This window comes from Ranitomeya imitator, chromosome 10 (genome assembly GCF_032444005.1).
Source record: "Ranitomeya imitator isolate aRanImi1 chromosome 10, aRanImi1.pri, whole genome shotgun sequence".
Taxonomy (NCBI): Eukaryota; Metazoa; Chordata; class Amphibia; order Anura; family Dendrobatidae; genus Ranitomeya; species Ranitomeya imitator.
Genome location: NC_091291.1, coordinates 138,193,687 through 138,337,865, shown reverse-complemented (window position 1 = coordinate 138,337,865; position 144,179 = coordinate 138,193,687). Strand labels below are relative to the sequence as shown.

At 42.9% G+C, this 144,179-nt stretch overlaps 3 protein-coding genes across 3 annotated transcripts; 1 reads left to right on the top strand and 2 right to left on the bottom strand.

Annotated features, from left to right (window-relative positions):
* Positions 1–51,580: 51,580 nt before the first annotated feature.
* C10H1orf127 (chromosome 10 C1orf127 homolog) lies at positions 51,581–63,590 on the bottom strand. Its single transcript, XM_069743028.1, has 11 exons — positions 63,463–63,590; positions 63,179–63,267; positions 61,464–61,562; positions 60,323–60,447; positions 59,430–59,573; positions 59,305–59,343; positions 58,653–58,787; positions 56,565–56,649; positions 55,043–55,239; positions 53,922–54,045; positions 51,581–52,969 (listed from the first exon to the last, which is right to left on the bottom strand). Exons 1-11 carry the CDS (start codon positions 63,513–63,515, stop codon positions 51,900–51,902), a joined length of 2,160 nt encoding a protein of 719 aa, XP_069599129.1. The 5' UTR covers positions 63,516–63,590; the 3' UTR covers positions 51,581–51,899.
* A 2,462-nt stretch (positions 63,591–66,052) lies between these two features.
* PLOD1 (procollagen-lysine,2-oxoglutarate 5-dioxygenase 1) lies at positions 66,053–102,906 on the bottom strand. Its single transcript, XM_069742198.1, has 19 exons — positions 102,765–102,906; positions 98,310–98,401; positions 97,207–97,319; positions 96,921–97,084; positions 96,582–96,694; positions 91,631–91,694; positions 90,871–90,968; positions 88,271–88,372; positions 87,194–87,328; positions 82,649–82,770; positions 81,144–81,248; positions 80,934–81,059; positions 80,160–80,301; positions 76,377–76,490; positions 76,223–76,288; positions 75,865–75,969; positions 75,555–75,701; positions 68,422–68,547; positions 66,053–67,943 (listed from the first exon to the last, which is right to left on the bottom strand). The coding sequence occupies exons 1-19, from the start codon at positions 102,826–102,828 to the stop codon at positions 67,788–67,790; spliced, it is 2,154 nt and encodes a 717-aa protein (XP_069598299.1). The 5' UTR covers positions 102,829–102,906; the 3' UTR covers positions 66,053–67,787.
* An 18,367-nt stretch (positions 102,907–121,273) lies between these two features.
* Positions 121,274–132,677, top strand: KIAA2013 (KIAA2013 ortholog). The gene is made up of 4 exons (XM_069742022.1): positions 121,274–121,462; positions 125,248–126,399; positions 127,761–128,614; positions 132,110–132,677. Exons 2-4 carry the CDS (start codon positions 125,445–125,447, stop codon positions 132,125–132,127), a joined length of 1,827 nt encoding a protein of 608 aa, XP_069598123.1. The 5' UTR covers positions 121,274–121,462; positions 125,248–125,444; the 3' UTR covers positions 132,128–132,677.
* Positions 132,678–144,179: the final 11,502 nt, after the last annotated feature.

Below are 144,179 nucleotides of genomic sequence, written 5' to 3'. Positions count from 1 at the left end.
GGGCCGCGCTTAGTAACCCGATGTTTACCCTGGTTACCATCCTAAAAAGTAAAAAAACAAACGCTACATACTTACCTTCCGCTGTCTGTCCTCGGCGCTCTGCTTCTCTGGTCTGGCTGTGAGCACCGGGCAGCCAGAAAGCAGAGCGATGACGTCACCGCTCTGCTTTCCGGCTGACCGACGCTCACAGCCAGAGCAGGAGGAGAGCAGAGCACAGCGCTGGAGGACAGAGAGCGGTAGGTAAGTATGTACTGTTTGTTTTTTTACTTTTGGGATGGTAACCAGGGTAAACATCGGGTTACTAAGCGCGGCCCTGCGCTTAGTTACCCGATGTTTACCCTGGTTACCAGCGAAGACATCGCTGAATCGGTGTCACACACGCCGATTCAGCCATGTCTACGGGGAGTCCAGCGACGAAATAAAGTTCTGGACTTTGTTCCCCGACCAGCGATCTCCCAGCAGGGGCCTGATCGCTGCTGCCTGTCACACTGGACGATATCGCTAGCGAGGACGCTGCAACGTCACGGATCGCTAGCGATATCGTCTAGTGTGACAGTACCTTTATACAGGCTCTTGTGAGCAGTATTTATTTTTCTTTATCCTCCACCCACACTTTATCAGCTTCTAGCCAGCTTTATGTGTCTATCAATATATCATGCGTTTATAGTCCGGTTTTGGTCATAATGCATGCTTTATATATTTGTATAGCAGTATGATATTGCATTTCTAGAGTAGCTTTACCTACTATATTTTGGTTGTTACTCCTGCTTGCCATCAGTTTTTATTGAATTTCCTTGTCTTGTTATTCTATTTTTATTCTAATAAAATATATATTTTTAAATGTATGCCTATGCCTCATTTTCACCTGCGTATTGGTATGGTGGTTTGTGCTGTTTAATAGTGTTTTTGGAGGTGGCAAGTCCACTAGTGGATTCTTTGGTTATGAACACCACATAAGTCTGCCTGATAGTGTAAAATAAATAATTAACCCCTTCACCACCTTGGGATTGTTTTTGTTTTATGCTCTCCTTCTTCCCAGAGTCATAACATTTTCTTATTTTTCCGTCAATAAGGCCGTGTGTGGGCTTGTTTTTTGAAGGACAAGTTGTATTTTTGAACACCATCATTGATTTTACCATACAGTGTATTGGAAAACAGGGGAAAAAAAAATCCAAGTTCGATTAAATTGCAAAAAAAGAACAATTCCACAAATGCTAAAACTGACCTGCCATTATGATTCCATAGGTCATTATGAGTTTGTAAATACCAACATGTATAGGTGGTTATTTTTTATTTAAGTGGTGTAAAAAAATCCAAATTTTGAAAAAAAAGGTGCAATTTTCCGAGACATGTAGTAGCTCCATTTCTTGGGATCAGGGGCTGGGTTAAGGCTTATTTTTTGCGCGCCGAGCTGACTTTTTATTGATACCATATTGGGGTAGATATGACATTTTGATCATCCATTATTGTATTTAATTGCAATGTTGCGGTGACCAAAAGAATGTAATTCTGGAGTTTTGATTTTTTTTTTCTCGTTACACCGTTTACCAATCAGATTCATTCTTGTTATATTTTGATCGGGCTTTTCTGAACATGGCGATACCAAATAGGTGTATTGCTTTTGTTTTCTTTTGAATGGGGCAAAAGTGGGGTGATTTGAGCTTTTATATTTTTAAAAACTTTTTTTTTTACTTTTCACTTGCTTCAATAGTCACCTTAGGAGACTTGAAGCTGCAATCATCTGATCGCTTGTGCTACACATAGCAGAGTTTCAACCCTCCTATTTGTAGCAGAAATGCTCATCTGTTATGAATAGCAGCAGATAATGACAAGCACGGGGGTCTCATGAAGACTCCTAGTTGTCATGCCAACCCATCGGCGCCCCACGATGTGACCAGGGCGCTGATAGGCAGAGTTAGTAACGCGATTCCAGCGCAAGCATGCTAAATTCCGCTATCAGATAGACAGCGGCATTTAACATGTTAACAGCTGTGGATCGATCACGATTCCACCTGTGGTTGTTAGGGGCACATGACAGCTGATCAGATCAGCTTTCATGTGCCTGAAAAGATGCGGGCTCAGCGCCAGAGCCTGCATCAAACGGAGAGGCGACCTATGATGTACCTATACGTCACAGGTTGTAAAGGGTTAAAAAAAAACCATCAAACCGTTGTGTGGCCCCCCCCTTATTTTTATAACCAGCCAAGGGAAAGCAGAAAGCTGTGAGCTGGTCTTATTATGCTGGGAAGGCGCTAATATCCATGGACCTTCCCAGCCTATTTATATCAGCCCAGCAGCTTCAACAATGTCACCTCAGCTGTTTTTCGCAGAGATCAGCATAAAAGCGTTAAGGCCGGGATCACACATGTGAGAAACACGTCCGTGTCTCGCATGTGAAATCCAAGCTCTGGCGCCGGCACTTGGGAGCGGAGCATGCGGCCGCATAGCAACACATGGAGCCGCACGTTCCGCTCTGGAGTGCCGGTGCCAGAGCTTGGATTTCACATGCGAGACTCGGACGTGTTTCTCACATGTGTGATCCCGGCCTAAGGCTGTGTGCACACGTTGCGGTTTTTTTGCGTTTTTTCCCGATAAAAACGCTATAAAACCACAAAAAAAACGCATACAATAAGCATCCTATCATTTAGAATGAATTCCGCATGTTTTGTGCACATGATGCGTTTTTTTTCCGTGAAAAAACGCATCGCGGTAAAAAACGCAACATGTTCATTAATTTTGCGTTTTTTTGCGGATTTCCTACTACAAAATGCATTGGGAAGTGTCTGGGAAAAAACCGCGGCAAAAACGCATGTGGTCTTCTTGCGGATTTCTTGCAGAAAATGTCCGGTTTTTCTCAGGAATTTTCTGCGAGAAATCCTGAACGTGTGCACATAGCCTCAAGCTCATCATTTCGGCTCTCATGATGCCCTCGTGAGAATCGGCGCCTGGGAACTGAGGTGACCTTACTGATGTTATCTTAGGCTACTTTCACACTAGCGTCGTTTTGCATACGTCGCAATGCGTCGTTTTGGCGAAAAAACGCATCCTGCAAAGTTGGCTGCAGGATGCGGTTTTTCCCCATAGACTAACATTAGCGACGCATTGCCACACGTCGCAACCGTCGTGCGACGGTTGCGTCGTGTTGTGGCGGACCGTCGGCACCAAAAAAACGTTGCTTCTAACGTTTTTGGTGCGTTGTGTCCGCCATTTCCAACCGCGCATGCACGGCCGGAACTCCGCCCCTTCCTCCCCGCAACTCACAATGGGGCAGCGGATGCGTTGTAATAATGCATCCGCTGCCCCCGTTGTGCGGCGCTTCCACAGTATGCGTCGGTACATCGGCCCGACGCACTGCGACGGGCCGAGTACGATGCTAGTGTGAAAGTAGCCGTAGTTCACAGCGGCCGGGTCTCGTGCAGTACAGCGTGAAAACTGGTAGTGGCTGCTCGTTGTGGGACCTCCATTTGGATTACAGTGGACCCTGTGGATTTTTTTTTTTATAGTAATAAATGAGGGAAAGTGGGAACTTGTAGGGAGTGATTTTTACAAATATAATACTTTTGTGTGTTCCATTCTTTTAACTACAGAGTAATCAATGAGGTGTCTGATAGTAGTCTCTCCATTATTAACCCCTGGGCTTGTTCATAAAAGTTAAAAAAAAAAAAAAAACTGATGCCGGAATTTAATAATTCCAGTCACTTCACCCCCAAAAATGCCAATGATCACCCCAAAATAGTATAAATAAAACACTCATCCTGATGCGCAGACACAAAAAAAAAAAAAAAAACTTGTCGCACAGAAAAATACAAACATTGTGGGTTTCGGGAAAATGGCGACAAGTTGCCATGTAAAACTACAAGTCGCCATGCAAACAACCTCAGGCGGCTGTGGGGACAGAATAATAAAGAAGTCATGACTCTTGAAAACGGAGCAAAAAAAAAAAGCAACAGTGAAAAATGGCCGCACAGCTGAGAGGATGCACTGCACATGTTAAAGTCACATACATTTCTGTGGGTTTGGGGTCACTTTCCTCAGTATTAAGTTTCCACACAGAACACAGCAGGAGCCGCCATCTCCTCACCTGAGACGCGGGCGCCGCATCCTAGTCCACGACGTTTTCCCGCGGTTCTGCTGCCGACGAAATGGCACTGCGCCCACTAGTGGCCGATCAACAAAATGGCGGCGCAGCCCGTGCGCAACTTTTACCTCAGGAAATTGGCGGGACGCCTGAAGTTTTAGTTTCGGTTTACCTCATATCCTTGTTGTGTGGCCAAGGGGGGGGGTTAAAATAAAATAATCTTTGGTAGTTTTGCAACTATGGTGTCTTGTGTATCGTCAAGGACTTGTGTGAGGAAAGCTAAGTGCAGGAGAGCCTCCATCATATATGTCTGCCTCCAAGTCATTCATCCTGACTGAGCAACAGCAACTTACAGGTAGCAAATCTGATGTGGAAAAATCTGGTGCGTTTTCCATACTGAAAACATTGCTTTTATTTATTATGTATTTAAGCAACATCCAATATATCTTTTTTTTTCCTTCCAGGTGTTTTACTATTCAGATATTGAGCAGGAAAAAAAAAACTCATGGAATTTCCATAGCAATTAATAGCGAGAGTTTTTGAGGAGGATTTTAGTGCAGATTTGGTCCAAAACCTGTGAGTGCAAAAATTGTGTAATGAACCCTATCCGCATCAATGCTGCATATAAATTTGAATTTTTATTTATTTTTTATTCCAGGATCAGACATTTATGATGTGATGAGAGACGTTTTTGTTACATTATTATTTAACATACAGGAAGTGGCGCATGCTTTAATTTCGTACACCGGTGACAAGAGCTTGCCGCCATTGCTGGACGACAGGCGCCTCTGTGTTGCCGCACATTTCTGTGATCGCGGCAGCCGTTATTATAGTCCAATCGTACTCACCTGATTTGTTCAACCGCTTGGATGACACGGCCGCAATTGATTGCAGCCTCTGAGGGGTTAAGCTGCAGTGATCGGAGCTGGCTGTATAACGCAGCCAGCGCCCTCTGCTCAATGACCCCCGGTGCCCTTACAATATGTATGGTTTAAATGTGAGTGTTCATCTTGCAGCTACGATACTCCATCCATGCGCGTGACCGCTGCAGACAATCGCTGTTCGCAGCATAGGTTTCTATTAAAATTTGCATAAATATTTAGGTAAAATCCTTTTTATTTTTTTTGCTTGCATACATGATTTTTTTTGTGCTTTCTGGGAATGTCCAAGCAAGGGGAGTCCGCGGGGTCCGTGTACTATTGATGAAGAGTGATCCGAGATAACATATAGCGACACAATGCCCGGGCCGTGATCGAAGCAGCAGCCATTACAAACCATTAAGGCTTGTTCACACGTAGCAGATTTCATTGCAGAGGTCGAAAACGTTGAGCAAATCAATTTTGGTGCAGAAGTTTTCTGAACTCCATCTTCTTGCCCGGTACAGTATCACATTGCGGATATCGTGTTCACTAATCTGCAGCAGACACGCAGTGTTACCCTAAGGGCTCGTTCACACAAACATATTAATCAGAACACAATTCGGATGCAAAAACTACAGGGGTTTTTTTCTGGACCAAAAGTGGACTATTTTGCCTAATCCTGGCCTAGGCTTAATTCAGACATTGCTTTTTCACATACGTGTTTTATCCGTGGTTTTCATGGATAAAACATGTTCCCATCATAGTCTATGGGGTTGTTCTTTGTTTCTTTTTTCTTTTTGCAGACTGTGTATCCTAAAAAAAATTAAATGGAGACATGTCCGTTTTTGACGTGCATCACGTATCAAAATTATCAATAGAAGTCTGTGAAAATCATAAAAATTAATTAGTAGAGTATTTGAAGCCGGTTTTAAAGAAGTTCCACACCCAAAAAAATGCAGTGTGAACGCCTGCAGAAAAAAAAAAAAACACTGTAAAAGTCGCCTGCGCGGATGGAGAAAAGTCTTTTGCTGCAAGAAGGTGCAATGAAAGTTCATTCATCCAAATGACGCGTTTCAGCGCCGTATCGGCGTCTTTCTCAGGTCACAAAAAAAGACGATAGATGTGATTACAAGCACATTTGCTTAAAATGAGCAGTGTTTTACAGTACCAGCATAATCAATGAGATTTCTAAAAGCTCATGCACACTCTGTATTTTTTTCCTGCCCATACTGGTATTTTGAGTCCTGCTGCATTTTTGCCATGATGCAGCATGTTAAGGGTATGTGCACACGTTGCGGAATGTTGTGTGGATTTTTCCGCACTGATTTTGCTAAATCTGCAGGAAATCCGCACTGCGGTTTTTGTGCGGATTCCACCTGCGGTTTTACACCTGCGGATTCCTATTGATAAGGTGTAAACTGCTGCAGAATCCGCACAAAGAATTGACATGCTGCGGAATAAACAACGCAGCGTTTCCGCGCGTTTTTTTCCGCACCATGGGCACTGCGAACTTTGTTTTCCATAGGTTTACATGGTACTGTACACCGCATGGAAAACAGCTGTGAATCCGCAGTGGCCAATCTGCTGCGGATCCACAGCACGTGCACATAGCCTCATTCTTTCACAATGCTGAAGTTGGTTTCTTATTCGTTCAGTTTCTTGTTCGGAGCTGAAGTTGGTTTCTCATTCGTCAGTTTCTTATTTGGCAATTTTTTTCTTTTCTGCTTTTTATAGGTTTAACAACAAAAAATAAGCATCACAATAATAACATACAATGCAGTGAGGTGCCCTGATGTGAATACACTTAAAGACAGCTACAAAAACAATAAAACTGGCACAATCATGGGCATCAAAGCGGGCACCAAAAAACGTTGAAGAAAGGGTTAAATGACTTTGGGCCACTAATCTCACACTGCAGACATATAGAACAGGGCGCCCCACATCAAAACCAGATATCTCTAGCCTGGCCCAAATGGGTTCTGGGCATCAGAACTGGCATCAAAGTGGGCAGTCAATTTTGGCCATTTGAATAAGTAACTGGTGTTTTTAAGGGGTTAAATGACTTGTCCATTTCCATTGTGTATTTATTTATTTTATGTAACATGAGGATGAGATTTCTTAAAATCACACCCACAAGACCGCTACTTGCAAATCCTTGGCCGAAAAAACAACTATGGACGAACCACTACACGACTTACATTTCAGCTGTCAGTACCATAATACGCCGCCTGTAGACGTCCATGTACTTTTGGCGCGTATTATGCAGCTATTCTTTCCTAGAACCATGGGGAGAGACTTTCTGCCATTCGATATCATATAGCACACCATATGGCGGCATGTCATGGAGGCAGGAATATTAAGACTCAGCCACCCAGAGGTGGTAAGGCAATATTGTCATAGCTCCCAAGACCTTACCACAACCTTGTTCCATTACGATTAATGTTCTACATGACGACAAGTCCATAATTAATCAATCAGGAGACGTAGCAAGGGGTGCGTATAAGCGGCGCGCTCCTCCATTGTATTTCTAGATGACAGTTTTATTTTGTTGCTGCTGCTCAAACAAATCTTGGCAAACTCTCGCTCAAAATGCACGATTTAGAATAATAACTAATGAATAATGCCCTATACAATCCTATCGGGGAAAGTGGCTGTAAATAAATGACAAATAATCCGAGGCCCCATGCACCGCGGCTGCGATTAATTAAATATATATATATATATTAATATTAAACGCAATCACTCTGTTCTAGCTAATAAGGATGCAGTTAGGTTTTTTTTTACTGAAATGTGTTTTTATCTGTCCTGCTTTAGCATTTAGAATCTTTAGATTACTTATATTTTAGGTCTGGCACAGATGGATGTAGTACCCGCACCTCTCACTGTGGGATACTTCAGATGAAACGCGAAAGATCCGGGTTTTGCATCAATAAAGCAACGTGCACAATGCATTTGTGGCTGCTGTAAATGCCCAAAAGTGTCTGCAGTCTTAGGCCGGTGTCGCTCTCAGCGTAGGGAAAATACGGTCCGTTTTTTACGGCGTAATATGCAGAAATTATCCCAAAACAGTGATACATATCTAATCCGTAGTCAAGGTGTGGCTGTGTATTTTGCGCATGTAAACCTCCTTATGTAATCCGTATGGCATCCGTAATGCGCTTTTTTTTTTCACACAAACTTACAAAATGGACATTTAATGGTTTTGAGGCCTGAAATTAATTTAAATCATCAGCATAATCCTATTTAAGGCCTCTCCAACAGGTGGAACACTCCCATATGGCCATTTTGTTGCTGTGCTTGGGTAGGTGTTTTGGTGGTACTTGGGCAACATGTGTAACCTCCTGCATTTCACACCAACTCAGCGGCTGTTATTGAATTGGGTCTTGTCACGCCGCTTTGGACAGCCATACCCCCGTGATAGTTGATCCGCAAAGGAGGAGAAGAAGAATGTGGGTGCATCCACTTTTGCGGCAACGCCTCACCAAAGGGCATTTTCACAGGCTCTATTCAGCTCTGCGGACACATCCGGACAAATTCTTCCAGTACTGTTGCATGACAATACCCATTTGATACCTTGTTGGAGACAGTACGTCCAGGAATAACGTATCAGGATAACAGGATGCGGAAATGCATATACACAGAGGAGCGTCTTCTCCTTACCTTACTGTATGAATTCACCATCTCCACATACTGTATGTTGATGATGTTTTTTGGCCTATTTTGATTTTCTAAGTATCAGATTTAAATTATATTATTCAATTTTAACAAAATCAGATACAAATATGTAGTTAATGTAAAATGTAAGTAGCCTGTGTACATTTTGTAAGGTACACTGGTATCCTGCCTTTTTATATCCTCATATTACTTTACTATGGATTTTAACAAGCATTGTAACATTGCTAACATTTTATTTTTGTTGTATGCTTTCAGATTTCTGTCAACTGGATTATCTTATGCTGGAATACATCTGAAATTTCTGATAGGGAGGTCCACTATTTCCGGCATTGTGCGTGATACATGTGTTCAAATATGGGACAAACTACATGAACTTGTGATGTCGGAGCCCAAAAGGGAGGATTGGCTGAAAATAGCTGGTGGATTTTCTGATTCTTGTGATTTTCTTCACTGTATTGGAGCCCTGGATGGGAAACATATCGGGGTGCGTAAGCCGCTGAACTCTGGCTCCCAATTCTTCAATTATTAGCAGTTTTTCTCTGTAGTTCTGTTAGCTGTAGTTGACAGTAACTACAGGTATATAATTGTAGATATTGGGGCCTATGGGCGAACTGTAGTCTCTAGAGTCTTCAATTTGTCCATTATGTGTCGGCGGCTACGTGAAAATCAGTTTGACCTCCCACCACCACAACAACTCCCAGGCTCCAATGCTGAAGCAGTCTCTTATGTACTTGTGGCAGATGAGGCCTTCCAATTGACCAGGCATGTCATGAGGCCTGATCACCGGCGCAACCTGGACCACCGGCGGCGGGTGTTTAATGTGAGACTTTCACAGGCGCGGCGACTGGTGGAGTGCGCCTTTGGCATTATGTGTGCCAAATGGCATGTCCTCCAGTCTGCCATTTAGCTGAGTGAGGCAAATGTTAATGAAGTCATAAAAGCTTGTGTTGTTTTGCACAACTTCACAAGAATTCATGAGTGTTCCTCAGCTGACAGTGGTGAAGGCATGTTGGCCAATGTGGGTAGTCCTACACCACAAGTCTTTCCTCAGCGGCATCACCTTTCTGGCCTAAAAGTTAGGCCGGTTTCACATGTCAGTGGCTCTGGTACATGAGGTGACAGTTTCCTCACGTACCGGAGACACTGACTCACGTAGACACATTAAAATCAATGTGTCTCTGCACATGTCAGCGTGTTTTCACGGACCGTGTCTCCGTTTGGAAAACACGGAGACATGTCAGTGTACGTGGGAGCGCACGGATCACACGGACCCATTAAAGTCAATGGGTCCGTGTAAAACACGTACCGCACACGGATGTTGTCTGTGTGCCGTGCAGGAGACAGCGCTACTGTAAGCGCTGTCCCCTGCGTGCGGTGCTGAAGCCGGTATTCATCCCTTCTTCCCAGCAGCATTCGCTGGAAAGAAGGAATGAATAATCTTTTTTTTTTTTATTTATTTTTGTTTTTAAAATAAAGTTGCCGGTAATCTGCCCCCGCCTACCCACCCCCAATTTCCTGAAGCTTTTGGGAATGTGTTTTTTTTTTTTTTGCTGCCTTTTAGTTGCCTGTTGTCTAATTTAGAGCCCGTTAAAAACATAATTATATGTAATTTCTTTTTTTTTTTTTTTTTCTCTCCAGATGATTTACAAAAACTTTGGTGAGAAAAAAATAACACTCAAAATACTGAACACATGAAAAACAAAATAGTTTTGTAATACTAATTAATAGGAAGAGTCTTTAAAGGGAACCTGTCACCCCCAAAATGGAAGTTGAGCTAAGGCCACCGGCATCAGGGGCTAATCTACAGCATTCTGGAATGCTGTAGATAATCCCCCGATGTATCCTAAAAGATGAAAAAAAGAGGTTATATTATACTCAGCCAGGGGCGTTCCCGCTGCGGTCTGGTCCGGGGCCTCCCATCTTCATAGGATGACGTCCTCTTCTTGTATTCATGCCGGGGCTCTGGCGCAGGCGTACTTTGCCTTGTTGAGGGCAGAGCAAAGTACTGCAGTGCGCATGCGCTGGGCCTCTCTGACCTTTCCCTGTGCACTGCAGTACTTTGCTCTGCCCTCAACAAGAAGACGTGATCGTAAGAAGATGGGAGGCCCCGGACCGCGATGCCCATCGGATCGGACCGCACCTGGGTGAGTGTAATCTGACCTCTTTTTCTCATCTTTCAGGTTACATCCGGGGCTTATCTACAGCATTACAGAATGCTGTAGATAAGCCCCTGATGCCAGTGGGCTTAGCTCAATTTTCATTTTGGGGGTGACCAGTTCCCTTTAAAGCAATTTTTCAGGCCTTTTTTTACTGCTTGGATCTGCTCCAAAATACTACATCTACATATGGCTTATTGCAAAAAAAAAAAAAAAAAGTATACTGCATGGTAGAAGTTTTTCTTGCAGTGATCTGCTGTATAAGAAAAGTACAATTTGCTGCTCTTTCTTGTACATTTTAATAAACTGTATGCAAACACATACTGTTCGGATGGACGTAAAATGGACACCCCACTGGCCTCCAGTTTGGTGAATGTTGGAAAAAGCTCCTGGCGTATTCTTTCGGCTAAGTGAATGAACGCAGTGTGCACTCGGCCTTGCGTGGGTGCCAACCTGTGCCTGTACAATGGCGGCTTCAGGCAAAGTTTGCAAAATGCGTCCTTTAATGCAGATTTGATGTCTTACACATGCCAGGAGCATGCATGGCTTCCAGGGAAACACGCAATTGGTTTATGTGCCTGGCTCCCTACTCACCGGAGGCTTTTTAGAGCACATTAGGCAAGTTCCAGATACAAATATAGTACATATTAAACCCTGATACAAATACTGTTGTGAATTCTGTGGCTGAATTCACTCCTGTGGTCACAAGTGGTACTGCAGCTTCTGAGCTTCCTCCCTCAGATGTTCTGGTGAGCTCGTTAACTGCTTCATTACTTAACTCCGCCTGATGCTGCTATCCTTGCTCCTTGTCAATGTTTCAGTGTTGGATCTGAGCTTCTCCTGATTGTTCCTGTGACCTGCTGCTCTGTATAGCTAAGTGCTTTTTGCTTTTCTGTTGTTTTTTTCTGTCCAGCTTGTCTTTTGTTTTGCTGGAAGCTCTGAGACGCAAAGGGTGTACCGCCGTGCCGTTAGTTCGGCACGGTGGTTTTTTTTTGCCCCTTTGTGTGGTTTTGCTTTAGGGTTTTTTGTAGACTGCAAAGTTCGCTTTACTGTCCTCGCTCTGTCCTAGAATATCGGGCCCCACTTTGCTGAATCTATTTCATCCCTACGTTTTGTCTTTTCATCTTACTCACAGTCATTATATGTGGGGGGCTGCCTTTTCCTTTGGGGAATTTCTCTGGGGCAAGTCAGGCCTATTTTTCTATCTTCAGGCTAGCTAGTTTCTTAGGCTGTGCCGAGTTGCCTAGGTAGTTGTTAGGCGCAATCCACAGCCGCTTTTAGTTGTGTTTAGGATAGGATCAGGTGTGCAGTCTACAGAGTTTCCACGTCTCAGAGCTCGTTCTTGTATTTTTGGGTATTTGTCAGATCACTGTGTGCGCTCTGATCGCTAAGCACACTGTGTTTCTGGATTGCCTTCATAACACCTGTCATTAGCAAACATAACAAAATACGTTTTAATGAGGTCATGCACACGTACCGCGCTCACAGTTCTGATTGTGTTGCATTTATTTGAATGCTACGTGCTCTAGTAGGATGTATTCACAGTAACGCTTCTTCCTGCAGTCTGTAAGGTATATGTATCTCAGGACGTGGAGCCATTGCATTAAGAAAACCCCTCTATTAAATAAAAAAAAAAACATAAGGGCATATTCTCACCTTATTAAATGCTTCCAGGTACTCGTATGGATGCATTTACAACTAATGTGACTATCTAAATGCAATCGGGGCAACTCTGATTAAAGGGATTGTCCCAAAATGAACATTTATCTCCTCTTAAATGTCTGATACCTGCAGGCCCTTATTGACCTACAGAAGGTGGGGACCAGAGAAGTATAATTTTGGAGTTGGAAAGGGTTCCTTCCCTTCAGTTGTATTTTAGGCTAAGGGCTCGCTCGCACGAGCGTATAAATATTGCATTGAACTTGCACCAACGTTATTAAATGAATCCCTTCTTATCTGCGAGTTTTTCCTCTAATTGGACTAAGAAAAGAGAAAATTGCAGCATGCTGCAAGTTGATGTGAGAATCGGCTGTCACTCGCCAATGCAAGTCAATGGGTACGAGAAAGAAAAACGGACAGCACACAGACCATACATATACCACCCACTTTTTATGCATAAATCTCAAAGGAAACCTGAAATTTCACCAGCCAAGTACAGTAAGTTCACAGCCAGAACCATCAGAGTAAAGAGACAGAATAGATACTGTATATACTCGAGTATAAGCCGAGATTTTCAGCTCAAATTTTTGGGCTGAAAGTGCTCCTCTCGGCTTATACTCGAGTCATGATCGGCATTGTGTTCGGCGGGTGAGGGGGAGATAGGACTGTCGCATACTCACCTGCTTGCGGGGCTACTGGCGCTCCCCCTGCCTATCCCATGGTCTTCGGGTGCCGCAGCTCTTCCTCTGTTCAGCGGTCACATGGTACCGCTCATTAAAGTTATGAATATGGACTCCACTCCCATAGGGGTGGAGCCGCATATTCATTCCTCTAATGAGCGGTAATGGTGACCGCTGACAGAGGAAGAGGCTGCGGCACCCGGAGACCATCTGTCCGGGATAAGGAGCCAGGGACGCCGGAGCAGGTAACTATCTCATATTTACCTGTCCACGTTCCATCCGCCGGGCGCCGCTCCGACTTCCCGTCCTCTTGCTCTGACTGTTCAGGTCAGAGGGCGCGATGACGTACTAGTGTGCGCGCCACCCTCTGCCTGAACAGTCAGTGCGGAGAGACGCCGAGACGGGACGCTGAGGAGCTGCAAGCAGCAAGAGAGGTATGTCTTTTTTTTATTTTTTATTGCAGCAGCAGCATTATATATTGCATAGCCTTATATGGAGCATTTATGGGGCCATAATCAACGGTGCAGAGCATTCTATATGGCACAGCTTTATATGGAGCATCTATGGGGCCATAATGAACGGTGCAGAGCATTCTATATGGCACAGCTTTATATGGAGCATCTATGGGGCCATAATGAACGGTGCAGAGCATTCTATATGGCATAGTTTTATATGGAGCATCTATGGGGCCATAATGAACGGTGCAGAGCATTCTATATGGCACAGCTTTATATGGAGCATCTATGGGGCCATAATGAACGGTGCAGAGCATTCTATATGGCATAGTTTTATATGGAGCATCTATGGGGCCATAATGAACGGTGCAGAGCATTCTATATGGCACAGCTTTATATGGAGCATCTATGGGGCCATAATGAACGGTGCAGAGCATTCTATATGGCACAGCTTCATATGGAGCATCTATGGGGCCATAATGAACGGTGCAGAGCATTATATATGACACAGCTTTATATGAAGCATCTATGGGACCATAATGAACGGTGCAGAGCATTCTATATGGCACAGCTTTATATGGAGCATCTATGGAGCCATAATGAACGGTGCAGAGCATTCTATATGGCACAGCTTTATATGGAGCATCTATGGGGCCATAATGAACGGTGCAGAGCATTCTATATGGCACAGCTTTATATCGATCATCTATGGGGCCATAATGAACGGTGCAGAGCATTCTATATGGCACAGCTTTATATGGAGCATCTATGGGGCCATAATGAACGGTGCAGAGCATTCTATATGGCATAGTTTTATATGGAGCATCTATGGGGCCATAATGAACGGTGCAGAGCATTCTATATGGCATAGTTTTATATGAAGCATCTATGGGGCCATAATGAACATTGCAGAGCATTCTATATGGCATAGTTTTATATGGAGCATCTATGGGGCCATAATGAACGGTGCAGAGCATTCTATATGGCACAGCTTTCTATGGAGCATCTATGGGACCATAATGAACGTTGCAGAGCATTATATATGGCACAGCTTTATGTGGAGCATCTATGGGGCCATAATGAACGGTGCAGAGCATTATATATGGCACAGCTTTATATGGAGCATCTATGGGGCTATAATGAACGGTGCAGAGCATTATATATGACACAGCTTTATATGAAGCATCTATGGGGCCATAATGAACGGTGCAGAGCATTCTATATGGCACAGCTTTATATCGATCATCTATGGGGCCATAATGAACGGTGCAGAGCATTCTATATGGCACAGCTTTATATGGAGCATCTATGGGGCCATAATGAACGGTGAAGAGCATTATATATGGCACAGCTTTATATGGAGCATCTATGGGGCCATAATGAACGGTGCAGAGCATTATATATGGCACAGCTTTATGTGGAGCATCTATGGGGCAATAATGAAATGTATGGAGCATTATATGTGGCACAGCTTTATGTGGAGCATCTATGGGACAATAATGAAATGTATGGAGCATTATATGTGGCACAGCTTTTATATGGAGCCATAATGAACGGTATGGAGCATCTATTTTTATTTTTGAAATTCACCGGTAGCTGCTGCATTTTCCACCCTAGGCTTATAGTTGAGCCAATAAGTTTTCCCAGTTTTTTTTGTGGCAAAATTAGGGGTCGGCTTATACTCGGGTCGGCTTATACTCGAGTATATACGGTATGTAGAAAAGATGATAAATAGATGTCCTGTAGATATATAATTTCACAAGTACCCTACTTATAATGTGGCACTATTTAGCGGTATTTAACCTATTAAATGAATAATTAAAAAAAAAAATTACGTGTGCCCCCCCCTTATGTTTTTGATAACCAGCACAGGTAAAGCAGACAGCTGTAAACTGATATTAATAGGCTGGGAAGATCCTTGGTTATCTGACCCTTCCCAGCCTAAAAATACCAGCCGCATCAGCTGCCCCCAGGGTTGGTGCATCACACTAGATGCACCAATTCTGGTGCTTTGCCCGGCTCTTCCTGATTGCAGTCGGGGTAATGGTAGTTGGGGTTGATGACAGCAGTGATTTCTCATAAATCACATCTGCCATCAACTCCAGTGGTTAGTAAAAGGAGTTTACTAGACACCCCCATTATTAACCCAGTAATCAGAAACATGAACCCAAACATTTTATTTGAATAAAGACTTTCCCAAACTATCCCTTGTTCACCAATTTATTAAAAAAAAATATAATAATCCCATGCACGTCCAGTTATCCACCGGATCCAAAGTAGTCCAGAAATGGATACCCAAAAGACATAAAAAAGCAGAAACAAGACAGTTACTTGTTCACCAAATTATTACCCAAAAATGTTCCCATGAAATTCCCCAAATCTGTCTCAGCCACCTGTGAGTAAAAGTAAAGTGACCGCTATTCACAGGGTAAATAAGGCTAAACGCCCTTTAGCGCTCCATGAAAGGCACTAAATGGTGCGGGTTTATCATATGTAGTGGCCTTGTGATGATAACTAGCTACAGGACATCTATTATCAATCTCTAATATATCTAGTATCTTTCTATCATTTATCTATATTGGTATATAACATTGCTTTATTACTATGTAAACCAGCTTTTGATTACCTAGAGCATTACAGTATGTAAAATATTATGTTAAAACACGTCATACTGATGTCGTACAGATGCTAGGTGAGAAAGATCGCGTTGTACTCACATGATACTCTTTCCGACTTTTCTGGATCAACGTCGGAGCGATGATGAAATAATACGAAAATACGCAGTGTCAAACTCGCCTAAAACTTCTTGTGGGCACACAGCCTTAGGGCTCGTCCAGACGGCTGTAAAAATCGGACAATGGCAGATATCCTTATGTTTTTCTGTTGGACATGTGCAATTTTGCACTGTCCAAGGGAAAAAATTTACAGCATGTGAGTTGAATATGATCAGATCGCACTCAGCCATTCATGTCTATGGGTCCGTGGAAAAAATTGGACCTCGCTCTCAAGACATCTAATTTCTGGGACTGACAACATGGAGGTTTTTTTTTTTGGTTTGTTTGTTTTTAATTTTCCACATCCAAGAAAATCAGGTGAAACTCTGATCAGCATAATCGGACCAATTTTCTCTTGCTTAGATTTTGTTCCTGAAAAGTCAGACGAGTGTCATGCATTTTCCATTCAAGTACAATCAATTTTTAACACCTAGCATCTGAATGACATCCAAATGCGATCCGATTGCAATGTGAGTTTAACATGAGCTTTTATATAGATACAAATATGTGTGTGAGGACATCGAAGTTCAGAGTCATGGAACTCCTTTCACCTCAATTACGTCGGCACAAGTGCCGTGGGAAAAGTTGTAACGGCACTCAAGCTGACATCGGTGAGTTGAACTGAGTTTATTGGCTCGGAACTCCGATGACCTTTGACGGCACCGTGAGTGTGAGAACTTTCTCACTCTCAGGCCGGCGTCACACTTGTGAGTTTTACGGACGTAAGAGCGCAGAATCTACGTCCGTAAAACTCGCAAAAAATACGGCACAATTATTCTCTATGCCCCTGCTCCTATTTGCCGTATTTTACTGATCAGTATTATACGGCTTTCTACGGCCGTACAAAATCGCAGCATGCTGCGTTTGTCACCGTACTGCGCAAGAAATACGCCAATGAAAGTCTATGGAAGCGTGAAAAATACGGATTACACACGGACAAGCAGTGTGACTTGCGAGAAATACGCAGCGCTGTTAGAGAGAAAAGCCGGCAATTCAGTGCTGTGTACAGTAAAATCACACTGACAGCTTACAGTCCAATAGGTAGAATAAATGTGTACACATAGAATAGGTATATATATATATATATATATATATATATATATGTCAGTGAGACACATATATGTATATATATTAATATTTATTCCAGCGCTATACAGCTTGAAAGCCGGTAATTCAATTACCGGCTTTTTCTTTCTCCTTCCTAAAACCCGACATGATTTGAGACACGGTTTACATACAGTAAACCATGTCTTCTCTCCATTTTTTTTGCAGATTCCACACTACTAATGTCAGTAGTGTGTATCTGCAAAATTTGGCCGTTCTAGCTCTTAAAATAAAGGGTTAAATGGCGGAAAAAATTGGCGTGGGCTCCCGCGCAATTTTCTCCGCCAGAGTAGTAAAGCCAGTGACTGAGGGCAGATATTAATAGCCTGGAGAGGGTCCACGGTTATTGGCCCCCCCCTGGCTAAAAATATCTGCCCCCAGCCACCCCAGAAAAGGCACATCTGGAAGATGCGCCTATCCTGGCACTTGGCCACTCTCTTCCCATTCCCGTGTAGCGGTGGGATATGGGGTAATGAAGGGTTAATGCCACCTTGCTATTGTAAGGTGACATTAAGCCTAATTAATAATGGAGAGGCGTCAATTATGACACCTATCCATTATTAATCCAATTGTAGTGAAGGGTTAAATAAAACACAAACACATTATTTAAAATTATTTTAATGAAATAAAAACAATGGTTGTTGCAGTATTTTATTCAACGCCCAATCCAGTCACTGAAGACCCTCGTTCTGTGAGTAAAAAAACATAATAAACCAACAACATACTTACCCTCCGCAGATCTGTAACGTCCAACGATGTAAATCCTTCTGAAGGGGTTAAAACATTTTGCAGCAAGGAGCTGTGCTAATGCAGGCTGCTCCTCGCTGCAAAACCCCAGGGAATGAGGCTAAAAATAGATCAATGATCTATATTTAGCTTCATTTGCGGTGAGGCGCCCTCTGCTGGCTGTTCATAGATCGTGGGAAATTACCTAGAAAGCTCCCTCAGTGGCTCCCCCGCCCCCCCCCTTCCTACGCCACTGATTCTATGTGTACACATTTATTCTACCTATTCTACTGTAAGCTGTCAGTGTGATTTTACTGTACACCGCACTGAATTACCGGCTTTTCTCTCTAATATATGTGTCTACTGACATATATATATACAGTATATATATATTTTCTTTTCTTTTTGGGACACATGGATCACTTCTATAGCGGTATGTTGGTTTTGCTAGCCTGCGAGAAAACCACGCAGTACGGATGCCATACGGATTACATACGGAGGATGCCATGCGCAAAAAACGCTGACACACCCTGCCTACGGAGGAGCTACGGACCACTTTTTTCGGGACTTTTCAGCGTATTACGGCCGTAATATACGGACCGTATTGTTTTACGCTGTGTGTGACGCCGGCCTCACGGTGACGTTATTGAGGTGAAAGGAGTTCACCAAGAGGCACTGAGCAAGCACGTGCAGCTCAGTGTTTCTGCTGAATGGAAAGCTGTGTAGTCATCATCATGCTACACGCATCACAGGACAATTGGATTATCTCTTTGGCCAGCAGGTGAGGAATTTGTGTTTATTTTAATTATTTTACAGGACACATTGGCTTCAGTGGATTGGGCATTGAGGTGAAAATGTGTGTTTTTTATAAATTTATGCTCATTAAAGGAGTAAGTAAGATTATTTCAAATAAAGGACTTTTTTCTGGGTGTTACTTTTTTAACAAATCTTTTTTTTTAACAATTTAACTGTGGGGTTAGTAATGGAAGCATCTTATAGACACCTCTCCATTACTAACCTCTGGGCTTGATGTCACCTGACAATACAAAGGTGACACCAACACTATCCCCCCACTTGCCATCGCACCAAGGCAAGTGGGAAGAGCAAGGCTAATGGATACGCCATTTCTGGGGCAGCTGAGAGATCGTGTTTTTAGTTGGGGCAATAATCCATGGCCCCTTCCTAGGCTATTTATATCAGCACGCATCTGTCTGCCTAGCCTTTGCTAGCCCTATTTAAAGCCTCTACAACAAGTGGCACACTCCCATCTGGCCATTTTGTTGATGTGCATCTGTTGGTGTATTGGTGTTACGTTGCCACCATGTCTGAGCTGCTGCAGTTCACCCCAACTCAGCGGGTGTTATGTAACTGGGTGTTGTCTCGTCGCTTTGGCCAGCCATACCCCGTGATAGTGGATCCGCGAAGGAGGAGAAGAATGTGGGTGCATCCACTTTAGAGACAACGCGTCACTAAGGCTACGTTCACATTAGCGTTGTGCGTCGGCGACGCAACGCACAACGCACGCAAAAACGCGCTAAAACGCACGCAAAAACGCTGCGTTTTGCGACGCATGCGTCGTTTTTTGCCGAAATTTGGACGCAAAAAAATGCAACTTGTTGCGTTTTCTTGGTCCGACGCTTGTGGCAAAAAAGACGCATGTGTCGCACAACGCAACAAACAAAAACGCATGCGTCCCCCATGTTAAATATAGGGGCACATGACGCATGCGTCGCCGCTGCGTCGCCCGACGCAAACTAGCATAACGCTAATGTGAACGTTACCTAAAGGACATTTTCAGAGGCTGTATTGAGCTCTGCGGGCACATCCTGAAAAATTTTATCTATACTGTCGAATTACAATACCAACCTTTGACATCTTGTTGGAGACAGTACGTCCAGGAATAACATTTCAGGACACCAGGATGCGAAAATGCATATCCGCAGAGGAGCATCTTCTACTTACCTTACGGTATGTATTCATCATCCTCACATACTGTATGTTGATGATGTTTTCGTTTTTATGTTGTTTCTTAGCAGCTCCATAAAATTATATGTGTAAATTATAGCCAAAGCTGGTCCAAAATATGTATTTAAAATGTTCAATTACGTACCCAGTGTAGATTTTGCAAGTTACACTGTTAATCCTGCCTTTTTACAATTCCAAATTACTTGTGTTAGCTCTGGTTTTGGTTAAGTATTTTTACTTAGCTAATATTATTTGTTCTGTGCTTTCAGCTTCCTGTCAACTGGATTGTCCTATGGCCGACTACATCTGGAGTTTCTCATCGGACGATCCACTATTTCTGGCATTGTGCGTGCAACATGTATGGAAATATGGGCAAAACTCCACAAACTTGCCATGCCTGAGCCCAAAATGAATGGTTGGATCAAAATAGCCCGTGGCTTTAATGACACTTGCCAATTCCCTCACTGGATAGGAGCCGACGAGGAGTGGGGGCGCCTATCGCAGTAAGTTAGGGTGCCTACCCCCACTGTTAGGCAGTTTGGAGTCTAACGTTCCCCTAGGGCTCAATAGGCACACAATTTGTGTTTTTTTGTATCGTTGCATTGTTGTTGAAAAGAGATCTTTTTATTTAGCTTTAATAAAGGTTTCATCTTAGGGATCCTTGTTTTTGTAGGTTTTTCTTGTGTTCTAGGATTCTACTATATATTTTTTTGTGGTTTCTTCCTCACTGCAGAGGAGCCCTGGATGGGAAACATATCAGGATGCGTAAGCCGCCGAACTCGGGCTCCCAATTCTTCAATTATAAGCAGTTTTTCTCTGTAGTTCTGTTAGCTGTAGTTGACAGTAACTACAGGTTTATAATTGTAGATATTGGGGCCTCTGGGCGAACTGGAGACTCTAGGGTATTCAATTCATCCATTATGGGTCGGCGGCTACGTGAAAACCAGTTTGACCTCCCACCACCACGACAACTCCCAGGCTCCAATGCTGAAGCAGTGCCATATGTTCTTGTGGGAGAGTAGGCCTTCCAATTGACGAGGCATGTGATGAGGTCTTATCCCCGGCGCAACCTGGACTACCGGTGGCAGGTGTTTAGTTTGAGGCTTTCCAGGGCGCGGCAACTGGTGGAGTGCGCCTTCGGGATTCTGTGTGCCAAATGGAGTGTCCTCCAGTCTACCATTCAGCTGAGTGAGGCTAATGTTAACGAAGTGATAAAAGCATGTGTTGTTTTACACAATTTTTCGAGACATCATGATTGCTCCTCAGCTGCCAGTGGTGAAGACATGTTGACTAATGTGGGTAGTCCTACATCACATGGCCCTCCTCCATGGTGTCCCCTTTCTGGCCTAAAAGTAATGGATATTTACACAAATTATTTTGTTTCTCCTCAGGGTGCTACTCCTTGGCAGGATTATGCTGTATCTCAGTTGTAATTGTTTTCTTTATCACTATACTATCTGAAAAAAAAGATAAATTTACTTTACTTACTGAACTATGTGTGTTGTTTTGACTTAATTAATAGATTTTGATGAACATAATATGATTGTATATGATGTCATAATGATTGGACAAACACAAAGAAATTGGCTTTCAAACTCGTTTTTATAAATGATATTTTTAGCCAATTTTTATCTTTCAAAAACCATATTGCCAGCATATGGCTTTTGTGGCCAGAGCCAAATAATAAACAAAAACACATTGCTATCACAGCGGATTATCACTTTGTGTGTATATCGCACACAATTTGCAATAAGAATCAACCAGTTTTAATACATTCTGATATGTTGGTGGAGGTGATGGCGGCAGTTCAGGTTGCTGCTCTTGTTGCCTTTTTTGACCCAATTGCCCTTCACCCTGTTGATGTGATCTCTGTTGGCCCTGCCCCAAAATCTGGCCCTGCTCAGATTGCCCACTTGAGTTCTGGCCATAAGGGTTCATACTATGGGCATCATGATGATAACAGAAGTCGTGTGAGTCATAACCCCCACCAATATGACCATGTCGTCCAAACCGAGGTTGGGACCAGCCTCCAACACTGGGTCTAGACAAGTGGCCATATTGGTAAGGTTGCTGGAAGGATGCCATTTGGTAATTTGTAGACATTGGTGGGTTCTGTTGGGGATAGGGTTGTGAGGTTGACATTGGTGGGTTTTGTTGGGGATAGGGTTGAGGTGTAGGCCCACGTGGAGGAGGTGCTTCAGATCCCTCTTGAGCATGCACTGGTTGATTTCTTGGCATAAGTAAGACGTTATATGGTGACATCTGCCAACTCTCAATGTACTCAAACAAATTCTTAGGGTTATTTGGGGGGGGGGGGGGGGTGCATGCATCAAGAAGGATGTGCATGCACCCTCTCACACGCGTTCTCACCTCACGGGGAATGGGACGGACATACCGGGCCAGGCTATGTGCAAATGACTCCTCACCCTCATTCTGAGTAGCCCTGGCCAAATAATTTGACACCAGTGTCCACATTCCTTCGGTTTGCACTAATCTCTCTCCTTTTGCGGCCACGGCGTGAGGTCACAGCAGGCTGTGGTGAGGCCTCAAGCGGAACAGTGGGGCCGCTGCTGTGGCCAGTATCCTCGGGCATCAGTGAAGCTGGTGCATCTGTGGGTGGTTGGGAAACATGAGGGGCAGCCGAAGGTGGATCCGGAAGGAGATTCATAGAAGGAGCCGTAGATGGTCCAGCCACCTCTTCTCCTTCACTAACAGGATCTATGAATGCCTCTGAATGTGACCTGTTGTCTCCCTCTCAGTGAGGTTGGATTGAGTTCTGTTATTCGAAAAATTAAAAAAAATAAATTACAATCATCTATGACCATTCCTAACATATGTATATTGTGATGTGAGGTTTGTACTTACGGTCTGAGATCCATACTGGGATCCAGAAAGGACAGCCGGTCAAAATAAATGTATTTTCGTTTGGCTGGAGCAGATGAGCCACTCCTGGCCCGCTGCTGCCTTTCTCTTCGGTACTGGTCCCGAGTGCTTCTCCAACGTCTCATAACATCATCCACCGTAATGACAGAGAAGAAAATAATGTATAAGGACTTGTGCACATTTGGTAACACAAGGTGTCAGTGATTTCACAGATTTAAATATGCCCTATTATAAGGTGCATTTCTTACTTAATATCTGCAATTAGCAAAATAAACACAAATACCACTATCCCATAAAAGAGGGACACAATAGAATGTAAGTACACAAGAACAGGGTCCTGTCCCCTCTATACCAGTCTCTTTGTCAATTTGCTAACTGTAAGGGAAATATATAAATGCTGTACGTAACCCCTTTATCATGTCCTGCACCATTACAGAAATGCTGCAATATACAGACAAAATCAGGCTAACATAATTAATAATTACGAACAAATATTGTTCTTACCTCAGTTTGCAATATGAAATACTTGATAATCAGAAGTGTACTTTCTTAGCTGCCTCTGTCTCTCACGTGGCCGCTGGTCAAAATTTGGGAAAAGGATCCCACAAATGCTCCTCCAAGCAGCCTCTTTCCTTGCCCGGTTTGCATAATTGGCATCCCGTTGGTCCCAAATCTCGGGCCTTTCCTGGAGCAGGACTAGGAGCATATCCACATTGAGTATGTTGGCCATGCTGCTTGCAACTCCGTGGAGGCGAGCGCCAGACTTCCGGGCATGTCTTGCGTTTTGAGCTAATTAGCATGTCTCAGCTTCCTGAGTGAGGGCTTGGCACATTTCCTGGCACCTGGAGAGGTCTGGCGTATTTCTCGCAAGTCACACTGCTGGTCCGTGTGTAATCTGTATTTTTTGCGCACCCATACTTTCATTGGCGGATTTTTTGCGCAATACGCTGACAAACGCAGCATGCTGCGATTTTCTATACCTGTAAAATACGGCTGCGAAATATATGGAGGAGAATCTGCCCCATAGAGAATCATTGGTCCGTGTGCAATGCGTAGTTTTTGCATCTCTCATACGTCCGTTAAACTCTCTCTAGTGTGATGCCGGCCTTAGGGGAGAGTCAGACGGCTGTATTACTCGGACGAGCATCGCAGCGCAATGCACGGACTGGCCGGTGGCTCTCCTGAAGCAAGCGTGACTGCATGTATTTCTATGCAACCATCACCCTCGGTTCAGGACAGCCAGTACGAGCATTGTGTTGCGATCATTGCCTGGGTTATACAGCCATCTGACTCTTCCCTTGGAAGGTTTCTTTGACAATAAGCTGACCACAGTCGCCTCAGTACAGTGGTCTGGTTCTGCTGCTGTGGTCTTCAATTTAGATTGTTGTGAATTTGCTGGGGAAAGTGACCTCTACAAATTGCATTGCATACATTCAATTTCCATGCAGCTCCTCCTCAGGGAATTTGAAGCATTACACAGCGTTAGTTCAATCCACTGAGTCTTCAGTGTAATGCAGGACAAGACCAGTCCTCCAGGGAAAGAGAGACCCTCTGATTAATTGCTCTCTGCTCTGGCCAACAGATGATGATCCTGAAATAGCCCCCCTGTGTTGGAATTTACCATAAGGATATATATATATATAATATATATGTATGTATGTATAATTAAAAAAAAAATAAAAATAAAAAAATATATATGTATATATATGTGACCCGATTCTAACGCATCGGGTATTCTAGAATATGTATAGTAGTATATAGCACAGGCCACATAGTATATAGCACAACCCACATAGTATATAACACAGCTACGTAGTATATAGCACAGCCACGTAGTATATAAAACAGCCCACGTAGTATATAAAACAGCCCACGTAGTATATAGCACAGCCACGTAGTATATAGCACAGCCACGTAGTACTGTAACACAGCCACTGCATAGGCAGCATCAATAGTAAAATGTTGGTCACACAGGGTTAATAGCAGCGTTAATGGATTGCTAAAACCCTATGTGGCCGCTGACTGGAGGGGAGTATGGAGGGGCCAATTCGCGGCCGGACTGTGCCTGTCGCTGATTGGTCGCGACCAATCAGCGACCCGGAATTTCCACGACAGACAGACGGAAGTACTCCTTAGGGGTATATATATATATATATATATATATATATATATATATATATATATATATATATATATATATATATCTCAAAAAATAAAGGGAACACTTTAACAGAATATAGCTCCCAAGTAAATCAAACTTCTGTGAAATCAAACTGTCCACTTAGGAAGCAAACACTGTTTGACAATCAATTTCGCATGCTGTTGTGCAAATGGAATAGACAACAGATGGATATTATTGGCAATTATATAGACACACTCAATAAAGGAGTGGTTCTGCAGGTGAGGACCACAGACCACATCTCAGTACCAATGCTTTCTTGCTGATGTTTTGGTCACTTTTGAATGTTGGTTATGCTTTCACACTCGTGGTAGCATGAGACGGACTCTACAACCCAAACAAGTGGCTCAGGTAGTGCAGCTCATCCAGGATGGTACATCAATGTGAGCTGTGGCAAGAAGGCCACAAATGTGCATGTGTCTGCACAAATGGTTAGAAACCAACTCCATGAGGATGGTCTGAGCGCCCGACATCCACAGATGGGGGTTGTGCTCACAGCCCAACACCGTGCAGGATGCTTGGCATTTTCCACAGATCACCAGGATTGGCAAATTCGCCACTGGCGCCCTGTGCTCTTCACAGATGAAAGCAAGTTCACACTAATCACATGTGACAGAGTCTGGAGATGCCATGGAGAGCGATCTGCTGCCTGCAACATCCTTCAGCAGGACCGGTTTGGCAGTAAGTCAGTAATGGTGTGGGGTGGCAATTCTTTGGAGGGCCGCACAGCCCTCCATGTGCTCTCCAGAGGTAGCCTGACTGCCATTAGGTACCGAGATGAGATCCTCAGACCCCTTGTGAGACCATATGCTGGTGCGGTTGGCCCTGGGTTCCTCCTAATGCAGGACAATGCCAGACCTCATGTGGCTGGAGTGTGGCAGCAGTTCCTGCAAGATGAAGGCATTGAAGCTATGGACTGGCCGCCCGTTCCCCAGACCTGAATCCGATTGAACACATCTGGGACATCATGTCTTGCACCATCCACCAACATCAGGTTGCACCACAAACTGTCCAGGAGTTGGCGGATGGTTTAGTCCAGGTCTGGGAGGAGATCCCTCAGAAGATCATCCGCCGCCTCATCAGGAGCATGCCCAGGCATTGTAGGGAGGTTATACAGGCACGTGGAGGCCACACACTACTGAGCATTAGTGATGTGCGAGTATACTCGTTACTTGAGATTTCTCGAGCATGCATGGGGGTCCTCAGAGTATTTTTTTTTTAGTGCTCGGAGATTTAGTTTTTCTTGCCGCATCTGAATGATTTACATCTGTTAGCTAGTGTATATGTGTGTGTCTATATATATATATATATATATATATATATATATATATATATATATATATATATATATATATAGTGGGGCAAAAAAGTATTTAGTCAGTCAGCAATAGTGCAAGTTCCACCACTTAAAAAGATGAGAGGTGTCTGTAATTTACATCATAGGTAGACCTCAACTATGGGAGACAAACTGAGAAAAAAAAATCCAGAAAATCACATTGTCTGTTTTTTTAACATTTTATTTGCATATTATGGTGGAAAATAAGTATTTGGTCAGAAACAAAATTTCATCTCAATACTTTGTAATCTATCTTTTGTTGGCAATGACAGAGGTCAAACGTTTTCTGTAAGTCTTCACAAGGTTGCCACACACTATTGTTGGTATGTTGGCCCATTCCTCCATGCAGATCTCCTCTAGAGCAGTGATGTTTTTGGCTTTTCGCTTGACAACACGGACTTTCAACTCCCTCCAAAGGTTTTCTATAGGGTTGAGATCTGGAGACTGGCTAGGCCACTCCAGGTCCTTGAAATGCTTCTTACGAAGCCACTCCTTCGTTGCCCTGGCGGTGTGCTTTGGATCATTGTCATGTTGAAAGACCCAGCCATGTTTCATCTTCAATGCCCTTGCTGATTGAAGGAGGTTTGCACTCAAAATCTCACGATACATGGCCCCATTCATTCTTTCATGTACCTGGATCAGTCGTCCTGGCCCCTTTGCAGAGAAACAGCCCCAAAGCATGATGTTTCCACCACCATGCTTTACAGTAGGTATGGTGTTTGATGGATGCAACTCAGTATTCTTTTTCCTCCAAACACGACAAGTTGTGTTTCTACCAAACAGTTCCAGTTTGGTTTTATCAGACCATAGGACATTCTCCCAAAACTCCTCTGGATCATCCAAATGCTCTCTAGCAAACTTCAGACGGGCCCGGACATGTACTGGCTTAAGCAGTGGGACACGTCTGGCACTGCAGGATCTGAGTCCATGGTGGCGTAGTGTGTTACTTATGGTAGGCCTTGTTACATTGGTCCCAGCTCTCTGCAGTTCATTCACTAGGTCCCCCCGCGTGGTTCTGGGATTTTTGCTCACCGTTCTTGTGATCATTCTGACCCCACGGGGTGGGATTTTGCGTGGAGCCCCAGATCGAGGGAGATTATCAGTGGTCTTGTATGTCTTCCATTTTCTAATTATTGCTCCCACTGTTGATTTCTTCACTCCAAGCTGGTTGGCTATTGCAGATTCAGTCTTCCCAGCCTGGTGCAGGGCTACAATTTTGTTTCTGGTGTCCTTTGACAGCTCTTTGGTCTTCACCATAGTGGAGTTTGGAGTCAGACTGTTTGAGGGTGTGCACAGGTGTCTTTTTATACTGATAACAAGTTTAAACAGGTGCCATTACTACAGGTAATGAGTGGAGGAAAGAGGAGACTCTTAAAGAAGAAGTTACAGGTCTGTGAGAGCCAGAAATCTTGATTGTTTGTTTCTGACCAAATACTTATTTTCCACCATAATATGCAAATAAAATGTTAAAAAAACAGACAATGTGATTTTCTGGATTTTTTTTTCTCAGTTTGTCTCCCATAGTTGAGGTCTACCTATGATGTAAATCACAGACGCCTCTCATCTTTTTAAGTGGTGGAACTTGCACTATTGCTGACTGACTAAATACTTTTTTGCCCCACTGTATATGTATATATATATAATTTTTTTTTTCTGAAGTAGACTTCTCTCTTCAGTATATCTTAACGGTTGAGCGATGAGGACCATATGTGATATAATGTGCCCAGCAATATCTATGGTGTATGAACTGTGATCCTTTCTGTTTACACAGTCCGTTTCCCTTTAACCGGCCACATTTAACTAATTTTGCTTTGAATACAACATTTAAAACCTAAACAAAAGATCGTCTTGTATATATCCATCAATCTCCCAAAATAACTCTTCTTGGAGAACAAAGGTTCATACTTCTTTTTTTCTTTTCCTCTGTATTAAAAGTGTAGATTTAGGAGGAGGAGGGAAAAAAAAGTTCCTATCTCACATAGACTTAGCCATTCTCATCCCCTCAGCCATTTCCTGCAGAAGTCGGAGTTTATTAAAGACGGAAGACATGCCTATTAAACAGCGGCCGCCTTGGTAAATAAGATGTCGTTTTCCATGGCAACCGCGAAAACAAACGGAATGAAACAAAGATGAAAATCATCATAAATCTGAACTTTGTCAATTTTTGTTTAGTTTCTGAACTTGTTTTTTTTTGTAACGGGAAACGACTTTCAATAACAAGCAGCCATTTGATATCCATAAAATAATAAAAATAAGCTTTTAAAAAAATGTTGTGGATGGTTTGGGCAAAGAAGGACAGATGTGTTTGCAGATATGACGTTAGAACTGTTTTCTGTGGAATGTGGAAAATGTTCGGTTATTTATTCCTGTATCGTCTTTTGATTGTAAAACGCGTGCGAAGTTGGACTCTGTTATAAATGGAAAACACGACGCAGTGCCCGAGCCGTGATCCTTACAGTGGCTTCTGCAGAAGTGTCCGGCATTTTGACAGACGCAGTTCTTTTTAAATAGTTTTTTTTTTTTTTTTCACCCTGCAACGTAAATGTATCATGTGAGTGTGTGTTGGGTTTAGTGCTACCGGCCGTATATTTCGGGGCATCGGAGCTGGGCCTCCTACATCAATCAATTTTATTCTGTAAGTCAATACAATTAACACATCATTTACACTTCAGGGTGATCTCGTCTTGCAAAAAAAAAAAAAAGCACTGATTCGATTGTCTTCAGAAAAAGAGAATTAAAAAAATATATATTTTTTATGGATTTGGCATTTTCTTTTCCACTTACAGTGGGGAAAATAAGTATTTGATCCCTTGCGGATTTTTGTAAGTTTGCCCACTGACAAAGACATGCACAGTCTATAATTTTAAGGGTAGGCTAATTTTAACATTGAGAGATAGAATATTAAAAATAAAATACAGAAAATCACATTGTATAAAATATATGTTATGGATCGAGTTCCCGCCTCTGCACATGGAGAATCTCGAGCCTTCTCCACTGCGGTCTCCCATTCTTCTCCTGCCACAATGGAGCCTGCTCAGCAGAGACGTCGGTCCCAGCGTCTCGCTCAGTCTGACACTGTGCAAAGGGTTACTGCTGCTTTTCCTGCTTCTGCCATTCAAGCCAGTACTGGTCAGCGGCGAGCAGACGTCTTTTGGACTAAGTCCTACTTTTCCCCTTCTGAGCATGCCCAGGGTATTGGAGATCAAGGGTCACATGCTCAGGTACTGCAGCAACTCCCATTGGTCCTCTAGGAAGGTCCTGAAGTTGCTCAAGTTCTGTGGCAGCCTCCTAGGAAGGTCCTGTAGTTGCTTTAGCTATAAAAGGTTTGCATGACCGCACAGCCATGCGCTAGTATTAATCCGTGTTATGTGCTTTGCGCCAGTGTGGTCATGTATGCCTGCGGTCAGGGTCGGCTGTAAAAGCCATTAGAATACCGGCACCTCCGGTCAGGAGTTTGGTTGCATGTATTCAGGGCCCGACTGAAATAAGCCACTAGAATACCGGCTCCTCCGGTGAGGAATTGGTTGTGTGCTTTCCTGACTGCATGACCACTGACTGCTATCTGCTCGGCCGTTATCTGTGTGCTCCTGTGAGCTTAACAGGACACAGTCCTTTTCTATATCAGCGACTCTGTGAGGTAACAGAGTTCGCGTATAGTGCCATTTCCTATCAGCAGGTTCCTCCTGCATGGTGGACCCCAGGCTGCGAACACACCAATAACTTCATCTATTTACACGGTGCGTTCCGCTAGCCCTAACATTATATACAATTATTTTGTAGCGAGAAATAAGTAATTGATCCCCTACCAACCATTAAGAGTTCTGGCTCCTACATACCAGTTAGACGCTCCTAATCAACTCGTTACCTGCATTAAAGAAAGCTGTCTTACATAGTCACCTTAATAAAAGACTCCTGCCCACAGACTCAAGTAATCAGTCAGATTCTAACCTCTACAACATGGGCAAGACCAAAGAGTTTTATAAGGATGTCAGGGACAAGATCATAGACCTGCACAAAGCTGGAATGGGCTACAAAATCATAAGTAAGACGCCGGGTAAGACAACTGTTGGTGCAATAGTAAGATAATGGAAGAAATATAAAATGACTGACATCGATCTGGGGCACTATGCAAAACCTCACCTCGTGGGGTATCCTTGATCATGAGGAAGGTGAGAGATCTGCCTAAAACTACACGGGGGAAACTTGTTAATGATCTCAAGGCAGCTGGGGCCATAGTCACCAAGAAAATCATTGGTAACACATGACAGCATAAAGGTTTAAAATTCTACAGTGCCCGCAAGGTCCCCCTGCTCAAGAAGGCACATGTGCAGTCCGTCTGAAGCTTGCCAATGAACACCTGGATAATTCTGTGAGTGATTGGAAGAAGGTGCTGTGGTCAGGTGCTCAAAATTGAGGTCTTTGACATTAACTCAAGTCACCATGTTTGGAGGAAGAGAAATGCTGCCTATGACCCAAAGAACACCATCCCCACTGTCAAGCATGGAGGTGTGTTGTGAGTTCCGTTCTGGAGCCTCCCTCCTGTGGTTGCTAATGGTATTTTTGCGAGTTCTGCCCTTGGGCTCCCTCTGGTGGTTTAAAGTGGAACTGCTGCTCCGTTAGGTAGTTGTAGCAGCTGCCTTCACTAATCGCCTTGCCTGGGTTTGTTATTTAAACCTGCTCTGGGCGTTAGTCCATGCCTGCTGGCAATGTTCTTGGTTGGATTTGATTCTTCCCTTGGATTTCTCATATGGCCAGTCCTTGTCTGCAAAAGATAAGTTTTGCTAGTTTTGTTTGTCCATTTGTTTGGACTCTATTGCTTTGCATTTTGTCTCTTTTGTCCAGCTTGTCACTATGTCTTATTCAGGCTAGCTAGAAGCTCTGGGAAAGCAGATTTTCCCCTCCACACCGTGAGTCGGTGTGGAGTTCATTTTTGTAAACTCTGCGTGGATTTTGTAGTTTTTAATACTGACCGCACAGTATATTTTGCTCTCTGTCTATCTAGTTTAGTTTTGGCCTCCCCTTTGCTGAATTCTAATTTAATTTCTGTGTTTGTCATTTCCCTCTCCTTTCACAGTCAATATTTGTGGGGGGCTGTCTTTCCTTTTGGGGGTTTCTCTGAGGCAAGATAGCTTTCTATTTCCTTCTTTAGGGGTAGTTATATCTGAGGCTGTGACGAGGTGTCTAGGGAGTGTCAGGAACATCCCACGGCTATTTCTAGTTGTGTTGTTAGGATTAGGGACTGCGGTCAGTAGAGATACCACCTTCTCAGAGCTCGTTCCATGTTGCGTTTTAGCCACCAGGTCATTTCAGTGTGGCCTCTTAACCACCAGGTCATAACAGAGGTGGAAACATTATGTTTTGGAGGTGTTTCTCTGCAAATGGCACAGGACTACTTCACCGCATCAATGGGAGAATGGATGGAGCCATGTACTGTAACATCCTGAGTGACAATCTCCTTCCCTCAGCCAGGACATTAAAAATGGGTCGTGGCTGGGTCTTCTAGCAAGACAGTGACCCATAATATACAGCCAATGCAACAAGTCTTAATAATTTAGAGATGATCTGCAAAGAGGAGTGGACCAAAATTCCTCCTGACATGTGCGCAAATTTATATAATTTATACAATGTGATTTTCTGGATTTTATTTTTGATATTCTATCTCTCAATGTTAAAATTAACCTACCCTTAAAATTTAAAGACTGTTCATGTCTTTGTCGGTGGACAAACTTATAAAATCAGCAATGACTCAAATACTTATTTCCCCCACTGTACAGGCATAAAAATAGGATATCATAAATGGCGGTATTTGTCTTTTTTTTAAAGCCTCCGTGCTGCGCGATCTAGTGAGGAGTGAACTGAGAATCTTATCAATGAACTGTTTATAAGGCAGAGATCAGATGGGTATATTTCACGGTCCGTATACGGATCGCACTTCCTAGACTGATCGCGTACTTACAGCCTCGTATGTGTCTCTACGAAGCTGTAAGTTTGTGTCAGGAGACCCGCAGTCAATGCACTCTGTAAACGGACTGTCAGATACACCAGTCTGAACCCGACCTAAGGCTCGTTCGGACCCGTAGAGCTTGTTGCAGAATTAAAAGGTCTGCAATTTTTTACTATATTTTGTCCTTCTATTTGTGACAGATTTCAAGATCACCGCTTACTGTAAGTAAATGGAAACATATTTTTCCTGTAGAAGCTGAGAACCCCGATGCTGATCAGATCAGGTTACTTTTTCTGACAGCAAGCAGAGCTCTTAATAATGGCGACGTATGGACTAAATGGTTGGTCAGCGGTATAAATTTTAAGAAGAATTTCTCCCACTGTTTGCGCATTAGGGCGAACCTTTCAAGAATAATTTTAATTGATTTTTTTTTTTATGGGGGGAGCTGTCCAGTAATACAGAATATCTGATAGTCCACCACCGGACTGTATTATATTGGGGACAGCCGGTAAATTCCCCTTTTTATTTGAACCCATATTGATTTGATTTCTTTACGCTTGCTCGACAGAAACTGCAAACATTAAAAAGGAGAAGTGAAAAAAAAAAATGTACGCATGAAATATGAGGAAATTTTAAAAATGTCAGCACTTGTGAATCTCCTCAAAGTTTCTTTATAATTTCACTCTATCATAAAAATCACTGCGGCGCTCTTTTCTTTTTACAGTTTAATGAAGATAAACTCAGGCAACGTTTATATCACCTAATATGTGTTACCGTATTAATGCTGGCATGGCTCTCAGCCGCTGAGTGATCAGCTATTTCTCATATCCTAAATTGAGAAGCAAACATTGAATATGTAGACAACAAAGAGCGCGTCGGGGCGTGGGTTTACTAAACCCTGGTTTTGCCTCCTGTGTCTCGGGTAAGAGCTCGTTCACACGCAACATGTTCTTCCAAGTGCAATTTTTTCTGTGCAGGAGGAAATGCAACGTTAAAAGCAAAATCTCATTCCCTCAGTGCATTAAAAAGAGTGAAAAGCATTTTTTTTTTCTACTGCAGCTTTTCCCCATTGAGATCAAAATTGCTTACTTAAAAAAAATGCATTAAAACACAACAGAAATGTAGGCAAGTTATGCTGTTTTTTTTTTTTTTCTTTTTTTCCTGCCAATAACAGTCATCAAAAGAACCTTGTGTGAAGATACTCTTAACAGGCTGAGTATCAATATATTTCCTCTCTTGGGAAAAAAAATTGGAAAAGTTTAATTTGGAAAATACTGACTTAAACTTCTGTCAAGGGACGTTCACACAGGACAGAAATTCCACACCAAATTCTACATTAAATTGTGCAAATTTTGCTGCAGAAATGTTACAAATTTCGCCTTTTTTCGTTGCAAAGAATTAAATCTGCAACCTAATTTGACATGCGCAGTTTAATTTATGCTGCAGATTCTCTCCACCACACATTGATTTACATTTCGTGAAATTTCATCCACTTGTGTCAGAAAATCTTACAGAATCGGCAGCATATTCGACCTGTGCTAACCAGTCCATAAACTGCTGCAGACTGTTGGATTGTCTCGGGTGCAGCTCCTCGCGGGTTTATACTGTACATTATCTAAACCAGTTACGTAGCCGAGATATTAACGAATCTCATAAATACGTTGCTGAAAACTTTTATGTTCAAATCTGCATTATTTCATTTTTTTTTTTTTTGAGAATTAATTATTGGATTTTTCGTCGGCAATGTAAAAGATTTAAATCTGCATGAAAACCTTCTATGTGTGAATATAACCTAAAGCAGCGTTTCCCTGATCCTGAGCTGAGGCGGGGGGGGGGGGGGGGGGGGGTTCGTCTGCTGGCACAAAACATTTATCGGGATAAATAGTGTAATGCACTGCAACTACTTACATTTTTTTTCTAGAGCAGGGGACAGATTTGCTAAGGATTTTTCATGCTGATTTTGTATTGCAGAGGGTAAAATCCACAATGAGTTCTTCACAAAAAATAATTTGCTCACCACTTCAGCTAAGGCCTCATCCGTTTTTCACAGACAGGACGTGTACCCATTATAGATTATGGGTCGGTCCCATGCCCATTTTTTTTTTTCTTTATAATAATAATAATCTTTATTTTTATATAGCGCTAACATATTCCGCAGCGCTTTACAGTTTTGCACACATTGTCATCACTGTCCCTGATGGGGCTCACAATCTAGAATCCCTATCAGTATGTCTTTGGAATGTGGGAGGAAACCGGAGTGCCCGGAGGAAACCCACGCAAACACGGAGAGAACATGCAAACTCTCTGCAGATGTTGTCCTTGGTGGGATTAGAACCCAGGACCCCAGCGCTGCAAGGCTGCTGTGCTAACCACTGCACCACTGTGCTGCCTCTTTATCTGCATCGCGGATAACAATCACCCATAGAAGTCTATGCGTCCGTGAATATCGTTGGAAGGTTTTTCACTTACGTTAGTCAGAAAACATATTTCACATGCACCGTCTTTTTTTTTTTTTTCTTGGCTATAGGGATAGTGGAAGAGGAGGTACAGACAAAAACCAATGTAACTTTTCAGAGGAGTGAAGGATCTGATGCCTCAGTGCAACCTGATGAGAGAGATGCATCAGGTGCACGTTGTTTGCGTAGTGAAACGGGGCCATCTTGTGGGAAAGGCAGGGAATGACGGCAGGACGGAGTATTACTGGCACCTGCCACTCTATTCTGATAACTAGCAGGGTGGGAAGTGGACATTTTTTTACACACATGTTCTCCCCTGATGACCTATGAGGAGAAATGCGTGGGGAGGCACGCAGACATGTAAGGGGGTCAGTTCTGCTGAGGGTTAGCTGTGGACTGCCGTTGTAAGGGTGGGAGTTTGGGGCATACAGGGTTATGATATCTACCCTTAGGGCCTATTAGGGCACTCCCGGCTCTACCCCCTTTGACCTGAGGAGGATCATGTCTGGCGTTTGTTGGGATGAGAAATTTCCTATCGACCCTGTGCATCTGAACTTTGGGTGAGATTTCCAATTGTATTTCCTCGGTAGCAAACGGTTTCCTAATTATCTTATATCATTATATGTGACCACTTTTTTTTAGGCATACGTATCAAACTTTTCTTGCAGATCTATATTGTGTTTACAGATACACTATCCACCACTGTGCAGATATATTCATTTAAATATTTATTCATGGGAGATGGTGTTCTCAGTTTTACACTACTATAGTAGTTTTTACATATGTGAATTAAAAGTTATGTTTTATTTTTCTCACTTTGCTATTCCATACAATAATCTTGAACAAAACGAGTCACCGACAGGTCCAGGAGGAGAGGACCCTGCCTGTGAGGGCTCACAATCTACAATGGATGGGTGAGGATACAGTAGGGGAGGATAGAGCTGGTCGTGCAGCGGTTTGGTGGAACTAGGGTTTCTACAGGTTGTAGGCTTTTCGGAAGAGGTGGGTCTTCAGATTCCTTAGGTTTGCACAGTAGGCGAGAATCTCACATGTTGGGGTAGAGCGTTCCAGAGTAGGGGTGATGCGTGAGAGAAATCTTGTATGTGATTGTGGGAGGAGGAGATAAGAGGGGAGTAGAGAAGGAGATCTTGTGAGGATCGGAGGATGCGTGCAGGAAAGTACCGGGAGACGAGGTCACAGATGTATGGAGGAGACAGGTTGTGGATGGCTTTGTATGTCATGGTTACGGTTTCGAACTGGAGTCTCTGGGCAATGGGGTTCCAATGCAGCGATTGACAGAGCAGGGAATAGCGGGGGGGACGGAAAATTTGGCCGGGCAGCATCATTTAGGATAGATTGGAGGGGTGCGGGAGTGTTAAAGGGCCACAGAGCAGGAGGTTACAGTAGTCGAGGTGGGCGATGATAAGGGCATGTACTAGTGTTTTTGCAGACTATTGGTTAGGGTTAGGGTTAGATGTGGGAAATATTTTTGCGTTGACAGGTGGTAGAGAGGGCTTGGATATGTGGTTAGAAGGAGAGATCAGAGTCAAGTTTTACCCTGAGGCAGAGCAAGGGTTACCCTGAGGCAGCAAGCTTGTGGGACTGAGGAGAGTGGGCAGCCATTGCCGATGATGGATGAGTATAGTGGGGAGGTTGAGTGAGATTGGGGGGGGAAAGATGATGAACTCTGTTTTGTCCATGTAAAGTTTTAGAAATCTATCAGAAAAGGAAGTTTAAATAACGGAAAGACATTGTCTGATTCTGGTTAGTAAGGAGGTAATATCATGTCCAAAGAGAGAGATCTGTTTGTCATCAGCATAGAGGTGATACTGAAAGCCGTGGGAGCTGTCCCAGGCTGAAGGTGTAGGTGAGAAGAGCAGAACTGAACCTTGGAGGACACCGACAGATAGGGGGTGATATAGGAGACACTGAATGTCCGGTCTGTTAGGTTTCAAGAGATCCAAGATAATGCCAAGTCTGTGTTTTCTAGAGATGGGAGAATCTGTAGTAAGCGGGAATGGTCTACTGTATCGAAGGCAGAGGACAGGTCCAGGAGGACAGAGTAGTGTTGCTTGGATTTGGCAACTAGTAGGTCATTGGTGACTTTAGTCAAAGCAGTTTCAATGGAATGATGTGATCGGATGCTAGATTGTAAGTGGTCAAAGATGGAGCAGGAGGAGAGGTCTGAAGACAGTTCAAGATGGACTTGCTGTTCCAGTAGTTATGAGGCATAGGGGTGAAGTAATATGGATGATAGCTAAACAAAGAGGGTGGTTCATGGGAGAGCTTTTTGAGGTTGGGTGTGATTGAGGCATGTTTTGAAGCATGAAGGAAAGACACCAATTGTTAGGCTTCTTTTACACTTACTGGGATTTTTGTGGCCCGTTATTGCGGGACTTTTTTGCGGGCCGTATCGCCACAATTTTCACGGTCTGCCGCAATAACAGACCCAAAAAACTTGAGGATCGCCGTTTTTCAGGTTTCCAATACTCTGGAAAAAGTATTGGGAAAATAAAGGCGTTCTGCAAAACCGGAAGTCACGGTGCACTGCAAAAACAAGCTTCCGTTGTTTTTTTGCGGCCCCATTGATTTTCAATGGGGGCCATGTCAGTAAGCCGCAGAAAAGATTGAGCAGGCGCTATCTTTTATCACGGCCGTAAATACGGCCCTCACAGCCATACGGCACACCATGGGATTATTGCGGCCCCATAGAAATCTTTTGGGGACGCAAAAACTGGACACAAAACCACGGTAAGTGTAAAAGAAGCCTTAGTGATAGGTTGAAGAGAAGGGTTAGGCTTGGGATGAAGACTGTGGTGAGGTTGGACAGGATCAGGTCAAGTTCACAGGTGGTGAGATGTGATCTGAATAGCAAAGAGGAAAGTTGATCTTCAATAATGGCAGAGAAGCTGGTTTTAGAGGAGGTGGGCTGAGTAGTTATGAAGCGGAGCTGTGGGGACTGTAGGCCACAGCTTATTCTGTTGTAATCAATTTTGTGATTGAAAAATGAGGCAAAGTCGTTAGCTGAGAGTAGGTAGCCATAGCCATACACTGCTACTCCCCTCTTCCCTGGGTAGGGGAAGGGAACCAACTGAGGGTGAATTCAGGAGCTCGGCAAGGTACGTGACCCCGGCATCTTCACAATTAGAAGTAATCTGGGGAACTGGTATATTCAGGGCACCTCTAGCATTAGGGACAGGGAAGGAGCACCTGACCCTGGGATACCCGACAACAGAGTCGTGACAATTTGATTGTGATGAAGTTTTGGTATGTGTGAGGGGGCGGACTATTTGAAAGCTGCAGCTGTTGTGGTGTTATATAAAGTGGTAGCAGAAAAGGGACTTAGACAGTGAGTGTAGGTCGAGGTGTTTGCAATTTCTGCGAGGATGTGCAAGTTTGTGGAGTGGAGATTGTGGACCTGGAGAGGGAAGAGAATGTAAGTAGGTTGTGGGCACAAAGAGAAGAAATAGGGCCTAGGTGGCAGGAGTTGTAAAAACCTCCAGAATAAACCAAATTTAAGGATACAGTCATGGCCAAAAGTATTGACACCCGTGCAATTCTGTCAGATAATACTCATTTTCTTCCTGAAAACGATTGCAAACACAAATTATTTGGTATTATTATCTTCATTTAATTTGTCTTAAATGATAAAACACAAAAAGAATTGTCCTAAAGCCAAATTGGATATAATTCCACACCAAACATAAAAAAGGGGGTGGACAAAAGTATTGTGTAATAATTTGTGTAATAACAGCACCTGTAACTTACCTGTGGCACCTAACAGGTGTTGGCAATAACTAAATCACACTTGCAGCCAGTTGACATGGAATAAAGTTGACTCAACCTCTGTCCTGTGTCCTTGTGTGTACCACATTGAGCATGGAGAAAAGAAAGAAGACCAAAGAACTGTCTGAGGACTTGAGAAACCAAATTGTGGGGAAGCATGAACAATCTCAAGGCTACAAGTCCATCTCCAAAGACCTGAATGTTGCTGTGTCTACCGTGTGCAGTGTTATCAAGAAGTGTAAAGCCCATGGCACTGTGGCTAACCTCCCTAGATGTGGACGGAAAAGAAAAATTGACAAGAGATTTCAACGCAAGATTGTGCGGATGTTGGATAAAGAACCTCGACTAACATCCAAACAAGTTCCAGCTGCCCTGCAGTCCGAGGGTACAACAGTATCAACCCGTACTATCCGTCGGCGTCTGAATGAAAAGGGACTGTATGGTAGGAGACCCAGGAAGACCCCACTTCTTACCCCGGGACATAAAAAAGCCAGGCTAGAGTTTGCCAAAACTTACCTGAAAAAGCCTAAAACGTTTTGGAAGAATGTTCTCTGGTCAGATGAGACAAAAGTAGAGCTTTTTGGGCAAAGGCATCAACATAGAGTTTACAAGAGAAAAAAGAGGCATTCAAAGAAAAGAATACGGTCCCTACAGTCAAACATGGCGGAGGTTCCCTGATGTTTTGGGGTTGCTTTGCTGCCTCTGGCACTGGACTGCTTGACCGTGTGCATGGCATTATGAAGTCTGAAGACTACCAACAAATTTTACAGCATAATGTAGGGCCCAGTGTGAGAAAGCTGGGTCTCCCTCAGAGGTCATGGGTCTTCCAGCAGGACAATGACTCAAAACACACTTCAAAAAGCACTAGAAAATGGTTTGAGAGAAAGCACTAGAGACTTCTAAGGTGGCCAGCAATGAGTCCAGACCTGAATCCCATAGAACACCTGTGGAGAGATCTAAAAATGGCAGTTTGGAGAAGGCACCCTTCAAATATCCGGGACCTGGAGCAGTTTGCCAAAGAAGAATGGTCTAAAATTACAGCAGAGCATTGTAAGAAACTCATTGATGGTTACCGGAAGCGATTGGTCGCAGTTATTTTGGCTAAAGGTTGTGCAACCAAGTATTAGGCTGAGGGTGCCAATACTTTTGTCTGGCCCATTTTTGGAGTTTTGTGTGAAATGATCAATGTTTTGCTTTTTGCTTCATTCTCTTTTGTGTTTTTTTCATTTAAGACAAATTAAATGAAGATAATACCAAAGAATTTGTGTTTGCAATCATTTTCAGGAAGAAACTGAGTATTATCTGACAGAATTGCAGGGGTGTCAATACTTTTGGCCATGACTGTATGTATATGTGTGACACCAGAGGTGGCATCCATACTAATAATGAAAGCGCATATACCTGTATAGTAAAACCATGTACATGTAAAATACAGAGTATAATAATACCAACCAGAGGTAAGGTACGGAAGAAGCCAAGAAGCCCGGCCAGCCTGACGCATGTTTCACTCAATTTCCACATCTGGGGTAAATAGATAAAATTGCAAAGTGCAAACAACCAACTTTGCAATTACCCCATAATTAAAAAAAATATATAATTTTGCAAGAATGGAGTCATTTTTAATAATCTACGGTAGTTTACGGCTTGTTGCTTGCTTCGTAGGCAAGGAGCGCACGCTTGCAAGCTGTTTGCTATAGAACTTGTCAGCGCTGCTCTGAAGCTGGCAGGATTGCTGGATGTTCAGTGCGCCTACGTGCACAAGTGTCGTAGTTTTGATCAGGTCTGCACAGACCATCTTCTCTTACTTTTCCACATTGCCTGTCCCTTTAAGTAGTTTGCTGATTACTAGTTTTCGGCTCTACATGAAGCTAATTATCTCAATATGTCCTTTATTAACCTCTGGTGGATTCCTCCAGATATCGGCACTGCTGTAGGCAGCACATGTTAATCTTGCTACTGTTTTTCCGCTGTTTTTCCCTTTCCGCCTTCCTTCGCACGTGCCACATCTGGATCCTGGGAAGCACATCTGTTTCCACTGCATGCTTTTTTTTTTTTTCTTTAAAATGCGAACATAAAAGGAAACTTTTTCTTTGTACGACTCTAACTGTGAAATTTTCTGAAATTTAATCCAAAGGATTATGAAAAACCACATAAATAAAACGATTTGGCCCAATCTGTGCAACTTCCTGTTCCCAAGTCTCTTCCACTCAACATGTGCAGAACAGGAGAGGCCTCCCCGGAGCGATCGTACCCCCGCCGGTCCATGACAGCGCTGTGATAGCTGCTAATACTTCACCCCCCATCTTTGGTTTCAATCCAGTGCACTGCTGCTGCTGAAAGGTCCTTAATTAATGACCAGAGAGCGCGAGTCATACACAATTGACTCCATAACGTAACCCAGTTGGATAGAAATAGGAGGGAACATGTACAACTACATTCACTCTGACCGATATTTGAAGGGAGCTAGTGATGAGCGAACGTGCTGGGATAAGGTGTTATCTGAGCATGCTCATGTGACTTCAGTGTGCTTGGAAAAAAATGCTTGAGTCCTTGCGGCTGCATGTCTCGCGGCTGTTTGACAGTCGCAACGCATGCAGGAATTGCCTATCAGGCAATCTGATCGACAGAGTCACCACTGGTGAATATGGGGAGACAGTGTTACGTTGTCACTGACTGAGGGTCTTTGGTCCCAGCAGAGAAAAGTCTCATAGGAAGCGTCCATGGTTCTCTGCCTGGTGGTCTCCAGGCTCTGGATTGTAATATGGCACCCGTAGAAGAGGGACTTTAATTTTTTTATTCAGAGGGTTTTTTTCTGGCCTACACAGAAATACCCAATTCAAGAGAAAGCAAATTGTCAGGTTTCCTTGTGTCACATAGCGGAGGGCTTCACACCACTGCTGCCATAGAGAAGCACACAATGGCGGCACACAGACCACCAGTGGGCCGGCAGTAGTGACTCTGCCTCTCGCTGTGCAGGTCTGCACTTTATACAGACCATTAGTTATATTCTCATCTTTGATCCATAGGGTTCATCCATCGGGGACTGAGGAGCCGCTGCTGTTCTGCCTCGGATTTGTGTGCAATCCCTGTACCGACATTAGTAGCTACACTCTACATCCTCAATCCACAGCATGTCCATGTAACATAGTAACATAGTTAGTGAGGCCGAAAAAAGACATTTGTCCATCCAGTTCAGCCTATATTCCATCATAATAAATCCCCAGATCTACGTCCTTCTACAGAACCTAATTGTATGATACAATATTGTTCTGCTCCAGGAAGACATCCAGGCCTCTCTTGAACCCCTCGACTGAGTTCGCCATCACCACCTCCTCAGGCAAGCAATTCCAGATTCTCACTGCCCTAACAGTAAAGAATCCTCTTCTATGTTGGTGGAAAAACCTTCTCTCCTCCAGACGCAAAGAATGCCCCCTTGTGCCCGTCACCTTCCTTGGTATAAACAGATCCTCAGCGAGATATTTGTATTGTCCCCTTATATACTTATACATGGTTATTAGATCGCCCTTCAGTCGTCTTTTTTCTAGACTAAATAATCCTAATTTCGCTAATCTATCTGGGTATTGTAGTTCTCCCATCCCCTTTATTAATTTTGTTGCCCTCCTTTGTACTCTCTCCAGTTCCATTATATCCTTCCTGAGCACCGGTGCCCAAAACTGGACACAGTACTCCATGTGCGGTCTAACTAGGGATTTGTACAGAGGCAGTATAATGCTCTCATCATGTGTATCCAGACCTCTTTTAATGCACCCCATGATCCTGTTTGCTGCCAATTTATAATGCCGTTTTCATCCTTTTATCAACGCTAGAAAATCAACCTGCGCGAATGTACCTTTTTAAAATCTGCTCCACAAGTTAATTTCCGCTGCAGATTTTGTGACCTAATCTACTTTGCTGCGGTTTTATTACGCTGCAGATTTTCCTGCTGTAAATCCAATTGTAAAATTCTTAGCGTTTTCACCACCTGCGGATGCGACGAGCCCCAGCCTGGCGGCATACTTTGCCTTTTAGCCCTTTCTACGTATACTGCAGCTCTTCCTCGTCTATTGGTTGTTGCCCGGACCGTACCGTACGGTATATTTTATAGCAAGGTGTGTTTGCGCTAAGTTTGGAGACGCTTCAGACATTTCTTTGCTCTATTTTTTTTCTTAACTTCTGCAATATCAGCAACCTTCAAGTTCATTTCAACCTTAGTGTCCTCCTGTGTCCCCAGCAATCACACGTCTCATTATTTAAGAAATTAAAAATTATGAAAACATCTTCAGGAACTGCAATAAGTTGCAATTAGCAGAAGCGCATTTTCAGCACGGACTGGGGGATTTTTCTTCTTTTTTTTTTTAATATTTGAAATGGCTGGATTGTGTGTCCTGGTACCTGCCATATAGACATAATAAAACTGATGGTCCAGCTTACAATTATGTTAGAAACATTTTTAATTCCATTTTATAGGCCCCAGACTGGGTATTAGAATAAATGGGTAGCGCTAATGAGACATGGCACGTACAAAGGGTTAAACGGTGGGAATTAAAATTATGATTCCTTTTATAAAAAAAAAAGCACAAAATACAATCCCCGCAGGAGGTGAAGACGCTGCTCCGAAATTAATATCACAGAATCGTCAGCGGGTTTATAAGTTATTTTATTATTAAAGATGGCAGAAGAACGATTGATAAATGACATGAAGATATCCAGAATGAAAAATAGTAAATCCTTTCATGTATTTCATTAATGCCATGATTTAAAAAAAAAAAATTTTTTTTTCTTTTTCTTGAATTTTTTTTGTGATTGCATGATCAATTCATTGGAAAGAGGAGGTCATGGGTACGTGTGCACATGGCATAAAAAAAAAAAAATCCTAAAATCTGCACCAAAATCCAGGATAAAATCTGCATGCTCTGGATGTGGATTTCAGTGTTGATTTTTACTGGGGAAGTTAGTCCGGTTTCACAATTCCATAGACCAGACTGTGCTCGGATCGCAGTACCCGACCCGACGACTGCCTGATCTCCTGACCTGAACCAGCTGCTTCATTGTGGAAGAGCGGCTCACTCAGCTGACACAGAGGTAGGTACAGGAACACTGTCTCTTTAAGTCCTTTCACGGGTTTATTATATATACACGGCACAAACCACGGTGAGGGCAAAGTAAACACGGCCCCCCAGGGCAAAACAGGAAAATTAAAGCCAAATAGTATAACGTAGTCCGTTCATGTGCCGGAAATCCACCCGTTTAGCAGTAATCAGCATCCAAAGGTTCAGCTTTCATTCTCAGGACACAACGCACTGGAGCTCCACTCTGCTACCGAATGCTAACTACCTCTGGAAGTCAACTATTAAGACTCCAGACCACACCCTGGGGTGGAGATAAGGTGGACATCCTCCCACCTGCTCTATGGATGTCCACATAAAAGCCAGCACCCCTCCAGTACTTAGTGTGCTGGAGGAAAAACGCTGGCTTTTATTTCACTGACACCAGGGCCGGACTGGCCATCTGGAAATTCTGGCAAATGCCAGAAGGGCCTGTCTGGTCATGGGCTGCCTTGTCTGCTGTGTTGTTAACAGAATCAATGTTCTCAAGATACCCATAGTGTTAAGATTTGTGATGGAGCAGAAAATTGCTGACTCCATCACTTACCCCAGCAGCCACAGGTATCATTAGAAACATTGGTGTTGTAGAACAGAGATCCCCAACTCCAGTCCTCAAGGCCCACCAACAGGTCATGTTTTCAGGATTTCCTTTGCATTGCACAGGTGATGCAATTATTACCTGGGCAAGACTAAGGAAATCCTGAAAACATGACCTGTTGGTGGGCCTTGAGGACTGGAGTTGGGGACCTCTGTTGTAGAAAATCTTCCTTTCCTCCATCCAGGGTAATATTAGTAATACAGGTCCTTCTAAAAAAATTAGCATATAGTGTTAAATTTCATTATTTACCATAATGTAATGATTACAATTAAACTTTCATATATTATAGATTCATTATCCACCAACTGAAATTTGTCAGGTCTTTTATTGTTTTAATACTGATGATTTTGGCATACAACTCCTGATAACCCAAAAAACCTGTCTCAATAAATTAGCATATCAAGAAAAGGTTCTCTAAACGACCTATTACCCTAATCTTCTGAATCAACTAATTAACTCTAAACACATGCAAAATATACCTGAGGCTTTTATAAACTCCCTGCCTGGTTCATTACTCAAAACCCCCATCATGGGTAAGACTAGCGACCTGACAGATGTCAAGAAGGCCATCATTGACACCCTCAAGCAAGAGGGTAAGACCCAGAAAGAAATTTCTCAACAAATAGGCTGTTCCCAGAGTGCTGTATCAAGGCACCTCAATGGTAAGTCTGTTGGAAGGAAACAATGTGGCAGAAAACGCTGTACAACGAGAAGAGGAGACCGGACCCTGAGGAAGATTGTGGAGAAGGACCGATTCCAGACCTTGGGGAACCTGAGGAAGCAGTGGACTGAGTCTGGTGTGGAAACATCCAGAGCCACCGTGCACAGGCGTGTGCAGGAAATGGGCTACAGGTGCCGCATTCCCCAGGTAAAGCCACTTTTGAACCATAAACAGCGGCAGAGGCGCCTGACCTGGGCTACAGAGAAGCAGCACTGGACTGTTGCTAAGTAGTCCCAAGTACTTTTTTCTGATGAAAGCAAATTTTGCATGTAATTCGGAAATCAAGGTGCCAGAGTCTGGAGGAAGACTGGGGAGAAGGAAATGCCAAAATGCCTGAAGTCCAGTGTCAAGTACCCACAGTCAGTGATGGTGTGGGGTGCCATGTCAGCTGCTGGTGTTGGTCCACTGTGTTTCATCAAGGGCAGGGTCAATGCAGCTAGCTATCAGGAGATTTTGGAGCACTTCATGCTTCCATCGGCTGAAATGCTTTATGGAGATGAAGATTTCATTTTTCAGCACGACCTGGCACCTGCTCACAGTGCCAAAACCACTGGTAAATGGTTTACTGACCATGGTATTACTGTGCTCAATTGGCCTGCCAACTCTCCTGACCTGAACCCCATAGAGAATCTGTGGGATATTGTGAAGAGAAAGTTGAGAGACGCAAGACCCAACACTCTGGATGAGCTTAAGGCCGCTATTGAAGCATCCTGGGCCTCCATAACATCTCAGCAGTGTCACAGGCTGATTGCCTCCATGCCACGCCGCATTGAAGCAGTCATTTCTGCCAAAGGATTCCCGACCAAGTATTGAGTGCATAACTGAACATTATTATTTGATGGTTTTTTTGTTTGTTATTAAAAAACACTTTTATTTGATTGGATGGGTGAAATATGCTAATTTATTGAGACAGGTTTTTTGGGTTATCAGGAGTTGTATGCCAAAATCATCAGTATTAAAACAATAAAAGACCTGACAAATTTCAGTTGGTGGATAATGAATCTATAATATATGAAAGTTTAATTGTAATCATTACATTATGGTAAATAATGAAATTTAACACTATATGCTAATTTTTTGAGAAGGACCTGTATATCCCATCTGGTTCAAGGGAACGGGGCAACATGGGCCTGTGTGATTTCAAATGCCCGGTCTGAATTTCAACCCCAGTCCGTACCTGACTGATACCATTACATATCTCCTCTCCAGTACTTTACCAGTGACTTCGTCACAGCATTTATGAGACCGGCAGTGCGTGATCCGTGGTGAGGACAGGTCTGAGTACAGTCCGTGTTTCAAGAATGTATGAATTGCAATTTATGAAATCTGCAGTGAAAATCTGATAAGATTTGCCTACAATTTGCTGCTGACTTTTTTTTTTTTTTTATTCTGACAGTGAATATTGTGTAATAGAACTGTGCATTGGGGCAGAATTTCATCTTGGTGGCCAGGAACAAATCTGAACTTGTTTTTTTTTTACCATTTTATTTTAAGCTAAAATATGCACGAAATATAAGCAATTAATGTGCACATACTGTAGGTATCTATGGGCCAAGTATACTGTTTACCTTCCTAACCTAAAGTATGCTTCTAACATAGGTGTGAATAGGGACTAAGCGATGAGAAATATTTGCAACTTCACGTGACATCTCCAGACGTAGTAAGCACCAGAGGCGTCCATGATGCCGGGTGCGGAAGTGAAGACCGGCTGCCACAGAGGACCGGACTCTGGACCAAGGCAGTGCGACTTACCGACTTCTAGATTTGGAATCCTTTTCTGAGATACCTGTGTTTAACTGGTCGCTGTCCTTTCCATTAACGTTGCATAAATCTGTAACACTAGTGAATTTATGAAACTTTCTAGTATATAGTTTTACAGAAATATGCTTTTTTTTTTTGCTTTTTCCTCTTCTCCTCTCCCCTGCACTCTGAAAAATTGGTGAAATGCCACTTACCGGTGCATAAAAAAAAGAGCTGACAGCTCGCTGACTGATCGGTTTCAGCTGCCAATTGAAGTCTATGGAGAATGGAGGGCGAGAAGGAAAGAGAAGCAGAGTAAGGCCGGTTTCACATGTCAGTGGCTCTGGTACGTGAGGTGACAATTTCCTCACGTACCGGAGACACTGACTCACGTAGACACATTAAAATCAATGTGTCTCTGAACATGTCAGCGTGTTTTCACGGACCGTGTGTCCGTTTGGAAAACACAGAGACATGTCAGTGTTCGTGGGAGCGCACTGATCACACGGACCCATTAAAGTCAATGGGTCCGTGTAAAACACGTACCGCACACGGATGTCCGTGTGCCGTGCAGGAGACGGCGCTACTGTAAGCGCTGTCCCCCCCGCGTGTGGTGCTGAAGCCCCATTCAGTTCTTCTCTCCAGCAGCGTTTGCTGGAAAGAAGGAATGTATAGTCTTTTTTTAAAATTTATTTTTGTTTTTAAAATAAAGTTGCCGGTAATCTGCCCCCTCCCACCTCCTGTGTGCCCCCCCGCTGGCATTAAAATACCCCTCGGCGCTTACATCCTTTCAGCGTCGCTGCTTGTCCTGTATGAGCGGTCACGTGGTGCCGCACATTACAGTGATGAATATGCGGCTCCACCTCCCATAGGGAGGGGGGGGCGCGCACAGGAGGTGGGAGGGGGCAGATTACCGACAACTTTATTTTAAAAACAAAAATAAATAAAAAAAAAAGATTCATTCCTTCTTTCCAGCGAACGCTGCTGGGAAGAAGGGATGAATACCGGCTTCAGCACCGCACGCAGGGGACAGCGCTTAACTCTAGCGCTGTCTCCTGCACGGTCCGTCTGGTCCTCAATCGGCACACGGCTGCCGCACGTGTGTCACACTGATGTTCAACGTAAGCACACGGACACGGATAATTCCGGTACCGGAATTATCTGGACGTGTGAGACTGGCCTAACAGAGTGGCAGAGAGACCCACAGAGCAGCGCTGCGGCTTTCCAGCCAGGGTATGTGAACACATCTTTTTGAAGCAGATTCTGCCTGGAATCTGCCTGAAAAAGGGCAAGAATGCACAGCAAAGTCAAAACGACATTACTGCGTTCATACGCAGTGGGTTGTTACTTATTTTATTCACTGCAGGTTTTGGAAACTGTGAAGTGGTTAAAAGAAGTAATGTGCAATCTTACTATTTACAGTTTAAATTATAGAAAAAAAGATGCAGACGGCAAAATTGCCGGCAAAACCGCTCCAGAAATTAGACCACCGGCTTTTTTTCAGAAGCAACTTCGCCACGAAAAACCTTGGTGTGTGCACAAATCCAGCTATGGAGGAAGGTAACACACAATGTCTTCCATGCAGCTGCTTTCAAGTAAGTGTTTTATCTCACCCCAGAACTGGATTCACATCTACACTGCTCAGCACAGCTCTATTATAGCCTACACATGACTGCTTATTCTAAAAAGTCGTGTGAAATGTAAGGTACGCTTTATAATCTAGCATCAACATTTGAGACAGAAGATTACTGATTGCAGTAGATGAGAAGGCCGTATTTTACATTAAACCACTGTATTTCAGACAGGACTGGGGAAGACTGAACAGAGCACATTCAACATTCATGAAAGTAATAAGAAATGTAATAATTAACACACTTATTCCCCAAAAAGCTGGAATGCAGATCATTAATTGCTAAGTATCTCCGAGACCGTACCGTCCCCCCATAGACAAGTATTGTTTAGCTTTAGGCAACGGGTGATATCAATAATGTAAAAACATTCAATCCAGGAGAGAAAGGAACACAATGCAGGTAGCTCCGCGAGGACCCAAAATCTCAGCCGAGCAGATGATTGCACCGAGGCTTTAAATTGTTTGATAATTTATTTCTATATTCTGTGGATTTCTGAGAATTCTGCGTTATACGCTGGGTAACACGTGGTGCTGCGCTGCCCTCTACTGGTCATACTGCAAACTGAGCAACATGGTGTTAACTTTTTTTTAGGTGCTACTTTGTGAATATTTCCCTTTAAGAAAGTTTTTCAAAGGGCCACAAGGTCTCATGATAATTTAGTGAAATCTAGTAACATATTAGGAGCTTAAAGGAAAAGATAAAATATTGGGTCCTATTTAGGATAGGTATCATTGTTTGATCAGCAAGGTCTGACCCCAGCGATCACTAATGCAAAGGGGACTGTATACTCCAGTGAACACCACAGCCTCCACAAACATGAGTGGGACTGGGCTGCATTATCTGGCATGGCCGCGAGAATGGATAACCAGAAAGGAATTGGGTTTTTTCTTTTTTTCTGATAAATTTTACCAGACAACCTCTTTTAAGAAGTCTTGTAATATATTCTTTAGTGCAGTAGCAAGGTGGGATCAAATAAAATTCGGATGTGCATTTTAAAAAAAATTTAATTGACCATGCAATTTCCCTGACGCATTTTCTGGTTTTGTAAAACAACTAGATGGTGGCCCGATTCTAACGCATCGGGTATTCTAGAATATGCATGTCCACGTAGTATATTGCCCAGCCGCGTAGTATATTGCCCAGCCGCGTAGTAGATTGCCCAGCCGCGTAGTAGATTGCCCAGCCGCGTAGTATATTGCCCAGCCGCATAGTAGATTGCCCAGCCGCGTAATATATTGCCCAGTCGCGTAGTATATTGCCCAGCCGCGTAGTAGATTGCCCAGCCGCGTAGTATATTGCCCAGCCGCGTAGTATATTGCCCAGCCGCGTAGTAGATTGCCCAGCCGCGTAGTATATTGCCCAGCCGCGTAGTATATTGCCCAGCCGCGTAGTATATTGCCCAGCCACGTAGTATATTGCCCAGTCACGTAGTATATTGTCCAGCCACGTAGTATATAGCCCAGCCACATAGTATATTGCCCAGTCATGTAGTATATTGTCCAGCCACGTAGTATATTGCCCAGCCACGTAGTATATTGCCCAGTCACGTAGTATATTGTCCAGCCACGTAGTATATAGCCCAGCCACGTAGTATATTGCCCAGCCACGTAGTATATTGCCCAGCCGAGTAGTATATTGCCCAGTCACGTAGTATATTGCCCAGCCGCGTAGTATATTGCCCAGCCGCGTAGTATATTGCCCAGCCAGGTTTGTCACAGGTGAAAAAATAAAAAATAAACATATACTCACCTTTCCGAAGGCCCCTTGTAGTCCATGGCAGCTTGCGGTCGCAGGGTTGATATCAGAGCGCAGGACCTGTGATGACGTCGCGTAGTATATTGTCCAGCCACGTAGTATATAACCCAGCCACATAGTATATTGCCCAATCACGTAGTATATTGTCCAGCCACGTAGTATATTGCCCAGCCACGTAGTATATTGCCCAGTCACGTAGTATATTGTCCAGCCACGTAGTATATAGCCCAGCCACGTAGTATATTGCCCAGCCACGTAGTATATAGCCCAGTCACGTAGTATATTGCCCAGCCGAGTAGTATATTGTCCAGCCACGTAGTATATAGCCCAGCCACGTAGTATATTGCCCAGCCACGTAGTATATTGCCCAGTCACGTAGTATATTGCCCAGCCGAGTAGTATATTGCCCAGCCGCGTAGTATATTGCCCAGCCGCGTAGTATATTGCCCAGCCGCGTAGTATATTGCCCAGCCGCGTAGTATATTGCCCAGCCGCGTAGTATATTGCCCAGCCGTGTAGTATATTGCCCAGCCACGTAGTATATTGCCCAGCCAGGTTTGTCACAGGTGAAAAAATAAAAAATAAACATATACTCACCTTTCCGAAGGCCCCTTGTAGTCCACGGCAGCTTGCGGTCCCAGGGTTGATATCAGAGCGCAGGACCTGTGATGACGTCGCGGTCACATGACCGTGACGTCATGGCAGGTCCTTCTGCCATACCATCTTTGCCACCGGAAACTGCAGTGGAAGATGGCAGCCGGCGAGAGCGGCTCAGCGGACTACGGAGGGTGAGCATAGTAGGTTTATTTTTTTTTAAATTATTTTTAACATTACATTTTTTACTATTGATGCCGGCATAGGTAGCGTCAATAGTAAAAAGTTGGGGACACACAGGGTTAATAGCGGCGGTAATGGAGTGCGTTACCCGCGGCATAACGCGGTCCGTTACCGCCGGCATTAACCCTGTGTTAGCGGTGACCGGAGGGGAGTATGGAGCGGGCGCCGGGCACTGACTGCGGGGAGTAAGGAGCGGCCATTTTCTTCCGGACTGTGCCTGTCGCTGATTAGTCGCAGCAGCCATGACAGGCAGCTGCTGAGACCAATCAGCGAATGAATAACCGTGACAGAAGGACAGACAGATGGAAGTGACCCTTAGACAATTATATAGTAGATACTTTTTCTTTTAATACTAGAAATAACAGTGTATTGATAAGGCTTTAATCACACTTATCCATATTGTGTCCACCAAAAAATGGATCATTTCATTCTTTTTTTTTTTTTTTTTAATGTGTGTGATGGACACTTTTTTTCCATGTGTTTGCATTCTTTGCATCCCTGTTGTACCACCCGTATGTCATCTGGTTACAAGCGTCTCCTAGAAACTGGGCCATGAAAATAGGACCACGTACAGATCCAGTGAGGGAGAGTTCTGTTTGCAAAACTGACCCTAGCAGGACATCTGACATTGTTTTTTTTTTTTTTGGTGGACCATCCGATTACAAAAAAAAAAAAGAATAACATCGTTAAAAAAAAAAAAGGTGTGTGCTGTCCATATAAAAAGCGTACAGCACATGTACTACAAGGACTAATGGCCGTAGATACATTTACCATACAAATGTTCCGCACTATCCGCTCACTCCTCCACTATGAGTTGCTCTGCAGACCTGATCGTCTCTATGTCGTCTCTTCTCGCATTATATAACAGGTCCTCGTGAGGACTTCCGTATATCCGCCAGTCTATATGGCTGCTGGAGAGGACGCCATCCTCAGACATGTGCTGGAGATCTCTCGCTGATCTCCTTTGACGTGTTACTGATGAGCCAGAAGTTTCATCCGTCTTCTTCTCCGGAACCTTTTCAGTTTTAGTTTTTTCTAAAGACCCGGTGTCTCTTCTGCTCGATGCGCGATGTCTATACGTAGGGGATACAAACCCATCTCTTGTCGTCTCATCTAACAGTTCCATCAGTGTGTCTCCAATCAGCACTTCCCACAGGTCCTCATCATCTTTGGCCCTTTTTTCCGAAGACGGAATTTCCTTACTAGAAACTTGCTGAGAATTCCTTGGCCTTGTGGAGTCTTTCTGCTTCACGACGGCTGAAGATGCCTCCGATCCTCCATCCCCGATCACATCTGAATGGACCACGGTCCGTCTCGCCTCCTCTGAAGATTCCATGTTCGATGTCTTATGTTTCCCTCCAATTTCAAGGGAACAAGTTGTAGTGGCCAATGTAGAAGTCACGTTGTTTGATCTTAAATGTTTTGACTCCTCCGTCACAGTTGAGTTGGAAAGAGGAACGTTGGAGATCTCGCCGTGTTTGTCTTGGAGACGTTCCGGGGGACCTGGCTGTTTGGTCACCAAAGTCCAGGAGCCATTAGTGATATTTAACGTTCGGTTTCCCAGTTCAGTCATTTCAGTTGCACTGATTTGCTCAGAACTCTTCTCTTTGTTGTCTCCCGACCCACTGATGTCCACGTCTTCTACAGATCCCTCTTTAAAATCATCTTCTGTTGCTTTATTCATTGCAGATGTGATATTATCAGATCTACTCGGATCAGCACCGGAAGATAATGGATATTCTGCATTGGATTGAATTGCATTGCTTTCCTCTGTTAATGGGCCGGTCGCTGTGTTATTTGCAGAGGTTTCCACTTTTTCGTTGTTTTTAGAGCCAGTTTCTTGCTGGACTGCGTCTGACGTCGGCCCTGGAATAACACAATTCATGAATTCTTTTATTCGGCCACTTATTATTGACACACAGTAATGTTTCACTGTGTAAATGGTACACACTTGTCAATATATTTGGACTACTTCTTGGCATAAACTGCACCATTACGTGTCCTAAAAACGTGCCAAAATGTATCTTTTCTGCTGCACTTATTAAAGGGAATCTATCTACAGGTTTTTGCTACATAATATGGCCAAAAAGACTGACTGGCAACTTCCAAGCTAATGTGAACAGGTGCAAACTAGGAGCAGCTACTTCCATATACAATATTGTATTTGCTATATAATATGACATCAACATGATGTAGGGGTAGAGACCCTGATTCCAGTGATGTATCACTTAGTGTACAGGGTGCAGAAATTCTGATAGAACTAAAGTTTAGTTTTCTGCAGATAAAGCAGAGCCCAGAATGCTCTAGTGATAATCTCCTGCTGATAAAACAGTGATTTTATTGAAACAATACACAGCACAGTAAATGACTGATCACTGGAATCAGGTTCTCTGCCGCTACATTATGCTGAGCTCAGATTTGTGGTAAGATAATTGAGTATAATACCAGGTTTAATACATTTATTAGGAGAATGTCAAGGTATATACTGAGTCAGTGTGACTGGGGCTGAGCTGGTACGGTGTGCGGGACACTGTGCCTGGCACCATGGCTGTCACTGACTGCTGCCTTTCTTTTTAGGCTAAGTAATTACCCTTAAGGGCTAAATGATATTGGTCTGCCATGATGACATAAGACGAGCACCACACAGTCAATGTAACCACACCACAAGCCGTCCGCTGGCCCAACATCGCAGCTTCTAAGTCCCATGACTCTTTGTTATATGACCTTCATATTGCACACTGAATGCTTTTATTTTTAATTGGCAAACCCTAAAAAAGTTGCCACCCCCCCCCCATCTCCTTGTTTCCAGCGTTCTCACCTGTGCACTCGTAATAGTTTTCTAGCGTCCAGTTCATTGGATGAGCAATTTCTGCAAATTCCAGCACTAGATCCAAACTGTAAAAATCCTGGATCCCCTGTCTGTTATCTCGCGTAATGCAATCCTTTAAGGCGAGGAAAGACTCGTATAAATATATGTTTCCATTTATTGTTAACCTTAAGGACACATGAACAGTTATATAGTGTTGGCTATGATCAGTACACACAAGAAAAATTTTTTTTACATTATTTTATTATGTTTTTTTTTTTTTTTGTTTCCTTTTTTTGCTATATTATACCTAACATAAGGCCCCATTTAGCCGTCAGGTGTTTCTCACATATGTAAAATACATGTCTGGGTGTCATCAGTGTTTGGGCAGTAACAGTTTTTACCATTAGTGATTTTCACTTATGATAAAATTCAATAAATTGCAACGTTTCTCCTATTAATTGCACCGATGCAATCCGTGTGGTTTCTGTGATTGTCACGATCTCATTGATGATGGGTGATTTTGATTTGCAACTCCGATCAATAATGGACATGTCTCTAAATTTATTTTATTTTTATTTTTTTTGCGGACACAAGTTTCACAAAAAAACAGACGTGAACATCTCAATCGGTTAGAATGGGTGCATGTTGTATCTGTGAAAACCAGAGATTGAACGCACATATGAAAAATAGACGTCTGATGCTTAAGGGTATGTGCACGCGTCAGGAATTTCTTGCAGAAATTTGCTGACAAAAAACAGACATTTCTGCCAGAAATCCACATGCGTTTTTTCTTCCGCATTTATGCGTTTTTTTTGTGCGGGTTTTTTGCGTTTTTTTCCCAGACACACCAAATGCCATAATATACTGGGAAATCCGCAAAAAAAAAAAACACAAAAATAATGAACATGATGCTTCTTTTTCCAGAATGCGTTTTTTTTGGGCGGGAAAAAACCGCATCATGTGCACAAAAAATGCGGAATGCATTCTAAATGATAGGATGCATAGGTATGCGTTTTTTAAGCGTTTTTTATAGTGTTTTTATCGTGAAAAAAAAACGCGCAAAAATTCCTGAATGTGTGCACATACCCTCAAAGTTGCAGTGTTCAGTAACCAAAATGGTAAGAGCTCACCTGTGATCGGAGAAGGTCGGCAGCCTGGGTGTTCACCATCACAAAGTGTTTGTTCTCAGTCACGGTGACGTTAATAGGGGGTAAAACCACAATGTTCTTCAGGGTCACGGTTTCTGTGCTGTAGGACCCTCTTTTTACTAAACCCATGCGCTGCTTTGGGATGTGAAATGCGACTTCTGCTCCTGGGCCCGGCGTCACTTGTGGAGGAAAGTAACATCAAGTTATAGGGAGCAGCGTCAGCCGGGTAATGCTACGTATCCCTGCAGGGGCCACAACATGATCACTGGAAGGTCAAACTGATTGCCAGGCGGCTTTTATTTGGAAAGGGCGTAATCTACATCTAATACAACAAATACCAATAAATAAAAACCAAACTGGTCATAAATCATGCCGTTATTATCAGGAGAAACCTTTATTAGACATGTTTGGTATAGTGGTGGCCCGGCGGAAGACAGTAAAAAACATGTATAACATAATTCTAGCTGGACACAACGTAAGATAAGTGTATAGGAAGTCACAATATGGTACATTGTCAGTACAGCCACAATGCAAATGGGAACTGCAATAGTCAACTCACAAGCCTCAATGATGGGGAGGTACAGGGGCTTCTCACAAAATTAGAATATCATCAAAAAGTTAATTTCTTTCAGTTTTATCACTGGGCTTGATTGGCAGCAAACTCGCCTGACCTTAACCCCCATAGGGAATCTATAGAGTATTGTCAAGAGGAAGATGAGACACCAGACCCAACAATGCAGACGAGCTGAAGGCTGATATCAAAGCAACCTGGGCTTCCATAACCCCTCAGCAGCGCCACAGGCTGATCGCCTCCATGCCACGCCGCATTGATGCAGTAATTGATGCAAAAGGAGCCAAGACCAAGTATTGATTGCATTTACTGAACATACATTTCAGTAGGACGACATTTCGGATTTTAAAATCATTTTTGCAAGCTGGTGTTATAAAGTATTCTAATTTACTGAGATAATGACTTTTGGGTTTTCATTGGCTGTAAGCCATAATCATCAACATTAACAGAAATAAACAGGTGAAATAGATCACTCTGTAATGACTCTATAGAATATAGGAGATTCAATTTTTGTATTGAAGAACTGAAATTAACTTTTTGATGATATTCTAGTTTTGTGAGAAGCCCCTGTATATACCAGAGCCTAAATGTACGTGACAAGGCTGGAACTGTATGATTTCATGTTCAGTTTCCCTTTATTGGTATTTGTTTTTCTCCAAATGGTCATAATGTCTGGCCGGTTTTATCATGTGTTTAGTATATTAGAACAATCAACCTATTTTGTTCATATTTTCACATATAGTCACCCAGGTTTGCTTTTTAATCAAACACAACAGTCAATATGTTTTTTTTTGTTTTTGTCGCTTTTTATGTGTGATGAAAACAAATAAAAAATGGAGTAAACAATCCGATTACTACTGTGTCCCCAAAGAACTCTGAAAAATGAAACTTGAAATCTGTCATTAGTTTTATACGTCTCCCAGTATCACTTACCCAAAGGGCAGGAAGCTTCTAGAGAATATACATAAACCCCATGTCCAATCCATAGGGGAAGCACCTCCGCCTGTCTGTCCAAGAACTAGAAAACACATTGTAATCACATGAGAAATACTTTAAGGTTTCTTACAACGACTGCTAGAAATAGTTATTTTAACACCAAACCGATATGTACTCAGTTACCTCCTGTATTATACTTCAGAGCTGCACTCACTATTCTGCTGGTGCAGTCACTGTGTACATACATTACATTACTGATCCTGAGTTACATCCTGTATTATACCCCAGAGCTGTACTCACTATTCTGCTGGTGCAGTCACTGTGTACATACATTACATTACTGATCCTGAGTTACATCCTGTATTATACCCCAGAGCTGCACTCACTATTCTGCTGGTGCAGTCACTGTGTACATACATTACATTACTGATCCTGAGTTACCTCCTGTATTATACCCCAGAGCTGCGCTCACTATTCTGCTGGTGCAGTCACTGTGTACATACATTACATTACTGATCCTGAGTAACATCCTGTATTATACTCCAGAGCTGCACTCACTATTCTGCTGGTGCAGTCACTGTGTACATACATTACATTACTGATCCTGAGTTACATCCTGTATTATACCCCAGAGCTGCGCTCACTATTCAGCTGGTGCAGTCACTGTGTACATACATTACATTACTGATCCTGAGTTACATCCTGTATGATACTCCAGAGCTGCACTCACTATTCTGCTGGTGCAGTCACTGTGTACATACATTACATTACTGATCCTGAGTTACATCCTATATTATACCCCAGAGCTGCGCTCACTATTCTGCTGGTGCAGTCACTGTGTACATACATTACATTACTGATCCTGAGTTACATCCTGTATGATACTCCAGAGCTGCACTCACTATTCTGCTGGTGCAGTCACTGTGTACATACATTACATTACTGATCCTGAGTTATATCCTGTATTATACCCCAGAGCTGCACTCACTATTCTGCTGGTGCAGTCACTGTGTACATACATTACATTACTGATCCTGAGTTACATCCTGTATTATACCCCAGAGCTGCACTCACTATTCTGCTGGTGCAGTCACTGTGTACATACATTACTGATCCTGAGTTATATCCTGTATTATACTCCAGAGCTGCACTCACTATTCTGCTGGTGCAGTCACTGTGTACATACATTACATTACTGATCCTGAGTTATATCCTGTATTATACCCCAGAGCTGCACTCACTATTCTGCTGGTGCAGTCACTGTGTACATACATTACATTACTGATCCTGAGTTATATCCTGTATTATACTCCAGAGCTGCACTCACTATTCTGCTGGTGCAGTCACTGTGTACATACATTACATTACTGATCCTGAGTTACATCCTGTATTATACCCCAGAGCTGCACTCACTATTCTGCTGGTGCAGTCACTGTGTACATACATTACTGATCCTGAGTTATATCCTGTATTATACTCCAGAGCTGCACTCACTATTCTGCTGGTGCAGTCACTGTGTACATACATTACATTACTGATCCTGAGTTATATCCTGTATTATACCCCAGAGCTGCACTCACTATTCTGCTGGTGCAGTCACTGTGTACATACATTACATTACTGATCCTGAGTTATATCCTGTATTATACTCCAGAGCTGCACTCACTATTCTGCTGGTGCAGTCACTGTGTACATACATTACATTACTGATCCTGAGTTACCTCCTGTATTATACTCCAGAGCTGCACTCACTATTCTGCTGGTGCAGTCACTGTGTACATACATTACATTACTGATCCTGAGTTATATCCTGTATTATACTCCAGAGCTGCACTCACTATTCTGCTGGTGCAGTCACTGTGTACATACATTACATTACTGATCCTGAGTTATATCCTGTATTATACTCCAGAGCTGCACTCACTATTCTGCTGGTGCAGTCACTGTGTACATACATTACATTACTGATCCTGAGTTATATCCTGTATTATACTCCAGAGCTGCACTCACTATTCTGCTGGCCTCCATTTTTGTCAGTGCCGCCTCTGTCATATTGAGTGAAGTTATAAATAATCTGTAAATTACCTCTCTGGGACTCAGCAGCAGGTCCCGCAGTCCTTTTACCGTTACATAGGATTTATTCATCTCTATTTCCACACCAATTAAACTTGCGTCCCCCACAGAGACCTCAATCTCCCCTCGAAATAGTAAAAACCAGTCCTGAAATGAGAGAATTAGATTGGAAGCAAAGTATCCTGCATGAATTATATGTTCCCTAACTGATTCATCGCTGCCTAGTGGCCACAAACAGTATTGCACCAGCCTTATACATTGTGCACAATGTTGCTTTTTTTTGTGTTCCTGGTATTTACAATGGCAGCTATAGTTACAGCCATGGATGCTGCAATTATAATAGAAGTCATCTGTTGTTCACGGTCCTTCGCGCAGTATTACTAGCTCAGTGCTCTGTATATTCTATTTTGAAGATTAATTTGCAGATACAGAACATGCCAAGTAAATGACCCTGATCTGCTGTGTTATACCTAGTGCAATGATGGCGGAAGTGAGGCCGGGTACAGATATTGTCTCCTGTTTTCTGTGACATACATATCTGTGTGCCCAGAGCGCTCCTTTACAGACTAAATATGCAATAATCACAAAGTGTCCAGATAGTTAAAAAAAAAAAACGTGTTGTGAACCTTCCAGGATTGGAAGATAAGTCAGAAGACAGATATACCTGATCACCAGCATTCTCCAGAGGCATTGGCCGTGACACCTACAACAGATACGTAGACGATGTGTGAGGATAGACCATATTATGAGTTACGGGGTATAATATCACGTCCCCTCAGGAGATGGTACCTGGATATAGTTTGGGTCACATCGCACTTTCTCCCTGCCCATGGCTGCGGTCACTGCAGGGCATCTCATGCGGTAACGATCACTGCGGCCATTTCCTTTCGACGATTTCCTCACCATGTGAATTTCCAAAACGTGGAATCCGTTCTAGACATGCAAACATCAGGAGAGATCAGAGATGGACACAAATTGTTCCTGGGCAGCAGATCCTCTTTGATTTCCACTAAAAGTAGGATTATGGCGGACATAGGGATCTTGTTGGCCTCGACTTTCCATCCAAGCCATAAGAAACCGTCTGCTCGCGCTCTCTTCTGGATCGAACGGAAAGCCAAGGCTGCTGCCAATCGATGGCCGCTCATGTCAAGCGATATCCCCCGCTGAAAGAGGAAGCGAGGAGACCGGCATGAGGCACGACCAGCAGTGCAGAGGAAAGTAGGGCATCCCGTAGGTGAACGTTTTATTAATGGATGAATAAAGTGGCTGCTGCACAGGGGTCCAGTAGGTAAAGGGGCCACCTGCCTCTTCAATATCAGGCTTCTAGTGATCTCCTAAACCAGTGTTCCCCCTCTCCAGTCCTCAAGGCCCACCAACAGGTCATGTTTTCAGGATTTCCTTAGTATTGCACAGGTGATGGAATTGTTGCCTGTGCGGGTGATGCAATTATCACCTGTGCAATACTAAGGAAATCCTGAAAACATGACCTGTTGGTGGGCCTTGAGGACGGGAGATGGGAAACACTGTCCTAAACTAATGAATTTCTCTATGGAGAGCACTTAAGGAGTAAGTGACCCAAATACTGTCACCGGGGCCCGGCGCTGTCTGTGTCTGTCCCACATGGGCATCTATATAAGAAATATATTAATAGAAATTGTTTCTTAATTGGCATTTTTGCCCACCTGTGTTTGGACATTGCAGGCGGAGTAATGAACCCTGAAGATGACGTTTCCGTTAGAATCCATATCCAAGGCGTAGCGGCAGCGGGAGATCAGCTGATTTGATCGATCTATCGAGCTGAGATTTACTGCGACAAAGGACAGATGACAGGTGTGGAGCTTTGCTCTGGGAATTTACTGTTCTATTCACTTATTTGCACAACAAAACATGAAGTGAAAGTGCGCCTATTAATTATCTATATCGGGCACACTGTACGGATAGTGAAATTATGCATAATACTTGCCATTTACTGCCCAAAAAAATCAAATAATCCACTATACCCAGGATAGGGAATAACTTGCTGATCGCTGGCCGTCCAATCGCTGAGACCCCCAGAGATGCCGAGTTTGGGGGCTCTGTAGCCCTGTCCTGGGCATGCATTCAGCGGGACTGCCACGTACAGCACTCTGATTACGTCAGTGCCATAGACAATGGCCGAGCACGTGCTCCTCTACTACATTGCAGCACACAGGGACAGGGGGGTCACTGTGTGGAGACAGGGGGGGGGGTCACTGTGCGGAGATGGGGGACACGCTGAGTAGGACACGTTGCTATATACTGTGAAGATCAGATGGCGACTTTGTAAGTAAATGTCAGAACTCTGCACTGAGTTATTTTTAACAAGCTGTAAATTGAAAATATTCATTGTTTTTATCTATAATGTGTATCTAGTATATATTGGTGGAACATTTCCTGTAAAGGGAACCTATCAACATGTTGTACATATGGACATAGTATTTTGGCTGTGTAGCTGCTCATCCCCCAATAAAATTATTTGTTGACTTTATGTAAGTGCACTGGGGGTGTGTCCATGCACTTGCACACGCCCCCAATGCACTGTTAGTCTGATTTGCTTATGTCTTCTACTCCATCGATTTGTCATGAATGGCACATCACTTTGTCACAAAAAGGGGTATCATTTTATTAGAGGGGAGAATGGGGACAAGCGCCTATACAGCCAGGCCGCTACTTCCACACGTGAAAACGTTCCGACAGGTTCCCTTTAAGTCCCTTGTATCAGTAATATACATCTTGGATGACCTGTTTGGTCATTTGCATGTGATTTACATGAGGATATCATGTCATCCTCCCTTGTATCAGTACCTGGGAACCTCATCACTCGTGACAGCCAGAGCAGCAGCCCGTCCATCTGTCTCCGGGGGACCCAGAGCTCCATGTAATCCAGAAAGCATTCAACGTTGTCTGCAGAGCAAAGTCATAATAATGTGGGAACCGAACACTTAAAGGAAAAACTAAACGTCGAGATATTTCCTGACATGTTTTAGCCCCTTTTACAGTAGTGTTGATTAGTCTGGTTCTGATCCGACCCCCACGATCACTCAACCAAAAAGCAGGAGCGCCAGCAGAGGATTGTATGAGCCCATGGACTCGCTATTGAGCCCGCAAACCTCTCTGCTCGAGAGTAGGAATACACGCGGTCAGGGGAGATGGCGGCCAGTCTGAGCATTGTGTCTGAGTTATGGCTATAAAATATCCAAAAAGACATTAAACATACTGTAGTTATAGGGGTTTTCCCACCATATAAAGATCAATAACCGGGGGGTTCTACTAACATATACAGCCAAAGTCAGGGTGCAAAATACCCAGAAAAACACCACTCAAAAGAGTATAACATGGAAAAAACGTTTTATTAAGGATTCAATATAAAAAAAAAGACATGAACCAGAGAGTAAATGGGACATGTAAGAGGATTCAAAAGGGGATAAAATCAAATAGATAAAGGTGGGAGGGGGGGTTCAGAGAAAGTAAAGGGCAGCGAGGTAGTCTATATCAGACAATGCAGGGTATGCTAATGAACTTCCAAGATTCACGTAAGAATTTGCCTGTAATAGGCATGATACCGTAAATCGTAGTACAGACTATTAGGACAGTATAGTGACAACAAATCAGTCAGTCTGTATGTATATCATGCAGTATAATATTGGAAGACCAGAAAAAAAAAAGGCTTAACCAATCCATATCTAAGATAAAGGTAGCGTAGAACTTACCCATATTGAGGTGAAGGGACCCCACATACAGCCACCAGTGCCCCGACGCGCGTTTCACTTTTATCCTTTCTTTCTATGATTTACGGTATCATGCCTTACATGCAAATTCTTACGTGAATCTAGGAAGTTCATTAGCATATCCTGCATTGTCTGATATAGACTACCTTGCTACCCTTTACTTTTTGTGAAAACCCCCTCCCACCTTTATCTACTTGATTTTATCCCCTTTTGAATCCTCTTACATGTCCTATTTGCTCTCTGGTTCATGTCTTTTTTTTCATTTAGTCCTTATTAAAATTTTTTACATTTTATACTCTTTTGAGTGGCGTTTTTCTAGGTACTTTGCATCCTGACATTGGTTGTATGGGTCGGAGTTATACGGCCGTCTGACTGCGCCTTTATACTCACCCTCCCCAGGTCCAGTGCAGAGTTTCCGTTACTGCTCATGAGGTCTGTTGTTGGCAACAGTGCTGACATCACATTGACAGCGCTGCAGCCAAACACTAAGCTCCATTGCCCTGCCATCCACACAAGCAGGCCTGCGGAGCTCACTGAGAACCCCAGACATCATGAGCACTGGCACAGACTCGGCACAGGACCTGGGGAGGGTGAGTAAAGCGCTTAGTCTTTTTTTTTTTCTACTACAAACTGTTGCACAAAAATGAACTAAAAAAAAGCAACTAAACTTTTTAAATACTTTTTCATAAGAAAATAATAGTATCCGGATATGGGATGACGCCCTTTACATGTTCTTGACTGTAGACGTCACTGCTGCCGCTGCTTGTTTAGTATGAGAATATTAATAATTACCTGCAGAGGCTTCTGGGATGGGCTCCAGTCTAGTTCTCCAAAATGGAAAGGTACAAGAAGGTGCAGGCGACAAGACACACAGAAGAGCCCTGAAAGATATGCAGAAGTAATTACAAGCAATGGATGGAAAAGGCGTCAAAACCCGAAAATCCCTCAGTGGAATAGTATTACTAGACTATATATATACGGTGTATATAAAAAAAATATATAATATATAGGTGCCAGTTGTAACATCTGGTTTTTGGATGTATTATATGAGTCGTATTTGGTGATGAGACACTTACCCGGTGATGATATGGAGGTTCTTCATCCTTTCTTGCTGTGACCTGTAGTCCATCTACCTCTGGCAATAGCCGCAGCCGCACATATATACTGCCCGGGTCCCAGTCTGACGTGTCGATGACCTAACACAATATATTCCAGCCTGTTACATTGTGTTTTCCCAGGTAAACAGCCCCTACCCCTTTATGAGCAAATAAGAAACTTGTCGCAGAGCAGTGGACAGATACTGCCCCTCAGAGCTGCACACACTGTCCGCACTCACAGTGTGGGAATGACGACTATCCCCGTCCAGGAACCTCACACAGGAACTAAACACTAAACGAAACCACCACCAGCTTCACAAATAGTCTTCATTAAAAGTCTCCTACCGTTTTGTGTATACAGCTTACATGCAGCGTTATGTGTCTCTATAGTTACAGTCTTCATACAAAACCAGTGGAGTCCTACCCAACTTTCTGCTAAAATACATTGTGTAAAGGAGTACGCTGTGACATAGGCAAAGACAAAAATAAGTTCACCCCCTTTTAAAAGTAATATTACTCTTCCTGAATCACTTAATACAGGAACAATTTCCAAAAATTTGACAAGGTTGAGTTTCATAGATCATTTTTTTTAACCCATAATATGAAAGTAAGGTTAATAGTATAAGTTTAATTCAAGAATCTTCAGTTTTACTCAAATTAGTTGATGCAAAAAATGAGTACACCCCACATCAAAAACTACTACATCTAGTATTTTGTATGACCTCCATGATTTAGGGACAACACTAAGCAGGGGTGTAGAAGCCCAAGACTTCCCTTTCGTTGCACCCAAAAAGTATGATCCCAACAAAGGAGTCCTCTAAACACTGTACGATACACCCATACGCCCAGAGTGAATTCCTCTTCAGTACCCTCCACACGCCAATATGATTATCCTACTGTAACCCACCTCAACTTCCCCGGAAAAGTATGGCGATCCCAATATAGTATGATCTCACTACTGTGACCCCCACATAGTCCTCCATGCAGTACTGTAAAATGGATCCCACATAGAGTACAATAGCCCCCACACCTCACCACACTATATAATGGCCCCCACTAGCCCTCCACACAGTATGATGGACCCCACACAAACCTTCACACTGTATATTTTCTTGCATACAGTATAATGCCCTCCAAATATAATAGTTCCCACAACGCTCTCCATATAGTATAATGGACCCTTTAGTTCCCCATATTGTATAATGCACCCCATAATCCTCCATGTAATATACTGCACCCCATAGTCTTCCATATAGTGTATTGCACTCCTCATAGTCCTCCATATAGTATATTGCCCCCCCATAGTCCTCCATAAAGTATAATGCGCTCCCTATAGTCCTACATACAGTATAATGCGCTCCCTATAGTCCTACATACAGTATAATCCACTCCCTATAGTCCTTTGTATAGTATAATGCACTCCCTATAGTCCTCTATACAGTATAATGCACCCCACATGGTTCTCCATACAGTATAATGTGCTCCCTATATTCCTCCATACAGTATACTGTAGTTCCCATAATCCTCCATACAGCATTCCCCAGTCTTCCATACAGTACACTGCACTCTCCATAGTCCTCAATACAGTATATTGTGTGTCCCAAAGTCCTCCATATAGTATATTGCGCTCCCCATATAGTATGATGCGCGCACCATAGTCTTCCATATAGTATGATGCACTCACCATAGGCCTCATTATAGTATAGTATAATGCATATAGTATAATGCGCTCCCCATAGCCCTCCATACAGTATAATGCTCTCCCCATAGTCCTCCATATAATGCACTCCCTATAGACCTCATTATAGTACAATGCACTCCTCATAGTCCTCCATACAGTATACTGCATTCTCCATAGACCTCCATACAGTATATTGTGCTTCCCACAGTCCTCCATATAGTATAATGTGCTCCCCATAGTCCTCCATACAGTATAATGCGCTCACTATAGTCCTCCATACAGTATAATGCACTCCATAGTCTTCCATATAGCATAATGTGCTCACTATAGTCCTCCATATGGTATAATGAACTCTTCATAGTCCTCCACACAGTATAATGTGCTCCATAGGCCTCCATATAGTGTAATGCGCTCCCCATAGTCCTCCATACAGTGTAATGCACTCCTTATACTCCTTCATACAGTATAATGCGCTCCTTATAGTTCTCCATACAGTATTATGGCCACCACAATTTACTCAGAAAAAAAACAATTCACCTCTCCTCCGTGTTGACCCGCTGCTCCGGTCTCTGCAGCGAGCGCTCTGAAGTGGCTTGCACATCTTAGCATAGCGGACGCCATGTAGTGACATCATCGCGCCTGCTGCGCTGAGACGTCAGATGCCAAGTAAGAATCATGGGAGAGTGAGCGTCCTCCATTACTTTCAGCTGTATCGACTAGACATGTTACTAGTGCTATAACCAGGCGGATCTGTATCCCGAATACTAGAGAACAAATCTTCAAATGACTTTTAGTTCCGGGTCCGCACCCCCGAGTTTCGGATCCAGCCCCATTCATCCAGGTCTATCCATCTCCATATTTAGATGCAAAATAAAACACAAACAACAATTCACTGACAAAATAACAAGTCTTTTAATGTAAAAGTCCTGACAAACTGTACAGACAGTAAAGGTTCTTGTAGAGACACTGAGGGTGTGATGACTGTGACCAGGGCACGGTTTCTAGATCCATCTGCTGCGTGTTACAAAATATACAAATATCAAATCTCCGACGCTCCAAAACCCAATGCATAAAATAACAGCCCAGAGGACACGGACCAGGAGAACAAACATGGCGGGAGGTGACGTCAGCCGAGCTTTCCACCTTTATTACCGAAAACAAGTTGCCATTCTGCGCTTTTTAGCCAAGTTTTTGTATCAGTAACTTTTTATATACATATGCTACAATAGAGCTGATGCTTGTACATAGAGAACACCTGCAACCGAAGGCAATAAATAAACATCTATCAATACTTCTGATGATATAAAGACGCTGCTAATAAGCGCAGACTCAACTTCTCTAAACGTGAAATAACATTTCCCTGCGCAAGCAAAGAGGGATACTGCAAACCATGGGGAGAGGCTATTGCTGCACCAGCTGCTCGGCCAAAATGTTAGTGATCTGTAATTTAGGTGAACTGGAGGGCACACACTCGCTTCTCAATGGGGAAAAGAACTATAGCTAACGAGCTACATAACTAATCTGCATATTAATAAATCCAGAATGACTGATCTCACCATTCTTCTTCTCTGCCTTTCTGATGTTTTTCTTGGCCTGCCACTTCTGGCCTGAACAAGAACTCTACCTGTGTTCTTCCATTTCCTTACTATGTTCCTCACAGTGGAATTTGACAGGTTAAATCTCTGAGACAGCTTTTTGTATCCTTCTCCTGAACAACTATGTTGAATAATCTTTGTTTTCAGATCATTAGACAGATGTTTTGAGGAGCCCATGATGCCACTCTAAAGGGGAGATTCAAACAGGAGAACAACTTTCAAGTGGCCACTTTAAGTAGCTTTTCTCATGATTGCATACACCTGGCGATGAAGCTCAAAGCTCAATGAGGTTAGACAACCAAAAAAAGTGCTTTAGTAAGTCAGGAGTATTTAAAACAAGAAAATGATAAGGGTGCCCATACTTATGCACCTGTCAAATTTTGTTTGAATGCAGATTGCACATTTTCTGTTAGTACAATAAACCTCATTTCAAGGCAGAAACATTACTGTGTCCAAAAGTTATTAGATATATGAAACTGAAATAGCTGTTGCAAAAAAAACAATTTTTTTTTATAAAACATTAAGCTTAAGATTAATAGGGGTGCCCAAACTTTTTCATATAACTGTAATTTGCATCTTTCATAATGTTTTGCACGGCATTGCTTGTGCAGGGGTAAGGTTATCTCGTGGAGGACTTTTCAGATCAGTAATACACAGATTGCCCTGGTTAGGCTCAGTTCACACTTAGTTTTCATGCGTGGGCTAAAATTGGCCTCAATTGGTAAGTGTGAAGCAATATACAGGAACTAATTGTATCAGGGGAAACATGGAGAACAAAGCACATATACATACATATATAGAAAAAAATAAAAGAATCCTGATGGTATTCGCCATTTTTCGCTGCCGAGGTGTGGTCACTGAGAGTCTGTCTGCTCGGTTATGAATTTTCACAGACTCATAGGGTATTTATCCAAAACGATAATGCTAATTATGCCACCCGCTAATTGCTAACACGGCCTCAACCTCATCATACTTTATCAGTGTTACATTGTAACTTCTCTCGAGTTCTTGTAAGACAAGTGTTCAGTTTAAGGATCCACGAAGGACACTGCGATGTATCGGGTTCCTTTCGTGGTGGGGAGCCCCTCGTGGTAATGGGTGAGTCGTCCGGGGTGCATCAAGGCCCATCCTTTCCTCGGGGCCGTTATGGAACAGTTGTAGCGGAGGAATTTGCAGCCACCTCCCTGCAAAAAAAAACATGGTAAGGATCTAACAATTCTAAATCTTCTGATACAGATGATCCCTCATTCCAAGAGGGTTTTGAGTAGATGTTGGCAGCTCCTGTGACGGCCTATGTATGCAGAGTCCTCAGAGCCAGGACTCCAAACACCTATTCATTATTAGTTATAGTGTTAAGACCCATTTAGACCAGTTAGCAATCGCCAAATCAAAACAAAAAGCTCATTCATCAGGAGAGATGTTTTTTTTAATATTTGTTCTCGGCAGCACATCGTCCTGTGTTATCAGGAAATGTGCTGCCGATAACAAGGTATGCTAAACCATCCTATTAATTGGATAGAAGTGCGGCTGGCCTGTGAGCAGGTTGTTAGATGACTACACGCGCTATTGGCGCATGTAAATGTGCTGCAAACACAATCGCTACAAGCCAAAGCATCAAGATAAACTAAAGTCATCAGACAGACATTTTTTTTTTTTACTGACCTCGTAATCCTTTCCCACGCTGTTCAGTGCTACATTAATAGTGAAGGTCGAGGCGTCGTGGTGCGGGACAAGAGACGGCTGCTCATCGGGTTTGTACCGTACGACAAACGCCAAATCAAACTGAGCCTGCAAAAGTATATACAAAAATGAGGAGTCACAGGAAATGTATCGCCTATGTTACTGCTACTCATTGTCAAGTGTAGTCGCTTTCTGATTTATTTTTTTCTATTTGATGTACAGAAATATGGCGTCAGCATCTCATGTGACCAACTGTTAGCAGCATTCAGAATTCACTTTACTGCAACCACATTGAGAGGTATTCATTGGATTGTATGGGAGAGTATAGGGTGCATCCTCTGAGAGCAGTGTGCAAAGGGCAAGGTCATTGTACAGGAGGAGGAGGTGAGCTGTGATATCACCTACTGTGACAGGTGGATGCTAGGTGATATACTGTATTATCTACTGTATATAGGTGTTGTCAGTCATTGTACAGTAGGAGGAGGTGAGCTGTGACATCACCTATTGTGAAAGGGGGATCCTGTATTATCTACTGTATATAGAGGTGTTATCAGTCATTGTACAGGAGGAGGAGGTGAGCTGTGACATCACCTGTTGTGAATGGTGGATCCTGTGTTATCTACTGTATATAGAGGTGTTATCAGTCATTGTACAGGAGGAGGAGGTGAGCTGTGACATCACCTGTTGTGAATGGTGGATCCTGTGTTATCTACTGTATATAGATGTGTTATCAGTCATTGTACAGGAGGAGGAGGTGAGCTGTGACATCACCTGTTGTGAATGGTGGATCCTGTGTTATCTACTGTATATAGAGGTGTTTTCAGTCATTGTACAGGAGGAGGAGGTGAGCTGTGACATCACCTATTGTGAATGGTGGATCCTGTGTTATCTACTGTGTATAGAGGTGTTATCAGTCATTGTACAGGAGGAGAAGGTGAACTGTGATATCACCTATTTTGAGTGGTGGATCCTGTGTTATCTACTGTATATAGAGGTGTTTTCAGTCATTGTACAGGAGGAGGAGGAGGAGGAGAGCTGTGACATCCCCTATTGTGAATGGTGGATCCTGTGTTATCTACTGTATATAGAGGTGTTATCGGTCATTATACAGGAGGAGGAGGTGAGCTGTGACATCCCCTATTGTGAATGGTGGATCCTGTGTTATCTATTTATGTAGGCTCAGTGACCACAGTGAAAACTGCAAGAGTAATATGTGTTTGTATGTTTTTTTGGTGGTTAGGAGGTTGTTTTTTTTTTTTTTCCAAAGATGAAAATGTAAAGATTTTTTTTTTAACCCCTTCCCGACCCATGACGCCACGTAGGCGTCATGAAAGTCGGTGCCATTCCGACCCATGACGCCTATGCGGCGTCATGGAAAGATCGCGTCCCTGCAGATCGGGTGAAAGGGTTAACTCCCATTTCACCCGATCTGCAGGGACAGGGGGAGTGGTAGTTTAGCCCGGGGGGGTGGCTTCACCCCCTCGTGGCTACGATCGCTCTGATTGGCTGTTGAAAGTGAAACTGCCAATCAGAGCGATTTGTAATATTTCACCCATTATAACGGGTGAAATATTACAATCCAGCCATGGCCGATGCTGAAATATCATCGGCCATGGCTGGAAATACTAGTGTGCCCCCACCCCACCCCTCCGATCGCCCCCCCACCCCCCCGATCTGGCCGGTACACTGCTCCGGCTCCCCTCCGTCCAGTGCTCCGCTCCCCCCCGTGCTCGTGCCCGCTCCCCCCGTGCTCCAATCACCCCCCCGTGCTCCAATCACCCCCCCTGCACTCTGATCCACCCCCCCCCGTGCTCCGTTCCACCCCCCCGTGCTCCATTCCAGCCCCCCCGTGCTCCGTTCCACGCCCCCCGCGCTCCGTTCCACCCCCCCGCGCTCCGATTCCCCCCCCCCGTGCTCCGATCCCCCCCCCGTGGTCCCCCCCCACCCTATCATACTTACCGATCCAGCCGTGGTCCCGTCCGTCTTCTCCCGGGCGCCGCCATCTTCCAAAATGGCGGGCGCATGCGCAGTGCGCCCGCCGAATCTGCCGGCCGGCAGATTCGTTCCAAAGTGCATTTTGATCACTGAGATATAATCTATCTCAGTGATCAAAATAAAAAAAATAATAAATGACCCCCCCCCCCCTTTGTCACCCCCATAGGTAGGGACAATAAAAAAATAAAGAAAATTTTTTTTTTCCACTAATGTTAGAATAGGGTTAGGGTTAGGGGTAGGGTTAGGGTTAGGGGTAGGGGTAGGGTTAGGGCTAGGGGTAGGGTTAGGGGTAGGGTTAGGGCTAGGGTTAGGGTTAGGAATGTGCACACGTATTCTGGTCCTCTGCGGATTTTTCCGCTGCGGATTTGATAAATCCGCAGTGCTAAACCGCTGCGGATTTATGGCGGATTTACCGCGTTTTTTTCTGCGCATTTCACTGCGGTTTTACAATTGCGATTTTCTATTGGAGCAGTTGTAAAACCGCTGCGGAATCCGCACAAAGAAGTGACATGCTGCGGAATGTAAACCGCTGCGTTTCCGTGCAGTTTTTCCGCAGCATGTGTACAGCGATTTTTGTTTCCCATAGGTTTACATTGAACTGTAAACTCATGGGAAACTGCTGCGGATCCGCAGCGTTTTCCGCAGCATGTGCACATACCTTTAGAATTAGGCTATGTGCACACTGTGCGGATTTGGCTGCGGATTGGCCGCTGCGGATTCGCAGCAGTGTTCCATCAGGTTTACAGTACCATGTAAACATATGAAAAACCAAATCCGCTGTGCCCATGGTGCGGAAAATACCGCGCGGGAACGCTGCGTTGTATTTTCCGCAGCATGTCAATTCTTTGTGCGGATTCCGCAGCGTTTTACACCTGTTCCTCAATAGGAATCCGCAGGTGAAATCCGCACAAAAAACACTGGAAATCCGCGGAAAATCCGCAGGTAAAACACAGTGCCTTTTACCCGCAGATTTTTCAAAAATGGTGCGGAAATATCTCACACGAATCCGCAACGTGGGCACATAGCCTTAGGGTTAGGGTTGGAATTAGGGTTGTGGTTAGGGGTGTGTTGGGGTTAGTGTTGTGGTTAGGGGTGTGTTGGGGTTAGGGTTGTGATTAGGATTATGGCTACAGTTGGGATTAGGGTTAGGGGTGTGTTGGGGTTAGTGTTGGAGTTAGAATTGAGGGGTTACCACTGTTTAGGCACATCAGGGGTCTCCAAACGCAACATGGCGCCACCATTGATTCCAGCCAATCTCGTATTCAAAAAGTCAAATGGTGCTCCCTCACTTCCGAGCCCTGACGTGTGCCCAAACAGTGGTTTACCCCCACATATGGGGTACCAGCATACTCAGGACAAACTGCGCAACAATTACTGGGGTCCAATTTCTCCTGTTACCCTTGTGAATCTAAAAAAATGCTTGCTAAAACATAATTTTTGAGGAAAGAAAAATGATTTTTTATTTTCATGGCTCTGCGTTGTAAACGTCTGTGAAGCACTTGGGGGTTCAAAGTGCTCACCACATATCTAGATAAGTTCCTTGGGGGGTCTAGTTTCTAAAATGGGGTCACTTGTGGGGGGTTTCTACTGTTTAGGCACACCAGGGGCTCTGCAAATGCAACGTGACACCCGCAGACCATTCCATCAAAGTCTGCATTTCAAAAGTCACTACTTCCCTTCTGAGCCCCGACGTGTGCCCAAACAGTGGTTTACCCCCACATATGGGGTATCAGCGTACTCAGGAGAAACTGGACAACAACTTTTGGGGTCCAATTTCTCCTGTAACCCTTGGGAAAATAAAAAATTCTGGGCTAAATAATTATTTTTGAGGAAAGAAAACGTATTTATTATTTTCACGGCTCTGCATTATAAACGTCTATGAAGCACTTGGGGGTTCAAAGTGCTCACCACACATCTAGATAAGTTCCTTTCAGGGTCTAGTTTCCAAAATGGGGTCACTTGTGGGGGGTTTCTACTGTTTAGGCACATCAGGAGCTCTGCAAACGCAACGTGACGCCCGCAGAGCATTCCATCAAAGTCTGCATTTCAAAACGTCACTACTTCAATTCCAAGCCCCGGCATGTGCCCAAACAGTAGTTTACCCCCACATATGGGGTATCACCGTACTCAGGAGAAACTGGACAACAAATATTGGGGTCAAATTTCTCCTGTTACCCTTGGGAAAATTAAAAAATTCTGGGCTAAATAATTATTTTTGAGGAAAGAAAACGTATTTATTATTTTCACGGCTCTGCATTATAAACTTCTATGAAGCACTTGGGGGTTCAAAGTGCTCACCACACATCTAGATAAGTTCCTTTGGGGGTCTAGTTTCCAAAATGGGGTCACTTGTGGGGGGTTTCTACTGTTAAGCCACATCAGGGGCTCTGCAAACGCAACGTGACGCCCACAGAGCATTCCATCAAAGTCTGCATTTCAAAACGTCACTACTTCACTTCCGAGCCCCGGCATGTGCCCAAACAGTGATTTACCCCCACATATGGGGTATCAGCGTACTCAGGAGAAACTGGACAACAACTTTTGGGGTCAAATTTCTCCTGTTACCCTTGGGAAAATAAAAAATTGCAGGCTAAAAGATCATTTTTGAGAAAATAATTTTTTTTTTAATTTTCATGGCTCTGCGTTATAAACTTCTGTGAAGCACTTGGGGGTTCAAAGTCCTCACCACACATCTAGATTAGTTCCTTTGGGGGTCTAGTTTCTAAAATGGTGTCATTTCTGGGGGATCTCCAATGTTTAGGCACACAGGGGCTCTCCAAACGTGACATGGTGTCCGCTAATGATTGGAGCTAATTTTCCATTTAAAAAGCCAAATGGCGTGCCATCCCTTCCGAGCCCTGCCGTGCGCCCAAACAGTGGTTTACCCCCACATATGGGGTATCAGCGTACTCAGGACAAACTGGACAACAATATTTGGGGTCCAATTTCTCCTATTATCCTTGGCAAAATAGGAAATTCCAGGCTAAAAAATCATTTTTGAGGAAAGAAAAATTATTTTTTATTTTCATGGCTCTGCGTTATAAACTTCTGTGAAGCACCTGGGGGTTTAAAGTGCTCAATATGCATCTAGATAAGTTCCTTGGGGGGTCTAGTTTCCAAAATGGGGTCACTTGTGGGGGAGCTCCAATGTTTAGGCACACAGGGGCTCTCCAAACGCGACATGGTGTCCGCTAACAATTGGAGCTAATTTTCCATTCAAAAAGTCAAATGGCACGCCTTCTCTTCCGAGCCCTGCCGAGTGCCCAAACAGTGGTTTACCCCCACATATGAGGTATCAGCGTACTCGGGAGAAATTGCCCAACAAATTTTATGATCCATTTTATCCTACTGCCCATGTGAAAATGAAAAAATTGAGGCGAAAAGAATTTTTTTGTGAAAAAAAATTACTTTTTCATTTTTACAGATCAATTTGTGAAGCACCTGAGGGTTTAAAGTGCTCACTAGGCATCTAAATTAGTTCCTTGGGGGGTCTAGTTTCCAAAATGGGGTCACTTGTGGGGGAGCGCCAATGTTTAGGCACACAGGAGCTATCCAAACGCGACATGGTGTCCGCTAACGATGGAAATAATTTTTCATTCAAAAAGTCAAATGGCGCTCCTTCCCTTCCGAGCCTTACCATGTGCCCAAACAGTGGTTTACCTCCACATGTGAGGTATTGGTGTACTCAGGAGAAATTGCCCAACACATTTTAGGATCCATTTTATCCTGTTGCCCATGTGAAAATGAAAAAATTGAGGCTAAAAGAATTTTTTTGTGAAAAAAAAGTACTTTTTCATTTTTACGGATCAATTTGTGAAGCACCTGGGGGTTCAAAGTGCTCACTATGCATCTAGATAAGTTCCTTGGGGCGTCTAGTTTCCAAAATGGGGTCACGTGTGGGGGAGCTCCAATTTTTAGGCACACGGGGGCTCTCCAAACGTGACATGGTGTCCGCTAAAGAGTGGAGCCAATTTTTGATTCAAAAAGTCAAATGGCGCTCCTTCCCTTCCAAGCCCTGCCGTGCGCCAAAACAGTGGTTTACCCCCACATATGAGGTATCAGCGTACTCAGGACAAATTGGACAACAACGTTCGTGGTTCAGTTTCTCCTTTTACCATTGGGAAAATAAAAAAATTGTTGCTAAAAGATAATTTTTGTGACTAAAAAGTTAAATGTTCATTTTTTCCTTCCATGTTGCTTCTGCTGCTGTGAAGCACCTGAAGGGTTAATAAACTTCTTGAATGTGGTTTTGAGTACCTTGAGGGGTGCAGTTTTTAGAATGGTGTCACTTTTGGGTATTTTCAGCCATATAGACCCCTCAAACTGACTTCAAATGTGAGGTGGTCCCTAAAAAAAATGGTTTTGTAAATTTCGTTGTAAAAATGACAAATCGCTGGTCGAATTTTAACCCTTATAACTTCCTAACAAAAAAAAATTTTGTTTCCAAAATTGTGCTGATGTAAAGTAAACATGTGGGAAATGTTATTTATTAACTATTTTGTGTCACATATCTCTCTGGTTTAACAGAATAAAAATTCAAAATGTGAAAATTGCGAAATTTTCAAAATTTTCGCCAAATTTCCGTGTTTATCACAAATAAATGCAGAATTTATTGACCTAAATTTACCACTAACATGAAGCCCAATATGTCACGAAAAAACAATCTCAGAACCGCTAGGATCCGTTGAAGCGTTCCTGAGTTATTACCTCATAAAGGGACACTGGTCAGAATTGCAAAAAACGGCAAGGTCTTTAAGGTCAAAATAGGCTGGGTCTTGAAGGGGTTAAACAAACACAAACAACACACATTACCTTTAAGGACAGTCTCATACCCTCATATATACACATGTGATTGGCTACTTTGTGTCTTACAGACACAGTCGTCACTGGCATTAGTAGGGTGTAATAATACTTTTTTCCTCTGGTGGCGCTGCAGGGGAATTGAACATTTGCCCAGTTGTTCAGTGCCGCCTACAGAATACAGCTGACCTCTGGGGGTGTCAGTGGTGGAATACACTGGGGCAACCTTATCTTTGGGGGACTCTTGTAACAAAAAAGGACTGTCCAGTAAATGCCACTTAGACTCAGACTCGTCCCCCTTACTCCACAGTGGTACCTACCTGAGTATAATAACCTGGAAACATTTTCTCTGTAATGGGGGCCACAAAGTCCAGCAGGAATTTTTGCCATTCCTTCTCATAACTAATTTGGTTCATGTGAATATCAATCGTTGGGACATTTTCATATCCCCCTTGCAATCTCGCATCCTGCAAGAGTAAAATGTTTTAATGTAATACCCTCTCATAGACTGTAGGTGGCACCAGACTTGTACTCATGCTGATAGACAACAGCGCCACCTACTGACAATCACTAATAATAACATCACTATATTAGACAATTATGTTTTAGGGCAGTTATTTAATCCTTTACCTGGTTATTTCCTCCTGACCATTGGCCATAGTTTTCCATTTCCTCCACAAGTTCATCACATGCAGTCTCAGTAAATAATGGAAACCAGTACACATCTGGACACGGCTGAGGACAGAAAAGAAAAAAAAAATATTTGCTGCACTTAAATGTCAATTTTTTTTTTAAATTTCAGAATCTCCTAAACTCTGATTTGTGCCCATTAGAATCTGCCCCGTTGTAGTAGTGAACAGGAGGAGAGCCTCGATCAGCCACTATTCTCATATTTAATGGCTCAGACAGAAAATGCATTGGAACGTATGGACCATTTAATTAGGGAAAAAAACAAATTGAAATTGCAAAATTTGAGCCCAAGACTCACCGATTCTATCAGTTTGCCTTTCAGGGCAAATGTGTGATTGGGGTGAATGTATTTTTCTTTCCAATCCTGCAAATTAGAAAAAAAAGTTTTTCGTTAATGTCGATGATTAAATTTCCAATGTCATCGTTATTCCTGTAGGATAAAAGCTTCTTACCTGGATGTTCTGAAATATCTGCCACAGGTCGTTGTGGAGGTGAGCCGTCTTATAGTTTTCCAAGGTCAGGATGTGGCCAAATAACTGTCTGTTGGTCACAAACATGAAGACCCCCTGAAAGTGAATGATAATGTGATTATAATAGGAAGATGCTTCATCTGGAGGGAAAAACTATGAAGCTGCTACAAAGGGCAAATTTGTCCTCAGAAAGGAGTTGGTGAAACACGCTGACAATATGTCCTCAGGAAGGAGTTGGTGAAACACGCTGACAATATGTCCTCAGGAAGGAGTTGGGGAAACACGCTGACAATATGTCCTCAGAAAGGAGTTGGGGAAACACGCTGACAATATCTCCTCAGGAAGGAGTTGGTGAAACACGCTGACAATATGTCCTCAGGAAGGAGTTGGTGAAACACGCTGACAATATGTCCTCAGGAAGGAGTTGGTGAAACACGCTGACAATATGTCCTCAGGAAGGAGTTGGTGAAACACGCTGACAATATGTCCTCAGGAAGGAGTTGGGGAAACACGCTGACAATATGTCCTCAGGAAGGAGTTGGGGAAACACGCTGACAATATGTCCTCAGAAAGGAGTTGGGGAAACACGCTGACAATATGTCCTCAGGAAGGAGTTGGGGAAACACGCTGACAATATGTCCTCAGGAAGGAGTTGGTGAAACACGCTGACAATATGTCCTCAGGAAGGAGTTGGTGAAACACGCTGACAATATGTCCTCAGGAAGGAGTTGGGGAAACACGCTGACAATATGTCCTCAGAAAGGAGTTGGGGAAACACGCTGACAATATGTCCTCAGGAAGGAGTTGGGGAAACACGCTGACAATATGTCCTCAGGAAGGAGTTGGTGAAACACGCTGACAATATGTCCTCAGGAAGGAGTTGGTGAAACACGCTGACAATATGTCCTCAGGAAGGAGTTGGTGAAACACGCTGACAATATGTCCTCAGGAAGGAGTTGGTGAAACACGCTGACAATATGTCCTCAGGAAGGAGTTGGTGAAACACGCTGACAATATGTCCTCAGGAAGGAGTTGGGGAAACACGCTGACAATATGTCCTCAGGAAGGAGTTGGGGAAACACGCTGACAATATGTCCTCAGAAAGGAGTTGGGGAAACACGCTGACAATATGTCCTCAGGAAGGAGTTGGGGAAACACGCTGACAATATGTCCTCAGGAAGGAGTTGGGGAAACACGCTGACAATATGTCCTCAGGAAGGAGTTGGTGAAACACGCTGACAATATGTCCTCAGGAAGGAGTTGGGGAAACACGCTGACAATATGTCCTCAGGAAGGAGTTGGGGAAACACGCTGACAATATGTCCTCAGGAAGGAGTTGGGGAAACACGCTGACAATATGTCCTCAGGAAGGAGTTGGGGAAACACGCTGACAATATGTCCTCAGAAAGGAGTTGGTGAAACACGCTGACAATATGTCCTCAGGAAGGAGTTGGGGAAACACGCTGACAATATGTCCTCAGGAAGGAGTTGGGGAAACACGCTGACAATATGTCCTCAGGAAGGAGTTGGGGAAACACGCTGACAATATGTCCTCAGGAAGGAGTTGGGGAAACACGCTGACAATATGTCCTCAGAAAGGAGTTGGTGAAACACGCTGACAATATGTCCTCAGGAAGGAGTTGGTGAAACACGCTGACAATATGTCCTCAGGAAGGAGTTGGGGAAACACGTTGACAATATGTCCTCAGGAAGGAGTTGGGGAAACACGCTGACAATATGTCCTCAGGAAGGAGTTGGGGAAACACGCTGACAATATGTCCTCAGGAAGGAGTTGGTGAAACACGCTGACAATATGTCCTCAGGAAGGAGTTGGTGAAACACGCTGACGATAAACCTGCAACTTTTGTACCACTAATTGTGTCGTATTCCGGAGAGCGCATGAACCCTCCCGATCCGGCTACTTAAATCAGTTTCATGGAAGCTGCTACCTCTGGTCTGTACTCTCTATAATTGTTGTTTCACACAACCACAGCAGGCGAGCTGTAAATCATTCATCTAAGGCAATAAAAACAATCTCCGAGCACTAAAAAATACTCGGAGGACCCCCGAGCATGCTCGAGAAATCTCGAGTAACGAGTATATTCGCTCATCACTAATTACTACCAAAATCTAAGATGAAAACCAATGAACTGGGCATTTTATTCATAAAGCTTCCCATGGCTGGGTGCCTGAATGGTCAGTCCCCGGTTCTTCTCTGCCCCCATCTACGTTGAGGTTGTCACGATTCCTCTGATCAGTTTGTCTTGGACGCAGTGACTGACAGCTCAGTTGTCCATTCTAGTGCCGAGGCGTGCGGAGCTGTTGGTATTTTGACTGACAGCTCAGCCATCCAATTTGAGACTGGCAGGTACTCAGCTTCTGGTGCTCCCTGTTCCAAGTGATTACCCAGCTACTAAACTAAGCTGTCAGTCCCAGATGTAACATTTGCCTTGTATTTCTGTGTTGTTTGTTGACCCATCACTGCCTGACCTTGGACCTCGTTCTGAGCATCCGTTTGCCTAGCCCCTTTGCTCTGATCTGCTGTCATCCTGGTATTCTGACCTTGGACCGCGACCTGACTTCGCATTTGTTTTTCCCCCTTTGTTTACTATGTGCTCTCTTGGTGTCTGACCAAGGAACGTTTGGCTACCCCGCCTCACGGCTTGTCCGTGAGTAGTGACTAGCGTCACAGAGGTTGTCAGACACGAGTCGAGGTTTTAATTCCAGAGATTAGGACTGTCCAGATTGGGGTACACCTTGTCACGCTCGGATGGCTTTTATGCTTTTTCTGATCAAAATCAGTGTTTATGAAGTACCCTATGTTATTTGTATGTGCTATTAATATTGATGTACTTATTTACAACAGGGTCTCAATCTTAGATTTTATCTGTGTGAACATGCTCCTATGCGTTGCATATATACCAATTTATACTCCCAGCTCAGTTTTTGGGGTTTTGCACAATCTCGTTTCAGTAGTAAAATTGCTGTGGGATATTTCACCTTTAAACTTTTATCTACATAAAGCCCCTTTATCATTATATATTATACAAATCTGAAACTTTCTAACAATTCCACACCAGCTTCAGAGCCTCTGCTTTCTTCAGTGAATGGAAACAATGATTGCATGTATGGCTGAGAATGTAACCACCACAACAGGACTTTTCTCTATCATTGGCAGCTGCAACAAAAATAACTTTTTATAGGAAAACTATCATGTCCAAACACACAATTTACCTGCAGATACAGGATAAATAACATTCTAATCCTGGTCGGCTGCCTTAGTGAAGCAGCAGCTGCAGGTAGAAAATTAACTTATAGCCTCTTTTGTGGCCAGCTGCTTCCAGTCACAGGGTCGGTGCGTAATAATGCAGGCTGTCAATCAATGTGCTGGCGAGTGATTACAGACACACTTATTGTATAACCGCTCCCTGCTCCTCCCCGATGACTGTATTCTAGCAGCTGCAGGGAGGATGTAACTTCATGTTAGCCCTGTACCTGCTGCTCCAGTGAGGACACCCAATAGGATTTTACCGTTTTTTATTGGCAGGTAGATGGCGTGTTTGCCGACTTACCCTTTAAACAGAACCTGTCAAGTCCAAAGCTTTACTGATACAGGAGCTGTCAGAACTGTCATTCATAAGTTTGGACCAGCGGAGACCGCTTGCGACTAGCAGATAAGTTTTTTTGGGGGGAGTGAGAGGGAATAATAATGAAATCATCCACAATATAATAAAGTGCTCGTCTCCATCTGATCCTGTTACTGACCTTTCTGCGCAGATTGTCACAGAACGCCATGTCCGGGTCCAGGCTCCCACTGTGGAAGAGATCGTACAGGCTGAGCGCTTTCCTGAGGACGCTGCCTTTCACCAAGTACACATTGGTTATGTACGGAACATTCCAGATTCCACTGAAAAAAAACAGGAACGATCATTCATTGGGGGCAACTCGACATGTTTAACCCACCACAGGGCTGCCAAAAGCTATACAATAGGTATCACTGCTGGGCATAACTTTTTAAATTGCTGCATTATACTGTAGTTACAAACTTTTTTTTCCTAAAGCATTTCAAAACATAAGGAGTAAGGCTATGTGCCCACGTTGCAGATTAGTGTGCGGATTTTTCCGCACCTTTTTTGAAAAATCCGTGGAATTCCTGCATTTTTTGTGCAGATTTACACCTGCGGATTCCTATTATGAATTAGGTGTAAACCGCTACGGAATCTGCACAAAGAATTGACATGCTGCGGAATAAACAACGCTGCGTTTCTGCGCGGTATTTTCTGCAGCATGGGCACTGCGGATTTTGTTTTCCATAGGTTTACATGGTACCGTACAACGCATGGAAAACTGCTGCGGATCCGCAGCAAAATCCGCAACGTGTGAGCATACCCTAAAGGTGTCCTCAGCATGTCCAAAAATTATACTGGTGCATTTTGCTAAGCGATGGTACCCCATAACGCAAGTCCATCTGCTGCTCGATCTCCGGACAATTACTCTGACAATGTATTTATTACCCTGCAGTTTTGCTCCGTTACTTACACTCTTTGCCTCTGCACAATATCGATATAATCCTCCGACCGTGCGTAAAACCCATCTGGACTCAACGCACCCCAAAAGTTTGACCATAGATCCTGAATGCGACTGACCATAGGAGCAATGATCGACCTGACGAGAGATGGGAAGACATAGAAAAAGGATAACTTCTTCTACCAACATTCACCCACATGGTATTTATGGTCATCAACTTACTTGTTCTGTTCTATGAGAGTCCGTAGCACGCTGGCGTTTTTCAGAACCACCTGGACGTCAATGGAAAAGTAATATTCACACTCCGGGTTCTGGCGGCAAATGTCCCTAAAAAGAATACGCTAATTATTATTTTTATTTTTTTTTAATTTAGGAACATTTTATTGGAAAAAGTTCTACAATGGCAATGAAAAAATTAAAAGTACACATGGAGATATATATATATATATATATATATATATATATATATATATATATATATATATATATATATATATATATATATAAAATTATGCAGATTGTACACATCAGGAGTAAGTATATCTGGCGGCAAATGTCCCTAAAAAGAATACGCTAACTATTATTTTTTTTTATTTAGGAACATTTTATTGGAGAAAGTTCTACAATGGCAATAAAAAAATTAAAAGTACACAAGGATATATATATATATATATATATATATATATATATATATATATATATTTATGCAGATTATACACATCATAAGTAAGTATACATAGTATGCAGCTAGCAAAGTAAAGTCATGTAATCTTTATAATTGTATGTGTGAAGTCACCTTTATCAGGTATATAAGGCCTGATACGTAATTGCATTTGCACCTTTATTTTGTCTCGGTGTTTTGTGTCGGTTTCTATTTGCGCTGCAATCCTTTTTATTAGCAAACATGCAGATGAAAGTGGATGTAAAACTGCGCTGCTGAGAATCCTATAGGAGACCAGATGCGGTTTTATTTGTCCACGCGTTTTGAGGTGATCATACCTCTTCATCAGGACAAACCACAATGAGCGCAGCAGCGGAAGTGCAGTTTTACATCCACTTTCATCTCCAAGTTTGCGGACTATCTGTTTGGATCTGCAGTAGCCGTCTTTAGCTAACAAAGTGGTTATGACTTTCACAACCCCCATGTGAGCAAATCCTGTTTTCCTTTTTCCTTAGTAATCCGGATACGATCCTATTGCACAGATTGTCATTCCAGTTTTTATCTACACACACATTCTTTTAATTTGTGCCTTTTTTAGATGTGATTTTACTTATCCCAGGAATTATTGCAACAAAAAAAGGTTAAAGACAAAAATAAAGATGGTTTTGACTTTGCGACGAATTAATAAGGGTTTATCTTTAAGAACTAGGCGCAAAAAGCGACAATGCGTAACCTAAAACAAAGAAACTTAAAAAAACCACAAATGATGGATAGATGCAAATAGATAAGAGTCCAGCCAGGTAATAAGAGTAAGAAAGAGCCAGTGTCCCCGCCATCTCCGCCCAGTCCTTTGGTAAGGGAAGGATTGACACCCATCATATTTTTAGAAATTCCTTAGGAACGCCAGTAAAGTAGCTTATAGGAACACACACTGTGGGGTTATGAAAATTTGGCTAGTAGTTTCATTTTAAAAGAAATCTGACATCTGATACAATGGACGCCATATTAGTTGTCAATCACCTCTCCACACAAAAAAAAAATATTTCTGCATTTCCTTGTTACTCACATTCCAGCATTACGAGCTTCAGCAAAGTTAGGCGCCTCCTCAGGTCCGACATATTTAACATTGATGTATTCTGAACTGTGCACCTGAAGAAATGTCTCCACGTGTTTCTGGTGATGAGGTTCCTGGGGACAGAGGACACGTTGGGGGCTTAAAAACAGTTAAGATACTGGAGTAATTCTTCCAGTAACAATTGTTGAACTCAACTGGTCACCACTTGCCAATTTCAATCCAACCAGATCCCATTCACCAAGCACAATACAACCCGCTACCGATGGCCATCATCAATCCAACCAGATCCCATTCACCAAGCACAATACATCCTGCTACCAATGGCCATCATCAATCCAACCAGATCCCATTCACCAAGCACAATACATCCTGCTACCAATGGCCATCATCAATCCAACCAGATCCCATTCACCAAGCACAATACATCCTGCTACCAATGGCCATCATCAATCCAACCAGATCCCATTCACCAAGCACAATACAACCTGCTACCGATGGCCATCATCAATCCAACCAGATCCCATTCACCAAGCACAATACATCCTGCTACCAATGGCCATCATCAATCCAACCAGATCCCATTCACCAAGCACAATACAACCTGCTACCGATGGCCATCATCAATCCAACCAGATCCCATTCACCAAGCACAATACATCCTGCTACCAATGGCCATCATCAATCCAACCAGATCCCATTCACCAAGCACAATACAACCTGCTACCGATGGCCATCATCAATCCAACCAGATCCCATTCACCAAGCACAATACATCCTGCTACCGATGGCCATCATCAATCCAACCAGATCCCATTCACCAAGCTCAATACAACCTGCTACCGATAGCCAATATCAATCCAACCAGATCCCATTCACCAAGTACAATACAACCTGCTACCGATGGCCATCATCAATCCAACCAGAGCCCATTCACCAAGCTCAATACAACCTGCTACCGATGGCCATCATCAATCCAACCAGATCCCATTCACCAAGTGCAATACAACCCGCTACCAATGGCCATCATCAATCCAACCAGATCCCATTCACCAAGTGCAATACAACCCGCTACCGATGGCCATCATCAATCCAACCAGATCCCATTCACCAAGCACAATACAACCTGCTACCGATGACCATCATCAATCCAACCAGATCCCATTCACCAAGTACAATACAACCTGCTACCGATGGCCATCATCAATCCAACCAGATCCCATTCACCAACCACAATACAACCTGATACCGATGGCCTTCATCAATCCAACCAGATCCCATTCACCAAGTGCAATACAACCTGCTACCGATGGCCATCATCAATCCAACCAGATCCCATTCACCAAGTGCAATACAACCTGCTACCAATGGCCATCATCAATACAACCAGATCCCATTCACCAAGCACAATACAACCCGCTACTGATGGCCATCATCAAGCCAACCAGAGCCCATTCAGCAAGCACAATACAACCTGCTACCAATGGCCATCATCAATCCAACCAGATCCCATTCACCAAGCTCAATACAACCTGCTACCGATGGCCATCATCAATCCAACCAGAGCCCATTCACCAAGCTCAATACAACCTGCTACCGATGGCCATCATCAAGCCAACCAGAGCCCATTCAGCAAGCACAATACAACCTGCTACCGATGGCCATCATCAAGCCAACCAGATCTCATTCATCAAGTACAATACAACCTGCTACCGATGGCCATCATCAATCCAACCTGATCACATTCACCAAGCACAATACATCCTGCTACTGATGGCCAATGTCAAGCCAACCAGATCCCATTCACCAAGCACAATACATCCTGCTACTGATGGCCAATGTCAAGCCAACCAGAGCCCATTCACCAAGCACAATACAACCTGCTACCGATGGTCAATATCAATCCAACCAGATCCCATTCACCAAGCACAATACAACCTGCTACCGATGGCCATCATCAATCCAACCAGATCCCATTCACCCAGCACAATACAACCTGCTACCGATGGCCATCATCAATCCAACCAGATCCCATTCACCAAGCACAATACAACCTGCTACCGATGGCCATCATCAATCCAACCAGATCCCATTCACCAACCACAATACAACCTGCTACCGATGGTCAATATCAATCCAACCAGATCCCATTCACCAACCACAATACAACCTGCTACCAATGGCCATCATCAATCCAACCAGATCCCATTCACCAAGTGCAATACATCCTGCTACCGATGGCCATCATCAATCCAACCAGATCCCATTCACCAAGTGCAATACATCCTGCTACCGATGGCCATCATCAATCCAACCAGATCCCATTCACCAAGTGCAATACATCCTGCTACCGATGGCCATCATCAATCCAACCAGATCCCATTCACCAAGCACAATACATCCTGCTACCGATGGTCAATATCAATCCAACCAGATCCCAATCACCAAGTGCAATACATCCTGCTACCGATGGCCATCATCAATCCAACCAGATCCCATTCACCAAGCACAATACATCCTGCTACCGATGGCCATCATCAATCCAACCAGATCCCATTCACCAAGTGCAATACATCCTGCTACCGATGGCCATCATCAATCCAACCAGATCCCATTCACCAAGCACAATACATCCTGCTACCGATGGTCAATATCAATCCAACCAGATCCCAATCACCAAGTGCAATACATCCTGCTACCGATGGCCATCATCAATCCAACCAGATCCCATTCACCAAGCACAATACATCCTGCTACCGATGGCCATCATCAATCCAACCAGATCCCATTCACCAAGTGCAATACATCCTGCTACCGATGGCCATCATCAATCCAACCAGATCCCATTCACCAAGCACAATACATCCTGCTACCGATGGCCATCATCAATCCAACCAGATCCCATTCACCAAGTGCAATACAACCCGCTACCGATGGCCTTCATCAATCCAACCAGATCCCATTCACCAAGTGCAATACATCCTGCTACCGATGGCCATCATCAATCCAACCAGATCCCATTCACCAACCACAATACATCCTGTTACCGATGGCCATCATCAATCCAACCAGAGCCCATTCACCAACCACAATACAACCTGCTACTGATGGCCATCATCAATCCAACCAGAGCCCATTCACCAACCACAATACAACCTGCTACTGATGGCCTTCATCAATCCAACCAGATCCCATTCACCAAGTGCAATACAACCCGCTACCAATGGCCATCATCAATCCAACCAGATCCCATTCACCAAGCACAATACAACCCGCTACTGATGGCCATCATCAAGCCAACCAGAGCCCATTCAGCAAGCACAATACAACCTGCTACCAATGGCCATCATCAATCCAACCAGATCCCATTCACCAAGCTCAATACAACCTGCTACCGATGGCCATCATCAATCCAACCAGAGCCCATTCACCAAGCTCAATACAACCTGCTACCGATGGCCATCATCAATCCAACCAGATCCCATTCACCAAGTGCAATACATCCTGCTACCGATGGCCATCATCAATCCAACCAGATCCCATTCACCAAGCACAATACATCCTGCTACCGATGGTCAATATCAATCCAACCAGATCCCAATCACCAAGTGCAATATATCCTGCTACCGATGGCCATCATCAATCCAACCAGATCCCATTCACCAAGCACAATACATCCTGCTACCGATGGCCATCATCAATCCAACCAGATCCCATTCACCAAGTGCAATACAACCCGCTACCGATGGCCTTCATCAATCCAACCAGATCCCATTCACCAAGTGCAATACAACCCGCTACCAATGGCCATCATCAATCCAACCAGATCCCATTCACCAAGCACAATACATCCTGCTACCGATGGCCATCATCAATCCAACCAGATCCCATTCACCAACCACAATACATCCTGTTACCGATGGCCATCATCAATCCAACCAGAGCCCATTCACCAACCACAATACAACCTGCTACTGATGGCCATCATCAATCCAACCAGAGCCCATTCACCAACCACAATACAACCTGCTACTGATGGCCTTCATCAATCCAACCAGATCCCATTCACCAAGTGCAATACAACCCGCTACCAATGGCCATCATCAATCCAACCAGATACCATTCACCAAGCACAATACAACCTGCTACCGATGGTCAACATCAATCCAACCAGTTAGTCTTCACCAAGCACAACCCACTTACTTACCATTTACCAACCTTGACCAATCTTCATTATTCACCAAGTTCAACAATTTACAAACCCTTAACTAATCAGCTAGCAGTAACCATCCTCAACCCAACCAGTTATCAAACATAATCAAAACACTTGCATTCACCATCATGTCATACAGTTACCATTTACCAAGCTTAACCAGCCCGGTCCCATAAACCATGTTCAATCCAACCAGATACTATTCAATAACCTGAATCCGCCAGTATGAACTAAGCAGCTATCATGCACCAATCTCAGCTCAACCAGTGACCGATATCCACCTGTAGCCGCACACTGCGCCTATTGGTATTACGGCACTGGCTTACATGATTGGCAATGTATAGTTGGATCCTTTTCTTCGGATATTGAAGGTTATTCAGTCTTTTGAAAAACTCAGAAAGAAATGGCGTTGGCTGCTCAATGAAGACGCCAACCACGACCAATGGGAAGGAGTCATCAGTCTAAAAGCAAAAGGAGAAAAAGTTTGTTGCTCATAAAAGACAAAAAAAAATGAGAAAATTACAGCACTGAGCGGAGGAAATCCATGGAGGGAATCCGGCATATACTTGGTCACTTTATTATAAGGTCTTTGTTGGAGCGGCCAGAAGTACTCCGGTATCTATAAGCAATGGCCAGAGGATGAGAGAGGACTACGGAACGAATAAGAATATCCACGAGCAGCCAGTGCCAGGCAGCAGCTGCCAAGGCAAACAGGATCATGGGGTGCATTAAAAGAGGTCTGGATATGCATGATGAGAGCATTATACTGCCTCTGTACAAATCCCTAGTTAGACCGCACATGGAGTACTGTGTCCAGTTTTGGGCACCGGTACTCAGGAAGGATATAATGGAACTAGAGAGAGTACAAAGGAGGGCAACAAAATTAATAAAGGGGATGGGAGAACTACAATACCCAGATAGATTAGCGAAATTAGGATTATTTAGTCTAGAAAAAAGACGACTGAGGGGCGATCTAATAACCAAGTATATAAGGGGACAATACAAATATCTCGCTGAGGATCTGTTTATACCAAGGAAGGTGACGGGCACAAGGGGGCATTCTTTGCGTCTGGAGGAGAGAAGGTTTTTCCACCAACATAGAAGAGGATTCTTTACTGTTAGGGCAGTGAGAATCTGGAATTGCTTGCCTGAGGAGGTGGTGATGGCGAACTCAGTCGAGGGGTTCAAGAGAGGCCTGGATGTCTTCCTGGAGCAGAACAATATTGTATCATACAATTATTAGGTTCTGTAGAAGGACGTAGATCTGGGGATTTATTATTATGGAATATAGGCTGAACTGGATGGACAAATGTCTTTTTTCGGCCTTACTAACTATGTTACTATGTTACAAATCACCAATCTACTTGGAAAGTTCTAGATTGATGGAAGATCAGTAGCTTTACCTTTAATCCATCCAGGCTTCTCAAACCTTCGTCACAGATGACACAGCCGGTCTCAAAGGTCCAGACGCGAGGAATATAATTTCCCAGATAGTTCATAAGAAGCTAAAACACAGACACAGAAAATATCAACAGTTTAACATCAGGACCAAGAGGTTCAGAGTATGACCAAGGCGGAAATAATAATATACATTAAAATGGTGCAAAAAATACAAGCTGCGCTCCAGCATTCTAAGGGTACCGTCTCACAGTGGCACTTTTGTCGCTACGACGGTACGACTCCTGACGTTCCAGCGATATCCATACGATATCGCTGTGTCTGACACGCAGCAGCGATCAGGGACCCTGCTGAGAATCGTACGTCGTAGCAGATCGTTTGGAACTTTCTTTCGTCGCTGGATCTCCCGCTGTCATCGCTGGATCGGTGTGTGTGACACTGATCCAGCGATGCGTTCGCTTGTAACCAGGGTAAACATCGGGTTACTAAGCGCAGGGCCGCGCTTAGTAACCCGATGTTTATCCTGGTTACCATCGTAAATGTAAAATAAAACAAACACTACATACTTACATTCCGGTGTCCGTCAGGTCCCTTGCCGTCTGCTTTCCCGCACTGACTGACTGCCGGCCGTAAAGTGAAAGCAGAGCACAGCGGTGACGTCACCGCTGTGCTGTGCTTTCACTTTACGGCCGGCAGTCAGTGAGTGCGGGAAAGCAGACGGCAAGGGACCTGACGGACACCGGAATGTAAGTATGTAGTGTTTGTTTTATTTTACGCTGGTAACCAGGGTAAAAATCGGGTTACTAAGCGCGGCCCTGCGCTTAGTAACCCGATGTTTACCCTGGTTACCCGGGGACCTCGGCATCGTTGGTGGCTGGAGAGCTGTCTGTGTGACAGCTCTCCAGCGACCACACAACGACTTACCAACGATCACGGCCAGGTCGTATCGCTGGTCGTTATCGTTGGTAAATCGTATAGTGTAACGGTACCCTAAGAGTGCAGCCAAGTAGGGAGGGAAGTGCTGATAAGCTTGTTGTTCCCTACAGCAAGAATCTAAACTGCAGCTCTGGGGTATAATACAGGGTGTAACTCAGGATCAGTAATGTAATGTATGTACACAGTGACTGCACCAGCAGAATAGTGAGTGCAGCTCTGGGGTATAATACAGGATGTAACTCAGGATCAGTAATGTAATGTATGTACACAGTGACTGCACCAGCAGAATAGTGAGTGCAGCTCTGGGGTATAATACAGGATGTAACTCAGGATCAGTAATGTAATGTATGTACACAGTGACTGCACCAGCAGAATAGTGAGTGCAGCTCTTGGGTATAATACAGGAGGTAACTCTGGATCAGTAATGTAATGTATGTACACAGTGACTACACCAGCAGAATAGTGAGTGCAGCTCTGGGGTATAATACAGGATGTATCTCGGGATAAGTAATGTAATGTATGTACACAGTGACTGCACCTTCAGAATAGTGAGTGCAGCTCTGGGGTATAATACAGGATATAACTCAGGATCAGTAATGTAATGTATGTACACAGTGACTGCACCAGCAGAACAGTGAGTGCAGCTCTGGAGTATAATACAGGATGTAACTCAGGATCAGTTATGTAATGTATGTACACAGTGACTGCACCAGCAGAATAGTGAGTGCAGCTCTGGAGTATAATACAGGATGTAACTCAGGATCAGTAATGTAATGTATGTACACAGTGACTGCACCAGCAGAATAGTGAGTGCAGCTCTGGGGTATAATACAGGAGGTAACTCGGGATCAGTATTGCATGTACACAGTGACTGCACCAGCAGAATAGTGAGTGCAGCTCTGGAGTATAATACAGGATGTAACTCAGGATCAGTAATGTAATGTATGTACACAGTGACTGCACCAGCAGAATAGTGAGTGCAGCTCTGGGGTATAATACAGGATGTAACTCAGGATCAGTAATGTAATGTATGTACACAGTGACTGCACCAGCAGAACAGTGAGTGCAGCTCTGGGGTATAATACAGGATGTATCTCGGGATAAGTAATGTAATGTACACAGTGACTGCACCAGCAGAATAGTGAGCGTAGCTCTGGAGTATAATGCTGGATGTAACTGCAGATTATTACAGGATAATGTAATGTATTTATGAGCACATAATCTCCACCAGTAGACTAGTGATTGAGGGTCTGGAGTATAAGGGTATGTGCACACGTTGCGGATTTTTCTGTGGATTCACAGCAGTTTTCCATGCGTTTTACAGTAACATGTAATCCTATGGAAAACAGAAACTGCTGTGCACACACTGCGGAAAATTCCGCACGGAAACGTTGCACATTATTTTCCGCAGCTCATGTCAATTCTTTGTGCGGATTCTGCAGCGTTTTAGACCTAATCCATTATAGGATTCTGCAGGTGTGAAAACGCTGCCAAATCCACGGCAAAAACACAGGTCACTTTACCTGCGGATTCTGCTGAATCCGCGCTGTAAAATCCGCAACGTGTGCACATACCCTTATACATCTGGAAACAGGTGAGCTGCTGTTTGTTTTTTATTCAGCCAGATTTTCCTGTATAATACCTCTGTGCATATGAAGTGAATCATTACCTTGGATGGTCCATTTCCGTGTATTAGTACAGGCAGAGTGTCATAAACCATATTTCGACCTCTGACTCTCCCATTCTCAAACTTTAAAACAACGTCCCCTGGGGAAAAAAAAAAATCCTAATGCAATAATGCATTTTTTGTTTCAGTGCACTTTGCATTGCAGTCCACATCCTATCTCAGGTCTATGCCTCTATGTCCTCCATGCTTTACACTGCAGCTCTGCCTGTACAGATGTGTATGAGCACACGCTTAGCGTTATCACCGTGCTCTTGGCCAGAACCAAATGGAGGGTCATGAGTAGACTTGTCCATCATTGACCTTCATTGAATAGCACTGCTCACAAGCTAGTTTCTAAAGCTGCGGACTGTTAGGCCTCGTTCAGACGCCCATTTTTCACAAACCTATTGTATCCATGGTTTTTTTTTAAGAATATGTACCAATTTTAGTCTATGTCCCTATTTCATGGAAAAAAAATAGCATCAGAATTCTACAGCCATTCTGACATGAAATTTCACAAATAAGTACACCAGCCTCATTAGGTCTAAGAGATTTATGCAGTTACTATTGTGAAGGTGGATCTGCTTTAGGTTACATACATCACAACTATTCCATCAAAAAAAAAACAAGTCCTCTTATTGCAGATGGTAAAAACATAAAAGTTATGAAAACAACAAGAAAAAAATTACACAAAATATGCTGTAACTTTAAAGGGTTAAACCTCACCCAAAATCAAACTGTATAAATATATATAAAGATTTACCTTCAGAACCTTGAAGATTTTGGAAGATTCGACATCTGTGATCTAAGGTGATGTTAATCTTCTCCTTAATAGATGAAACAAATAGAATTTTTTTTTTTGCAGCTGTCACTTATTATTTTATTCATTTAATAATGCAATGTGAGCAGCAGCCCAGGAACAAGGAGATTACTGAACTGTAAGTTATACTGAGCTGCCCTACCCTGCTGGGAATCCGCACAAGATGTCAGAACAATTGTCAAAATCCAACACTAAAAGATCACTATGCACCGCACAATATCCACACTATCACACGGAACATATTCCTGTACATAGGAGCAGTATTATAGTAGTTATATTCTTGTACATAGGGGCAGTATTATAGTAGTTGTATTCTTGTATATAGGGGGCAGTATTATAGTAGTTATATTCCTGTACATAGGAGCAGTATTATCGTTGTTATATTCTTGTACATAGGGGGCAGTATTATAGGAGTTATATTCTTGTACATGGGGGCAGTATTATAGTAGTTATATTCTTGTACATAGGGGCAGTATTATAGTAGTTATATTCTTGTACATAGGGGCAGTATTATAGTAGTTGTATTCTTGTATATAGGGGGCAGTATTATAGTAGTTATATTCCTGTACATAGGAGCAGTATTATCGTTGTTATATTCTTGTACATAGGGGGCAGTATTATAGGAGTTATATTCTTGTACATGGGGGCAGTATTATAGTAGTTATATTCTTGTACATAGGGGCAGTATTATAGTAGTTATATTCTTGTACATAGGGAGTAGTAGTATCAGTAGTTATATTCTTGTCCATAGGGGGCAGTATTATAGTAGTTATATTCCTGTACATAGGGGCAGTATTATAGTAGTTATATTCTTGTACATGGGGACAGTATTATAGTAGTTATATTCTTGTACATAGGGGCAGTATTATAATAGTTATATTCTTGTACATGGGGCAGTATTATAGTAGTTATATTCTTGTACATAGGGGCAGTATTATAGTAGTTATATTCTTGTACATAGGGAGTAGTAGTATCAGTAGTTATATTCTTGTCCATAGGGGGCAGTATTATAGTAGTTATATTCCTGTACATAGGGGCAGTATTATAGTAGTTATATTCTTGTACATGGGGACAGTATTATAGTAGTTATATTCTTGTACATAGGGGCAGTATTATAGTAGTTATATTCTTGTACATGGGGACAGTATTATAGTAGTTATATTCTTGTACATAGGGGCAGTATTATAGTAGTTATATTCTTGTACATGGGGACAGTATTATAGTAGTTATATTCTTGTACATAGGGGCAGTATTATAGTAGTTATATGCTTGTACATGGGGACAGTATTATAGTAGTTATATTCTTGTACATAGGAGCAGTATTATCGTTGTTATATTCTTGTACATAGGAGCAGTATTATAGCAGTTATATTCTTGTACATAGGAGCAGTATTATAGCAGTTATATTCTTGTACATAGGGGCAGTATTATAGTAGTTATATTCTTGTACATAGGGAGTAGTAGTATCAGTAGTTATATTCTTGTCCATAGGGGGCAGTATTATAGTAGTTATATTCCTGTACATAGGGGCAGTATTATAGTAGTTATATTCTTGTACATGGGGACAGTATTATAGTAGTTATATTCTTGTACATAGGGGCAGTATTATAGTAGTTATATTCTTGTACATGGGGACAGTATTATAGTAGTTATATTCTTGTACATAGGGGCAGTATTATAGTAGTTATATTCTTGTACATGGGGCAGTATTATAGTAGTTATATTCTTGTACATAGGGGCAGTATTATAGTAGTTATATTCTTGTACATAGGGAGTAGTAGTATCAGTAGTTATATTCTTGTCCATAGGGGGCAGTATTATAGTAGTTATATTCCTGTACATAGAGGCAGTATTATAGTAGTTATATTCTTGTACATGGGGACAGTATTATAGTAGTTATATTCTTGTACATTGGAGCAGTATTATAGTAGTTATATTCTTGTACATGGGGACAGTATTATAGTAGTTATATTCTTGTACATAGGGGCAGTATTATAGTAGTTATATTCTTGTACATGGGGCAGTATTATAGTAGTTATATTCTTGTACATAGGGAGTAGTAGTATCAGTAGTTATATTCTTGTCCATAGGGGGCAGTATTATAGTAGTTATATTCCTGTACATAGGGGCAGTATTATAGTAGTTATATTCTTGTACATGGGGACAGTATTATAGTAGTTATATTCTTGTACATAGGGGCAGTATTATAGTAGTTATATTCTTGTACATAGGGGCAGTATTATAGTAGTTGTATTCTTGTATATAGGGGGCAGTATTATAGTAGTTATATTCTTGTACATAGGGGCAGTATTATAGTAGTTATATTCTTGTACATAGGGGCAGTATTATAGTAGTTATATTCTTGTACATAGGGGCAGTATTATAGTAGTTATATTCTTGTACATAGGGGCAGTATTATAGTAGTTGTATTCTTGTATATAGGGGGCAGTATTATAGTAGTTATATTCTTGTACATAGGGGCAGTATTATAGTAGTTATATTCTTGTACAGAGGGGCAGTATTATAGTAGTTATATTCTTGTACAGAGGGGCAGTATTATAGTAGTTATATTCTTGTACATAGGGGCAGTATTATAGTAGTTGTATTCTTGTATATAGGGGGCAGTATTATAGTAGTTATATTCCTGTACATGGGAGCAGTATTATCGTTGTTATATTCTTGTACATAGGGGGCAGTATTATAGTAGTTATATTCTTGTACATGGGGGCAGTATTATAGTAGTTATATTCTTGTACATAGGGAGTAGTAGTATCAGTAGTTATATTCTTGTACATAGGGGCAGTATTATAGTAGTAGTGTAAATACAACTTTATTAATAAGCAGGAACAATCTCACCAATGTGAATGCTTCAAAATGCAGTAATAGCCTAGGACACTATGTCAAGGAAACTCCTTTTCCTTCTCCATGGAAGGCAGGCAAATTTTGCTTTTTTTATCATCTGCTTTACAAACTAATTTTAGATTCTGGAGATTGCTGTTGCAATTCATTTTAATATTCCTATTACGGGTAATGTTTTAAATAAACACCCTTAGATTCCAAGAGTAGATCAGCTGACCATCCCGTTTCCTCCTCTTTTTGTGCTTTTTTTTCTATAGTGGTTTTGTTTCATTGTATGTACAATGCAATACAGTGACATGTAAAAGTTTGGGCACCCCTGGTCAAAATTACTGTTATTGTGAACAGTTAAGCAAGTTGAAGATGAAATGATCTCTAAAAGGGCTAAAGTTACAGATGACACATTTATTTTGCATTTTAGACAAAATAAAATATATATATATATATGTATATATATATATATTCATCTTTTACATTTAAAAAAAAAGAAAAATGGGCCGATGCAAATGATTGGACACCCTACATGGTTAGTACCTAGTAATATCCCCTTTTGAAATCATCACGGCTTGTAAACGCTTTTTGTAGTCAGACAAGAGTCTTTTAATTCTTGTTTGGGAGATTTTTATCCATTTTTCTAGGACAGTTCTTCCTGTTCTGTGAGATTCCTGGGTCGTCTTGCATCTTCTGCTATTTTGAGTTCTAGCCACAGATCTTCAATGATGTTCAGATCAGGGGACTGTGAGGGCCATTGTAAAACCTTCAGCTTGCGTTTTTGAGTTTGTCTATAGTGGATTTTGATGTGTGTTTAGGATCATTATCCATTTGTAGAAGCCATCCTCTTCCTCTTTTCACCTTCAGCTTTTTTTTACAGATAGTGTTATGTTTGCATCTAGAATTTGTTGAAATTTCATTGAATCTACTCTTCCCTCTCCTCATAAAATGTTCCCCGCGCCATTGGCTGCAACACGACCACAAAGCAGGATTAAGCATAGGGGTGGATCAATGGTTGACGAGATGTTCTTTTCCTGAAATTCTGTGCCCTTTTTTCTCCACACATACCTTTGATCATTGTGACCAAAGAGTTCTATTTTACCCTCATCGGTCCACAGGACTTGTTTCCAAAATGCATGAGGCTTGTTTAGATGTTCTTCTACATAGTTTGGACACTGAATTTTATGGTGAGGCTTGTTTAGATGTTCTTCTACATAGTTTGGACACTGAATTTTATGGTGAGGACGCAGGAGAGGTTTTCTTCTGATGACTCTTCCATATTTGTGCAGGTGTCTTTGAACAGTAGAACAATGTACCACTACTACAGTCAGCCAAATCTTTCTAAACGTTTTTTTGCAGTGAAGTGGGGGCTCTGATTTGCTTCTCTAGCATTCCTACCAGCAGCTGTAACTGAAATTTTGCTTGGTCTTCCAGACCTTATCTTGATTTCCACTGTTCTTGGTCACGGCCATTTCTTAATTACATTTCGAAATGTGGAAAGGGCAACTTGAAATGTCTTTGCTATCTTCTGATATCCTTCTCCTTCTTTCTCGGCCTTCATCATTTTCAGAAGCAGCTGTTTTGAAGATTCCATGGCTGCTGGTTTGTGGCACGAGGTTCTAAAACCCATCTTATAAAGCTGGAAAATTTGCATCACCTGGCCTTTCCATACAATGATAGAGAACAAACCTTGTCAAAGTTATCAGAGCACACAAATCTACAAGGATGTCCAAACTTTTGCATCGGCCCATTTTCCTTTTTGTACTTTTTAAAATGTAGAAAATGACTATATATATATATATATATATATATATATATATTTTTTTTTTTTTTTTGCCTAAAATACAAAGGAAATGTGTCATCTTTAACATTAGACCTTTTGGAGATCATTTCACCTTCATCTTGCCTAACTGTTCACAATAACAGTAATTTTGACCCAGGGGTGCCCAAACTTTTACATGACACTGTATATAACTTGTTAATGACAGGATTGACCTATTCCTTGCTGCTGGATCAGGACGAGACAATACTTCTTGTTCTCACTTACTCTTTTCACTGGGTCTAAAAAGATCTTGGTGTAAAACAGTTGGTCGCTGACATCATCCGCGCCGTCCCAGTCCGCCAGCAGTTTATGCAAATATGGAGCGTAACCTATGAAAGCTGGAAGTAGGGAATAATCAGTACAAATGACATTTAACTTTCCCTGAAAAGGAATTGAAATCATTGACGATTGTTCGTTGGCACTGAGCTCAGGATTCCAAGTGAGAAAACCTCGCACCAGCACAGAATGGGGTAAGGCACCCAACAGAGAACAATGGCGCCTTAGTTCCCGGGAGTAGTGGGGGTCCCAGCTCACGTGTAATTAGGACAGTTAATGAGCATCTACCTGCGGAGCCTAAGAAGCGCTTGCCCTCCCGCACAGAGGGATACTTGGGCTCCAGACGTCGCTCAGGATAAGCTGCTGCTTCTGCTGAGAAAACCACTTTACTTTTAGTCTGCTTGAACTTCTTGAGTAGCTCGGCCGGACTTGAGGCCAATACAGTATCATAACTGTGAGAGTATAAAAGCAATGTAACAAAAAGTGAGAAGCTGCGACCTCACTGAGGCACCATACACCTCGTACCTCAGGTTTCATATCGACGCTATGCTCGGGTTCTGCCCTTTGTTCATACCTTTCAGCGAAGAGAATGACGAGGTCTTCATTATCTGCATGTTGCTCCAAAGCGGTTTTCAAGAGTCGGACTTTCTGGCCATCCCCGTGCCATTCTTCTCCATGACCCAGCACCTGCGGTCAAATTAGAAATGGAGTATTAATAAACCCTAAACCTAGAGCAGGCACATCCCTGGAAAGCAAATATGGAGGTACTGTGATAACACTGCCGCATTATCTGTACAGGTATCTACAAGTTCTCCGGACCAGCATCCGCAATGCACTGCTCTATGGGATCAAGAAACAAGAAGAGTTCTGTAAATAGCTCAGAATGCGACTGCAGAGTAAGACGTGATGGAACAAAACATTGATACAGAAGTCTTCCAAAATATTGGTAGATTTGTAGCAAACTTTTTCTTTGTAAAGCAGTGCACTATTGTGATTAGGTGACGAGTTTTGGGGACCCCCAGCATCAGCGGTGATTTCTGGGGAATATCTCACAAAGTGCGACATCTCCACGGGGAAAGTATTACAGTAAATATTATTGATTGCTCAAACAAAGCATAGATATTAAACCCACTGTTAGGCTGCATGCACATGGTGTACTTTACATGCTCGTTCCACCTGAAAAAGCATTTACAAATATCTATAAAGAACATATCCACCGCAATGTCAAAACCACTTGCTGTGCATATGTTCCATCTATTTGAGCTTCTATAAACCCCTTCAGACTCTGAAAGCCGTGAAGAGGCTAAAAAGAACTGACCTGACCATTCAGTGGGCAAAAAAAAAAAAAGACAAGAAAAAAAAGGTCTTTAGGAAAACACAGCTGATGTTCTCCTGAAAGAAAGCCGAGATCTTACAAACTGTGAGGCAGAAGGATACAATCTGCAGACATTGCCATTATACATGATTTAAACAAAACTTTGAGCCCCTTTGAAGTCCTGAATGAGTTTATCACCAGAACAAAGATCGGTATATTTTTTTCCTTTTGTCTTCATTTGTTACTTCTTTGGGCTATGGATTTTTCCTCTATGTTTAGTCAGTCCTGAAGTATTTCCTCTGTCAGTCTTGGAATTCCTCCTGCAGATGCCCTGAGGGTCAGAACCCGTTCATCACACACACCTTCACTTTGTAGTTGAAGCATTGCGCAGATCTCTGAAATCTTCTGAAGCCGTCGGTCTCTTCAGTGGCCACAGTTAGGACCAAAAGATTGTCTGGAAAAAAAGGAGAAGGGTAAAGGAGGGGAAGTAGTCATCCTGGCAGTTAAGACCCCAATGCAAAGCAGAAGGTAGGATCTGCTACAATATCTACTGTCCCTACATGTTTGTGATTCCTGTGATTGATGGAAATAGATACAACTTTTTTCTCATAGGAAAACATTGTGGTCACACACAAGCAGTGTTAAAGGGTCATTGCCATCTTAGCCATTTATCACCTATCTACAAGACAGGTACATACTCTGGATCAGTGGTGGTCCCAGCAGTGGTACCCACAGTAATCACTAAGTTAATGTCACGCCGTGACGGTCTTCGGTAAGGAAGGTGGGCTCAAACTGTCCCTGGAACAGGGATCCTAACTATCCCTGTCCTGGGAATAGTCTTGAAGGTAGAAAGGCTCGAGTCTCCTACCTTACTATGCTCCTGTTAAACTCTGATCGGTCCCCTCCACCACCCAATGTTTCCTGGGACAGAAATGTAAGACGAACAAGACACATAGACAAAACGAGGATAACAGAAAATCTCTATCATACAAAAGCACTAATCAACAATAGGGACACGGAGGAATAAACTAAATGGGAACAGGGACCAGGAGATAATCACGCAAACCACAGAACCCTACTGCAACAACTCTACTCCAACCGCTCAACTTTAGCACACTGCAAAGGAAGACAAATCTTTCACCAGCAGGGACAAGAAGGTCTTTACAGGAAGAGGTAATGACCAGATCAGAAGTAATGAAATGGATTTGCATGTTTCTGACCAGCAGAGAAAGGGTGGTTAACCTCTTCAGCACCAGAGGAAACTAAATCCATGCTGGGACACAGCTCACACGATCTCTAAAGAGATTGATTATCCGACGTGACCGTCTTACTCAAGGTCTTCCAGGGGGACGTGACACACTCGTGAAATTTATCCTCTGTCCTGTGGATAAGTACGAAATTGCTAAGATGATAACCCTATTTACAACACATGGGGACCAATTTACCCATAAAGACTAACAATTTAGAACCTAAATACTTTATCAATATCAATGAAAATGATGATATGTCGTGATCTCAGTGATGGGACATTCACGTATCTCAAGAATGGGAATGCCTATTCTCCATCCATCGCCAGAAAAGATGTCACCATGGAAGTGCAAACTGGAAATACAGTCAGCACAATGCTGAATCATTACGGAAAAGTCACATTGTCACCTCCATCACTGCTGCACAACTACAATAAAGCTTTGTCCCAGGCAGAATTACTGGAATTCATTTTTTATTAAGTTCTTGTGTGAAAAAAGTCTGGTGTAGAACAAGGAAAGAATTTATGGCCATCTGCACCCTCTAAAGTGTGAGGTTACAGCTGTGAGCTGATTTTGCTGTTATCGGTGGGCTGCGCAGAGCCGGCGGGGGCTTCCTGCAGCCATGGGGAATGAATGCATCTATTCTATTCATCACATTCTACACCCAGCCTGCAAAATCCTTCTCCAAAATGATCTGTGCATCTTATACAATGCCTCAACATCCCAGGAAAAGGATGATGTAGCTGCACCCGTCCACAATATGTCACCTTATAGAGCTATGTGCATGTGCTAGGAGTGGTTTTTTTCATATTTTAGGCTGTCAAAAATGACTTTTACCAACTTTCCCTATTACTGAAATCCGTTTTGTTTGTAATAGAAGGCTCAGTCCACACTACATTAGTGGCCATTGTCAGGAGCAGCCGCTCAGGAGGTTTGTCCCCGGTGGTGGCCACTGTCCGGATGGATGCCGGGTCATCTGTCCGCCATAGGGAATATATTCCTTTGCAGTGGTCTCTGGTTATTATATGGGTTTTGGGAGGCTCCAACATGATCTGTTTCTGTAATGAAATACATCATATCCCACATGGCGCTGCCATCGCTACCTGTTAACCCAAGGGACTTGGGCTGTGTTCACACTGAGTTTTTGGAGCAAGTCTCCTTTAAAAAAAAAAATGCCTGAAAAATTGCTTCAAAATATTTGAAAATCTGTTATTATTTTCTATTGTAAACCAACTTGATGTTCATATGTTCAGTCTATTTTTTATTTTCTGTTTTGGCACCTGTAGGGTAGATGGAGGCATCCGGAGCCGGTGCCGGGAGGTTTTCCTGATTTATGGACCAAGTGCAGGCGTAGAATAAGATGTGAACGTACATTTAATGTGACAATTTACTGACAACCTCCCTGAATTCGGGAGTGCTGCTGTGGCCCCCCGACATCTACCCTGGTGGGCCACAACACTTGTGTATCTGTGGAAATCAGTGACTGCACATGTCCATAGGAATGTGTATGAATGGCACAATACGAGATCTCGGGGTCCGCACCAGGCAGATGTATTAATAGTGCCCCCCATTAACATGAGGCAGGCACAGACCCATAACCTCAGTGCTGAGGAGCACGGACCCATAACCTCAGTGCTGAGGAGCACGGACCCATAACCTGAGGAGCACAGACCCATAACCTGAGGAGCACGGACCCATAACCTGAGGAGCACGGACCCATAACCTCAGTGCTGAGGAGCACAGACCCATAACCTGAGGAGCACGGACCCATAACCTCAGTGCTGAGGAGCACGGACCAATAACCTCAGTGCTGAGGAGCACAGACCCATAACCTGAGGAGCACAGACCCATAACCTCAGTGCTGAGGAGCACAGACCCATAACCTGAGGAGCACGGACCCATAACCTCAGTGCTGAGGAGCACAGACCCATAACCTCAGTGCTGAGGAGCACGGACCCATAACCTCAGTGCTGAGGAGCACGGACCCATAACCTCAGTGCTGAGGAGCACAGACCCATAACCTGAGGAGCACAGACCCATAACCTCAGTGCTGAGGAGCACAGACCCATAACCTGAGGAGCACGGACCCATAACCTCAGTGCTGAGGAGCACAGACCCATAACCTGAGGAGCACGGACCCATAACCTCAGTGCTGAGGAGCACAGACCCATAACCTCAGTGCTGAGGAGCACGGACCCATAACCTCAGTGCTGAGGAGCACGGACCCATAACCTCAGTGCTGAGGAGCACAGACCCATAACCTGAGGAGCACAGACCCATAACCTCAGTGCTGAGGAGCACAGACCCATAACCTGAGGAGCACGGACCCATAACCTCAGTGCTGAGGAGCACAGACCCATAACCTGAGGAGCACGGACCCATAACCTCAGTGCTGAGGAGCACGGACCCATAACCTCAGTGCTGAGGAGCACAGACCCATAACCTGAGGAGCACGGACCCATAACCTCAGTGCTGAGGAGCACGGACCCATAACCTCAGTGCTGAGGAGCACAGACCCATAACCTGAGGAGCACAGACCCATAACCTGAGGAGCACGGACCCATAACCTCAGTGCTGAGGAGCACGGACCCATAACCTGAGGAGCACGGACCCATAACCTGAGGAGCACGGACCCATAACCTCAGTGCTGAGGAGCACGGACCCATAACCTGAGGAGCACGGACCCATAACCTCAGTGCTGAGGAGCACGGACCCATAACCTGAGGAGCACAGACCCATAACCTGAGGAGCACAGACCCATAACCTCAGTGCTGAGGAGCACAGACCCATAACCTGAGGAGCACAGACCCATAACCTGAGGAGCACGGACCCATAACCTCAGTGCTGAGGAGCACGGACCCATAACCTCAGTGCTGAGGAGCACAGACCCATAACCTGAGGAGCACAGACCCATAACCTGAGGAGCACGGACCCATAACCTCAGTGCTGAGGAGCACGGACCCATAACCTCAGTGCTGAGGAGCACGGACCCATAACCTCAGTGCTGAGGAGCACGGACCCATAACCTGAGGAGCACGGACCCATAACCTCAGTGCTGAGGAGCACGGCTAATGATGCTTCTATGGACTGGGACTATCCCTGGCTACGGTCGGACTGGGATCCACTAGATCTATCCTTTATAATGCTGAGTATAACAATGTACTGGAGGGATCTGCACCATGGCCAGGTTACCTATATAATAACTGGTCTGGGATCATCGCACCATTATAGAGTCTCACTGGAAACAGGACACATTCTCATCCCCATGCAGAGTATCTTACAACTGAAATCCAAGAGGTTCTGCAGCAGCAGCTATCCTGTACCCAATCTATGAGAGCGGCCCAGCAGGCTGACAGAACCCATGGCTGTCCCCAGGGTATCTACAGGAGCCATGTTTAATGTAACCTCTTCTGTCTGTGACACAAAGTAACATTTCTAGTAACTTCTTGCAGGGAAGGAAGAGCAGGTTCTGGGCAGGGCCCCCCAATGCCCCCACACATGGGGGTGATATAATCACACGTGTCTAATGTGTGGGGAAGAGACCAGGAATGGCCCAATCTCAGAACTCACCCCCTGGGCTGGAGCCGAGGACCCCCAGGGCCACACAGCTGAGGAGCAGGGAGCGCAGGAACATGTCACCTTCCACAGCAGCAGCAGCTTCCACTGAGACCCCCGACTTCCCCCCAGGACTCTGCTGCCACGCAATAACCACGCCCCCTGCAGACGTCACTCAGGGACACACTCCCTGATTGGCCCAGAAAAGTTCAGAAGCCCCACCCACAAGTCATGACAAGGAAACTTTTGGAAACTCTTTCGCTCCCACAACCAGGAGTCACAGGGTTAATGGAAAGATTCTGAAACATTAGAAGAATTCTACCTCCTGTTCAAATTGTCATCTGGAGCCATTTATTCCAGAAGGTTCCAAATCTGGGAAAGGAGCTGACTTTATTGGATGCTGGAACTTTCCAGACACCTGGCCAGAGGCTGCAGAGCCAGGAGAGTCATAAGTATCTGTGCAGGGAGGGGGAGGGGATGAGTGACAGCTCTGCAGCACATAATGCAGCTCACAGTGTCACCTACATAAAGAAAGACTGCAAAACACAAAGCAGCAGCAGCCAAGTCTGCACACAGGGACTGTGTCTGTATACAGGGACTATGTCTATATACAGGGACTGTGTCTGTATACAGGGACTATGTCTGTATACAGGGACTGTGTCTGTATACAGGGACTATGTCTGTATATAGGGACTATGTCTGCACACAGGGACTGTGTCTGTATACAGGGACTATGTCTGTATACAGGGACTGTGTCTGTATACAGGGACTGTGTCTGTATACAGGGACTATGTCTGTATACAGGGACTATGTCTGTATACAGGGACTATGTCTATATACAGGGACTGTGTCTGTATACAGGGACTATGTCTGTATACAGGGACTGTGTCTGTATACAGGGACTATGTCTGTATACAGGGACTGTGTCTGTATACAGGGACTGTGTCTGTATACAGGGACTATGTCTATATACAGGGACTGTGTCTGTATACAGGGACTGTGTCTGCACACAGGGACTGTGTCTGTATACAGGGACTGTGTCTGTATACAGGGACTATGTCTGTATACAGGGACTGTGTCTGTATACAGGGACTATGTCTGCACACAGGGACTATGTCTGCACACAGGGACTGTGTCTGCATACAGGGACTGTGTCTGTATACAGGGACTATGTCTATATACAGGGACTGTGTCTGTTTACAGGGACTGTGTCTGCATACAGGGACTATGTCTGTATACAGGGACTATGTCTGTATACAGGGACTGTGTCTGCACACAGGGACTGTGTCTGTATACAGGGACTATGTCTGTATACAGGGACTGTGTCTGTATTCAGGGACTATGTCTGTATACAGGGACTATGTCTGTATACAGGGACTATGTCTGTATACAGGGACTGTGTCTGTATACAGGGACTATGTCTGTATACAGGGACTGTGTCTGTATACAGGGACTGTGTCTGTATACAGGGACTGTGTCTGTATACAGGGACTATGTCTGTATACAGGGTCTGTGTCTGTATATAGGGACTGTGTCTGTATACAGGGACTGTGTCTGTATACAGGGACTGTGTCTGTATACAGGGACTGTGTCTGTATACAGGGACTATGTCTGTATACAGGGACTATGTCTGTATACAGGGTCTGTGTCTGCATACAGGGACTATGTCTGTATACAGGGACTGTGTCTGTATACAGGGACTATGTCTGCATACAGGGACTGTGTCTGTATACAGGGACTATGTCTGCATACAGGGACTGTGTCTGTATACAGGGACTGTGTCTGTATACAGGGACTGTGTCTGTATATAGGGACTGTGTCTGCATACAGGGACTGTGTCTGTATACAGGGACTATGTCTGTATACAGGGACTATGTCTGTATACAGGGACTGTGTCTGTATACAGGGACTGTGTCTGTATACAGGGACTGTGTCTGTATACAGGGACTATGTCTGTATACAGGGTCTGTGTCTGTATATAGGGACTGTGTCTGCATACAGGGACTGTGTCTGTATACAGGGACTATGTCTGTATACAGGGGCTATGTCTGTATACAGGGACTATGTCTGTATACAGGGACTATGTCTGCATACAGGGACTATGTCTGTATACAGGGGCTATGTCTGTATACAGGGGCTATGTCTGTATACAGGGACTATGTCTGTATACAGGGACTATGTCTGCATACAGGGACTATGTCTGTATACAGGGGCTATGTCTGTATACAGGGGCTATGTCTGTATACAGGGACTATGTCTGTATACAGGGACTATGTCTGCATACAGGGACTGTGTCTGTATATAGGGACTGTGTCTGTATATAGGGACTATGTCTGTATACAGGGACTGTGTCTGTATATAGGGACTGTGTCTGTATACAGGGACTGTGTCTGTATACAGGGACTGTGTCTGCATACAGGGACTGTGTCTGTATACAGGGGCTATGTCTGTATACAGGAGCTATGTCTGTATACAGGGACTGTGTCTGTATACAGGGACTATGTCTGTATACAGGGACTATGTCTGCATACAGGGACTGTCCTGTGCTCCCTCCCCTGCACTGCTTGTCCCAGCCCAGATGTTACAGGGTGTACGTGCAGCACGTGAGAAGTGTGCAGAGCCCCCTCCTCAGCCCAAATCACTGCCCCCCACACACATACGAGGATGGCCCACTAGACACTAGATTCATTTATTATCATATTTATTATCACTCTTATGTCAATATTTATTTTATATCTTTGTTATTTGGGATATTCATCCCTGAGTTCATTCATGTTTGTAACTTTCATCTCTGTGTATTCGTTATTTATTTTTCTTATTCGGCTTCTTTGTAAAAGGTCATTTATAGTAATCGGTCACATGTGCAAACGTTGTTCATGAACATAGAACCAAAACTAATTCTTCCAAAAGGACAAATACAAATTAGAAATATACCCAATAGGAAAATGAAAGAGAGAGGCACTAAAAAGTATCAATGTACAGTATATGTATACAATTTATAATGTAATAGTTACAAAAACTAAAAAAAAAATAATGATTAGGAATGGTAAGACTGAAAAACAATGGTAGGAAACCAGATGTGCATAGATCCAGAATGGATGTAGAGTCCCTGGATCCGTCCTCCTAAAAGGCTCAAATACCAAGAAAAAGAGTAAATGTATATTAATAATCCAAGATTGTTCATTAGTGGATATAATAATCATTAAGGGAATATTAGATGAATGAGCATTAAGGGATAGGTGGACAGTGATACAGACACTATAAAGCACCGCCCTCGTCCCATGGATCCCTACTATTGCATAGAATATAAAATATGTGCAAGCAAACATAAGATTTAAATCAGACTCCATATACATAAATAGATGCACTAATATACAGTACATGCAGATATATAATGATACAAGCGCATAAGTCCAGAAACGTATGTTATGTAGAGGCTATACATTGAGACATGGCGAGCGTGGGCCTATATGTCCAGAAGGTCGAAGCACCAAACCAGGGATTCAAGCTTCAGGAGGCTAATTTGCATATTCCAGGTGCCTTCTGGGAGAAGCGAAGTCTCCCTAAGCTAGAAGATCGTTGGGTACAGCCGGGACCAGCTGCTTCGAAAGCATCACCAAACCAGGGATTCAAGCTTCAGGAGGCTAATTTGCATATTCCAGGTGCCTTCTGGGAGAAGCGAAGTCTCCCTAAGCTAGAAGATCGTTGGGTACAGCCGGGACCAGCTGCTTCGAAAGCATCACCAAGAAAGAATTTTTGCCTGTAGGACATTATTACAAGAGAGCTTGGCTGAGTAGATTACACAAGAAGGAAAACACACAGCAAGTCAGCAGGATCTAGGAGCAACATGGCAGATGTGACAACCTACATGGTGAGCTGCAGCATGTGCTACATGTTCACAGATCGACCAGAAGAAGAATTAAATTTCACCTGTCAGAAGTGTAGACTAGTGGCCCTTTTAGAAGAAAAGGTGCGGGGTCTGGAAGAAAGAATAGCAACTTTGAAACTCATCAAAGAGAATGAAGACTTTCTAGACAGAACAGAAGCATCTCTACTGGTCACAGAAGGTGCAAAAAGTGTCAGAGAACCTCCAAAAGCAGATGAGTGGAAGCATGTGACCAAAAGAAGCAAGAAGACCATGGAGAAATCACCAACCACACAACTGAAGAACCGATATCAAATCTTTGTAGAGGATGAAGATGGCACACCTAAGAATGAAGCAATACCAGCAAGCAAAAAAGAAAAGGGCACACAGCAACAAGTGACAGCAAAAAGTACAGCCAAGAAGCAACGAAGAGTGGTGGTGGTGGGAGACTCACTACTGAGAGGCACCGAAGCAGCCATCTGCAGACCGGACATAACTGCAAGAGAAGTATGCTGCCTTCCAGGTGCGATGATCAAGGATGTGACCGATAGGATACCAAAGCTCTTCAGCTCCAAGGACGTCCACCCATTTCTTCTGATACATGTTGGCACCAATGACACGGCAAGGAAGGACCTACCGACAATCTGCAAGGACTTTGAAGAGTTGGGGAAGAAAGTAAAGGAACTGGATGCACAGGTAGTTTTTTCTTCTATCCTTCCAGTAGACGGGCATGGCACCAGGAGATGGAACAGGATCCTTGATGCAAACAACTGGCTAAGACGATGGTGCAGACAACAAGGATTTGGATTCCTGGACCACGGTGTGAATTACTGGTATGATGGACTCCTCGCCAGAGACGGACTACACCTCAACAAACCTGGGAAACACACATTCGCCAGAAGACTCGCTACACTCATCAGGAGGGCGTTAAACTAGAAGAAGAGGGGACGGGAAGAAAAACATTAGACTCGAACAAAGACGACCCAGGAAAACATACTCAGAAGGGAGGTAAGAACATTTCTAAAACAATCCACAGTGAGGAGATTGGAACAAAACAAAATCCTCTAAACTGCATGCTCGCAAACGCCAGAAGCCTGACAAACAAGATGGAAGAACTAGAAGCAGAAATATCTACAGGTAACTTTGACATAGTGGGAATAACCGAGACATGGTTAGATGAAAGCTATGACTGGGCAGTTAACTTACAGGGTTACAGTCTGTTTAGAAAGGATCGTAAAAATCGGAGAGGAGGAGGGGTTTGTCTCTATGTAAAGTCTTGTCTAAAGTCCACTTTAAGGGAGGATATTAGCGAAGGGAATGAGGATGTCGAGTCCATATGGGTTGAAATTCATGGAGGGAAAAATGGTAACAAAATTCTCATTGGGGTCTGTTACAAACCCCCAAATATAACAGAAAGCATGGAAAGTCTACTTCTAAAGCAGATAGATGAAGCTGCAACCCATAATGAGGTCCTGGTTATGGGGGACTTTAACTACCCGGATATTAACTGGGAAACAGAAACCTGTGAAACCCATAAAGGCAACAGGTTTCTGCTAATAACCAAGAAAAATTATCTTTCACAATTGGTGCAGAATCCAACCAGAGGAGCAGCACTTTTAGACCTAATACTATCTAATAGACCTGACAGAATAACAAATCTGCAGGTGGTTGGGCATTTAGGAAATAGCGACCACAATATTGTGCAGTTTCACCTGTCTTTCACTAGGGGGACTTGTCAGGCAGTCACAAAAACATTGAACTTTAGGAAGGCAAAGTTTGAACAGCTTAGAGATGCCCTTAATCTGGTAGACTGGGACAATATCCTCAGAAATGAGAATACAGATAATAAATGGGAAATGTTTAAGAACATCCTAAATAGGCAGTGTAAGCGGTTTATACCTTGTGGGAATAAAAGGACTAGAAATAGGAAAAACCCAATGTGGCTAAACAAAGAAGTAAGACAGGCAATTAACAGTAAAAAGAAAGCATTTGCACTACTAAAGCAGGATGGCACCATTGAAGCTCTAAAAAACTATAGGGAGAAAAATACTTTATCTAAAAAACTAATTAAAGCTGCCAAAAAGGAAACCGAGAAGCACATTGCTAAGGAGAGTAAAACTAATCCCAAACTGTTCTTCAACTATATCAATAGTAAAAGAATAAAAACTGAAAATGTAGGCCCCTTAAAAAATAGTGAGGAAAGAATGGTTGTAGATGACGAGGAAAAAGCTAACATATTAAACACCTTCTTCTCCACGGTATTCACGGTGGAAAATGAAATGCTAGGTGAAATCCCAAGAAACAATGAAAACCCTATATTAAGGGTCACCAATCTAACCCAAGAAGAGGTGCGAAACCGGCTAAATAAGATTAAAATAGATAAATCTCCGGGTCCGGATGGCATACACCCACGAGTACTAAGAGAACTAAGTAATGTAATAGATAAACCATTATTTCTTATTTTTAGGGACTCTATAGAGACAGGGTCTGTTCCGCAGGATTGGCGCATAGCAAATGTGGTGCCAATATTCAAAAAGGGCTCTAAAAGTGAACCTGGAAATTATAGGCCAGTAAGTCTAACCTCTATTGTTGGTAAAATATTTGAAGGGTTTCTGAGGGATGTTATTCTGGATTATCTCAATGAGAATAACTGTTTAACTCCATATCAGCATGGGTTTATGAGAAATCGCTCCTGTCAAACCAATCTAATCAGTTTTTATGAAGAGGTAAGCTATAGACTGGACCACGGTGAGTCATTGGACGTGGTATATCTCGATTTTTCCAAAGCGTTTGATACCGTGCCGCACAAGAGGTTGGTACACAAAATGAGAATGCTTGGTCTGGGGGAAAATGTGTGTAAATGGGTTAGTAACTGGCTTAGTGATAGAAAGCAGAGGGTGGTTATAAATGGTATAGTCTCTAACTGGGTCGCTGTGACCAGTGGGGACCGCAGGGGTCAGTATTGGGACCTGTTCTCTTCAACATATTCATTAATGATCTGGTAGAAGGTTTACACAGTAAAATATCGATATTTGCAGATGATACAAAACTATGTAAAGCAGTTAATACAAGAGAAGATAGTATTCTGCTACAGATGGATCTGGATAAGTTGGAAACTTGGGCTGAAAGGTGGCAGATGAGGTTTAACAATGATAAATGTAAGGTTATACACATGGGAAGAAGGAATCAATGTCACCATTACACACTGAATGGGAAACCACTGGGTAAATCTGACAGGGAGAAGGACTTGGGGATCCTAGTTAATGATAAACTTACCTGGAGCAGCCAGTGCCAGGCAGCAGCTGCCAAGGCAAACAGGATCATGGGGTGCATTAAAAGAGGTCTGGATACACATGATGAGAGCATTATACTGCCTCTGTACAAATCCCTAGTTAGACCGCACATGGAGTACTGTGTCCAGTTTTGGGCACCGGTGCTCAGGAAGGATATAATGGAACTAGAGAGAGTACAAAGGAGGGCAACAAAATTAATAAAGGGGATGGGAGAACTACAATACCCAGATAGATTAGCGAAATTAGGATTATTTAGTCTAGAAAAAAGACGACTGAGGGGCGATCTAATAACCATGTATAAGTATATAAGGGGACAATACAAATATCTCGCTGAGGATCTGTTTATACCAAGGAAGGTGACGGGCACAAGGGGGCATTCTTTGCGTCTGGAGGAGAGAAGGTTTTTCCACCAACATAGAAGAGGATTCTTTACTGTTAGGGCAGTGAGAATCTGGAATTGCTTGCCTGAGGAGGTGGTGATGGCGAACTCAGTCGAGGGGTTCAAGAGAGGCCTGGATGTCTTCCTGGAGCAGAACAATATTGTATCATACAATTATTAGGTTCTGTAGAAGGACGTAGATCTGGGTATTTATTATGATGGAATATAGGCTGAACTGGATGGACAAATGTCTTTTTTCGGCCTTACTAACTATGTTACTATGTTACTATGTTACCTCGACGCGCGTTTCACTGCACTAGGCTTCATTAGGAGGTTTGCTCTTGGATACGTCTACATCATAACATTTTATTTGCTTATGAACCATTTGCAACAATTTGAAATTTATTATTAGACATTATTAAGGATTTAGCAAATGGCAGCGTCGTTCAGGTGATTAAGTCAATGTGTTAGCGTACATAAGTGATTTTCCACAATCTGAAAAACAAAAAATTGCAAGATGCCCAGGTGCTAGTTTGAATGGCGCACGCTGTAAGGTGCACGAGTGCTATAGTCACAAGCACAATCTGTGTACATCAATGGCCTGTGAATCTGAACGCAGCCAAGTATCACCTCTTCATTTCTCGGGGGGGGGGGCGTCATGCAATGATTCAGGAACAGTAACTTCCCTCCCATAAAAACCTATTTCCACTTATATCTATGGAGTTGGAAGATACAAATGGAGCGCCCCCAGACACAAGGCCACAGGTTACTCGGTACCGGTCCTCTGTCTCGGTGCTGGGGATGTCACGGTGGCTGGACCCGGTCCGTGACCCTGCTAAGGGGTGTCCAATAAAAGGGGTGATGGTAGTTTGTCAGGGGTTCATGACGCCACCTGTGGTGTTCGGTCAGGGTGACCAACGCTGCTTAGGGGTCCGCTGGGGTGATGGAATGGCAACTAGATGGTATACCTTCCCACAGGTGAAGTATATCCCCAGGGCTTCCCAGTAGTGTAGGTGGCGATGGTGTGAGGCGCCGTTAATAACGAGGACACAGGGTTGCAGTCTCTTTACCTTTTACTGAAGACTTCGGGATCCTCAATCCAGAGCACTGTCAACTGGGCTGTCTGAGACCGGCTGGTCCGAAGGCACATCCAGAGTTCCCTTTGCAGGTGGAAATCAGTGCCAACCACTAGCGCCTGTGTGTTGTAGTTCTTCCCTGCTGAACATTCGGGATAGTCCTCACAACTCTCGTGTTCGATCTTTCTCTCTCTCTCTCTCTCTCTCTCTCTCTCCGTCCCCCAAGTTTATCTGGATAGGACGCACCCATTTGACGGGAAGGCTCGGAGTTCTTATGGGACCCTAGAGACGCCCCTCTCCACGCTTGCCCCCTATGTCTGCTTAGGTGATGTAAGAAACATATACCAAATATGGATAAGACCAAAGGATACAAAAGATAACCGGGAATATTAAAAAATATTATTTTATTATTGTGCAATAGCAGCCAAGACAAAAAAATAAATAATAAATAAGAATTAAAATATAGATATATATAACCATACATACATATATATATATATATATATATATATATATATATACAGTATATATATATAATACACATGTATTACATATATATATATATATATATATATATATGTATGTATGGTTATATATATCTATATTTTAATTCTTATTTATTATTTATTTTTTGTCTTGGCTGCTATTGCACAATAATAAAATAATATTTTTTAATATTCCCGGTTATCTTTTGTATCCTTTGGTCTTATCCATATTTGGTATATGTTTCTTTTGTCCATGTAGTGGTTTCATTACATTTTTTGACACAGGTGGTACTGGGTATAGCAGTGATATTATACATAGGGTATACATACTATTGGTAATAATCTGTATATATATATATATATATATACCTGGTATTTACTCCTGTGTTTCCTTTATTAGGTGATGTAAGGTAGACAGCCAACCTATAATCAACTGTCCTGCGGTATTTGAAGTAATGCTTGAAGTCAGTTATTCCCTCTGTGTTCCGGTCACCGGCTACGCGCCTCAGTAGGATGTTGCCGTTCTCGGGGCATGACTCCTACTGGCTCTCCTTTGTGCTTTGATCTCGTTTCTCACTTTTCCACAATATCCTTCTCTTCATGTCCTTCCTTGGGATACCGCCGCAAGGTAGTGCAGGCGCGGTTCCGTCACTCTCTGTCCTTTCTGCTAGGCCCCTGTCAGGAACCCACCCCCGACAGGTCCTCCCTGGAGCTCTCCCAGGCTGCGTTCTGTCTTAACTTCCTATCCGACCCCCAGTTTTACCAGTGTGAGGAGTGGCCTAATACATAGTGCCTTTTGCTCCCCCTGGTGGCCGAAGTGTGAAGTGTAATGTGTGCTTGTGATACCTGGTCAGGTGAACTCCTTTAGTGCAATCAGACATAACATCACTCCCCTTAGTGGCAGAGCGATACTACTGCAACGACCAGGACTCTGGGGCGCTGCACTAATGTTGTAAATCTCATATGATGGGTATCATGTAGGGGGCATATAGATATGCAGGAATCAGGGCTGACCTGGGGGTTAGAACCTGAGCAATAGCCCCTGATATGTAACAAGTGGATAAAGTCATTATCTAATCAGAGCCCCAAGTTATCGTATTTACAAACTAACCGACCCACAAACTGAGGGCGAGACTTTAACATGGCGGCTGAATATGGGGCGACTATTCCTATGTGATCAGCGATTAGTCCTGCAGGGAAGAATTGTATCCGAATTCTGTAATTATTACAGAGACGCTTGCAAACAATTTTCTAAAGTAATGCAAAGGTGGAAATGATACGGTTCCCATTTTGGAAAATATTCCAATATCCTTTCATTTATAAATGCAAAGACCGATCCCAACAATTAAATTGTGTTTTCCCTTCTCTTAATATTAGCTGTTGGCCCAATCTTCTTCATTTATACTGGGGTGATCTCCTGAAAGGTAATGATCCCAGAGATGGAATTTCTGCTGTGAAATGCCTATTGTTGGGATATCCCTTTTAGAAGCTGTGGTCATGTTTTCACTTTTTTCGTTTCTGCAGCTTGCATTTATTACAGTACACTGGAAGCTGCTCGTTGCTGTTCGGTGTTAAACCCAATAATCCGGCTCCCTGGCAGCTCAGTCTCCAGCCCTCCTGTCTTCTCCAGAAGGTGAATCTAAGCTCAGATATCACATCAGAATTGAGCTAAACCAGGATGGGCTGGAGACTGAGCTGATAGGAGTCTCTGTCAGAATCCGCACTGAGCAGCACTGAGCAGCTTGCAGTGTGATGTAATACATGCAAGCAGCAGAAGATTGGCAAACATGTTTTCTTTACAAAAACCAAATACAATTTTTATCCATCCTTTTAATGCCTATATTAAATTCATCACTTGCATTTTTTAAATTATTTTTCTATTTTGACTTGGGGTTTTTGCTGACTTTTTTTTCCCACCAAGTTCAGCACAATGGAGCACACAATTGATGAATTTTGCGCAAAACCTAAAATCGTCTTTTTTCCTGTTTTTGCAACTTTTGAAAAGGTTGCATGTTTTGCAAAGTGTCTCAAAATATTAGCCTTTTCACTTGGTGTATGTAACGGGGTCTACTGTGCTGTAGTACCTCTTTCAGCACCCCCCGTGTTTCAGGAGGTCCATTCTGCTTTTGCTGGATTCTGAATGAAGGACACTGGCTAGGATTTCTTGATTACATGGGAGCATATAAAAGCTGACTGCTACTCCAGGTATTTCCAGTCTAAAAGAACACACTTTATTTACAGCACACAGAATATATAACACAGATACACAGGACAGGCCAATAGAAAAAGCAGGCCAGACATACATTACAATAGCCGCAGGGGGCCGGAGCCTGCTGGTATTTACTGGGGGAATTACAAAGGTGGGGGAGGTCAGAAGGGGGATATCTTGTCTTCTCTGCCCAGGGATGCAGCCTGTGGACTGATGCATTTCACATGGAACCTATTATACATAATATATATATATATAGCATAACATATCCTTGGTGCTGGGGGTTCTGTAACAGTGTACATAAAATCACTCCATGGAGGAGTGGGTGGAGGAGTGGAGTAAAGTTGGGCCACATTTGACGGCTTTTTCAAAAAGTCAAATTTCATGAATCAGTCTCATATGTCTGGAAAAGCCACATAAAAGTAAGAATAAGAACATTAAAAGACAACTCGAAAATAGATGCAAATTGTGTGATGAATTTGGGTATCAAAAAGTCCGTATTTGAGAGCTATTCATGTCAGAAAACTGGCGGAAATGTGATGATGAATTGGGCCTGATGACCATATATTGCAATGGTTTCCAAACAGTGGCTCTTTCTATTGTCGTGAAACTACAATTACCAGCATGACATGCTGAACCAACAAGAGATATTTACCTAATATGCGGGGGTGCTCCTGTGTGATTCCCCACCTCTTGGGAGAACTGAATTTATTTCGCTAAAATAGTGGGGATCTGTAGGAATCCCACGATCAGCCCCTGTGGAACAGACATTTATACTATATCCCCTTTAAATGCGAGATCCTATGGCTTAACTATGTCCCTTTCTTATGTGCTTTGCATTTACTTTTCGGGATGTTCTTTACCGGAGTTCATGTATTTTATATGCTTTCCTTCCCATGTAGAAGACTAAGTCATTGTATTTCAGCAGGACCATATTCATTCCAGCTTCCTGCAGCAGAGAAAAGCAGAGGAAAAAGCCTCCATGGAGATGATAATAAGAGAGCGCGCCCAGGAGGGGGCAGAACAGAGGCTCGTTGTTACAGAACCTCAGTAAAATAAGCAAAACCGTCTAGAAAATTCAACTAGAAGACAGGAGGTGAATTGTGAAAGGAATGTGCCACCTTTTATCAGTCATTTGGAGCAAATGCCTAGAAATTGTCGTTTTTGCATTTTTTCGGTTCAAGCAAAACATAATGGAGAAATAATCACATTGTACAAAGCAAAGGCCATCCATGGTTTTATGTAAAGAAAGTTGAATCAGTGCATGGTGAAATGTTTTGCAGCTTTACGATATACATTCTCAAGATCTCTGCTTACTGTGTTGGAATAAATCTGAGACCCATACAAATCTGTGTCCGTACTGTAATCCTGTGTGTCCCCGTTTTTATAAGGGATCTGTAAAAAAAAATAGTTTTCTGTTTCCCGCCGTATTATGAAGGGGCTCTGATTGAATAAATAGATTAAATAAAATCTGATGGGAAGACTTGTCTCTCTGACAGCCCCTGTAAAATTTTTGATATGAGGGTGCGCAACACGCCCCCATCGCTGTTCCCTGGAGCTGTAGGTAGAGAGTCTCCCTGAAGAAAAATAAATTGTGGGTATGAATGAATTCCTAAAAAATTGGAGGATGAATCCAGAGAGTTTTGCAACATGTGGTTGCAATTTCAGTTTTCTACCAGTCAATCCTTGGTGACATTTAATTTCCTTACATATCTTAAAAAAGTTTTTAAAAAAGTGTTTATAAAAAGTGGAAGATTACATCTATAAGCGTAAGAGAGAATATAAAGAGAGATGGGAGTAATACATCTCTGATCAATAATGAAGATAAATATTATATACTAGATGGTGGCCCGTACATATTTATGTAATATGATTGAATGTCTCTCAGCAGCAGAAGTTTTGTTGCAATTGTGTCACTTCAAGGCTCTTAAAACTGAGCAGGTTTTCCCACAATGTATAAGCGCAAAACCTACAGAAATGACGGCATACACAGTGTATAATATCACTTGACTTTATTAATCACACCATTTGAATATACATGATAAAAAGTGTTTAAAAAAGTGGAAGATTCCATATAAAACCATAGGAGATAATATAAAGAGAGATGAGTAATACATCTCAGATCAATAATGAAGATAAATATTAATGTTGTAATTATATAAAGGAAGGGATATTGAAAGTTCTGATATACAGGAAGTAATGGATCAGATCACAATGATGTACGTTAACTAATCAATGTGCAAATATGTAAGAAAAGGATTGACTGGTGGAAAACTGAGATTGCAGTCACATGTGAGAAAACTCTCTGGATTCAGCCTCCAATTTTTTGGAATTAATTCATACCCACAATTTATTTTCTTTCAGAGAGACTCTCTACCTACAGCTCCAGGGAACAGCGATGGGGGCGTGTTGCGTACCCTCGTATCAAAAATTTTCCTGGGGCTGTCAGAGAGACAAGTCTTCCCATCAGATTTTATCCCCATTGGTGGAAAAAGTTAATTTGGGGGCTAGGTATATAGATGATTTAATTTTTTTCTTTGTCAGGAAATCCAAATGATTTGAATACAAAAAAAAGAAGCACCGAGGCAGCTATGTGAAAAACACTGTCACAAACTCTTTATTTTTAACCCTCTACTACAATTTGTGTGTGACGTCTATGGGCGGACTTCTGCCTTACGCCCGCCCTGCTGTGACGGCTCCAGGGGTGACGCGCCCCGGGCGCCATCGCGCATGCACCGTCTTCCTGGCCCCATTTCCTGTGTCACGGCTATTTAAACAGCACGAGACTGGTCATTAGAGAACCCTGCTGAGAAAGCAAATACGCGAAACGCGCGTCCGGGGGCGCCAAACAAGGAGGGGGTACTTTATTTAGATTACTGCAATGGGTAAGCTTGATCCATTATTTGCTGTATTACATGCATTGTATTAGTGCCATCTATTCTAATGGGACACCGGTTGGACCCTATACATATACATCATTGCCGTACGACCATTGCTTTATTAGAAAATATGCACATTTGTTTTCTTTCCCCAATCTTTGCTTGGCTGTTGTCATGTCTCCTTCCTGTTGTCCTCTTTTAAGTGCATAGTGCCTGCAGCACTTATTTGCAATTTTTTATATTGTGTTATATCTAAAATTAATAAAGACGCTACATATTTTTATATATAATATTGTGGTTATGGACTTTTTTGCTCCGTTTTTTTGTTTTGAATCTTTATTAGAGTTGTCCTTATGTTTTGTCGCCCGCTGGGCGCTTTGGGAGAGCTAATTTGGTTTGCTCTCTTACACTATCTACCTTGGTGCTTCATGATTTAGCTATTAAATAGGGGATCATACGTCTGCACTCACACAGAGGGACTGTAGACTTATCGATTTGCATCGGACAACCCCTTTAATTATTGGTATTCTTACCCACAATTTCTTTTTCCTAATCTATATATATAATTGTCTAAGGGGTACTTCCGTCTTTCTGTCCTCAACTTCCGTAACGGAAATCCTGCATCGCTGATTGGTCTCGGCAGCTGCCTGTCATGGCTGCCGCGACCAATCAGTGACGGGCACAGTCCGATTAGTCCCTCCCCTACTCCCCTGCACTCACTGCCCGGCGCCTGCTCCAAAATCCCCTCCAGTCACCGCTCACACAGGGTTAATGGCAGCGGTAACGGCCCGCGGTGTAACGCACTCCGTTACCGCTGCTATTAACCCTGTGTGTCCCCAACTATTTACTATTGATGCTGGCTATGCAGCATCAATAGTAAAAATATGTCATGTTAAAAATAATTTAAAAAAAACTGCTATTCTCACCATCCGTTCGCCTTTCCTGCTCCTCACGACGCTCCAGTGACCGCTCCATGCAAGCGGCAGGTTCGGGTGTCAAGGATTGTATGCGACAAGGACCTGCCATGACGTCACGGTCATGTGACTGCGACGTCATCACAGGTCCTGCGCTCATACCAGCCCTGGGACCGGAAGCTGCCGCTTGCAATGGAGCGGTCACCGGAGCGTCGCGAGGAGCACGAAAGGCGGCGGATGGTGAGAAGTCTCTATACTACGTGGCTCTGTGCTGTATACTCCATCGCTGTGCAATATACTACGTGACTGGGCAATATACTATGTGGCTGACCAATATACTACGTGGCTGGGCAATATACTACATGGCTGGGCAATATACTACGTGGCTGGGCAATATACTACGTGACTGGCCAATATACTACGTGGCTGGGCAATATACTACGTGGCTGGGCAATATACTACATGGCTGTGCAATATACTACGTGACTGGGTAATATACTACGTGGCTGGGTAATATACTACGTGGCTGTGCAATATACTATGTGGTTGGGCAATATACTACGTGGCTGTGCAATATACTACGTGACTGGGTAATATACTACGTGACTGGGCAATATACTACGTGGCTGGGCAATATACTACGTGGCTGTGCAATATACTACGTGGCTGTGCAATATACTACGTGGCTGGGCAATATACTACGTGGCTGGGCAATATACTACGTGGTTGGGCAATATACTACGTGGCTGGGCAATATACTACGTGGCTGGGCAATATACTACGTGGCTGTGCAATATACTACGTGGCTGGGCAATATACTACGTCACTGGGCAATATACTACGTGGCTGGGCAATATACTACGTGGCTGGGCAATATACTACGTGGGCTGTGCAATATACTACGTCACTAGGCAATATACTACGTGACTGGGCAATATACTATGTGGCTGGGCAATATTCTACGTGGGCTGTGCAATATACTACGTCACTAGGCAATATACTACGTGACTGGGCAATATACTACGTCACTATGCAATATACTACGTGACTGGGCAATATACTATGTGGCTGGGCAATATACTACGCGGCTGGGCAATATACTACGTGGCTGGGCAATATACTATGTGGCTGGGCAATATACTATGTGGCTGACCAATATACTACGTGGCTGGGCAATATACTACATGGCTGGGCAATATACTACGTGGCTGGGCAATATACTACGTGACTGGCCAATATACTACGTGGCTGGGCAATATACTACGTGGCTGGGCAATATACTACATGACTGGGCAATATACTACGTGGCTGGGCAATATACTACGTGGCTGTGCAATATACTACGTGGCTGTGCAATATACTACGTGGCTGGGCAATATACTACGTGGATGGGCAATATACTACGTGGTTGGGCAATATACTACGTGGCTGGGCAATATACTATGTGGCTGGGCAATATACTACGTGGCTGTGCAATATACTACGTGGCTGGACAATATACTACGTCACTAGGCAATATACTACGTGACTGGGCAATATACTACGTGGGCTGTGCAATATACTACGTCACTAGGCAATATACTATGTGACTGGGCAATATACTATGTGGCTGGGCAATATACTACGCGGCTGGGCAATATACTACGTGGCTGGGCAATATACTATGTGGCTGGGCAATATACGTCACTGGGCAATATACTACGTGGCTGGGCAATATACTATGTGGCTGGGCAATATACTACGTGGGCTGTGCAATATACTACGTCACTAGGCAATATACTACGTGACTGGGCAACATACTATGTGGCTGGGCAATATACTACGTGGCTGGGCAATATACTATGTGGCTGGGCAATATACTACGTGGGCTGTGCAATATACTACGTCACTAGGCAATATACTATGTGGCTGGGCAATATACTACGTGCCTGGGCAATATACTACGTGGCTGGGCAATATACTACGTCACTGGGCAATATACTATGTGGCTGGGCAATATACTATGTGGCTGGGCAATATACTACGTGGACTGTGCAATATACTACGTCATTAGGCAATATACTACGTGACTGGACAATATACTACGTGGCTGGGCAATATACTACATCACTGGGCAATATACTACGTGGCTGGGCAATATACTATGTGATTGGGCAATATACTACGTGACTGGGCAATATTCTACGTGGACTGGGCAATATACTACGTGGCTGGGCAATATACTACGTGGGCTGTGCAATATACTACGTCACTAGGCAATATACTACGTGACTGGGCAATATACTACGTGACTGGGCAATATACTACGTGCCTGGGTAATATACTACGTGGCTGGGCACTATACTACATCACTGGGCAATATACTACGTGGCTGGGCAATATACTATGTGGCTGGGCAATATACTATGTGATTGGGCAATATACTACGTGACTGGGCAATATTCTACGTGGACTGGGCAATATACTACGTGGTTGGGCAATATACTACGTGGCTGGGCAATATACTACGTGACTGGGTAATATACTACGTGGCTGGGCAATATACTACGTCACTGGGCAATATACTACGTGGCTGGGCAATATACATGGCTGGGCAATATACTACGTGGCTGTGCAATATACTACGTCACTGGGCAATATACTACGTGACTGGGCAATATACTATGTGGTTGGGCAATATACTACGTGACTGGGCAATATACTACGTGGCTGGGTAATATACTACGTGACTGGGCAATATACTACGTGGCTGGGCAATATACTACATGGCTGGGCAATATACTACGTGGCTGGGCAATATACTACGTGGCTGGGCAATATACTACGTGGCTGGGCAATATACTACGTGGCTGGGCAATATACTACGTGGTTGGGCAATATACTACGTGGCTGGGCAATATACTACGTGGCTGGGCAATATACTACGTGGCTGGGCAATATACTACGTGGCTGGGCAATATACTATGTGGTTGGGCAATATACTACATGGCTGGGCAATATACTGCGTGGACATGAATATTCTAGAATACCCGATGCGTTAGAATCAGGCCACCATCTAGTAACCTACATATATAGGGATCAGGGTGGTGGGATCGAGTGACTTTAGTGGTTGTAGAGCGGTGATAGGGGAGAGCGCCATTGTTTGCTGTCAGAGGCAGGTGCTGGCTGTATAACACAGTCATTGACAGAGTGGGTGCAGCTCCTTACACCTGCAGGTGACAGAACTGCATGTATCAGGCCACTACAGGTGTATAAGGTCCACATTCACTGACAGCAGGCAGAGATAGTGACGCTGGTGATGGGGGTCGTCCTACAGGTCAGGGGGCTGCATCACAGCACAGAGGAAATCCCGCATGTGACCACTAGAGGCGCTGCGCCTCCCTCAGCCCCGTCATGTGACAGGCACCTCCCGCGCTGCACGCGTGACTATCACGTGACCCTTTCTGACAGCGGAGGACGCCGGGAAGCTCTAGTCATCGCGATGGTTGGCGGTGACCGGCGACACTTCCGTGTTGTTGTGGAGACTGCAGACAGCTGCGAGGAGGAGACCCGCTGCCCGGGCTTCATGCGAGTGACGGCGGCGACCGGGCCGGAGAGTGGACGGCAGGAAGCGGTGTGTTGTGGGGGGATAGGGGGGCGCAGGCCCGGTGCCAGCTGCGCCCTGTGTGTACCGTGCAGTAACCTGATGGGCCGGTGTGAGGCGCTGTATGGAGGTCAGGGAGAAGGGGGCTCTAGTATTGGGGGTCTCGGGAGTGAGTGGGGTGTAACATATAAGTAAATGACATTCTCCAGGTCCGATGTTTAACACACTGTTGTTGGTGACACCTAGGTGAGGGGTCAGTATACGGGGCCTCTCTGAAGGTCGGGGGTCAGACTCTTGTATTGGGGGTCTCAGGAGTGAGTGGGGTGTAACATATAAGTAAATGACATTCTCCAGGTCCGGGGTCTTACACACTGTTATTGGTGACATAGAGGTCGGGGGTCAGTATACGGGGCCTCTCTGAAGGTCGGGGGTCAGACTCTTGTATTGGGGGTCTCAGGAGTGAGTGGGGTGTAACATATAAAGTAAATGACATTCTCCAGGTCCGGGGTCTTACACACTGTTATTGGTGACATAGAGGTCGGGGGTCAGTATACGGGGCCTCTCTGAAGGTCGGGGGTCAGACTCTTGTATTGGGGGTCTCAGGAGTGAGTGGGGTGTAACATATAAGTAAATGACATTCTCCAGGTCCGGGGTCTTACACACTGTTATTGGTGACATAGAGGTCGGGGGTCAGTATACGGGGCCTCTCTGAAGGTCGGGGGTCAGACTCTTGTATTGGGGGTCTCAGGAGTGAGTGGGGTGTAACATAAGTAAATGACATTCTCCAGGTCCGGGGTCTTACACACTGTTATTGGTGACATAGAGGTCGGGGGTCAGTATACGGGGCCTCTCTGAAGGTCGGGGGTCAGACTCTTGTATTGGGGGTCTCAGGAGTGAGTGGGGTGTAACATATAAGTAAATGACATTCTCCAGGTCCGGGGTCTTACACACTGTTATTGGTGACACACAGGTCAGGGGTCAGTATACGGGGCCTCTCTGAAGGTCGGGGGTCAGACTCTTGTATTGGGGGTCTCAGGAGTGAGTGGGGTGTAACATATAAGTAAATGACATTCTCCAGGTCCGGGGTCTTACACACTGTTATTGGTGACATAGAGGTCGGGGGTCAGTATACGGGGCCTCTCTGAAGGTCGGGGGTCAGACTCTTGTATTGGGGGTCTCAGGAGTGAGTAGAGTATAACGTACAGTACAGATCAAAAGTTTGGACACACCTTCTCATTTAAAGATTTTTCTGTATTTTCATGACTATGAATATTGTAAATTCACACTGAAGGCATCAAAACTATGAATTAACACATGTGGAATTATATACATAACAAAAAAAGTGTGAGATGACTGCTTTGCACACTCTTGGCATTCTCTTGATGAGCTTCAAGAGGTAGTCACAAGGAATGGTCTTCCAACAATCTTGAAGGAGTTCCCAGAGATGCTTAGAACTTGTTGGCCCTTTTGCCTTCACTCTGTGGTCCAGCTCACCCCCAAACCATCTCGATTGGGTTCAGGTCTGGTGACTGTGGAGGTCAGGTCATCTGGTGTAGCCCCCCATCACTCTCCTCCTTGGTCAAATAGCCCTTACACAGCCTGGAGATGTGTTTGGGGTCATTGTCCTGTTGAAAAATAAATGATGGTCCAACTAAATGCAAACCGGATGGAATAGCATGCCGCTGCAAGATGCTGTGGTAGCCACGCTGGTTCAGTATGCCTTCAATATTGAATAAATACGAACAGTGTCACCAGCAAAGCACCATCACACCTCCTCCTCCATGCTTCACGGTGGGAACCAGGCATGTAGAGTCCATCCGTTCACCTTTTCTGCATCGCACAAAGACACGGTGGTTGGAACCAGAGATCTCAAATTTGGACTCGTCAGACCAAAGCACAGATTTCCACTGGTCTAATGTCCATTCCTTGTGTTCTTTAGCCCAAACAAGTCTCTTCTACTTGTTGCCTGTCCTTAGCAGTGGTTTACTAGCAGCTATTTTACCATGAAGGCTTGCTGCACAAAGTCTCCTCTTAACAGTTGTTGTAGAGATGTGTCTGCTGCTAGAACTCTGTGTGGCATTGACCTGGTCTCTAATCTGAGCTGCTGTTAACCTGCGATTTCTGAGCCTGGTGACTCGGATAAACTTATCCTCAGAAGCAGAGGTGACTCTTGGTCTTCCTTTCCTGGGGCGGTCCTCGTGTGAGTCAGTTTCTTTGTAGCGCTTGATGGTTTTTGCCACTGCACTTGGGGACACTTTCAAAGTTTTCCCAATTTTTCAGACTTACTGACCTTCATTTCTTAAAGTAATGATGGCCACTCGTTTTTCGTTACTTAGCTGCTTTTTTCTTGCCATAATACAAATTCTAACAGTCTATTCAGTAGGACTATCATCTGTGTATCCACCAGACTTCTGCACAACACAACTGATGGTCCCAACACCATTTATAAAGCAAGAAATCCCACTTATTAAACCTGACAGGGCACACCTGTGAAGTGAAAACCATTCCCGGTGACTACCTCTTGAAGCTCATCAAGAGAATGCCAAGAGTGTGCAAAGCAGTCATCAAAGCAAAAGGTGGCTACTTTGAAGAACCTAGAATATAAGACATAATTTCAGTTGTTTCACACTTTTTTGTTAAGTATATAATTCCACATGTGTTAATTCATAGTTTTGATGCCTTCAGTGTGAATTTACAAGTTTCATAGTCATGAAAATACAGAAAAATCTTTAAATGAGAAGGTGTGTCCAAACTTTTGGTCTGTACTGTATAAGTAAATGACATTTTCCAGGTCCGGTGTTTTGCATGCGGTTGGTGGTGACATAGAGATCGGGGGTCAGTATATGGTGCCTCTCTGAAGGTCGGGGGTCAGACTCTTGTATTGGGGGTCTCGGGAGTGAGTAGAGTATAACATATAAGTAAATTACATATTCTCCAGGCCCGGTGTCTTACACACTGTTGGTGGTGACATACAAGTCGGGGGTGAGTATTCGGTGCCTCTCTGAAGGTTGGAGGTCAGACTCTTGTATTGGGGGGGTCTCAGGAGTGAGTAGAGTATAACATATAAGTAATTGACATTTTCCAGGCCCGGTATTTTGCACGCGGTTGGTGGGGACATAGAGGTCGGGGGTCAATATACGGTGCCTCTCTGAAGGTCGGGGGTCAGACTCTAGTATTGGAGTCTCGGGAGTGAGTAGAGTATAACATATAAAGTAAATGACGTATTCTCCAGGTCCGATGCTTAACACACTGTTGTTGGTGACACACAGGTCAGGGGTCAGTATACGGTGCCTCTCTGAAGGTCGGGTGTCAGACTCTTGTATTGGGGGTCTCGGGAGTGAGTGGGGTGTAACATATGTAAATGACATATTTTCCAGGCCCGGTGTCTTACACACGGTTGGTGGTGACACACAGGTTGGGGGTCAGTATATGGTGCCTCTATAGGTCAGGGGTCAGACTCTTGTATTGGGGGTCTCGGGAGTGAGTGGGGTGTAACATATATGTAAATGACATATTTTCCAGGTCCAGTGATTTGCATACGGTTGGTGGTGACATAGAGGTCGGGGGTCAATATACGGTGCCTCTCTGAAGGTCGGGGGTCAGACTCTAGTATTGGGGTCTCGGGAGTGAGTAGAGTATAACATATAAATAAATGACGTATTTTCCAGGTCCGATGTTTAACACACTGTTGTTGGTGACACACAGGTCAGGGGTCAATATACGGTGCCTCTCTGAAGGTCGGGGGTTAGACTCTTGTATTGGGGGTCTCGGGAGTGAGTGGGGTGTAACATATATGTAAATGACATATTTTCCAGGCCCGGTGTCTTGTGTGGTGTTGGCGGTTGCTGGAGGCATGTGCTGCAGATGAAGTATGACTGCCCTGAAGAGGCCACCGCTGCTCCTTCCCGCAATGATTCACCTTCCGTGACCCGGTGATTTTCAAAAATCTGCCTCCTCCATTCTTACTCCAGACTTGGGTTTCTTCAGACGTCGTCACTAGACTCCATCCCAAATGTGGTTACATCAGAGGATCAAAGGTTTCCCGGGCCTGCTCTCCAGCAGCTGGGCCCGCCGCATCCTTGCCGTCTTGGGTTTTCTTTCACTGATGTACTGGTACTTGTCTACAGGATCCTTGTTCCGTTCCTTGTGGTACTCGAGTCATCCCCGAAATGGCCCTGGGGCGTGTCTACAGACCCAGACTAAACAATGGAAGACACTGGCAGACAGGGGCGACTTAATGACGGTCTCCTTCCCAGGAGAGGAATCCAAACTGCAGGGCCCGGCCATGGTCGGGAATGGGTTTCTTCTGGTGGACGTTGTGAAGAATAACTTGTGGGTGTCTTCTGCCTCTGTACCGTTCCGTATGACGGACTATTCCCCTGTAATAAACATGAAGAGTTCGGGGGCGGCAGCAGAAGTCCGCGCCTCTGCCCTCTTCTATAAGGAAGGTCTGATAAGGTCGGTTCGCTGTTTGCAAATGGAGTTGACGGACTCCCACCATGACTGCGTCTCTGTCCGCGAAGACTTCTTGGCACACAGGAGTCGGCCTCACCTGTACATTCAGCGCATCCACATCTCCAACCCCAGCGACAAGGTGGCGGTTTTCGATGTCTCTTCCCAGAAGCCATTTTCCGGAGCCAAGTTTTCCACCAGTGTAGAGAAAGTGCAGGATAGACAGTTCCTCCTCTCCTCTGGACGGGTGTCCATAGAAGATGGGAAGAGTATTCTGGTTGTACTCGCGACTAAGAAGCTGTTGGCCCGAGTGCAGGTTCCCCCCAAGTCTGAATTCGATGAAACTGTGCTCTCTGTCGTATATACATCTGAACCTATAGACTCAGGAAAGCTGGAGGAGAACTTCAGTAAACTACGAGAGTCTGCAAAGAAGGAGATGCTGGAGGTGATGCGCATGAGACCGGACGACCTCTACAGCGAGCACCAACAGATTTGGTCAGATTTGTTTGTTTCAGGTAAGATGTCTGTGTCTCTATATACCTATCGTACATGTCGCTCAGCTAATTTTCGCAATAGGGGTTCATTAAAATTTGGATGGGTTGGCTTTTACATAGCACAGCACATAGTAAATTGCAGAATGAATAACCAGTAAATCATGAGCTTGTTCTGATGGTTTGTGTTGCTGTTCTCTCTTCTCCTGATCCATCATCTAAGCAGATTTATGACCACATCAAAGCTTAATTTACAACTTGGTCAAAAATCAGCTTAGTATATGGATCAAGAGAAGAGAGAATAGGGTTACAGACCAGAGGGTTCTCACTGATGTCCTCGGAGGGTTCTCGCTGATGTCCTCGGAGGGTTCTCACTGATGGCCTCGGAGGGTTCTCACTGATGGCCTCGGAGGGTTCTCACTGATGGCCTCGGAGGGTTCTCACTGATGGCCTCGGAGGGTTCTCACTGATGGCCTCGGAGGGTTCTCACTGATGGCCTCGGAGGGTTCTCACTGAGGGCCTCGGAGGGTTCTCACTGATGGCCTCGGAGGGTTCTCACTGATGGACCCGGAGGGTTCTCACTGATGGACCCGGAGGGTTCTCACTGATGGACTCACCGCTGTCTCTTTCTGCAGCCAGCTATGTACTATGATACATACAGCATAAGCGTTACTGACCAGAACGAGCTCACTGGTAACTCATTTTCCATTCAGACAGAGGATGGAGCAGCCAGATTGTTTCAGCCTTGCTTCATGTAAATGTCTGGTGTGGGGAAGGTCACCTCCGATGGGTTCATCCAGTATTAGGAGGTAGTTTGATCCCAGTTCTTGCTGGTAATTGGCAGAGTCTTCTATGTGTACAGTACAAACAGTGTGAAGTCTTCAGTGACACGTGACTACTGTCTGGGCGTACTGATGCTCTGTAGTTATTTTTTGCGAGTACTGAGTCATAGAAGGCAGCCTAGATTATTCTAGAAACAGAATTGACTCATTCCGCAGATCTCTCTTTTGGTTGCAGACAAAACTAGCAGCCAGTCCTCCAGTAAGATCCCACTGCTTGGACTCCTGATAAGCTTCTGACGTGTGAAATTCCCCAGCAGTGCCCCCACAGGTGAAATGAAGCATTGCACATTTCCCATGTCAATCATTAATGTAACGTACGTGTGGGGTCCTCCGGATCTTAGCCGCTCTCTACTTTGGCTAGAACCGGACACCTTTGTATTATCAGGCAGGAAAACTTTGAAATAGGATTAAACCGCCATTCTTACATGGCTTTTCATAGCAAGTACAGCAGCCTCAATGAGTCTGAGTTCTTTTTAATAATGTATGCAATTTATATTGTGAAATCTGATGACATCATCTTTAGTGATATTTTTTTTTCTCCAGGCATTGAAATGAGAAAGATTAAGGATGCCCACACTCCATCCAGCGATACCATCAACATCACACTGTACTACATTCTTTCCTTTTCCCTGGCTCCTCTGGTAGATCCCCTTGTAAGCAGCGAGGAGCGAGAGAAAATGGAGCTTTCTCTGAATTACGCTGACCACTGCTCTAGCGGCCATGCTACGATGCACGCAGAGAATCTGTGGCCCAGTAAGCTGAGCGGGATTACACAGCTTCTGCAACTCTGGGACCTCTGGAAATTGACCTTACAGAAGAGAGGCTGCAAAAGCCTGGTGATGGCCGGTGCCCACGGACTCATGCAGGGTATGATGCTGAGCTTTGGTGGCCTGCAGTTCACTGAAAACCACTTGCAGTTCCAGTCTGACCCTCACGTCCTTCACAACAGTTACTCCCTACGAGGGATACATTATAACAAGGACCTTATCAACCTGGCCGTCCTGCTGGACCAGGAGGAGAAGCCTTTTCTGCACGTGTCGGTGAAGTTCCAGGACAAGCTAGTGAAGCTTTACGCCTGCGAAGCCGGTTGTTTAAATGAGCCGATAGAACTGACCTCCGAAATCCGCGGCCACACGTTCCCTGTGCTGGTCACTCAGCCCTTAACCCCGTTACTTTACATCTCAACAGAACTGACCCATTTGCAGGACTTGAGGCACACGCTTCACCTGAAGGAAATCCTGGCCCACGAAGAGCACATGGCCAAACAGTACCCCGGCCTGCCGTTCCTGTTCTGGTTCAGCGTGGCCTCTCTGATCACCCTCTTCCACCTCTTCCTGTTTAAGCTCATTTACAATGAGTACTGTGGACCGGGGGCAAAGCCGCTCTTCAGGAGTAAGGTATAACGCCGGCTGCTTCTTAGACCAGCGCTGCCTCCTTCTTCCTGTTAGCTACGCTTTGCCTGCTGATGCAGCCTGCAGATCGGGGGACTTGTGCGGTGTGTGTGCATGTGGTGGTGGTTTGCACAGTTTCCATAAAATACAAAGCACTGAGTCAATGCTGAATATTTTTTAGTCTTTTACCTGGAATACAAGTGTTTCTAAAGACTGAAGATGATGCACTTTCTGCAATATAGCAAGAACCTTCCAAGAGCCATGGCGGATCAGTCCTGCCCTGCACTAAGGCTGACGTGTCACCCCGTGTAATAGACTCTGTACATAACACAATGATAAATGTGATCTCAGAATATTGAGATGCATGTGTGTTATACTCCGGACCAGGGCTGCAAGTTAACTGGAAGGTCCACTGGTAGAGCTGAGCATTTCTGTCATCTCCTGCTTCCACTACCAGGGTATAGTTTTACTTCTTGAACATCGAAAGGGTTATTCCTAAGGGTAGGTGATAAATTGTTGATTGCCGGGACTCCTTCCTATCCCCAGAACACAGCACTGAAATGCTCCTTAAGAATGGAGAGGTGGCGCCATATGCGCTTCCCCACTCCATTCATTGTCTTTGGACATCCCCTTTAAGTGACAGTCACCCCCCTTTCAATTCCTCAATATCCAGAAGAACCCTTGTAGTACAGTTTTTGCATTTGGTTTACTTTCACTTGTTAATTGTCTCAGCTTATTTTTATGGAAACATTTTTGGTTTTCTTTTGGTGATTTTGGTAATTTGGCAACTTTTTACAATAAATCTGGTGTGATTGGGTTTAATTTGCTTAACCAATAATTTGCAGTAAATGTCTCCTATTGCTTACTAGTATTAGCAGTCAGAGCTGCACTCACTATTCTGCTGGTGCAGTCACTGTGTACATTACATTACTGATCCTGAGTTACATCCTGTATCATAATCCAGAGCTGCACTCACTATTCTGCTGGTGCAGTCACTGTGTACATGCATTACTGATCCTGAGTTACATCCTGTATTATACCCCAGAGCTGCACTCACTATTCTGCTGGTGCAGTCACTGTGTACATACATTACTGATCCTGAGTTACATCCTGTATTATACTCCAGAGCTGCGCTCGCTATTCTGCTGGTGCAGTCACTGTGTACATACATTACACTACTGATCCTGAGTTACATCCTGTATTATACCCCAGAGCTGCACTCACTATTCTGCTGGTGCAGTCACTGTGTACATACATTACTGATCCAGAGTTACCTCCTGTATTATACCCCAGAGCTGCACTCACTATTCTGCTGGTGCAGTCACTGTATACATTGCATGACTGATCCTGAGTTACATCCTGTATTATACCCCAGAGCTGCACTCACTATTCTGCTGGTGCAGTCACTGTGTGCATACATTACTGATCCTGAGTTACATCCTGTATTATACCCCAGAGCTGCACTCACTATTCTGCTGGTGCTGTCGCTGTGTACATATATTACATTACTGATCCTGAGTTACATCCTGTACTATACCCCAGAGCTGCACTCACTATTCTGCTGGTGCAGTCACTGTGTACATACATTACATTACTGATCCTGAGTTACATTCTGTATTATACCCCAGAGCTGCACTCACTATTCTGCTGGTGCAGTCACTGTGTACATACATTACTGATCCTGAGATACATCCTGTATTATACCCCAGAGCTGCACTCACTATTCTGCTGGTGCAGTCACTGTGTATATACATTACTGATCCTGAGATACATCCTGTATTATACCCCAGAGCTGCACTCACTATTCTGCTGGTGCAGTCACTGTGTACATACATTACTGATCCTGAGTTACATCCTGTATTACACTCCAGAGCTGCACTCACTATTCTGCTGGTGCAGTCACTGTGTACATACATTACATTACTGATCCTGAGATACATCCTGTATTATACTCCAGAGCTGCACTCACTATTCTGCTGGTGCAGTCACTGTGTACATACATTACATTACTGATCCCGAGTTACATCCTGTATTATACTCCAGAGCTGCACTCACTATTCTGCTGGTGCAGTCACTGTGTACATACATTACATTACTGATCCGGAGTTACATCCTGTATTACACTCCAGAGCTGCACTCCCTATTTTGCTGGTGCAGTCACTGTGTACATACATTACATTACTGATCCTGAGATACATCCTGTATTATACTCCAGAGCTGCACTCACTATTCTGCTGGTGCAGTCACTGTGCACATACATTACTGATCCTGAGTTACATCCTGTATTACACTCCAGAGCTGCACTCACTATTCTGCTGGTGCAGTCACAGTATACATACATTACTGATCCTGAGTTACATCCTGTATTACACTCCAGAGCTGCACTCGCTATTCTGCTGGTGCAGTCACTGTATACATACATTACTGATCCTGAGTTACATCCTGTATTATACCCCAGAGCTGCACTCGCTATTCTGCTGGTGCAGTCACTGTGTACATACATTACATTACTGATGCTGAGTTACATCCTGTATTATACCCCAGAGCTGCACTCGCTATTCTGCTGGTGCAGTCACTGTGTACATACATTACATTACTGATGCTGAGTTACATCCTGTATTATACTCCAGAGCTGCACTCGCTATTCTGCTGGTGCAGTCACTGTGTACATACATTACATTACTGATCCTGAGTTACATCCTGTATTATACCCCAGAGCTGCACTCGCTATTCTACTGGTGCAGTCACTGTGTACATACATTACATTACTGATCCTGAGTTACATCCTGTATTATACCCCAGAGCTGCACTCGCTATTCTGCTGGTGCAGTCACTGTGTACATACATTACATTACTGATGCTGAGTTACATCCTGTATTATACTCCAGAGCTGCACTCACTATTCTGCTGGTGCAGTCACTGTGTACATACATTGCATTACTGATCCTGAGTTACATCCTGTATTATACCCCAGAGCTGCACTCGCTATTCTGCTGGTGCAGTCACTGTGTACATACATTACATTACTGATCCTGAGTTACATCCTGTATTATCCTCCAGAGCTGCACTCACTATTCTGCTGGTGCAGTCACTGTGTACATAGATTACATTACTGATGCTGAGTTACATCCTGTATCATACTCCAGAGCTGCACTCGCTATTCTGCTGGTGCAGTCACTGTGTGCATACATTACATTACTGATCCTGAGTTACCTCCTGTATTATACTCCAGAGCTGCACTCACTATTCTGCTGGTGCAGTCACTGTGTACATACATTACATTACTGATCCTGAGTTACCTCCTGTATTATACTCCAGAGCTGCACTCACTATTCTGCTGGTGCAGTCATTGTCTACTCTACATATATTACGTTACTGATCCTGGAGAAGCCCTCAGAGGTAGAAGGAACAGCTGACTGCTCCTCTTATTATGACCAGTTTGTAGCCGGTAGTCATAATAGTTAAGGTGTAAGATATTAATATTTTTTATTGATTAAACAGGAAGATGACACTGTCTGATTGACAGCTCACAATGATTCAGAAATCACCAGCTGAACCAGAAGAGGCCGCTCTGCTGCAGGACCCGAATCAACCTGGCGCCCAGAGTAACCAGTATGGTTGTGTCACTTACATATTACGAAGTATCGAGATCTGTAAATTGTTAGCAAAATATTGGCAGCTTTCTACCTATTATGTGCACAATGTGAAGGCTGAAAAGGAGCGTCGCCTCCATACCAGGAACGAGGCGCCACGATGACCACAAGGAATATATTATAGTGCCTCATCATTCTGCCTCACTACCTAAATAGTCGATAAGTTACTAAAATATTGTCTGATTTGTTCCAATAGTTTTAATATCTAATTAAATGTTGTGAAATAGACTTTTATTTTGTGAATAATTGTGAATATGATTGTGGTAATAATATCGCTTGCTATGTACAGATGTCACATAAGCCAAGGACTACAAGAATCAGCAAAATCCCTGATGACTGAAAAATAATGTGGTTTGGATTGAGGTTTTTCATTTTGTAAATTTTATATTAAATTAAATCCGACTTTTTAAAACCTTTTCAACCTGTTTTTACTTTTCATAAAAATGTGTATTGTGCGGCATATGGTATAGATCTATATTATTCTACATAGGATGCAGTATAGCTACTGTAATACTGCCCCTATGTTCAAGAATATAACTACTATAATACTGCCTCCATGTACAAGAATATAACTACTATAATACCGCCCCTATGTACAAGAATATAACTACTATTATACTGCCCCTATGTACAAGAATATAACTACTATAATACTGCCCCTATGTACAATAATATAACTACTATAATACTTCCTCCATGTACAAGAATATAACTACTATAATACTGCCCCTATGTACAAGAATATAACTACTATAATACTACCCCCTATGTACAAGAATATAACTACTATAATACTACCCCCTATGTACAAGAATATAACTACTATAATACCGCCCCTATGTACAAGAATATAACTACTATAATACTGCTCCTATGTACAAGAATATAACTACTATAATACTGCTCCTATATACAAGAATATAACTGCTATAATACTGCCCTGATGTACAAGAATATAACTACTATAATACTGCTCCTATTTACAAGAATATAACTACTATAATACTGCCCCCTATGTACAAGAATATAACTACTATAATACTGCCCCTATGTACAAGAATATAACTACTATAATACTGCCCCTATGTACAAGAATATAGCTACTATAATACTGCCCCTATGTACAAGAATATAACTACTATAATACTGCCCCTACGTACAAGAATATAACTACTATAATACTGCCCCTATGTACAAGAATATAACTACTATAATACTGCCCCTATGTACAAGAATATCTATATAATTGTCTAAGGGTCACTTCCGTCTGTCTTTCTTTCTGTCTGTCTTTCTGTCACGGATATTCATTGGTCGCGGCCACTGTCGTCATGGAAATCCAAAACAGCCACGACCAATCAGCGACGGGCACAGTCTGGAAGAAAATGGCCGCTCCTTACTCCCCGCAGTCAGTGCCCGTCGCCCGCATACTCCCCTCCGGTCACCGCTAACACAGGGTTAATGCCGGCGGTAACGGACCGTGTTATGCCGCAGGTAACGCACTCCGTAACCGCCGCTATTAACCCTGTGTGTCCCCCAACTTTTTACTATTGATGCTGCCTGTGCGGCATCAAAAGTAAAAAAATGTAATTTTAATAATAATAAAAAAACAAAAAACCTGCTATACTCACCCTCCGTAGTCCGCCGAGCCTCTCGCACCGGCCGCCATCTTCCGTTCCCGGCGATGCATTGCGAAATTACCCAGAAGACTTAGCGGTCTCGTGGGCTGTGCTATATATGTTTCGTGGCCAGTGTTATATACTGTGTGGCCTGTGTTATATACTACGTCGCCTGTGTTATATACTGCGTGGCTGCTATATACTGCATGGGCTGTGTTATATACTGCGTGGCCACTGTTATATATAGCGTGGCCTGCATTAATGCATCGGGTATTCTACAATATGTATATATAGCAGCCACATAGTATATAGCACAGGCCACATAGTATTTGTCTGCTATATACTACATGACTCCTATATACTACGTGGCCTGTGCTATATACTATGTGGCTGCTATATACATACATAAATACATATTCTAGAATACCCGATGCGTTAGAATCGGGCCACCATCTAGTAACTACTATAATACTGCCCCCCATGTACAAGAATATAACTACTATAATACTGCCCCTATGTACAAGAACGTAACTACTATAATACTGCCCCCCATGTACAAGAACATAACTACTATAATACTGCCCCTATGTACAAGAATATAACTACTATAATACTGCCCCAATGTACAAGAATATAACAACTATAATACTGTTATGTACAAGAATATAACTACTATAATACTGCCCCTATGTACAAGAATATAACTACTATAATACTGCCCCTATGTACAAGAATATAACTACTATAATACTGCTCCTATGTACAAGAATATAACTACTATAATACTGCCCCTATGTACAAGAATATAACTACTATAATACTGCTCCTATGTACAAGAATATAACTACTATAATACTGCCCCTATGTACAAGAATATAACTACTATAATACTGCCTCCATGTACAAGAATATAACTACTATAATACTGCCCCCCATGTACAAGAATATAACTACTATAATACTGCCCCTATGTACAAGAATATAACTACTATAATACTGCCTCCATGTACAAGAATATAACTACTATAATACTGCCCCTATGTACAAGAATTTAACTACTATAATACTGCCCCTATGTACAAGAATATAACTATTATAATACTGCCCCCCATGTACAAGAATATAACTACTATAATACTGCCTCCATGTACAAGAATATAACTACTATAATACTGCCCCTATGTACAAGAATATAACTACTATAATACTGCCTCCATGTACAAGAATATAACTACTATAATACTGCCTCCATGTACAAGAATATAACTACTATAATACTGCCCCCATGTACAAGAATATAACTACTATAATACTGCCCCTATGTACAAGAATATAACTACTATAATACTGCCTCCATGTACAAGAATATAACTACTATAATACTGCCCCCATGTACAAGAATATAACTACTATAATACTGCCCCTATGTACAAGAATACAACTACTATAATACTGCCCCTATGTACAAGAATATAACTACTATAATACTGCCCCTATGTACAAGAATATAACTACTATAATACTGCCCCTATGTACAAGAATATAACTACTATAATACTGCTCCCTATGTACAAGAATATAACTACTAAAATACTGCCCCTATGTACAAGAATATAACTACTATAATACTGCCCCTATGTACAAGAATATAACTACTAAAATACTGCCCCTATGTACAAGAATATAACTACTATAATACTGCCCCTATGTACAAGAATATAACTACTATAATACTGCTCCCTATGTACAAGAATATAACTACTAAAATACTGCCCCTATGTACAAGAATATAACTACTATAATACTGCCCCTATGTACAAGAATATAACTACTAAAATACTGCCCCTATGTACAAGAATATAACTACTATAATACTGCCCCAATGTACAAGAATATAACTACTATAATACTGCTCCCTATGTACAAGAATATAACTACTAAAATACTGCCCCTATGTACAAGAATATAACTACTATAATACTGCCCCTATGTACAAGAATATAACTACTATAATACTGCCCCTATGTACAAGAATATGACTACTATAATACTGCCCTAGGTACAAGAATATAACTACTATAATACTGCCCCTATGTATAAGAATATAACTACTATAATACTGCCCCTATGTACAAGAATATAACTACTATAATACTGCCATATGTACAAGAATATAACTACTATAATACTGCCCCTATGTACAAGAATATGACTACTATAATACTGCCCTATGTACAAGAATATTACTACCATAATACTGCTCCCTATGTACAAGAATATAACTACTAAAATACTGCCTCCATGTACAAGAATATAACTACTATAATACTGCCCCTATGTACAAGAATATAACTACTAAAATACTGCCCCTATGTACAAGAATATAACTACTATAATACTGCCCCTATGTACAAGAATATAACTACTATAATACTGCTCCTATGTACAAGAATATAACTACTATAATACTGCTCCTATGTACAAGAATATAACTGCTATAATACTGCCCTGATGTACAAGAATATAACTACTATAATACTGCTCCTATTTACAAGAATATAACTACTATAATACTGCCCCCTATGTACAAGAATATAACTACTATAATACTGCCCCTATGTACAAGAATATAACTACTATAATACTGCCCCTATGCACAAGAATATAGCTACTATAATACTGCCCCTATGCACAAGAATATAACTACTATAATACTGCCCCTATGTACAAGAATATAACTACTATAATACTGCTCCTATGTACAAGAATATAACTACTATAATACTGCTCCTATATACAAGAATATAACTGCTATAATACTGCCCTGATGTACAAGAATATAACTACTATAATACTGCTCCTATTTACAAGAATATAACTACTATAATACTGCCCCCTATGTACAAGAATATAACTACTATAATACTGCCCCTATGTACAAGAATATAACTACTATAATACTGCCCCTATGTACAAGAATATAGCTACTATAATACTGCCCCTATGTACAAGAATATAACTACTATAATACTGCCCCTACGTACAAGAATATAACTACTATAATACTGCCCCTATGTACAAGAATATAACTACTATAATACTGCCCCTATGTACAAGAATATCTATATAATTGTCTAAGGGTCACTTCCGTCTGTCTTTCTTTCTGTCTGTCTTTCTGTCACGGATATTCATTGGTCGCGGCCACTGTCGTCATGGAAATCCAAAACAGCCACGACCAATCAGCGACGGGCACAGTCTGGAAGAAAATGGCCGCTCCTTACTCCCCGCAGTCAGTGCCCGTCGCCCGCATACTCCCCTCCGGTCACCGCTAACACAGGGTTAATGCCGGCGGTAACGGACCGTGTTATGCCGCAGGTAACGCACTCCGTAACCGCCGCTATTAACCCTGTGTGTCCCCCAACTTTTTACTATTGATGCTGCCTGTGCGGCATCAAAAGTAAAAAAATGTAATTTTAATAATAATAAAAAAACAAAAAACCTGCTATACTCACCCTCCGTAGTCCGCCGAGCCTCTCGCACCGGCCATCTTCCGTTCCCGGCGATGCATTGCGAAATTACCCAGAAGACTTAGCGGTCTCGTGGGCTGTGCTATATATGTTTCGTGGCCAGTGTTATATACTGTGTGGCCTGTGTTATATACTACGTCGCCTGTGTTATATACTGCGTGGCTGCTATATACTGCATGGGCTGTGTTATATAGTACGTGGCTGTGTTATATACTGCGTGGCCACTGTTATATATAGCGTGGCCTGCATTAATGCATCGGGTATTCTACAATATGTATGTATATAGCAGCCACATAGTATATAGCACAGGCCACATAGTATTTGTCTGCTATATACTACATGACTCCTATATACTACGTGGCCTGTGCTATATACTATGTGGCTGCTATATACATACATAAATACATATTCTAGAATACCCGATGCGTTAGAATCGGGCCACCATCTAGTAACTACTATAATACTGCCCCCCATGTACAAGAATATAACTACTATAATACTGCCCCTATGTACAAGAATATAACTACTATAATACTGCCCCTATGTACAAGAATATAACTACTATAATACTGCCCCTATGTACAAGAATATAACTACTATAATACTGCCCTATGTACAAGAATATAACTACTATAATACTGCCCCTATGTACAAGAATATAGCTACTATAATACTGCCCCTATGTACAAGAATATAACTACTATAATACTGCCCCTACGTACAAGAATATAACTACTATAATACTGCCCCTATGTACAAGAATATAACTACTATAATACTGCCCCTATGTACAAGAATATAACTACTATAATACTGCCCCTATGTATAAGAATATAACTACTATAATACTACCCTATGTACAAGAACGTAACTACTATAATACTGCCCCCCATGTACAAGAACATAACTACTATAATACTGCCCCTATGTACAAGAATATAACGACTATAATACTGCCCCAATGTACAAGAATATAACAACTATAATACTGTTATGTACAAGAATATAACTACTATAATACAGCCCCTATGTACAAGAATATAACTACTATAATACTGCCCCTATGTACAAGAATATAACTACTATAATACTGCTCCTATGTACAAGAATATAACTACTATAATACTGCCCCTATGTACAAGAATATAACTACTATAATACTGCTCCTATGTACAAGAATATAACTACTATAATACTGCCTCCATGTACAAGAATATAACTACTATAATACTGCCCCCCATGTACAAGAATATAACTACTATAATACTGCCCCTATGTACAAGAATATAACTACTATAATACTGCCCCTATGTACAAGAATATAACTATTATAATACTGCCCCCCATGTACAAGAATATAACTACTATAATACTGCCTCCATGTACAAGAATATAACTACTATAATACTGCCCCTATGTACAAGAATATAACTACTATAATACTGCCCCTATGTACAAGAATATAACTACTGTAATACTGCTCCTATGTACAAGAATATAACTACTATAATACTGCCCCCATGTACAAGAATATAACTACTATAATACTGTTCCTCTGTATAAGAATATAACTACTATAATACTGCCCCTATGTACAAGAATATAACTACTATAATACTGCCCCCATGTACAAGAATATAACTACTATAATACTGCCCCCATGTACAAGAATATAACTACTATAATACTGCCCCTATGTACAAGAATATAACTACTATAATACTGCCTCCATGTACAAGAATATAACTACTATAATACTGCCCCTATGTACAAGAATATAACTACTATAATACTGCCTCCATGTACAAGAATATAACTACTATAATACTGCCTCCATGTACAAGAATATAACTACTATAATACTGCCCCCATGTACAAGAATATAACTACTATAATACTGCCCCTATGTACAAGAATATAACTACTATAATACTGCCTCCATGTACAAGAATATAACTACTATAATACTGCCCCCATGTACAAGAATATAACTACTATAATACTGCCCCTATGTACAAGAATACAACTACTATAATACTGCCCCTATGTACAAGAATATAACTACTATAATACTGCCCCTATGTACAAGAATATAACTACTAAAATACTGCTCCTATGTACAAGAATATAACTACTATAATACTGCCCCTATGTACAAGAATATAACTACTATAATACTGCTCCCTATGTACAAGAATATAACTACTAAAATACTGCCCCTATGTACAAGAATATAACTACTATAATACTGCCCCTATGTACAAGAATATAACTACTAAAATACTGCCCCTATGTACAAGAATATAACTACTATAATACTGCCCCAATGTACAAGAATATAACTACTATAATACTGCTCCCTATGTACAAGAATATAACTACTAAAATACTGCCCCTATGTACAAGAATATAACTACTATAATACTGCCCCTATGTACAAGAATATAACTACTATAATACTGCCCCTATGTACAAGAATATGACTACTATAATACTGCCCTAGGTACAAGAATATAACTACTATAATACTGCCCCTATGTATAAGAATATAACTACTATAATACTGCCCCTATGTACAAGAATATAACTACTATAATACTGCCATATGTACAAGAATATAACTACTATAATACTGCCCCTATGTACAAGAATATGACTACTATAATACTGCCCTATGTACAAGAATATTACTACCATAATACTGCTCCCTATGTACAAGAATATAACTACTAAAATACTGCCTCCATGTACAAGAATATAACTACTATAATACTGCCCCTATGTACAAGAATATAACTACTAAAATACTGCCCCTATGTACAAGAATATAACTACTATAATACTGCCCCTATGTACAAGAATATAACTACTATAATACTGCCATATGTACAAGAATATAACTACTATAATACTGCCCCTATGTACAAGAATATAACTACTATAATACTGCCCCTATGTACAAGAATATGACTACTATAATACTGCCCTAGGTACAAGAATATAACTACTATAATACTGCCCCTATGTATAAGAATATAACTACTATAATACTGCCCCTATGTACAAGAATATGACTACTATAATACTGCCCTATGTACAAGAATATTACTACCATAATACTGCTCCCTATGTACAAGAATATAACTACTAAAATACTGCCTCCATGTACAAGAATATAACTACGATAATACTGCCCCTATGTGCAAGAATATAACTACTATAATACTGCCCCTATGTACAAGAATATAACTACTATATTACTGCTCCTATGTACAAGAATATAACTACTATAATACTGCCCCCTATGTACAAGAATATAGCTACTATAATACTGCTCCTATGTACAAGAATATAACTAATATAATACTGCCCCGTATGTACAAGAATATAGCTACTATAATACTGCCCCGTATGTACAAGAATATAACTACTATAATACTGCCCCCTATGTATAAGAATATAACTACTATAATACTGCCCCGTATGTACAAGAATATAACTACTATAATACTGCCCCGTATGTACAAGAATATAACTACTATAATACTGCCCCCTATGTACAAGAATATAACTACTATAATACTGCCTCCATGTACAAGAATATAACTACTATAATACTGCCCCTATGTACAAGAATATAACTACTATAATACTGCCCCTATGTACAAGAATATAACTACTATAGTACTCCCCCTATGTACAAGAATATAACTACTAAAATACTGCCTCCATGTACAAGAATATAACTACTATAATACTGCCCTAGGTACAAGAATATAACTACTATAATACTGCCCCTATGTATAAGAATATAACTACTATAATACTGCCCCTATGTACAAGAATATAACTACTAAAATACTGCCCCTATGTACAAGAATATAACTATTATAATACTGCCTCCATGTACAAGAATATAACTACTATAATACTGCCCCTATGTACAAGAATATAACTACTATAATACTGCCCCTATGTACAAGAATATAACTACTATAATACTGCTCTCTATGTACAAGAATATAACTACTATAATACTGCTCCTATGTACAAGAATATAGCTACTATAATACTGCTCCTATGTACAAGAATATAACTAATATAATACTGCCCCGTATGTACAAGAATATAGCTACTATAATACTGCCCCGTATGTACAAGAATATAACTACTATAATACTGCCCCCTATGTATAAGAATATAACTACTATAATACTGCTCCTTTGTACAAGAATATAACTACTATAATACTGCCCCTATGTACAAGAATATGACTACTATAATACTGCCCTAGGTACAAGAATATAACTACTATAATACTGCCCCTATGTATAAGAATATAACTACTATAATACTGCCCCTATGTACAAGAATATAACTACTATAATACTGCCTTATGTACAAGAATGTAACTACTATAATACTGCCCTATGTACAAGAATATTACTACCATAATACTGCTCCCTATGTACAAGAATATAACTACTAAAATACTGCCTCCATGTACAAGAATATAACTACTATAATACTGCCCCCATGTACAAGAATATAACTACTATAATACTGCTCCTCTGTACAAGAATATAACTACTATAAATACTGCTCCTATGTACAAGAATATAACTACTATAATACTGCCCCCATGTACAAGAATATAACTACTATAATACTGCCTCCATGTACAAGAATATAACTACTATAATACTGCCCCCATGTACAAGAATATAACTACTAAAATACTGCCTCCATGTACAAGAATATAACTACTATAATACTGCCCCCATGTACAAGAATATAACTACTATAATACTGCCCCTATGTACAAGAATATAACTACTATAATACTGCCTCCATGTACAAGAATATAACTACTATAATACTGCTCCCTATGTACAAGAATATAACTACTAAACTACTGCCTCCATGTACAAGAATATAACTACTATAATACTGCTCCTCTGTATAAGAATATAACTACTATAATACTGCCCCTATGTACAAGAATATAACTACTATATTACTGCTCCTATGTACAAGAATATAACTACTATAATACTGCTCCTATGTACAAGAATATAGCTACTATAATACTGCTCCTATGTACAAGAATATAACTAATATAATACTGCCCCGTATGTACAAGAATATAGCTACTATAATACTGCCCCGTATGTACAAGAATATAACTACTATAATACTGCCCCCTATGTATAAGAATATAACTACTATAATACTGCCCCGTATGTACAAGAATATAACTACTATAATACTGCCCCGTATGTACAAGAATATAACTACTATAATACTGCCCCCTATGTAGAAGAATATAACTACTATAATACTGCCCCTATGTACAAGAATATAACTACTATAATACTGCCCCTATGTACAAGAATATAACTACTATAATATTGCTCCTATGTACAAGAATATAACTACTATAATACTGCCCCCTATGTACAAGAATATAACTACTATAATACTGCCCCTATGTACAAGAATATAACTACTATAATACTGCCCCCTATGTACAAGAATATAACTACTATAATACTGCCCCTATGTACAAGAATATAACTACTATAATACTGCCCCTATGTACAAGAATATAACTACTATAATATTGCTCCTATGTACAAGAATATAACTACTATAATACTGCCCCCTATGTACAAGAATATAACTACTATAATACTGCCCCTATGTACAAGAATATAACTACTATAATACTGCCCCCTATGTACAAGAATATAACTACTATAATACTGCCCCTATGTACAAGAATATAACTACTATAATACTGCCCCCTATGTACAATAGTGACCTGTACCCATGTTCCTGTGTACATCGCCTCTATGCCATGTGAAATTATAAGAACTATGACGATTTTGAATTAGAAGTTGACTTGTACAATGCCGGTTTCTCTGTGATGTGAAAGTATTGGACAACCCATTGAAATAATAATTTTGGTGCCATTGTTTTAGTTAATCTCCACAATGTATTTTTATTGAGTTGTGGATTACATGTCGCTGTGATTCCGGTGTATGGGTTCTGGCGCGGTGTCCGGGCTCCGCTGTCACTCTGTCATTTTCAGCTTCAAAGCTTGTCCTTGTGCTCCATTATCCAGCACATTGTGCTCCTCCTAATCTCATCCTGTATCCACCATTATCCAATGTGACAATTCTATTTGTAAACAACGTGATACATTGTCTTGTAGGTCCGCAGCTCCCCCTGAAGCTCATCATCCGGGTGCAGCAGTGATAGCCGTTTTTCTTTGCACTGCTCTCTCCGTGGACATCTGTTGGGCTCGTGCTGACGCATCCTGAACTGGCAGAGCTGCAGCATAGATCGCAATGATTTCTAGCAATCATTCTTGTCCCCTCAGTAATAGTTCTTATCGTGAATCAAAGAAAATGAAATGCAGCATTGTCCAAAAATTAATATCGTGTCCTTATTTATTTATTTTTTTGCAACGTCTTTGTATCTTTTGGTGCTTGTTTTTCCGAACTCACATTAAAGTTTCCTGCTAGATGTAGAGTCCCCCAGTAATGAGCAGGTGTGTGTGTGTGTGTGTGTGTGTGTGTGTGTGTGTGTGTGTGTGTGTGTGTGTATAAACGATTTGGAGCTATGTATAGATAAAAAAAGACCAACAACTTAAACCATATAAAAACTATACTCAAGACTACAGGAGAAGGACGGGGGATTCTGGTTACAAGTAAGCTGAGCAGCAGCACTCAATGTCAAGCAGCAGCTGCAAAAGCCAACGAGATTTTAG

What these genes read in the sequence shown, in the direction of transcription:
- C10H1orf127 (XM_069743028.1), bottom strand. Translation starts at nt 63,515, where the DNA reads ATGGACTACAGGTCACAGCAAGAAAGGATGAAGAACCTCCATATCATC. An exon ending in AGAAGCTTCCTGCCCTTTGG is followed by an intron (nt 55,240 to 56,564) that starts GTAAGTGATACT and finishes TTCCTCCACAAG; the next exon opens with TGACGCCGGGCCCAGGAGCA. An exon ending in CCGACCTTCTCCGATCACAG is followed by an intron (nt 54,046 to 55,042) that starts GTGAGCTCTTAC and finishes CTCGCCTTAAAG; the next exon opens with GATTGCATTACGCGAGATAA.
- PLOD1 (XM_069742198.1), bottom strand. Translation starts at nt 102,828, where the DNA reads ATGTTCCTGCGCTCCCTGCTCCTCAGCTGTGTGGCCCTGGGGGTCCTC. An exon ending in GTCATTCTCTTCGCTGAAAG is followed by an intron (nt 97,085 to 97,206) that starts GTATGAACAAAG and finishes ATACTCTCACAG; the next exon opens with TTATGATACTGTATTGGCCT. An exon ending in AACTATACATTGCCAATCAT is followed by an intron (nt 82,771 to 87,193) that starts GTAAGCCAGTGC and finishes CTCTGTCCCCAG; the next exon opens with GAACCTCATCACCAGAAACA.
- KIAA2013 (XM_069742022.1), top strand. Translation starts at nt 125,445, where the DNA reads ATGTGGTTACATCAGAGGATCAAAGGTTTCCCGGGCCTGCTCTCCAGC. An exon ending in GTCAGATTTGTTTGTTTCAG is followed by an intron (nt 126,400 to 127,760) that starts GTAAGATGTCTG and finishes TTTTTTCTCCAG; the next exon opens with GCATTGAAATGAGAAAGATT.